Below are 105,604 nucleotides of genomic sequence, written 5' to 3'. Positions count from 1 at the left end.
TAGATGTGTTAGGGAATTTGTTTTGAAATCAATGAAGTTAAAAACAAAAAACGAGCTAAAACTCTAGTTAAAACAAAGACGACTTGGTTGCCTTGGTAACAGGGTCCTCTAAATGACAAAACTGTGTGTCAAAAACACTGAAATGATTGCAGATCTGTGGTCGGTATGCCGTGTATGGTGAAGTGTTACTGTGAATGAATAAAAAAAGCACAATGTACAGTCCACAGCGGTCCGAACAGAAACTTGTCTCACTTCAGGGGCTTCCATCACAAATCCCATTCAAGCTCTAACAATCACTTTCTTTGTTCTGTTGTGTTCATATTCTGAAGTGCTATTTTTTGACAAGTGTGGTAACTTTGCATCTCTATAGATATTGTCTTGATCCAAAAGAAAAGAGGAAAAAAAAAAATATTTTCCTGTGTTAATTTCTTGTCTGATCGGTAGGACTTTGTTCACGTTCCACCAATAATTTAATAGATGTTTTATCTTGTCTTGATGAAAGCCAAAGTGGGTGCATCTTGATGTGATCTGTATTATACATACAGTAATTTTTTTTTTTCTGTTCAGTCAATATAAATTTTTTTGAAACTGGGTGGGATATGAAAAAGAAAAAAAAATACATACACAGGCTTTCCAATTTCTACAACTGGTTGTTCATATGTATTTTGTACCAGTGAAGCTTTTTATATTGGAAATTAAAGAAAAAAAAATCTATATTGGAAAAAAAAAAAAATTGTCTGGCCTCTCAATGTGGCCTCGCCTTGACCAGATCTTGAGTTTGGCCTCTTGGTGGCGGTCAAGCAATTTTTTTTTGTTTTTTGTTTTTTCTCTCTAAAAAGATGCCTGATTTTGATTTTACTTGGATCGCTACGTGTTCCTCACTTCGTTAAAAGGTTTCAGTTTCTGGGGGAGGGAGGGAAGGGGGGGTTGGGATCCTCTAAATCGTGGTAAGTTTCATGTTAGTATTTGTGCTGTCCACATAGTTTAATGGTCATCAGGATTTCGACAACTTGTGTGGTTAATTGTCTTAGTTGAAGAGTTAACTATCTGTTTAGTTTGAGCCTTGCTTTTTACCTATGTAGAGTTTTCTGTTTTTCCCCATAGCGGAGTGCGTAGCCGAAAGACTCTGTGTTCTTTTTTGGTCAATGTTTGTTCATGTGTGGTGTGTTTCTTTGCCTCTGTCTCCAAATTAAACCATTTCCCCTAATATGGACTGTGTGTGTCTTTGTGTGTTGTGCTTGTCCAGTGTTGTAAAGGCATTTTACAAACCACCCCTCCCTCCCCCAGTGTGTCATGTCTCGCTAACTTGTTTCTCTTCGTTGTGCTTCTCTTTGCTTATTTCTGAGTGGGTGTTGTAGCTGATTGTTTTGGGTTTCAATTATAAAACTCTTCAGCTAATGTTGGTCGCTTGTACATCTGTGAAACTGCACCTTAAGGTGTTTACACAAATTAACATTTGTGTGGAAACTAATATATTTACTTTCAATATAAAGTTGTGTTAATAGTTGTAAACACGTTGAGTTTAAACAACCTACAGTGAAACGATTAGTGGATGAGTTAGGATTAATACTTTAAGACCTCAAAATGATATTCTTAAAAACATGAATGGGCTTCATTTTGATAATAAATGATTAAACTAGCTTCAGCAAATGTGAGGATTTTAAGCTATTCATTTTCCAAGTCATGAAAGAAAATATATTTGGACTTGGATGTTTTTATAGACCAGACAATTATAATAAATAATGGAAATAATCATTAAGTGCAACCCTGAGAGCAAATATCCCAAACATTTGTTGGTTCCAACTTTTCAAATGTGAGTATTTGCTTCACCTCTGTTTTATATATTGACCAACATACATGTATATTATATTTTGGACTGTTTGTCGGACAAAACAAGCAACTTGAAAACATTAACCTAGAGCTCTGTAAATTGAAATGGATGTTTTTCTCCATTTTCTGTCATTTTATAGATAAAATGACAAACAAATGATCATCTGATAATTGATAATACAAATAATTTATATTTGCAGTCCTTCTCCAAAGAAAAGCTCCCAAAACCAAACGGTATACCCAGAAAATCTTGATTATTTTCTTGAATGTATTGGTTTTCAGCGCCATCTTTGATGCATTTGTTTCAAACTGGGATCCCTAATGCCCACGGATTCATATCATCAGTCTGCAGAGTTATGTGGAGTTATCCTAAAGTGATAACATTACATTTTGTAGGTCATTCACCGGCTTCAGCTGTCTGTAAGTATGTTATTACCCTCAACACATTGAAATGTTTTTTTTACTCTATGTTGAGAGAATGATAGATTTAGCAGCATAGTACTATCAATTTCAATTTTTAGACATTAAGTCCAGTAACATCAAATTGACAGTCAAATTATTTACACACAATGACATCTAAATTCTAAGGTTCATATTAAACACTATGAACAATCATTTCTCAATTAAAAGTTCCCACTTAAAAAGACTACATTATCAAAAAAGTTAAAAAAAATAATGGTGTTTGATGAACTCTCCACAGTAGCAGTTTTCTTCTCGTTGACTTGTCTTTCACCATAAAATCAGTACAGATGTTTAACATCTTACAACAATTTCATGTTGTATACAGTATTTTCTAATTTCTTGCTTTCCAAAGACTTTCTTTTACACAGTTAATGACAGCCCACCATTCATCTACCTTAGCTGTTGGATTTCTTTGCTATGTCATCATACCAAACAGGAAGTCCGTACAGAGCTTGCAGCCACGGTGACTGTGGTTCGTAGTGCTATCTGTATAACGTATAATAAAGGTATTTCTGTTTGGACAAAGTGAGCCTGACCTTCACCACCAGGACACAACTTGTCCTGCTGCCTTGCCTCATGTTCTAATGACGGTGGTGTGGGAGGAGAAACTGGCATCTCTGCTTCTTTAACTGTACAGTGTCCTCTGTTGAACTGATATAAAATAGTAGCTTTAACCAAAAAGCTTTTTTATTTGAAACGATTGATACCCAAACCGAATGTTTACCAGGGTTAAGGATAGCTGAAACATTTTCTGCTTTACCAACAACATGGGGCCAGAAGTGCCAGCCACAATGTTAAAAACATCTATCATAATATGAATATTTTTAGCTTGAATTGTCCACACGAGAATGAGAATCAGGAATCAAGGAATTTTACTTAGTTTTTTCCATCGCTCACAGCGTACATACATAGAAATAGACATAAAAACTGAAAACAAGGACAGCAGGTTGGATAAGGGAGGCATAAACATCTAACTTATATATACAAGTATAAATATATATATACAGCGGGTAAAATAAGTATTAAACACGTCACCATTTTTCTCAGTAAAAATATTTCTAAAGGTGCTATGCACGCTCACCACGCAAGACTCCATTGCTGAAGAAAAAGCATGTTGAAGCTTGTTTAAAGTTTGCTGCACAACATTTAGACAAGCCTGTGAAATACTGGGAGAATATAGTCTGGTCAGATGAGACCAAAATTGAACTCTTTGGATGCCATAATACACACCATGTTTGGAGGTCAAATGGCACTGCACATCACCCCAAAAACACCATACCAACAGTGACGTTTGGAGGTGGGAACATCATGGTGTGGGGCTGTTTTTCAGCATATAGCACTGGCAAACTTCATATAATTGAAGGAAGGATGAATGGAAAAATGTACCGAGACATTCTTGATAAAAATGTGCTGCCATCTACCAGGATGATGAAGATGAAACGAGGGTGGACATTTCAGCAAGACAATGATCCCAAACACACAGCCAAGGAAACTCTCAATTGGTTTCAGAGAAAGAAAATAAAGCTGCTAGAATGGCCCAGCCAATCACCTGACTTGAATCCAATAGAAAATCTATGGAAAGAACTAAAGATCAGAGTTCATAGAAGAGGCCCACTGAACCTTCAAGATTTGAAGACTGTTTGTGTGGAAGAATGGGCCAAAATCACACCTGAGCAATGCATGCGACTAGTTTCTCCATACAGGAGGCGTCTTGAAGCTGTCATCACCAACAAAGGCTTTTGTACGAAGTATTAAATAAATTTCAGTAAGCGTGTTCAATACTTTTTCCCTGTGGCATTCCATTTTATTACACATAACTTTATTTCTGAACTTATTTGTTTTGTTTTCTTTGTATGTATGGATTACTTGGGTTGTTACCGACATCTGGTGAAAATTTCATGTCAATAGCACCTTTAGAAATATATTTACTGAGAAAAATGGTGACGTGTTCAATACTTATTTTACCCGCTGTGTATATATATATATATATATATATATATATATATATATATATATACAAAAGTACAAAAGTACGTATGAAATGGAAGTACTAGAGCAGAATGGAGGTAATGTGCAATGGTGGTACTACTGTAGAATGACTGATTATTGTTCATCAGAGTGACGGCCGGAGATCACCTTCCTTGTTAATTGAATCTAGAATGATTTGTTGAAACAGAACCAACATATAATGTAGAAAATTTAAAACCAAATGTTTGATTTCATCATAAAATGAAAGATATATTTTAGAGGGTAAATCAATAGTTGGTGCAACGCTCTGTCTCTGAGCACAGTTTGCAGACGCAGTCTTTAAAAAGCATCATACTAATTTGCTATTAAAGTCTTTGGTCTTTTCTATATGAGTTTCTTCTCTCATATTAAAACAACTTGACAGACAAATCTACCTGAAGATTTTCCTCCCCCAAGTTATAATAAATATGGCGTTTGAAAGCCATATAAAGTAGCCTAACTTTTGACTTTATAAATGCCTCTTATAACTTCCTTCTTCTAGGAAATGCTGTGTAATATCCCATAAGTATGCCAGAAAATAGCATTTGGGGTTTTGATGAGGGTGGTGGAAAGCTTACTAACACATTGCTCCAAAATCCTTCCTATGTGTGACATTGGGTTGAGACCTGGGGACTGTGAAGGCCATGGCATATTATGCTCATTTATCACTTTACTCACTTGAATTCGTCCCCTGTAAACTATTTAAACTTTAAATTTTAGAGCAATTAAATACAAAAAGCACTATATAGAAACATGTGGACGGGTCGATTTCATGCAAAAAACACGTGAAATCCTGTTTTCCAACTTTCAAACGTGGAATACTGGAATTTACAAGGAGCACTTGAACGCAGCACCTATCTTGTTGCGCTACACTTGTTGCGCTACGTGACGGAGGCTACTTCAGGTACGTCGGATTTCTTTTATCGAAGCGAGGAAACGAGAGGAGCTCAGCCAATCAGCGTCCAATGCGTCGTCTCCACCCATTACGTCGCACGCTCCCTGCAGCCACGCAGTATGGCCGCCGTGCTGTAGACTTTGGCGTGTTTCTCACACAAGATTAAACCTTTTACACTTTTTTACAAAACAATGTCGGCTCTACTTTTCCTGCAGAAGTCGTTGAGCAGACTGCCACCGGGCGCTGCTCGGCAGGTGGTCGGCTGCTGTTATCACACCGAGAAAGGCGTCTACGGTTACCGACCCAAACAGACCGAGAGACCCCACAGGTTACAGAGCGACTGCATTGCAGCACTGAATCAAGGTCAGTATGGGGTAAATATGAAGTAAGAACAACTTAACATTATGAGCAATACTCTAAAAGAAAGAGAGTCTCTGCTTCCCCTCAAATAACTACTTAGTATAACTTTGTAGCTTTATTTTTATTCCACTTTCTGTCAGTAAAATGCAACATTCCCATTTAAACTTTTAATTGCACATTGTTAACCCTTTTTTCAGTGCATCCATTGCAGATTGTGTTCCAATACTCTAAAAGAAAGAGTCTTTGTTTCCCCTCAAATAACTACTTAGTATAACTTTGTAGCTTTATTTTTATTCCACTTTTTGTGTGTAAAATGCATCTTTCCCATTTAAACTTTTAATTGCACCTTTTTAATTGAGCAAGAGGATATCTTTAGTTGTGTTTCTATTAGTTAACCCTTTTTTCAGTGCATCCATTGCAGTGTGTGTTCCAATACTCTAAAAGAAAGAGAGTCTCTGTTTCCCCTCAAATAACTACTTAGTATAACTTTATAGCTTTATTTTTATTCCACTTTTTGTGTGTAAAATGCATCATTCCCATTTAAACTTTTAATTGCACCATTGATATCTTTAGTTGCTTTATTTTTATTCCACTTTTTGTGTGTAAAATGCATAATTCCCATTTATTCTTTGTGAGCAACAGGATATCTTTAGCTTTGTTTCTATTAGTTAACCCTTTTTTCGGTGCATCCATTGAAGTGTGTGTTCCAATACTCTAAAAGAAAGAGTCTCTGTTTCCCCTCAAATAACTACCGTACTTAGTATAACTTTATAGCTTTATTTTTATTGCACTTTTTCTGTGTAAAATGCATCATTCCCATTTATTTTTAATTGCTCCTTGTTTAATTAGGATATCTTTAGCTTTGTTTCTATTAGTTAACCCTTTTTTCAGTGCATCCATTGCAGTGTGTGTTCCAATACTCTAAAAGAAAGAGAGTCTCTGTTTCCCCTCAAATAACTACTTAGTATAACTTTATAGCTTTATTTTTATTGCACTTTTTGTGTGTAAAATGCATCGTTCCCATTTAAACTTTTAATTGCACATTGTTAATTGAGCAAGAGGATATCTTTAGTTGTGTTTCTATTAGTTAACCCTTTTTTCAGTGCATCCATTGCAGTGTGTGTTTGGTGCAGTTCATCCTGACAGAGGCCTGGTTGTGTTGCAGATCATGGTCTGGCCCGGCTGGTGGAGGCATACAGAGCACATGGACACAAGGCTGCTAAGATCAACCCGTTACTACCTCAAACACCGGTGGTTGACAGCGTCCCGGAGATAGACATGCTGACCAGCACCGTCACCGGACACCTTAACACCTCAGGTACACGACAGCTGTGGTGTTTTTAAATGGTGCAGACCTGCAGAAAGTTGAGGACAATGTCTGATCCTTCTAAACATGTTTTATTATTTATATAACGTTACATGCAACATTATGTAATCTCTAATTGTATTCACATTGTGTCATGCATTGCAGGATAAGCACTGATAATCATTCACTGATGTTGTATTTAGATTAAATCAAGTTAAAGCACTCCAACAATGTAAACATATACGTATTCAAAATCTTAGTTATGTATAAGTAAAAGTATATAAGTATTATCAGCAAAATTAACTTAACAAGCTTTGACCTTATTATATTTTTTGTTTGTTCACGGTGGAGCAAGGTTTAACTATTCTATAGAATGTTGAGCAGTTTAATCAGTTTAATATTACAATGTAGCATATTTTATAATTTATATTTAAAATAATGAACGTGAAGGTAACTTGTAACTACACCTATCAAATAAATGTACTGGAGTAAAAAGTCAGTTTTCTCTCGTAAGTCTAGTGGAGGAGAATTTTAAAGTTACATAGAATTAAAGCATTCAAGTTATGTACAAGTATGGAACAATAGTACTTGATTATAGCACTAAAAAAGTAATTTAAATTGACCTAGTTATAATGTACCACAGTTGATTGTATAATGTATATGCCTGCCAAGTGAAAATATATCTCTGAAAGGATACATTTACAGAAACATAGCAAACCAACCTTATAAACTTTATAACATGATATATTCTCAACTCAACTTTCAAGAAATATAAAAAGCTTTTATTATGTGATGATATTTAAGTATTTGCACCTTAAATTCACCTTAAACAAGCAGCAGGTAAAACATTGTCCTTGATTAGGTAAGATTAGTTTTAAAGACAATGGTTATCTCAGAGGAGTAGAACATTTCAGCACAGTCTGAAACTCACTTCTCGATGTTATCACCGCTCCTTCAATGTGCGTCTGCAGGTCTACGACACTTTGGCAAAGCGGAGGCTTCGGTGGAAGAGGTTCGGGCCTACCTGGAGGGAGCCTACTGCGGCCATCTGTCAGTGGAGACCAGCCAGCTGAGCAGCCTGGAGGAGAGGGAGTGGTTCGCTGACCGCTTTGAGGAGCTCAAGAAGCAGAGTTTCTCCACCGGGGAGAAGAGGCAGCTGGCTAAGATCATGCTGGAGTCTCAGGTAGGTCCAAGAAGAAAGAAGTGCACTGTGTTATTTGACACATCGTATCACGTTTCGTATTTTTAATCCATCGGTTTCTTTACTTTTTCTCTCACCACCTGCAGGAGTTTGACCACTTCCTGGCCACCAAGTTTTCTACTGTGAAACGTTACGGAGGAGAAGGAGCAGAGAGCATGATGGGCTTCTTCCATGAGCTTTTCCACCAGTCGGCCCACAGCGGAGTCACAGACATCATCGTCGGCATGCCACACAGAGGCAGACTCAACCTCCTGACCGGCCTGCTGGAGTTCCCCCCCGAGGTTAATCAGCCTCAGACAGACGCATTTAATGAGACGTGCACACTTTCAAATTATCGAGATTAGAGTGTTTATTTAACACGATTGTAATCAGCAGCACAAGTAAACAGAAAGTCACAGCCAGCTGCCAAAGGGTAAACAAGCGGAAGATTATATCAAACAAAACATATTATTTTCCTCTTCAGCTCATGTTCCGTAAGATGCGTGGCCTCAGCGAGTTCCCCGAGACCTCGCCTGCCATCGGCGACGTCCTCTCCCACCTCACCTCCTCGGTGGAGTTGGATTTCGGAGCTCCAAAGCGTCTTCACGTGACCATGCTGCCCAACCCGTCTCACCTCGAGGCGATCAACCCCGTCGCTCAGGGCAAAACCAGAGCCAGGCAGCATCTCAGGAAAGAGGGAGACTATTCACCGGAGGAAAACGCCCAGCCCGGGGACCAAGTCATCTGTCTGCAGGTACACAACAGATTAATACACAGGAGGAGCAACTAAATACTTATTGCCTTTGTTAGATAGTGATAGTAAGGAGACTGACGGGAAACTAATTAATCCACCTAACGTCAACTCAATCCCTGTTCTCTTCTCCACAGGTCCACGGTGATGGAGCTTTCCCCGGCCAAGGGGTCGTGCCAGAAACGTTGACCCTTTCAAACCTCCCTCACTACAGAGTCGGCGGGAGCATCCACCTCATTGTGAACAACCAAGTGGGCTACACCACTCCATCGGAGAGAGGGAGATCCTCTTTGTACTGCAGTGATGTCGGTCAGTGAGACAAATCAAAATAATTGCTAATTTCTAATCAAGCAAGGACACTTTTCTCAATCTGTATTTGCAAATTTCAAGTATCTGAATAGGTGAAACCTATTTGATTTGCCGAAGTGTGGTGAGAGATTTGTTTTTCAAATATTACATGAAATTATATTCATAAACTAATGCTCACACTTGCACCACAGGTAAGATGGTGAACTGTGCTGTGATCCACGTGAACGGCGACCATGCAGAGGATGTTCTGCGGGCCACTCGGCTGGCTGTGGAGTACCAGCGGCTCTTCAGGAAAGACGTCATCCTGGACCTGATCTGCTACCGTCAGTGGGGCCACAACGAGATGGATGAGCCTTTCTTCACCAACCCGGCCATGTACAAAATCATCAGGTCAGTAAAATTGACTCTGTTTGCTTTTGTGTCACAACAAACTGACCAACCAAGGCAGCGGTTGACCAGCGGTTTCCGGTGAATGTCAGCCTACGTTATGTGTAATGTCAGTGTGGCTGAAAAGAGCATCCATAAACTAATTTATTCTGAATTCTCTAAATACGAGGTTTTTGGAAAAGTGTTTCATTTTTTATTTACGAAGGACATCGAATTTATAACAAGAATAATGAATCCTTTGGTGTTGTGCTTAAAAGAAACCGAGAAGTAATGATGGAGAGTCACCACCGTGTCTTGTCGTTCAGCATAGCCTAAAATACTGTTTGTGCTACAACTGGGTTTAACTTAAATGTTGCTCAAAAGTGGACAGTAAATGTGAATTGTATTTGACTGACAAAGCATATTGTTTTGAGTGTTGTTTAAAAGTGAAACGAAGATTGTTTAGAAAACGCAGAGCCTCCTGAAGCACTTTTTGAAATATTGTGTAGATTACCAAAACCTTCATCCCCCCACAGATATATTACGGATTGTATGTTGTCTTCTTAAAAAAAAATACAGTTTAATGACACAGACATTGTCACATTGTTGCATCCTCTCAGATCCCGTAAGAGTGTCCCTGACTCGTACTCAGACCAGCTGATCTCTGAAGGTCAGATGACCGACGCAGAGCGTGACAAGATCAAGACCGATCACTACGGCATGCTCAACGACAAGCTGTCCAACATGACCCTGTACAGCCCTCCACCCACCAACCTGCAGGGCCGCTGGGGGGATCTGGTCGAGCCCCAGGCCCGAGTCACCACCTGGGACACCGGCGTCCCCGTTCCCCTGCTACAGTATGTAGGAGCGAAATCTGTGGACATCCCTGAGCAGATCCAGGTCCACAGTCACCTTAGAAAGACCCATGTACAGGTGTGGCCGTCGTCTTTGTCCTTTCTATTGGTTTGTCTATTTTTTTTATATGGTGGCGTCTAAATGTTTTTTTCTTTGTGAACTCAGGCTCGGTTGCAAAAGTTGGAAGATGGGACCAAGCTGGACTGGTCCACAGCTGAAGCTTTGGCTTTCGGCTCCCTCCTCTCCCAAGGTGAGTGTTCAGCAGAAATGGAACCAGATCAAACATAAGAATCATCTCATCGTGTCGCTGTAAAGAAACGGATTGGTAGACTTCAAATTATCGCTGTTGCAGGCTTCAATATTCGAATCAGCGGACAGGACGTCGGCAGAGGAACGTTCAGTCAGCGACACGCCATGGTGGTGTGTCAGGACACCAATGACATGCACATCCCTCTGAACCACATCAGCCCTCAGCAGACCGGTTTCCTGGAGGTAAAACTCTGATAAACCAGATAAAACATAATCTATCTAATGCATGACATAATTGTAACCCTAACTCTTGTGATGTCTTTGTGTGTTCAGGTGTGTAACAGCCCGCTGTCTGAGGAGGCCGTGCTTGGATTTGAGTACGGTATCAGTATCGCACAGCCGAAGCTCCTTCCCATCTGGGAGGCTCAGTTTGGAGATTTCTTTAACGGAGCGCAGATCATCTTTGACACCTTCCTCACTGGAGGTAAAACGTCTGACTGCTTTCTCATTCGCTTCACAATGACTCTTATTATCTTAAACTTCTGGAAAACTCTGCACACGTCAGATGTGAAACTGCTGTGTCGTCCCCAGGTGAAGCCAAGTGGCTGCTCCAGTGTGGGATGGTGATCCTGCTGCCTCACGGCTACGATGGAGCCGGACCAGAACACTCGTCCTGCCGTATGGAGCGCTTCCTTCAGGTCTGTGGGACTGAAATGTAATCCATGTCAAAAGAAGTTAGCGGTTTGGATTTTTTGTGGCGTTCATGGCAACACCCGAATTATGATTTAGAGCTGGGAAACGATATGTTTGACTTGTTACGTTACTGCCTGAAAACCAGACAAAGCCAAATGCCTCAGGTCAGCCAAAGTCATTGAAGGTCATTCAAATCTAGATTTACTGGATAAAGTGCTTTGTTGAAAACACAAATCATAGAACTGTCTTGATTAGTCAGATCTTGTGAATCTTTCTCATCTCAAAGCTGCATAACAACATGTTGAAGTCCAACATTTGAATTAACGATGTACCAAAAACACCTTGGAAGTTTTCATGGAGGTTAAATGTTAACTGGTTTACAGATTTACATGTGCGTGTGTGTGTGTGTGTGTGTGTGTGTGTGTGTGTGTGTGTGTGTGTGTGTTTACAGATTACATTTGTGTGTGTGTGTGTGTGTGTGTGTGTGTGTGTGTGTGTGTGTGTGTGTGTGTGTGTTGTGTGTGTGTGTGTGTGTGTGTGTGTGTGTGTGTGTGTGTGTGTGTGTGTGTGTGTGTGTGTGTGTGTGTGTGTGTGTGTGCTTTCTGGTCGGGTGTGTTACACATTCCCTGAATCGTAAATGATTTCTCACTCTCTCTGTTTGCTCTCTTAGATGTGTGACAGTAAAGAAGAGGGTGTGGACAGTGACTGTGTGAACATGGCTGTGGTCAACCCCACAACTTCTGCTCAGTATTTCCACCTGCTGAGGAGGCAGATGATCCGTAACTTCCGCAAACCCCTCATTGTGGTTGGACCCAAGACACTGCTCAGATTTTCTGTAAGCACTCACTATACTATAACATTTGTCTAACTCCTTTTCACAGTCATGTCCATGCAAGTGGCTCAATAGTTTGTGTTGTTTTCACAGGGGGCGGCGTCCAGTCTGACTGACATGGCACCAGGGACATCTTTCAGACCAGTGCTGGGTGATAATTCAGTCCCAGCAGAAAGGTACAGAAGTCTAAATGTTTAATGATTGTGAAAACTGAAAATAAATCTGTATTGTGTCCTCAATGTGATGACATATATTCAATTAATAATTCAAATAGCAGGACTTCAGATGTCAACAATGCAGTGTTCATGGACTACTTTCCTAAAACAAGAGTGTTTTTCATTGGTTGTTTTGAACAGTAGGACAGGTAGTTATGGTTAATGGATGGATGTTTTGAATAGTCTATTAATAAAACCTGCTAGAATGTGGAAGACACTTCAAAAGTATAAACCACACATTAATCCCCATGTTTTTGTTATTCCATGCAGTGTCCACAAGGTGGTGCTGTGCTCGGGGAAGCATTACTACGCCCTGCTGAAACAGAGGGAGACATCAGCAGCCAACCAGAACACCGCTCTCGTCCGGCTGGAGGAGCTGTGTCCGTTCCCACTGGACGCTCTGCAGCAGGAGCTCAAAAAATACCCCAACGCCAAAGGTATGTGTGGGACGACCTGCAGCTTCACTGTTAGCAGGCACACCGGCTTTATAGGTGCCATTAAAACAACAGTTTGTTGATTGCAGTCCAATCATTGTGGAAAAGTTAATTTCTATACATTTTGTTTAGGTTTCTGCTTACATGCAATATTACAAGCAAACCAGGGCTCGCTTTATGAACAAATGAACATAAATGCCACTTGAAGTACTTGACTATGCTTCTCCCCATAGATGAACATTACTCGCCTTTTATATATATATATCACTTGAAAACCAAGAAAGAAACACAGTAGAGGACATATTAACAGCCACTTCAATAACCCCACAGTGAATACAAATGTGATAAAGCCCATAATATGTGTTTTTAGGGCTGAAAATTATCACTGTTCACATCATCAGTTATTTTCAATATCAGTTAATCTGTCTTTATTTGCCTCAGTTCAGTAACATTTTCTGCGTAAGAAATGTCAAAGGCCAAAGGGACGTTTTGAAGGTGCATTAAAATGACCTGAGAGATGAATTATAAATTCACCACGTGTTGGATTTGTATATTCAGCCTGATAGTAATTATTCCAGCCCATAGGGTGTAACGTAATCTGTAGTCTCTTTGTGTCCACTGTTCCTCTTTTCGTTTGCTGCGTTTTGCATATGCCATGATTTCTGATGAATTTCCCCTTTGCCACATCACGTCATACTGCAGGCAACGCAGGTTTATTCATACACTACTTTGCACACACAAAAAAACAATTCGTAGTTCTTTTCCCTGAAGCTAAAAAAGCATTAAAACAACATCTAAAGCTCAATGGTAATGGAAATAGATTATTTGGAATGAAATAACAAAATAATAGACGACAGAATAAGTCTTATATTGGAGCTACAGGGCAGAAATAAAAACCTACACTGTAATAAAAAGCAGATGCAAGACATTAATGTGGTGCAGAGAAACTTAAAGCTCTCCACATTTTGCTTTAATGCTCTAAACCTTTTTTTTTTAGAAATCGACATAGACACCATTACATTAGTCTAGCTCACAAAAGATACATACACAAAAAATGTAGGTCTTGGTCTTGCTGAGACATTCGTCATTAAATTCTTGGTATATTTTTAAGGATTATTGACAGCAAATAATTTGATTTTAAACATTGATTACTTGGAGGAAAGGGATTTTCTTTAATGTACTCGGGACAAGAGTCACTCTTTACAGCCATCTAGAATTTGATGGTCGGGCAGAAAACAATACAGAAGCAGCTCTTTAAGCGATTCAAAGCAAGTTGAGATCCATTCAGCAGCGTTCGGCAACTTCAATAGAAATCTGACAGACTTCCCTTTTAAAACTGAACCCAGAAGAAAACATTCGACAACTCCCAAAGAAACCACAAATACCGATGTATCTGTCAAACAAAAGCTCTTCAGTATGAGCTTCCTCAGACAGGTATTCACTGCAGGGCTTTTGTGTTTCTGTTATGTTGTCCTCCCTCTGTAGCTGAAAGAGTTTCAGTCTCGACTGGGATTGTTTCATTTGGTTAGGCAGGACTTTCCGAGCATTAGGAACTATCAGTGTCAACATCCTTTTCTTTACCCATAAATCTTTGCATTTTGTGGGTTGAGAACTCTATTTGCGGAAGATTACTTTTGCTCTTCAAACCAATTTCAACACAATTACGGCACATCAGAGGAAGAGGATGCAGTTTTCACATAGAGAGCTAAGATCTGGAAACTTCTGAGGGATTCTCCCATCAGCCCGTCGGAAAAATGTAAATGTGTTCCTGGGGTTTATTATTCATACGCTAAGAGACTTGAGTATCTACTGCAGCTATTTCAAATGTCATTATGATTCTGTATGAGGTTTTCCTACTTCTTGAACAAAACCGTGAAAGTTCAGGTTTCAGTTCAACTCTCTGTTTTATTGTTCTCCCTCCTCAAGCACAACTACTGAAGCAAATCCAGTTACAGTTTGAATAACTCCCTAAACTGCATGTAAAGGTCACATGTTTGAGTCACGTCTTCTTTCACTTTCAATGTAACTCACACAAAAAAAATCCCCCACAGAGTTTGTTTGGAGTCAGGAGGAGCCACAGAACATGGGTCCCTGGTCTTTCGTAGCTCCCAGGTTTGAGAAGCAGCTGGCCTGCAAGGTGAGCAGTTTTTAAAATAGTATAATCAACAATATGAAACCCAAATGGTTCTGAAATGAATTGTTGATGTTACACATACTGGACTGTCTCCTCTGTCTTTCTCAGCTCCGGTTAGTGAGCCGACCTGCTCTCCCCGCCCCGGCTGTCGGCATCGGGATGATCCATCAGCAGCAGCAGGAGGCCATCCTCACCGCTACCTTCTCCTAAGAATCCACCAGACTGGGAACCAAAATAACCAGTTCACCAGCATCGGCACAACACTACATACTGGTATCCGCTGTGGTCCTTCAAAACCATCGTCCATGCACTGCAGAAACATGGGACCTTTTTTAAACGATGCTCGGTTTAAAAAAAATGAATTGGTTAATATAAATAACAAATCAAAGGAAGTATAAAAGAGAGTAGTGTTTATTAATGTTTAACTCTGATAGTCAAACACAGGTTTTTAATTATTGTTTTAATGGTTCGAAGGGAAGGGCTGAATTATTGTATGCTTGTTTCAACAAAAAAAAAAGTTCCCCCTTCATCTTATTTATAGCAGTATTCTTTGTGTTCAGTGACAAGGCACTATTGTATGAAAAAGGACAACAGCTAATGTGGTTCGGATGTGAATCGAGGCCTTAGAGACCACGTTTACAATGTGTCTGTTATCTGAGCGTCGTACTTGTAGCACTGGGGATTGTATCTTACCTGTGTCAAATTGGTACAAGCTCCAGGTTTCAGGAATCAGAATGGTCCGTTCAAAACAAAAAAATACGTATTTGTGATGAGTTTTTAAAAATCTTCAGTAGTAACCAAGGGTTTTTTGGAGCCAGGAGCCATATACAGGAAGTCAGAAAGGGATGGGAGACGGACTAACACATTGTTGGTTTCGGTGTGCACATTGAACAACCAGCGTGGCCCTGATTCTAATCCTGACAGTATAATTTAAGGTTGTGGTGGAAGTTATTATCCATTCTGAACTAGGGATGGAGCGATTTAGGGCTGATTCTGACTCAAATAGCTGGATTGTGTGTTGGTGACAATGGGGCCGATCCATTCAATTAAACTACATATTTAAATACTATATACATTATAAACTGGAATTTCAATTCCTGATATTTTTACCAATTTGCTGGTGTGTGATTTAGAATTTAAATTATACATAACTTTCTTAACTTGTTTCATCAAGTTAAGAAAGTAATATTTAAGTGAAGCCTGATGGAAAAAAAAAAAATTGATCCCAGTCTCTTGCACACAGTGAGGCATATAGTTTATTAAGTATCGGATCGGTACTCTGTATCCGCCAAGATCAAAGCGCAGTTATCGGCATGGGAACTGAAAGAGTCAGATCGGTGCATCCCTGTTCTGAACAGTTGTGAACTTTGCTGACTCGGCTCCCGGTACAGTTGTATGATCACGAGCTGAATTTCAGGATCTCCTGGTTCGATGTCGAAAGCTCTCTGGAAGAAGCCCAGGGTGTCGTCCTGTTGTATGTTACTGCTCGCCATTCGCTCTGCACAAGTTATCCATCTTTGTACTGTGCTGAAAAGAAAAATATGACTATAATATGTTAGAAATGTTTATGTAAGAACAGGGGTACTTGAACTGGATTTCTGAAGAAAGAAAAAAAAAAAAAAAAGTACTTGATGATCGTCATTATCTCATCATGGTTCAAGCTGAGGACTGGAAATAAAAAACATTAAGGCATTAAAAGGCTAATGTAAATAAAGCAAATCAGATGGATTTCAAATGGAAATATTTTCAAATAAATCTATTTTCATGTTTATGTTCATGTTTCTTTTCTCCCAATCGCATGCTTTTATAAGTACATGTTAAGTGTTCACAACTGTGAATCACTTTTACGATCACCAGACTTTCTGTAGTAACGGCTTATTTTGAGCATGAATAAACATATAAAGTTAGAATCAGGGAACACACCGGAGGATAACACAAAGAAAGTTAGCAAACAATGAATCATGTTAAATTAATGTAAGTTAAGTAACAACGTCTCCACAGATTAAGGTTTGCACTCCTATAACATTAGGCTTGCTCGCTGATGATCGCAGCACAATGCATGCTGGTTAAATTTGTGTCCGACTTGATCAAGACTTCCTCCGACGTCAAGCACATACAACAACAATAACCTCTCGAGATCGAGGTGGCGGCCAGAGATCTCTTGGAGCCAGGAACATTTCTCACAGTCATACATACCTGCACATCTTTTCAATTTTTTTTATTAATATACACTTGACACTCTAATAATATACCTGTTTAACATACTCTTATTTGTTTACCATATCTTATTGAACATTTTCATATTTCTATTTTTAAATGGTCTTACATTATTGCACTGTGTTTATTGTTACGCCCCAATCAATCACCCAGCCAAATTCCTTTTATGTGTAACGTACTTGGCATTAAACAGCTTCTGATTCTGATTCTGATCAAAGAGCTGATTGGTTCTTAGTTTGGAAAACAAGCCCCAGGTTTTTTGTGGAAAGTCCTATTTTTCTATTTGATCATAGTTTAATTTAGTCACTTATCAAAACGTACAGCCAAAGTACTTTACCAGGCGGACATAAAAATAATAAAGATAGACTACAATGACTAATGCATACATACAGTACCAGTCAAACGTTTGGACAAACCTTCTCATTTTTTTTTCTACATTGTAGATTAATTTTGAAGACATCCAAACTATGAAGGAACACATATGGAATTATGTGGTAAACAAACAAATGCTCAACAAACCAGAATATGTTTTATATTTTACATTCTTCAAAGTAGTTGAATGAGAAGGTGTGTCCAAACTTTTGTCTGGTACTGTATAAACAAATATAATAAAATCCTAAAGCTGATCTGCAAACTCATACATGCATCCCCCCCCCCCCCCCCCCCCCCCCCATTACTCTTCACTACGCCCCTGCATCTCAACCCCATATCAAAATGAAAGCAACTATTCGTGCAACGTCTCAGCAGAAACACTGAACTCCGACCAGTCCTGCAGAGAGTGTTTTTATTTTCCAAATATTTGGTGCAATGCGAACACTTAAAGCCTGTCCACGGTGCAGGCTGTCAGGGAGAGAGAGACAGGCGGGCAGCAGCAGCCTCCCACTCCCCAAACGATGCTGTAACAACCCGCAGGGGCGGTCGGTGCGACTCCGCGGCAGATAACAGCGGCTCTGGATGCGAGGCTGCCGAGTGTGTCATCCTCCTGCAGGTAGCCCGACCTCAGCTCACCGCACCTCCGCTTTGACACAGGAGGAGGAGGAGGAGGAGGAGGAGGAGCAGAGGGGGAGAGCCTGGTCCTCCCCCACCACCTCCCCACCTCCCCTCCCCGTCACAGTGAACTGAACAGTGGGGAAGCTCAGAGTCGGGATCCGCTACGTCAAACAGATTAGTCAAATAACCTCTCCGGGTAGGACATACCTCCCCTCCTCCTCCTCCTCCTCCTCCTCTTCCTCGGGCTTGCCTGGCTTCATGCATGGGGCTGAAGAAGCAAGATAGTCTGACAAAATAGCCAGGAAGCCCTCGGAGAAAGTGCACTACTTTTTCTTTCTCTTTTTTTGTGTGTGTGTGTTGGTTGCTGCTGCTGTGTCTGGGTGAGACGGCTGTGGTGATCCTCCAGCAGCCTCTCTTCTTTTTCTTTTTCTTCTTCTCCCCCCCCCTCCCTCTCTCTCTCTCTCTCTCTCTCTCTCTCTCTCCACCTCCCCCTGGTGCGAAATGGCGAAAGAAAACGGCGAGTCCAGCGATGGATCTTGGAAAAAGCATGTCGATGATATCAAGAAGATATTTGACTTCAAGGAAGTCCTCGGCACGTGAGTAGCAAACATAACGCATTCTCACGAGCGACTGGAAACTTTGTATCCAGTTGTGGCAAAAAAAAAAAGAAAAAGGAGCAGACAAACAATGAGACACTGCACCGATTGAACGGAAATGAAACATCGGACTGACAGCTGTTGAATTAACGGAGAGCAGCTCGACAGATAGAGAAAAGAGCCTTTTTGTTTTTCATTTACAGCCATCACAAAGAGACATGCTTTTTTTTTTTTTTTTTTTTTTTTTTTTTTTTTTTTTTTTTATACACACACACAAATCCAAGCCTCAGTTAATTGTTCAGGGTGCGGAAATAATGCAAGAGGCACAATAATGTGTGAAGTCAGACTCGTTATGTCACAGTTCATTCAGAAACTACTGCAGCATGTTTTGGTTTTTTTCTTTTTTCTCCATAATATTTCTTCCCACAGATTTGGATCAAGAGCTGAAACATGTAGCCAGGCAGAGCAGGCAGCCATTTATTTTTTTTGGGGGGGGGGTTTGTCGTTTTTGTTAAACAGGACACAACTGTGACAAAGATAGCAGGGCCCTATTTGCATACTCAAGTACTGAAATCAACTCTCAAATTGAAGAGATCATCTGTGGTGACTTTATGTTCTGGTGTTCAGCCTCTTGTCTTTCTTCCTCAAACAGAGGGACAGGTTTTTTTTTTTCCCAGCAGAGAAGCATAACACACTTGTTTGCACAGTAAACACTCTTATGAAACTGCGTGGTTTCCTTCGTTTCGGGACCTCTTTGGTTGAAGTTATTCTCCTGCCCTTGGAGTACACGGCACACAAATTCCAGAGTTTATTTCGGTCCGCTGTTAGTGCTGCTTGACTTCATGTCTTTTTCCTTCTTTGAATACGTTATGTTGTTGAATGGAAGACCCCACACTCCTAAAGGTCTCAGGCAGTCAATCTTCTGCCATCACACAGTAAGATCTCTCATTTTTTCCCCCCCTTGCTGGGTCTCTGCCCCCTAAAGACACGTCTTTCCTTCCTTGACTGAGAAGAATTTAACGAGGTGATGTTTGTATTGTTGGAAATTCGAGTTAAGGGCCGTGTGAATGAAGCGGTCTCCCTGGGGAAATATGTTTGTTTCGTTAATTTGGACTCTGGTGGTGTCAAGCTGAGCAAAAAAAGAAACTGGCCTCTAGTCACCTTGTTTGTAGCTAAACTGAGAAGATGATAAAACGGACACAGCGTGGATTGCTGTTTTAATTATATTATGCAGCATCTTGTTTAAACTTAATAATAATCTTTGTCCTTCCATCATCTCATTTTTGTGCTGCTCGTCACGACAACAGATCTGTTTTTTCCTGAGGAGCAGCATCATCAAAAAAAAATCTCTTTCAGATTGATGATTCATGAAGCGCACTCGACACTTCATCTGCTGTACTAAACAGTCAGACATTCCTACCTTGGAGGCTGTTCTGATTTCCCCAAGGCTTTCATCTGTGCTTGAACAACCTCTGAATACTGCCAGTGAATCATCGTGATTTACTGCCCGCACAATGGCCAGGTTGGAGGAACACACATCCCTCGCCCACGTCCTCGGAGCTCATATCGTGCAGAGCGTCCTCGCCCTGAGTGACTTTGATAAAGTCCCCTTTTACTGGTTTCCCCCCCACGGGTCTTTATCAGGGAGTGCCTTGTTGTCACACAGCAGGGTTCACATGAGCCCACCTGGGGCAGAGAATCCCTGCAGCTTTGCTTGAGGATTAAAAATGGACGAGGAAGGAGTGTTGGTCGGAGGAAGAGACATAGATTATCCTCCTCTTCCTCTTCCTCCTCCTCCTGCTGCTTCTCCCCCTTTCAACTATAGCTTCCTCATCAGGTTTCCCCGTCAGCGTCCGAGAGGGATCATCCCTTTTGCAGCGTCCACATTCATTGCTCTCCACACACCAGCAGTGGAAGTACATTTACTCCAGTACTATACCTAAGTACAACTTTGAGGTACTTTTACTTGAGTAATTCCATTTATATGACTTCATACTTCCAGTCAAAAACATTAAACAGAGGAGTTACTTTGCAGATTAATATTTGACGCACTAAACCAGTGGGTAGTTTATGAAATATGATTCATTGTTGTAGATAAAAAATACCCAACAGTAGTTGAAACTAGCTTTAGCTCCATCAGCTACAACGATGACAGCAGTAATAATAATAAAATACTAAACAACAAAGAACTAACATTGGCCCTTTTGCTGCGTTTAAGTACATTTTACTGATTTTGGTGATACTGTAAATTTAACTGATAAACATTTTGCTGTTACTACCTTTTTACCTTTTATTTTGAAGGCAATACGTCTACTTGTGACAGAGTATTGTTAACATTGTGCTATTGGTACTTTAACTTTAGTTACGTGTACAATTTCCACCACTGCTGCACAGAGATTTAATTTCAACCCCAGCCGGAGGCCGCACTGTGAACCCTATGACTGATTAGATAGAAGATTGGTAGGAGTTTGCAGAGTTAGCTAGCGGCGGTGTCGGTAAAGCTTTGACAACACTTCCTGGCCGTGTTTTCTTGCATTAGCTCCTGCGGGCTAATGAGATCTTGTCCACTGAAGCCGGTCCTCCCACCTCACTTCCAATTTGCCTTGTGGCTAATTTCAGAGCCATAAGCTGCTGATACTCTGTGGGAGCAAATTGAGTAACTTGACAACAAGCACCTTCAGGGGATCCCAGTTGACAAGTGTTGTGAACGTGCAGCAGAAGGGGGCCTCGCTTCTCACACTGAGGGTGTTGATGTTTGTCACAGATGCTTTTTACCAACCTAGTAAAGCCAACTGATTAATAAGGATGCACCAAGTCTCTTCCCGAGACTCTTAGTGACTACCGATACAGAGTACTGCTCCAATACCATTTTCCCCCAATCTTCACCATACCTGTCACTTATTAGCGTTGTTTTTTTTGTAAGGTCACATGAGGATTCCTGTGGCTCTAAAATCTTTACAAATGTAACAGACAGCGGATAAGAAACTTTATTTAATGTGCATGAGTTGCCTGATGGCCCATCAGCTTCTAAAGGTCTCTATCACTGTGGGTTCTGATACTGTTCATCGGATCGAAGCAGCCCTACTCATAATTGAATTGGCTGATGTATCCTATAGCCAATATTAGCTTATTATCAGTATATCGTAACTTGTATATTTTGGCCAATATATAACAAAAATATTCAGTAGAGAAATGCAAAAGATACGTTTGCGGTAATTAATTTACACATTCAGCAGTTACGAGCAACATTATCATTCATTTGGATTATTCTCTCTTTTCAATGCTCTGATTTTGTTCTCTATAACCCCTCAGGGTTAAATATCTGGCACTTAAGCTGGTAAATGTTCACCAGCTAGTTGCAGAAAGTGTAAAGTGGGTTTTAAGAGCTTTTTCTCTGAAAACAACACTACGAGAGCAGAGAGATTGAACGGTAAAGTTGGGGGCTGGAAAGTTAAAACAATGAGCTGAAAGATGCTAAAACGCTCTGTAGAGCTGAGGGGAACGGTGGTCTCTTCACTACGAGTGACCCCTATTGCTATGTGATCCATTGTTAATATAAAAGTATTGATTTAGTGAAAATAATATTGGCTCGTATTGTTATTTAGCAATGGAAAATAGGAACTTCCTGTATGTTGAGATGGGTTATTTCAGTTGATTGGGTTAGTAGATCAGTCTGATGGCCTGAGGATAAAAGCTGTGTCTCTGCGTTTCACACTTCTGTACCTTCATGCCATAGGGCATACATATTGTGTTGGGGTTTGGGTGGTGTCTTGGATGAAGCTGCAGGCTCTCCTTTATTTTATTTGTTTTAAATGTCATGGCCAAAAAGGATGCTTTCCAGCTTCTTTGTCATGTTTTTCTTTTCCAGAGTCCTGCTTTCTGAGATTATAGTGCCATAGTTGTCTTCTGTTAGCTCTCACAGCAGACCACACAACTCCCAGCTGACACATTCATGTCACTTACTGCCGACTAAAGTCACATCTTAATGATGCTTTTTGCCATCAAAGTAAGACAATTCATGAAATTAATGAACAAACAGGCCTCTACATTCGATATTAAACCGACCCTGGCTCTGACAAAGAGCTTGGTCGTGATGCATTAAAGTGACTGCCTCCATTCATTGATCTTTCTCTGAAGCACGACTTGTGTGGAGACTAGTTGGGTCCTTGATGCAGTGAAAATGGCAGCTAGGCAACTAGGATGTAGTCCTTGGTTGCTCCCTCTGAAGAAGACACTGCCTTCCACCTCCCACCACCACTGTCCTCCGTCCACCTACATTCACTGTGGGTGGAGACACTTTGTCGTTGACCATAATGATGGAGAGTCAAATAAGATAATGCGCAGTATGTTTAATGCTTTCCATTTGTATCCATGTCCCTCCCACCACAGTGAATGCCTACAAAGCCACAGTGTACTTTCCTCTGCACTCAGGTAGTTGAAGTGTACCAGACGGGCCTGTATCAAAGCACAGGAGGCGATAATCACCCCTTTTAAAATAATTCAGCTTCTCTCCAACGGGGCTGAGCTGAGGCTTCAGACAGATTCCTGGCAAAAATTTCCCTCGAGCGATAGATTCGTCTCCTCTTTTGGTTGTTTACGAGTGGCATCAGCTCTTATCACCCTGTAAACTGACCATCTCTCTCTGTTTGATCAGCAGTCTGATGTGCACATTCCTGGAATGTACCCTCAGGTCCCTGTGTGTTGTTGGGTAATGGTTTCCAGCTTCATTCGTTGGGACTGTGAGAGCCTCTGGATTTCATTCAAATCGTATCATTGCAGTTGATTTAACTCCACAGCACCAGATCAATGCTGTTTACTACCTGGAAAGACATAAAACCAGTGCTGGCTGGTCAGGCAGCAAGAAACAGACATGAAAACCACGACTGAATTCAGGATGTCACAATTTTGAAATATTCATTCTTTACTTTACTTTATTAACGCGTCCGTAATAATTTCCTTAAGATAGAGGCGACGTGTTTGATTTTTCCTGGCAACACTTCAAAACATATCCTGTTTACTATCAAATAATACAAAGGAAGACAACTTCTCTTCACAAATGAGATGTTTGGCAATTTTCCTTTAACAATTATATAAATTAATCAAAATGGAGGCCAACTATTTTCGTCAATTCTTTATTTTACAAATCAATTCAGCTTACTTCAGCTTCAGTAAAGCATGTTATCATCTTATAAAATACAGTACATTTTGGTTTAAACTACCCAACAGGATGTAGAGTAGTTAAAATTAGTTCCATCTGGACCAGCTGCAGCTTTAAAATGCTGCTTATTTCCCGTGAGAATATTCTATTTATATTTAATAAAGTTACACTGACTACCTGCATCAAGAGATCTTTTCCTTTTTATACTTTTAACAGTGTTTTAGTATGTTTTAACTTTTTCAACATTTTGAATACAGAACTTTTGCTTGTAATGGATCTTTAATTGTATTGAAAATCATAATATATAAATAAACATTTTCCAACTGTAAAACAGATCATAAATACAAAATGATGGGTTGTTTAATGACAAAACAATAAAGATATCTACTGATATGCATCTTCAAATTACTATTCTTTAATTTGATTTGGCCTCAAAAATCCAGTATTGGCCAAGTTGTAATGGAGTACTTTTACATTATTGTATCATCGTTTTACTTATTTAAAGTATCTGAATACTTCTTCCACTATTGCCTTTTATAAAGATTCTTTACAGCGAACATAGAAAACTGATCCTCAAGCAGAGAGGCCGTTATCGGTGCATTCCAGATGATGATGATCAGAATAATTAAGCGCATATTGCAATAAGTAGTGCCTGTTTACAAAACTGAATAGAAGGATTACTTACAGGTGAGCAGATGGTGGTGTGATATCTGTTAGTAAGAAGGGTTTTGTGTAACCATAACTCACATAAATGTATATATTTATGTTTACTGTACAATTATTCTGATGGCTGTTATTTTTAAGAATACTCGTGATTAAGATAATCTTTGATTGTCCCATATATAAAGCTGTAAACTTTAATTCTATCTGCATTTTTCTAAGAGTATAAATTCTATAATTTGTCATGTTCCTGGTTAAAGCTGTCGTTGCAGCGTTGAATGGTGACTTTGAACTCAGTAGGTCACACCGGTTATTGCTCTACCTGGATTATCAGGTCTGACCTTTCCATCCCATATATTGCGTAACGGGCCGCAGTAATGCATCTTACACAAGATGATTCAGTGTGATTACTCAGCGCAATACAGTGAATGTCAATAAGCCAGCCTCAGCCGTCTAGAAACACTGTGGCCCTTCATTTTCATAGTCGCTAAAAAAAGAAAAAAGTTTTCTGTCTGGCTTCACTTTACATCTAAAGCATCAGCCGCAGGTTTCTACACAGAGCGACACCCACATTCACATTTGACATTAGTCAGCCGGTTTGGCTCGGCTGTCCTGCACATAGTGTGGTGATGTTGTGTGATTGCGCACACACACACACACACACACACACACACACACACACACACACACACACACACACACACACACACACACACACAGCTCTGAAATTGTCATCCGAGAGCTGTGAATCAGGAGCTCTGACGCTCTGGGGAGAATTTAAAATTCAAATATTATAATTTAACCAAGTGAGTCAGTGTGCTGACTTGATTGTGGAGTCTGTGACACTGGGGCAGAAGCATTTTGCAGCCATACACTCATATTTATCTTGCGTAATAGATTGAGATTAGTTTCAATGAAGGATGAGATGGAGGTTTCTCTCATTACTTAATACTCATCACCTGATCACATGGAGGATTATTTTAGAGATGAATTACGTGTGCTGGTAGTCCCATAGGTGGGGGAGTTCTGTAGTTCTAACCATTATTTTACTCATCGATTCTGATCATTTTCTTAATTTATCGTTTTGTCTATGAAAATGTAGTGAATAAGATATTGGTTTATATGTCTATACCTAAAGATATTTAATTTACTATCAAATATGACAAAGACAAACAGAACATTTTCACATAAAAAAAAAAAAGAAGCTGGAACCGGCAAATTTTGGGAATCTTTGCTTTGAAAAAAATGAATGAAACGAATAATCAATGAATGGCCTCAGCTCTAGAGTTATGTGGGCGTGTTACTGCATCTTTGTGTGCATATGTATTTATGTATGTGCAGAAAGAGCATGTGGGCAGTAACCTCACCATATGTCTCCCAACACACATCACACATTTTCTTTCCTGTGAAGTAGGAATTAATGGATTGAATGCTTGCAGCACAGTTTACCAGAGCGAGGGAAGTCACAGGCTTGGATTCTGTCATATTGTCATTCACAGGAAGTGATGCTGCTGCTTGTCAATGCGGTGAGCAGAGGGACAGAATGGTGCTACATGCTCTAACCGTCTTCTCAGTGAGTTCACTGGTTTCCTGTGGTTTTCGTCAGTGTGTGTCTCCTGCTGCAGAAAGCGCGCTCTGAAAAAAATAAACGCACCTCAAAAAATAAGCGAGCAAGCAAGAGAGTCGTTTGACAAACTCGGCGTGCTGGCAGAAGAATTTTCTCTTCTCCACATGTCCACACAACTGGGGAGATTGGTCGCATGCGCTGAAGAGAAATGTTGCTCACAGCAACAGCTGTGGTGGGAAGATAATGCAACCAACTCCCTCACTTACACAAGGCCTTGAATTTAAATATTGTCCCGCATCACGAGTCAGAATGAGGTCAAAGACGGCAGGACGTGCGCTCCGAGCCATCTCAGTTTCTCTGAGTGTGTTCAACCTCATCTCACCTGGAGTCAGGGCTTTGCGACTCGATAGTGTGTTTGTTCACAGTCGGCGTTTATGTGTCGGCTCTGACTGACCCCCCCCCCCCTCCCTGTGTGGTGGCTGAGTGAAGGATTAGCCTGGATTTGATGGCCTCGGATGGGATTTAGTGCAGCGATTGCCGCTGAGTTTGATCCCGCTGGGAGGAACTGATTGCGCTTTGAGAACATAACTGACGTCTTGATGTTGTCCTTGATAAAACCTTCATTTCTGAGGACAAAAAGTAAAGGACATATAAAACCACAGAGCTGTAGCAGAGAGTAAAATAATGGAAAGCTACATGTTTTTGCAAACAGAGGAGTTGATGAAGAATTTATGAACTGCAGTTGGACGGCAGCTCTTCGGAAAATCTCAACACTTTAGCCTCGGGCTCAGTTTACTATTTTATTTTTCTTATGCTGATGCATCGCAGCAAACAAGCTTTCATCAGAGCCATGGCTTCATCAGTGGATCAAGGATTTTCCTTTTAGTTCACATTAGTTGTTTTCATCCAGTGAACATGACCCAGAGGGTTTCAAATCAAACCATCTTCACATTGAACTCTTATGAGGGTGCGTGGATGAAAAAGCTGCCTGCTCAGCGAGATTTATTAAGGTGGACTGAATGTGGTATCGTAGCTACAGATACAGATTGCTTGAGCATATATTCTCTTAATTCCTTTATTTGTTTTTCAAAGGCTCTCATGTATGGAGACAGATGGTCCGAGGAAGACACGCTATCCGCAATGGGTGTTTTTTAGAGGTTTTAAAAGTGTTTGCCGTGCTTTTGGCTGCACACGAGCACCGAGTGAAAGCCAACACAGACGGCTGTTGGCCATAGTCAGGGACTTTGCCAGTTCTCAGTAAATATTCACAATATGCTGTTTGTGTACTCTGGCCTGTCTGCCTCTGAGTGCCCTCCATCTACAAACTGACAACGGTTTTCTGTGTCAATATTGGCTGAGCACATATGCAGAACTAACATGTTTCTCTCTCTCTCTCTGTGTTGCAGTGGTGCGTTTTCTGAAGTGGTGATGGCTCGGGAGAAGGCCACGGGAAAGATGGTGGCAATCAAGTGCATCCCGAAGAAAGCGCTGAAGGGAAAGGAGACAAGTATCGAGAATGAAATCGCCGTGCTTAGGAAGTAGGTACCGCATGGCTGAGCCCGCGGGGGGAATTTGCAGAAGAAGAACACCACTTTAGAAAAGGGTCACAACCTCACGGCATCCTCAGGGAAGCTTGTGTTTGTGTGTGTTTCTCCTCTGAGTAATGACTCAGAGTTGGGATGCAGGTGCAGCTCAGTTTATTTAACAGCCATTGTCAGGCTTAAGTGACTTACTTGTCGTATCTCATCTATCCACCATTTTGGGTCTTCACAGTGCAACACACACACACACACACACACACACACACACACACACACACACACACACACACACACACACACACACACACACACACACACACACACACACACACACACACACAGGGTATGATAGGTTTGCACTGACAACAGGTGACAATCCGTCCTCCTCCAGGGCCTGATTGGTAATTCCCCCGAGAAGCTCAGTTATCAGTCACTCTTGAAGTGAGCTCGACAGTTGTTGGGTGTAGTTGCCTGGTTACGGTTGCTATCCTTTTGACTTCCTCCCTTTTTTTTTTTTTTTTTTTTTTTTCCTCTTGCTGTTTTGATTTCTCATCCCTTTTTTCCTCCTCCCTCTCTTCACACTCTTTACTCGGCTCTGTTAGTCTAACAGCCCTCGCACTGCAACCTCATTTCTGTTCAGGACTTCTTTCTGAAAGGAAGTTGTGAAGGTTATTTAGTCCTTTGAGACTCCCCGCCTCCGCCTCCTCCTCCTCCTCCTCCTCCACCTTTTCCCTTTCAGCCACCTGTGCTTGTGAGCACGCTCTGTCATCTGCATGCTCTTTGCAGAGTTTTTTTTTTTTTTTTTTTTTTTTTTTAGTTAAACCTTGTTGTTTGGTTGCTTGGACACAGACTCCTAGCATCTTTTTTATCTGATAGGGGTTGTCCCCCCTCCCTCGCTCTCCACCACACAAAAGGTTTCTCCCTTGTGTGAATATACACTTAAGCCAGCTTGATTTTCAGCGAGCGTGAACATACACATGTGCACAAACACACAGTATTATTACAAAATACTGCTAAATAAAGCAACATTTTTTTTTCAGTTGGCAGGGCTTCATTTTTTCCCCCACTTTCTTTTTTTATAATTTATTTTTAACAACAAAACATAACAAATAAGGTAATCATCATACACATTTGGTCAAATTAAACAACAAAGATTTTTTTAGGAATGTTGATCCAGCATAAACACATATCCTTGACAAAGACAGAAAGATAACTGTTGGCAGGGCTTCATTTTAACAATAGAAAAGGCTAATTGCTCCTCGTTAAGGGGTTGTGCTGAAATGAATCGAGGCTGACGGGAAGTGATTTTTCTGTCCTCCCTCTGCAGGATAAAGCATGAGAATATTGTGGCTCTGGAGGACATCTACGAGAGCTCAAACCACCTGTACCTCATAATGCAGCTGTAAGTACATCAACCCATCACTTTGTTCTGTTTAGGTTTGCTCTTTGTCTCCTATTCAGCCATCAATTTTGATAATGTGTTGTGTTTATTTGTCTTGAATAAGCGTCTTTAAGCCCTCGGATGAATATTTGAGTGAATACAGTAATGCTTTAAAGATGAACGAGATATTACAGACTATTGTTCTCCGACGGTTAGATAAGAAGATTGATACCACTCTAATATCTGGCCGTGGCATAAGGTCATATTTGAGTCACAGAGCGAGGCATCTGCTTTTCAAAAAAGAAATACCCAGTGATCTTTGTAAAACCAGAATGTCTGCCCAGAAAACCAGAATGTCTGCCCAGAATCAATTTTGCTCTTAGGAAGGTATTTTAATGGATCCTCACAGACACCTGGATGCAAAAATATCTGGCCCAATATGAAATATTTTTATTCCTATTGGCCAGAAATGACGTATTGCGCTTTTTTATGACACAAGGAAAAAAATGAAAAATAATAGATTCATATATAGTTAGTATTTGATAATGTGTATTTATAATACTGGAAACTAACACTAATATAGAGAATTATAACTAATAATGAAATGTTTTCCTTTTAGTTCATGTCATACAAATTCAGATAGATCGTGTTGTTTCAGGCCAACGCCAAGAGAACTCAGGAAGTCTTGACATAAAATAGCATAACCATCTGTAAAACCACAACTTGTTATTTTACACTTCTGTTTTTGTAAAGATTAAACAAATATGAAATCATTTATGAACTTGATAGATGCTGCTGGGCTGTTTTTTTTTATATATGGACAAAAAGGCAGGCTAGCTGTTTCCCCCTGTCTCCAGTCGCTTTGTGCTAAGCTAGGCTAACTCTCTCCTGGCCTCGGCTTCATATTCACTGCAGAGAAAGTGGTATCAATCTTCTTGGCAGCAAAGTGAATAATCATATTTTCTTTAAGCTCAGAATGATTGAGCTTCAGCTTGAGTCGAGGCTGTCCCCGCTGTTGATTCTACTTAATGGCATATTTGAGGATGTAGTTTTAAGTGTTTTTTTATGTTGCAAATAACTTGTGAAATGTATTTTAGTCAGTGTTGAAAGTGTAAGTGTGAAAACCTCTGTGCCGTTTTCCTATGTGGCATATGTCATCATTATTTTAGAGACCTCTCCCCTTACGACATCATTTCACAACTTTTGTGACTAATGCATCAGCGGTTATAACTGCTGCCATTTTACCTCTGCAAAGGTGTGTAATGTTGCCTTGAACTCTCACTTGTAAAAATGGTGTTTGCCAGTCGTCCATGAAAGCGTGCACACATATTAATAATTGATGCTCAACTTGATATGAGTCACTCTTTTTCACCTTTTGTCGATGCATTTTAAAAGGAGTTGAGATGAATTTCTGGAGCATCAGCTGCAAACCCCTTCAAGGTTACATAATGTGACAAAGGAACGAGTCTCAGAAGTCATGATGACATATGATGGAAAAATTAAGTAGCCTACACTGTAAAATACAAACTCAAATTAATCATCCAGTCAATAATTGCACTGAACTGAATGAGATATTTCTATTATGTTATCCATTCCATGAACTGAACGTGTACCAATGTCATTGTCGTGTCCCATAAATGATTATAATCTTTACTATAAATCTAAATGGCTAAACAAAGGGACAGTCAAAAAAAGAAGAAACAATTCGTAAATATATGCCATTACTAAAATAATTTGGACAATGTAAGTGTTTTGATCAATAATCAAATATACTGAAAACAGAAAATTTGTGGAAAAAGACACCTTTTTACAGAAATGCAGGTGTGTGGAAATATATATATATTTCTTTGGTTAATTTAAAGGAATGACTCAACAAGGACTCTGTTTTAGAGTTTGAGGGCCCCGATAGTTAATGCACAATCTATATATAGCTTAAAAATTAAGAATACACTGCTTTTAGAAAGGGAAATGGAAACAGCAGTATGTTTCTGTGGTTTTGTCCGGCTTAAATCAATCATTTGTGGTTGGGTAATATACTAATATTACTATGAACATACCACTTAAAAATAAATTCATAAACTTGTTTGTGGTGACAGGGTGTCTGGAGGCGAGCTGTTTGACCGCATCGTAGAGAAAGGCTTCTACACAGAGATGGATGCTAGTCGGCTCATTCGACAGGTTTTGGATGCGGTCAACTATCTGCACTCTATGGGCATAGTGCACAGAGACCTGAAGGTAGGACGGTGAATTCACTCTGAGCTGAACTCTTCAGTCGTACCGAGAGAGGGAAATCCCTGCTGTTTAACCTGAGTGAATGACATTACGTGAGCTCTTCACAAGGATCACCCACAGAGGCTTAATGTCGGGGATTTACCTTCTCGGGTAAAACTGATGAAGCCTTTGGATGAGCTGTAAAACTCCTGATTGTGGAACTCTTGATTGACAAATCCAGTCGGATTTAGTTTCACATTTTGCCTGATATCTTTCAGCCTGGATAACTGAAATGAATCCACACAAACAGTACATGAGGTCACATGAACACACACACACAGATGCAATTTTTTAAAACCCTTTTCTTCTTTTTTTTTTTCTTCAAGCCAGAGAACCTGCTGTACTTCAGTCCCCATGATGAATCAAAAATCATGATCAGCGACTTTGGCTTGTCAAAGATGGAGGGAACAGGTGACGTGATGGCCACGGCCTGTGGGACTCCAGGATACGTCGGTAAGGGACGCCCTCTGAGCTCTGGAAACATCCTCCGAGATAATTAGATGCGCTAGTTGGCTAAACATGATCTAATCGGATCTGCCAGAAGCCGCAGGTCAACCTTGGCCATCTGCTACAGGCAAACCAACAAACATTTACATTCTTATCCAGCCTCTGTGTTATGGTGAAAGGTCAAAACACTAGATGAGTATTAGTTTTTCGGACCATTTTTTTAATATAATTTCATTGTTGCAGCTCCTGAGGTTTTGGCTCAGAAGCCCTACAGTAAAGCCGTGGACTGCTGGTCTATTGGGGTCATCGCTTATATTCTGTAAGTGTTCACTTTTAAATATAAATATGGTTAATAACCAAAGCTTATTTTGTGCATTTGATAGCATGTTTTCATGTGTTTTTTTTTTACTTTCACCTATACAGGAAGTTAAGAAACCACCAGCAAAACCTCATTGAGATTAGTAACATCTTTATCAGGAGTTTCCTGACCAAGAGAGGAAGCAAAGTGAAGAGTTAGACAAACATCATAAAACAGATGACAAGATTAGAATTTATAAACAAACAAGAGTCTACAGCCATGCTAGCTCTGTGAGGCTGTACTCGGGCTAATGTTATCATGCTACTACTTCATACAGATTCTGAGAAGGTTTTTAGTATGTAGTGCATTTACATTTTATTAAATCTGAGTAAAAAAAATGTAGATGTATATAAGTGAAGTTCAGTTGATACTTTCATCGACAACTGACATCACACACATTGTATTCTTATCAATATGAAACGGTTCAGTCTGATATTTTGGTAAATTAAAAGCTTAAACATACAATGACGCGTAGTATGTTGTAAGTAGACTACAATAAAGAATTGGCTTGGATTTGGAACACAGCTTTAGTGGTATGTGTTAGCATGCTAATAATTGCTAATTAGCGCCAAACACAAAGTATAGCTGAGGCTCATGGGAATGTCATAAGCTTTGGATATGAATCAAAGTACTGGACAAATTGAAATAAGCATAGACGTAATTAGGAACTTGAATGTCTGGAGCAAATTTCCAGGCAACAGTTGTTGAGCTATTTCACTTGGAAACAAAAATATGGATCTTGTGTAGGCGCTAGATGAAAAGTCAAACAATCACCAACATGATTAGGACTCATCCTCTGGGGACCATGAATGCCTTTACAACATTTCATGGGAATCATCCTAGCGTTGTCAAGATATTTCTGGACAAAAGTTGTGGATTGATTAACGGTCTGACCATAGCTTGGTTGAAATTGTAAAAACATTGATAGGATTCATATAAAAGATCACATCCTTAAAGAAAATACAATGTGGCACCTTTTAAAGAAAACCTAAAAGCAGTCTAACGCAGTCAGACATGAAATAAATGAAGCACATTCCAATTCTAATAAACCCCATTTGATCGTAGTCTGAATGGTTCCCACAGCTACTATTCCTATTTCACAGAGCCTGTAAATCTTTCAGTGTAACATGTTGCTGCCAAATTAATTAAGTGGTCTTGCTCGTTAGCAAAGGGAAAATCCCTCGTCTTGTTATCTATTCGTTAGGTGTGAGGAATTTTAAGGTAATTGAGTGGAAGATTCCCTGAAGCCCTCACAAATGAGTCTGTTGGGTTTTATAGAAAAATTTAGACTGTTTCATAATCAAGATCAGAGTTTAAATCTGCAGTTTGCATGTCATTTTTATCCATATCATATGAAAATATGAACCGTTAATGTCCTATTTTTCCCCCTCTTAGCCTTCATGTAGTCTCTATAATCCTTCTGAACCGTCTCCTGTTGTATGATATAAGAGAAATCAAACTGCCAGGGAATGAGATTAGTTCACAGCAAATCCTTTTTTAGATTTGGGTTAAAGTTTCCAACATCAGCTGGATGGAGACACTCAAACGGATCTTTATCTTTCCAGGCTGTGCGGTTACCCTCCGTTCTATGACGAGAATGACTCCAAGCTCTTCGAGCAGATTCTCAAGGCAGACTATGAATTTGACGCGCCATACTGGGATGACATATCAGACTCCGGTGAGCTATGACGTCTGTGTGCGTGTGTTTTTTTTTTTTTTTTTTTAGAATATACATAAGAGGTAACACTTTATTTTAAAGGCCCCATTGTTTTCTAATATTCTTTAATAGAGGACTTGATTTATGAATCCCAGAAAGGTTATTAGATGAGTCAAGGCTATAATTAATATGCCTGCCTAAGTAATGCAGATAGTTAAATAGCCTAGTTAGATAGTAAGTCAAATAAATATAAAGCTTAATATATTTTTCTTTAACCTCCAATCAGTTTGTAAAATAAATGTAACCTTTAATTATTTTACACACCAGCACTTTTTATTTTCCTGATTTGGGGTCTTGACACAGATTTAAATAATTGATCTAATGCCTTATTTCCCAGTGTAACTTTAAGTTAATAATAAAGAACTAGTAAATATTAAATATATCAATATGTGTAACATTAGCAGGCTAGCGCAAAGTAGTTGCTGAGCTAGCTACATGATGCAGCTATATGAAAGTTAATACAAAATGAAACACCAATCCGTGAAAGTGATTTGACTCATCCATATGCTGGATACTACTGTAGCATCTCTTTATAAACTCTTGTAACAGTAGTAAGCAAGTAAATGCTACCAAAATTAGCTAGCTCAAGCTAATCAGAAGTTCATGTCATCCAACAAGCACAACAAAACTTTACATTTATTTGGATTTCTTTTTTTATTGTATATTTTTTACTCATCGGACAACCTTTTACTGTATTTTCAATTAATAATTTAACATAATTAGCCTTAGGAATGACATAGAGTCTTCTGGCCAGCAGGTCAGCTTAAAATGTGTCTTTTACGGACATGCATGCAGTTAAAAAATATTGTGGATTATGTTTATGAGGTTAAACAAGTAATTTATTGGGTTTAAATATTACCTTTATTTCAAGGAAATTCCTTTGGGAATCAGCCACATCTTGTAACCTCCACACTATTGTTACATTTCCTGGTTAAACTAAAGTAATAATATAGTATGTTAGTAGATCTCTATTTTCTTTATAATTACTTCTAAATTACATACTAGGACCTGTTTTAGGAAAATGTTTTGATTGCAGGACCCTACGCTGTTACAGAGAATACAACATGTTCTTAGCTGGACATGTTTTTCACCTTTTTTTAATTTTCCTTCACAGCCAAAGACTTCATCAGCAACCTCATGGAGAAGGACCCAGAGAAGAGATTCATATGTGACCAGGCTCTTCAGCACCCTTGGTGAGAAGCTAACAGCACACAGCACTGCACCCTGACCAGACAATCACAGGGAACCACACACATTTTGGTGTGATTAAACCGCAGTATGACGCAGCTTGCCAGGCTTGCCAGGCTTACGCATTTGTCATGGAGAAAATGTCCTCCCACTGTCATCTGTCGCCATGGCTCCGAGCCGCGAAAACCCACCTCAGCTCGGCACCGCCAGCCCTCAGAGAGAAATCTGCTGAATAAAGGGCTGCCAATTAGTGGCTGGCATCCTGAAGGATCCTTGAAGAATGTGGAAGCTTTAATGAACAATTACGATGTCTTCCCAGGCTTGAGCCCGAGCTAACGAGAGCGAGCGGGCGTGGGCCGCTGTCTCAGGCTGAGGCGGCCAATATGGATGGTTCTGTTAGCCCTTAATGGGCCTTTTGGGTCCTGGGCAGGTGGAGCCTCTCCTACAAATATGTGGTTTGTGACACCGGTAACAGGTGTAATAACATAGAGAAATGGCTTTCATGACAGGGTTTCACACAGCAGTATTATGATGAATGGGACAGACAGGGCTGCAGTGTGTGAGCTCCTGCAAAAAAACACATTGCACCCATCAATCAAAGACGTAGCAGAATGAAAATAATTGATCCGAGTAAATAGGAAAACACGAGGACGATTCCCTGAGGTGTTACAGATACAAATATAAACCATTTGGCTAATATTGTGTTTGTATTTGAGAATTTCTATTTGCATAATCTAAAACTTGACTTTAATTTTCAGGATTGCTGGAGACACGGCTCTCTGCAAGAACATTCATGAATCCGTCAGTCGACAGATGCGGAAAAACTTTGCCAAAAGCAAATGGAGGGTGAGCCCACAATATTAATCAGATGTAGCTAAAAAACACAATATTCTCTATATTTTTGAATAGCAAAAACACACAGCGGTTTGTCTGGTGTTAACATGTGTTTGTTTACACCCTCTTTATACAGCAAGCCTTCAATGCGACGGCTGTGATCCGCCACATGAGGCGTCTGCAGCTGGGCACCAGCTTTGGCAGCAGCATCCACAACACCGTGTCCAGCCCTCAGAGTCGGGCTCCAGCCAAGAGCCAGTCTGTGGACTGCGCCCCGCTCTCCCTGAAGGACTGTGAGTGCCACTTCAGATGTCTCTGCAGACACAAACATGTCCAAGTTTTAGTGCCACACTTAGCCGAGCTCTGTTCACTCCGCTGCCCTCGTCATTGAGATAATTAGAAGCTGTTTGAAAAGCTCCTGAGGTGTTATTTCCATTTCAACTGACTAAACTGAGTTGACATGAGCCATGTGGTCACTACATTCCTGGTGCTGTCTAATTTATCATAAGATCTGTTAAAGTACCACCGCATTAGTAAACTTTGTTTACTAGTTACTTTATCAATCATTTAAGGTATTTATTAAACAAACAAGCAAAACATTTGCTGGTTCCAACTTTTCCAATGACAGGTTTTACTACTTTTATTTGTTTTATATCATTTTACAATAATTCACTTTATTTAAAAGACTGTTGGTCATGACCTCACTTTTATAAATTAATAAATAGACATTTCATGTGTTATATTTATGTGTTCATTATATGTGAACACATAAATAGACAACAACAACAAAGTAAACTAAACTCAATGTCCACTTATTAGCTTTTCACTGGCCTTTAAACCACATCTCATGGTTTTCATTGCTCAGATGTCATGGAAATAGATCAGTATTATTAACCATGCGATCACTAGCATGATTTGTGTGCGTTCGTTCGTGAGTGATGGATTGTGCACCTCTGTGTCTGTCCACGGCTAATTTTGTATTCAGTATCAACAAACTGTATAATATTCCGGGTGTCTAGTTACGGCTGCATGCTCAAGGACCTCTCACGGTTGTGGTGATTCACACTGTTTTATTGCCTGTTTTATTCTGCCATTGACTGCGTGCTGTCTCAACACTCACTACTCTTACATGGCCCCAGTCCGTTAAGGGCTGCCAGTGATAAAACAGTTGAGTGCATTGCCGAACCCCAGCTGCTGCTCTCCTTAAGTGGGCATCAACCTCACGTGCATGCGTGTATTGTCGGGAAAATAGAATTGAAGCCTAAATGATTGCTTCATGTCGCGTTAACGCCCGTGACACTGAGCTGAGGCATGCGCCTGTACAGAGCCGGTGCAGATATCACCATAGATTAAAATGAAGGTGTATTTGTTGTGTGAGAAATGCGAGAAAAACACACACACACACACACACACACACACACACACACACAACACACACACACACACACAAACACACACACACACACACACACACACACACACACACACACACACGGTTGGGAAGACAGGTTAGACAATTTTGGATTGTGTAATTCACATTCCAATCACACAATAGAGCAATAGTAGTTGCAAACACACCTGGCCAAGATCTGCACTCAAAAAAAAAGAGAGAAAACAGGATGTGCCTGGTGATATTTTTTATTTTTCTAATTATCAATAAATCCAGAGAAAAGACCTAAACCACTCATTTATTGATCCTACTGTATTGTCTATGGACCCAAAACCTGATAAAGTGTATTCCTCTGTGTCATAGAGCTCCGTTGTTGTCCAAACACTATTAAAAACACATAAATGAGTCATACTGTCACACTGGGTGACTTTATTACGATGAACATTGTTGTTTATTGCCACCCTGCTGTTGTAAATACTCATCACCAAATATGTGTTAATCTTTGGCTGAACATTATTTACTCCAGTTTGAGTAAAATTTGTAAACAACACCAGCTCAGTTGTTTTAGGAAATTATTTATCTTTTTTTTAGAAATTGAGAGTTAATATTTGTGACTTGTTTTGTAAGATTCAAGTCCTCGGTAAGAACCATTGTGTTTGGGGAGGAGGGCCACAGACAGGCTTGGATATTCATTAAGTGTTGACTGATGACCTTAAGGCCGGGTTGTGTTCGCTCAGAACTAATTTGTACAACGTGCTGTCAGACCATGTTGGAAATAATCTGTTTATGTTGGTCCGAAACGGCCTCACACGATTGCAGAATGAAAACTCGACCAGCATACAGAGGGGTAGATGCTTCACCCTTTGAATTATGGGGATAACAGCTCATATTTGCACACAGTCTCTCCTGGATGACATTTAAAAAAACACAGAAGTAGTTGTGTATCGCATAATAAAAGAGAGTAGAGGGGGGAAGTTAAAACCATGGCTCCTTTCTCACCTCCGCCCAGCTGGCCAATGACAGCATGACGTGGGTGTGAATGTAATCCAACCTCAGAGAGGTGGAGGTGGATGGAGTTTCTGAAATGATTCGACCATCCGATAAGCACTTCTTAAGAAGCTGGTTTTGGTCTATTTGTAGGATTTCCTGATAATAATCGAAAACATTTCAAGACTCATACTTTAACTTTTATTCATATTTTCCTGTATTGTAAAAATAAAACTCTTTGCTGACACTATATTTCCTCCCTCAGGTCCTCCAATAGAGCCTTTGCCCTCTACTGTTACAGTGTTCAATCAGGACTCTGACGCCCCCTCTGCTGTACTAGAGGAACCCTCCGTGGTGGCCGAGCCATCACGCCCGCGGCCCTCCACCGTTACGGTCATCCACACTGGGACTAAATGACGCCAGGTTCCGCGGGAGGTGAGCTGGGAGACCACGGAGCTTTGAGTCGGGAAACAACCAATCCCAGGCCTCAACGTCGTCGCCCAGTTTGCTCATCCCGCAACCTCCCACCTGTTTCTGCCAACCACGGGAGGAATTTGAGGAGCGTTGGCTCAGCCCGGCAGCCCCACTCTCATACAGACCAGGAGGTACAGAGGGGGAAGATGCTCACCAGAAGTTGTTATTGTGGAAGCCAAACTAGCCTGCATCATGGTTGTCTGGCAAATAAACCGGCAGCTGGGAAGTGCCACACTAAAGGGAACTCTTTATTGACACTGCTATCAGTTTTGACTGTGAGTGTCTTGAGAAACGGACGCTCCGCTGTATGCCTTGTGTAAATATCCTGCTTGGAAATGTTGCGTGGAGTCGTGTTATGCAAGTGAAATATAGGCTTCAAGCTGTGGTGAATAATTGTGAAATCATCTGCACTCTGAACTTCTTCTTGTCGTCTTGACAGCTCTTGTTAATTTGCTGTGGTGTTCGCTACAATGGCTCCCAACAGTGTGACCGTGTGTGTGTGTGTGTGTGTGTGTGTGTGTGTGTGTGTGTGTGTTATCTCTTTTTGCTTTAAAGTGTGTGAACAGGGAATGTGAGCAGGACTGTGTGCTTTAATCACGGCTGTGATCACTGAAAGGGCCGGTGCATTGCACAAATACTTGGATTATTTATTTTCTTACAATATATTATGACTTTTGTAAGGTATGTGTAAATGTGCTATTAGACACGACTGAAAAGCTATTGAATTGAATGATAAAGATACAGTATCTAATAGTTGTTACTTTGTAATAGATGTCTTATTTGATTAATTATTTTTTGGGACGTGACTGTGAAGTCCTCCATGACCACAGGAGGGCAACCACGTGTTGTTACTGTGTGACCAGTTCTCAGGGATGTGCTCCAACATGAAACCAACCGAACCCCTCTCACTGCTGATGAGGATGTGGATGGTGAAATAGTCCAAAAGTAAAACCTGCAAATACTGCATGTTACTCTTATGTGCCATTGTGAGAGTTTGACAGATGTCAATGAGGGTATGAGGGTAATGTAACTTGTACTGAATGTATTGTTTCTCCCTTTAAAAACCTTGAAACATATTTGGATTTAAAGAAAGCTGTGTTTATCAGTGAAGTAAGCTTAAAAAATGTAAAATGAATGCAAACGTATCTTCATAACGATTGCTCCCATTGCAGGATTAATCAGTAGTGTTCAGTTCAGTAGTCGTAATATCGTGCTCTGCTTCCGCTCATGGAGTGGCTCACTCTGTTTAATCACTGTGCTTTCATACCAGCCTGTTGAATTTAGCAGAAAGACTCTTCTTCTCACTCCAGAGACTTCCACACACAGGAAAAAGAAGGGATCTGTCTTTGTATTTCCTCCGTGGTACCTCTATTTGATTTTAAACCGTTCAACATGAATGGTAAAAAAGAGAACACTCCACCAGAATATGCCCAATATCGAGAGCTTTGCCATCTTGAATTATCTAAAAATGTTGTGGTGAATATTGACATCGATTTACTGTAAATACAAAGCTCAACAACACAGTTGGCTTGGGTCTTGAGTGTTCATTTTTGTCTTCCCTATATTTCATCCCCCCTAAAAAAACATCAGAAAGCCCCTCAGTTTGCATGTATTTACATATTGTTGCAGAAATGTGCTGTGTAGTTGTAGAGATTCATGTATTAAAGAAATGCATGCATGAGTTGTTGCTTCTTTAAGAGGGAGTAAATGGTCAAATCAGTTCAGTTTGTACACATTTATCACAATAAAAATACAGATTTTTAAATGGTTATGTTAAAAGACTTAATTTCTTCACAAGTGAGTTAATATATATGGTAAAAACAGTATATACGTTAAAAACAGTATATTCACACTTCTTCTGGTAGCATAAAATCATTGCACATCTATTTAACCCAGGCCCTCCTTCACACCTAAAAAAACATTAATATTGTTTTATCAGCTTGATCAAATTTTATGAGAGTTGCTTATAAACATGATTTTGAACCGATGGCATGCTTGCTAGAGAAAATGATGCGTTACTTGTGTTCAGGGTTTAAGAGACCGCAGCTGGTAAATACAACAGATTTCCATCTGCTCTATTGTGTTTACAGATCTCTTTATGCAGCACTACCCCTCCATAATCCTCAACAAGTCTGTTTGGATTTCTGTTATTGGATTTATATAACAGTTTGTTCTAGCAGAAATCTTTTATGGGCTCTAAATGATCCTAAACATGAGTAAATTCACTATTCAGGACAGCATGCTGTTGTATTATTTGTCTGTGAATTACATTATATTTTTTAAGCAAATACTCCAGTTGTTCAAATTCTTCTCAGTCCACTATAATATTAAATTGACTATAATTGTTTTTGGGCTGTTGGTTTGAAAAAGCAAGCAATTTAATTAGCTTGGGTTTTGGGATAATGGCATTTCCCCGCTGTTTTCTGATATTTTGTAGATCAGATGAATAATCGATTCATTTTTAAAGTATTTGATATAAAAAGAATCCTTATGTACAGCCCTAAATTAAACAGATTTATATTTGTTTTTCACTAACCCATTACATATAAGACATTCCTTATGAGTAATGACAATGTTTCAAGGCCATTTCTGTGCTGTGTCACCCTCGTTAAATGTGCAAGCCCAGTTCAAAAGAAGAGAAAAAATTGCTGAAAGAAATTGGAAAATGTTTGCAATTATTACTATTACTGTTACTTACTCATACAGCAGTGGGGTCTGTTGGATCCCAAACACTGAGAAGGTAAAAGCCAAAGTAAACACAAGGGTGAAAAACATGCTGAAAGCCTCATAGCTGATATCTCTACTATATAAGTGTCACGGTCAGAGGAGAAAGGCCTCATTGTGTAGTTACAGATGTTTCTTTAAACGCTCACATCATCATCTCCTCTCTCCTCTCCCTCTCCCTCGGCCTCAGGTGGACTGACGGTTGTACTCCTGAGGAGGATGCATCCCGTCGTAGTGAAACTCCCTCCACTGCTCGGTGCTCTCTCTGCTCCTCTCGTCTTGTTCTGGAAAGATTATAAGAATTTTCAGTGGATGAATGAGATGGTGGAGTGAATGAAATCATCCCTCTCAGCTACGTCGGATATACCATCATCCTCCTCTTCAGCGAAGCTCTCGAATTTGTTCCTCTTCTCCTCGTGAAACTCTCTCTTCCGCTCATCTGCAGCCAGAATCTGCCTCTGCTCAGCTGCAAGCACAGAGGAGGATGTTGATGATACATTAACTGAGTGTAAAATGATAAACATCTTCGATTCAGTAGTTTTTTGTCATAATAGTCCATGAGGAGGATTTGATGTTGATCAGACACATAAACTTAATAAAAGAGCTGTTGAACAAAGTCACTGACTAAACTATTTTGACAGAGACACCATGAGTTAGCTTCATTGTTCTTGAAACCGTTTCTTTGAATTGTATTTAGTCATTTATATCCTCCTGTTCAGTTAGCTCTCTGAAAAAACTAATTCAAATAAACAAATAAAATCAATTTCTTAAAGAGTTCCATATGAAAACCTTAAATAGGCCAAGAGTGATTCTTCAGCAGCTTACTTCCTGGATGGAAAAGCCATTTTTTTTTATGCCAAACAAACTACCTGAATTGCCATTAATATGGCATTGTTCTGGAAATAAATTAGATCAACTAAAACATAAAAGCACAGTTTCCATTGAACGCTCCTCTACAAGTACAGGCAGACACACTCAACACAATGACTGTTTGACTTCACAAAACTACAACCCACCTCAGAAATGAATCACTGTATCTGAACAAAAGCTGTTTATGAACTTCACAAAGGAGGTATTTGTACAGAATCGGTGATTCACAGGAGCTTCTTGTTACCAAGGCCGACACTCAAAAACACAAAAACCTGAACCCCCAAGTGACGAAAGGAGTCTAATGAGTAACGTCTCTACCTTTTTTTTTTTTCAGATCCAAAAATATTCACAAAAGGTCCATCTTTATATAAAACTCACAAGCACTCTTACGTTTGACAAATCAAGTGGGTATTTTTACAACATTACGGTTTCTTAAGTAGGGATGGGTTTCACTTTGGATCTGCTTCGAAGTTGGTACTAATATAGACACAGAGAAGTGACCTGCATCTGACCTCTGACCTGAGGGATTGGACATACGAAGACGACCGGAGCACATTAAAATACTCATCTGTCATGTTAGTGTCAGTGAAGCTCACACACTGACTGCAGTAACATTAGAAAGAGCCATCAGCTGAGATAAGAGAGGTTTGGGATAGCCACGCTAACCTTTCCAAAGTCAGGTCACAACCTTTGACCTTTTGGCTGGATTCCCAGCACAAGTCAGGGCCTGCAGTCGGAACAGGAACTCAAGTCACCTAGTTTTGTGTTACAGAGTTTAATGTTTTAAACAGTAATTTTAATGTTTTATTGATTCACCGATGACTCACAGATGACAACATCTGATGGCAACAACATCCTATTTTATAACTTTCCACGGCAGCGTTAATCATCTATCTTTTTCTTCACCTGACGCACCAAAGCAGACCTGCTCGTTAAGGCTCACCAACTCTCACAAAAGTTCAAACAGCAGCAATTAGAGTCTGGTGTCTACGTTTTCATGGCAATACTTTGCTTCAAAACTTCCCTGTAACCACCAACTGACACATGCAATACATTTATCAAATATTTTCCTCTGCAAATTTCATCAAATTTCATCCACCTGCCAGCAAATTGTTGTGCTTTTTTGTCATTATGCTGCAGGAGAGGCTCTTCAAAGTGAGCACAGTTTATTTGTCTCACTTTTTTTTTTTTTTTTTTTACTTGTTTTTTCTTTGACCCCTCTCTGCCTGTGTGTCGGCACATTCCACATTCAGCAGTGAGCCAACTGCTCAACCCACTCACTCTCAGTCCATCTCAGTCTTTTCACTGTGTTTAAAGCTTTGTGTTCACTTTATCCCTGCTTTTAACAGCACAAAGTGTCTTGTTGTTGCACACACGGACCTCGCGGCGTGTTACACAACTCCAGCTCAGAGCAGCCGTCTCAGTGTGTGCTCTCACCTTCATGTTGGCAGAACTGCACACAACAGTGCTGTTGAATCACTCGGGAATGTCAAACACTGTACAGTATGTGAATTTTCCCAACACTTTTGAGGAGAATATTCACTGATTTACCTGTGTGGGTATGTTTGTGTGTGTGTGTGTGTGTGTGTGTGTGTGTGTGTGTGTGTGTGTGTGTGTGTGTGTGTGTGTGTGTGTGTGTGTGTGTGTGTGTGTGTGTGTGTGTGCGTGTGTGTGAGAGCTCCATGCTGCCCTGAGGCTCCTTGTGCAGCATCCAGCAGAGGCAGAGCTGCTGTGTAACCAGACAGGTCTGAGGCTGTCTCTGGTCAGGCCACTTTCACAAAACAGTTAACAGCTGCTGGCTGCCACAAAAACATTCAGATGGTCGTTAACATGTTCGCTGACTGTTCATTCAAAGTGCAAAAAAACATACAACCATACATCATCTATCTCAGTGGCAGAAATTGAGAGAGAAATACGTCAGTGTGGTTATACTGAACAATGACAACTGTTTCCATGACAATACAGTGTCTCTTTATTGTCTCTTTATGCTCAGGACAAAAATAGATACTATTTCACGCTGTTATCATGCTTATCTAACTTTGTTTATATGAATAGTGCTTTGTTTTGTCGATGTCGGGCATATTAGCATATTAAACATTTTTCTGTGCAATTTCTTTTAAGAGGCAGTAAATGTCTCATTCACATCAATTCAATCAGATAAAATTAACTTTTCTAGAATAAATATTGTTGATGCTAGTGCAGTAGTCTGCCCTCTCTTGTACTGTTTTAAGAGAATTACACTAATTTCTAGGAAAAATTCCTCAAGTATGTAAACGTTCACTTAATATATCTGAGCTCTTTAGCAGAATTTGTTAAATTTTTAACAAGTTACAATTGCAACGTTTTTACACATTGTGCAGTTTTAAAGGCAGGTGTGAAGGAAATACTCTTGACTGTATGCAAAAGAACCCCACACAGTGTTGATCATCTTTTAAATAGTAATAATTCACTAATAATGAAATGCTGACAATTATTTATAAAGACAGATGGTTTTGTAATGAATTATTTTTGATATTATCACCAATTCAGATGCAATGTAATGACTTCCATCATTGCATTACAGTGAAGAAATTAGTGTGAGTGAACCTCTGCAGCCAAACTGTGCTGTGTAATAAGACGCACATGCCAACAGTTACCACAGACACACAACCACACACACCACCTCGGCGGACCAGACCTCAGTTCAAACTGCCACAAACAAACCCAGTCATTGAACTCACCGTTAATCTCATCCTGAGACTTTGCGCCCCGTCTGCTGCGTCTTCTGAAGAAGTTTGAGGCGTCTGCCTCCTTCATGAAGATCTTGTTCAGCGGACCTGCAGTGTGGAGCAGGTGGAGGTTCAATTTACAACATAAATGGATAAAAAGAGGGGATGAAGAAGAGAAGCAGCTGATGAAGCTCCTCACCTTGTGGATCTTTAGTGCTGCCTGTGCTGCTGGGCACAGCTGCAGAGTCGGCCTCTGGAGACCCTATAGACAAAAAGTAAAGGCTCTAAATCAAAACACATGAATTTTAGGCTCCATGCACACAAAAAATAAATAAAAAAACATTACATGAACTCTTCTGCATCAGACTCACAGGAAAGTGCCAGAAGCACAGTGAGGAGAGACAGGAAGGTTGCATATGTCCAGGACATCTTCAGCTCTGTGTCTGACTTTGTTAAGAGATACGAGTAACGTGGGAGACCAGGATGGAGAGGTGAGTATGTGAGAGGTAGGGAGGGAGCCTGGAGGAATATTGACTGCTTGTCAGAGGAGAGGGAGGGAGAGTCGGTGGAGATCTGATAAGAGGCCAAATCCAATAAACAGCAGGGAGGGTTTCCAAGTAACAGGAGGCTGGTGAGGATTTCATTTTGACTTATTTTGCTCCTTTAACCAATTATTATTCCAAGTTTCATGAACCTGTGAGGGCTTTTTTCTTAAGTCATAGAGGGGGAAACTTATCAGCCTCACTATAGAAATTACACTACAGAATGAATATGCACCACTTGCCAGTAAATACCCACACTTACTAGAGAAATGGATGACGGACAACAAAAACACTTGATGTTTCTAGAAAAAAAAGTCACCTGGATCTGGGTCTGTCTCCTTTGCAGATGCAGCTGAAAGAGGCCTCTCAACAAGGCTGTTCTCTCTGCTTCTTGCTTAAAGTCTCACCGGAAAGTATGCAACCTTCTGTTTGCTTTAGTTTTTTTTTTCTCCCACCTGAAATCTGTCAGTGCCGCAGAAAAGACTGAATGTTTAAATTGTTTTTGTGCGGCAATCCAAGATGGAGGGAAGCGAGAAGAAATTGGAGGGAATGTTTCAGAAAATGTGTTTTAAGTCTTATTCATTTGAGCGAGGAAATCATGTAGGAGGAGGGAAAATCATACTTGTAGTGAATTAGGACATTAAATTCAACAGCATATGAGTTTTGAATTCAGGCAAAAAGTTAGATTGTTTTTTTCCCTGTTTTGTTTGTCTGCTTGTTAGTAAGCAGGTTATTTAGAAAAGAGATTTCAAATGAATTTGGTGGGACACAAAAGTGTTGTTTTTGGAGTGAACTGTCATATAAAATGTTTAAGCAAATTTTATGCAGAATGGCCCATTCAAGAATAAAGTATGTTATAATATTGGGTTATATAGTTTGATGCTGGTAAAGGTAGGGCTAATTTTACTTTATCTTTTTATTTTTTGATCTATATTTTGTATTATTTATGTGAAACTGTTAAGAAACTGAAGTGATGGCTTAGGAGTTTAAAGTTGCAGAAAAAATAAAGTAAAGTAGCATACAAGTACCACAAAATTGGATTTAAGTACAGTTACTTCACACTGCTGATTTTGATGATACTTTTACATGAATAAAGTTTTGAATGCTGGTCTTGTACTTGCAATAGAGTATTCTTATATTATAGTATATGGTGGCGGTATATGGAGGACGAAAAATGACACAAGTATAAATAAATAAATAAATGTATAAATAATTGTATGAATAAATACAGGAATAAATAAATAAATGCTGAAATAAATACAGAAATATTTGAATGCATTAATAAATGCAGAAATAAATAAAAGAATATATAAATAAATAAATGCTGAAATTAATTAATAAAAGTTGATTCCTAAATGGGACATAAATAAATAAATCTATTACTACATTTACGTTCACCTTCATTTATTTATTTCAGTATTTATATAAGCATTTATTTATTACTGTATTTATTTCAGCATTTATTTATTACTGTATTTATTTCAGCATTTAATTATTCTTTTACTTATTTATTTCTGTATTCAAACATTTATTCAAGCATTTATTTATTTATTCCTGTATTTATTTATACAATTATTTATGCATTTATTTACAGTACCAGTCAAAAGTTTGGACACACCTTCTCATTCAATGGTTTTTCTTAATTTTTATTTTTTTCTACATTGTAGATTAATATTGAAGACATCCAAACTATGAAGGAACACATATGGAATTAAGTGGTAAACAAACAAATGCTCAACAAACCAGAATATGTTTTATATTTTACATTCTTCAAAGTAGTTGAATGAGAAGGTGTGTCCAAACTTTTAACTGGTGCTGTATTTATTTATACATATGTCATTTTTCGTCCTCCACAGCCTGTATTGCTACTTTGTTGATGTATACGTATTTGAGTGCAGCATTTCCTCCACTAGGGGCCGCTGTGGAGCCGCTCTGTCTTGTCCACTTGCAGTTCCTCGCACCCACCATTAGGCGTCGCTGTTTCCCCGGCTTGACATGTTGATGACACGGCTGTGCGGTGGCAGGCAGGAGGCGTCAGCAGGCAGAGAGGACACACACACACACACACACTCACCATCGCCTCTCACACTGCCATGGTCGAAAAAACACGACAACAGCGCTTCCTATTTCTCTACTGGGAGTTGAAACTTTAAGAAAAAAACCCAACAAATAGCCATGCTGCTGAAGCTTATAACACCGAGGATATAAGCGACACAGAAAGTAGAACCACCGCACCGAAACCACAAAAAGAAGAAGAAGAAGAAGAAGAAGAAGCTCGGAGGGAAAGACGGCATCCGGCCTGAGAAGAAGCTCCGAGGTCGGGGACTCCGGTCGGGGCAGCGTGCACCGTTTCTGGTGAGAGTCACTCACATATGTCGGTGTAGTTTAATGTTTCTGGAGGTCGACAGGAGACACTTGCAACCCGCACTGCGGTGCCACAACCCGGGCTTAAACAATGTTTACTCCACGGCCCCTCGGTGTGAATGCAGCTGGTCGGTTGTTGTCCCATTCACAGGTGAATGGCCGCATTTCACGCACAAACAAAAACTGAGAGGTTTAGCACGCATCATGTCTGCGGGGGGACGTTTAAAATCAGCTTTTGTTGTTAAATACATTGTATGAGGTTTGGTTGTAAAAATTTTTTTTTTTTTTTTAAAAAAAGGGACTGTCTTTGCTGGCTGCTCTGCTTGTATGGTCTTGCATAGTTGCCACCAAAACATTCACTGACCCACATTTCAGAGGTGGACTTCCTAAATAGTCCATTTTTCTTTTTCTTAAACTATTTGGAAGCATCATGAAAACTGTACCAGCCTCTGATCTCTAACACTACACACACACACACACACACACAGACACACACACAGACACACACACACACACACACACACACACACACACACACACACACACACACACACACACACACACACACACACACACACACACACACACACACACAGTCAGTATTAACAGCTTTAAGCCGTCTCAGCTGTTTGTGGGAAGGTGAGGATCAGCAGACAGGAGCCTGCATGGGAAACAGTTTGAGAAAGACTCCAGGAATCTCAACTCTTCCCCCCTCAAGAGGCAGCTTTCAATGAAATCCTGTTTCTATGTCTTCTTCCTAACATGTGTGGTAGTGAACTCTCTGTGTGTGTGTGTGTGTGTGTGTGTGTGTGTGTGTGTGTGTGTGTGTGTGTGTGTGTGAGAGAGAGAGAGAGATGGCCGTGAAGTTAGCAGGATGTACCAAAAGGAAGACATCATTGTTCTGTATGGGGTAAGGGAGGAGGAGGGATGTTAATGGCAAACTCACAAGGAAGTTCATTTGGTGTGAATACACCCAGGAGCCTATGTGGTTGCATATTTATTACCTAATTTATTGTTCCAATGTTGTCTACGGACTCGGGGCATGTTATGTTCTATGTTACACTGTTTTTATGTGTAAAATAGAAAGTTTAATACTATTTGTGTTTGCTTTTAATTATGGTATGCTCAGAAACTAATATTTTAAGATAACATAAGGGCTGCAGCTAATGATGAATATTATTATTAGTTTGTTTATTGATTAATTGTTGTAAAAAAAAAATGGGAAAGGCCCATCAGAATTCCCTTAAGACCAGTCACTTGGTTTTTTTTCTAATCAATAGTCAAAAATACCAAATATTTTGTTTACCATAACAGAGGACCATGAAAACTTAACAAAGGCTCACATTTGAGAAGTTAGAACCAGTGAACTTTTGGCACTTTTATTTAAAAACATTACTTGCACAATTATCAAAACAGTTTCAGATTATGGTCTGTTGACCGACTAATAGATTTATCAACTAATCGTTTTAGCTAGCTAGTAGCTAGTTGGATAAGATTGTATCATTATGATTTGATTCTTCTGCTCATAGTCAGTTATTGGTGATAATGAATTATCACCCTGCTTACTATTTCTATCTGATAAAAAAGTTTTAGTATCGATACCAAAAATATATTTTAAATAACTTCTTTTTAAGAAGATCAATGTTTTTCTCCTTTTTACTTTCCTTTAGCGCAAAAAACAACAACTTCTGAAATGTTAAATGTTTTCTATAGCTGCTGAACAAGATCTTTGCTTAAATAAATATAGTCTAAAATATGATTTAAACCAGAAACCCACCTGATCAAAAATAAAAAAGCATTCAGTGTAAGATTTTGACGTTTCTTTCCTCCAAACTTTATTTATTGGTTTTCCAGAATAATAACATGTAACAGTAGTGTACCGAGTTTGCACAATTATTCCACCAAGAAAGAAACAAAGCACATATAGAGGAAAGTAAACAAACAAAAAAGACATAGTATATACATATGTATATGATAAAATATAGCTTTTAAAGCTTTTGATACTGTAATATGAAAACATCGTACAACAAAAGGTGCTGAGGTTCAATACCTGTCACTTCTTGAGGGCGGCTGTGGCTCAGTGGGGAGCAGGGTCGTCCCCCAATCAGAGGATCGGCGGTTCGATCCCTGGCAGTCCATGTCGATGTGTCCTTGGGCAAGACACTTAACCCCAAATTGCTCCCGCAGGCTGTTCCTGCGGTGTATGTATGTGTATGAATGTTAGTTAGGGTCCTGATGGTCAGGTGGCACCTTGCATGGTAGCTCCTGTCATCAGTGTATGAATGGGTGTGATTGGGTGAATGATTAGTAATGTAAAAGCGCTTTGAGTGGTCGGAAGACTAGAAAAGCGCTATACAAGTACAGTCCATTTACCATTTACCATTCTTACAGGTTATATTTTTTTGCTGAATGAAAGCGCTGTCAAAGCACTTTCTCTCATTTCCTGTGAGCAGCTTTCAGTTTGACAGCCACAAGCTGCTGAGCTTCCTTTAAACATGTGCATCATTCAGGAGCTTCAGGAGGTGTGTCCATTTTTTGGGGCTTAAAATACCTCGTGTTGAGCCTGGTACCTGCGGGACAACAGGGAGCTGTTGGGGGGGGGCGGTGCGCCCATGTGTGTTGGTTTGACGTGGGGTCGTTCCCTTGGTGAAGGCCTTAGGGATGGTGATGGCAGGGTAACCTGACCTGCTGTGAAACAGCTGTAGCCTCACAGGGCTGATCCCCGAGTCCCAGTGCAGATCAGATGAAGGTCCAGTATGCGTATGGGGTGTGTGTGTGTGAGGGCATACACATTAATAGATGTGTTTTTGCCACAGATTCATTCTCTATTTTTTTAACATCTTGTTATACGCAGATGGAGTTCAAACAAAACCTCATAGACTTTTTGTGCGATTTTTTTTTTTTTTATTTGTTTGCTCGTGGTTTCGCTTATTCAAATGTGAGTTCTGAGGGTGTTAAAGCTGCAGGCCAAGACAACTGGGTGAAGGTTAATGTGTCACCGCTCTCTTGGGAGCAGCTGCTATGTCACAGGCACCACTCCTGTCTATAGATAGCCATGAATACAAACTCTTCCTCTTTTCTTTGCTGCATTCAAATAAGAACTCTGGCCCCGACATGCAGATCAGACCCCTCACATGCAGTCGCCTCCCCCCTCAAGACAAATGCTGTGCCTTGCTAGTTTGGCTGCCCTCCACACCCGGATTCTCTATCTCAGTCTGAATCTCGGAGTGTCTGGTGGTAGGAAAGACCCCGCTGCAGCCAACGAGCCAGCTGGCTGAGAACCTGTTTGATCGAGTTATAGTGCAATACCTCACGCCACATATCTGGGTCGTCATCTGAAGTATTAATGTCTGAAACAGGTGAGGGACAAATATTGCCTTTTTTCCTGTCACTCTTGGCAGGATTTGCAGGAGCTATGTGAACACTTGTCTGGTCTTTATTTGGACGCAGACACACACACAAACACACACACACACACACACACACACACACACACACACACACACACACACACACACACACACACACACACACACACACACACACACCTTCATCCAAACCAACGTTATAGCAGCCAGCATAGCTTCACATATTTGAGATGTGCTGAGTTGTTCATAGTTAAGTTCTCACCGGTTTAATATTAGACCAAGTTAAATCCATGTGTTTGTTCTTTTAATTAGCAGATTTTTTAAAACCCCAGGCCCACTCTACCTTGGATCATTTGTTTTTTCTAATCGGGGATTAAGAAAGTAGACCAACGTTCAGCTAAAAACAAGTTTCTTCTTAGTAACATTATCAATCTTCCATTTATTTCAAAGCTCACCACTGAGTTTCTCACCACTCACAAGCGGAAAAGAAAAAGGAGCACGATCAAAAGAAGTTTTAGCACAATAGTTTGTTTTTATTCCAAAGCAGATAAGCCATAAAAGATTAGACGACAAAGAATTGCTCAACAACGGTTTTGATAAATCATTCTTCAAGCTAAAATCCCTCACAATTGCCGGTTTAAAGCACTAAAATGTGACTATTTGCTCTGTTTCATATCCTTGTAAAATAAATCTCTTTTTATACATACATGTCTCAAGGTAAACCTGTTTAGAGCTCAATGAATCAATTAGTTGATAGATGTAACAACAACAGTCTTGGTGTAGTTTTTCAACCAAACAAATTTTGAAGACGTTTTATGAAGACGCACAGACAGAAAGAAAGTCAGTAACAAACAAGCCTAACTTTCTGCAGGGTTTTCCTAAAGTGCTACAGCACATAACTGTGCCTGGTATGCAGGCTGTCTGAAATGACTACAAAGGCTGCTGAGAGCTGTTTGTGTTTGCAGTTTGATACTGAAACTGATATTCTGATAACCTCATACTGCCGTCTGCCCTTAGTTAGATAGCAGCTTGGCCCATTGTTGCCTTTTAACAGCCATGAAAGGCTATGAAGACCTGCTGCTGCATCGATGAGTGCAGACGAGCGGGGAGGGGAGGCTAATTGTCGCTCTCTCTGATGCTAATGCTCCGCTCACAAACGGACGCCAGGTGACTTAACTCGGGGCTCAGATCAGTTGAGTCCGCGCCCGGGCGATTATCTCCGTAATGAGTCAGACAGGAGTCGATGATAATCATGCCGCCTTTTGTCTAGAATGAATGAAGGCCACCAATATATTTAAATACATATTATTAGTGAGAAATTAACATCTTAAATCTTTTAGCCGGAAGACGTTTTAGGATCCAGTCTGAAAAAGAGTTATTATTTTACCTTCATTTTTTTTATTCACAAAGGATTCCAACCACAAAGCTTGTGATGGATGTTTTTCTAAGAATTAGACTGGACAGAAAGGAAAATAAACGTTTTACATTGGAGTGACATACAATTCTGCAGCCTGCCAGATGCTATAAATCCCAATCTGTTGATCTCAGCTGGGTCCACAAGGCTTATCTGTCACAATTCATGCCGTCCTTTCATCCCATTCATAAACTGTGTTATCATGTGAAGTGTTAGTGGTGCTTTAGATGAATTGTTTTCATATGAATGATGTTTTTAATATCAAAGTCGTAGGTATTCATGAAATATTTATGAATGGAAATTTATAAAATGTTGTTTTGTGAAATGTCTAGCTCTTTTTCTTAATACTTGTATATTCAAGGTTAATCACAATAGCATCCCACAATTTATGAATATGTGAGCCAACATTAGTCAAGCAAATTGAAAAGTAATATTTGACCTGTTATTCTGTGAGACTATAAAACTACTTTATGGCTCAAAAAAAACTATTTAATTGCAGCTAAAAACTTGCATTGAACGTGATCATTGACTGTCTGACTGTAGTGGGCCACAGAAAAAGGCTTAGAGAGGTGCAGACCTGTCACTCAAGCCACCGTAACCATAGCAGCAGTGTTAATCAGCTAGTGTTGAATCTTGTCCATGAGATCTGTGCCTGTGTGCGTCACTGGTCTGGCCTGGCCGCCTCTTTCGGCCACTAGCTCAGGCTTCTGTTGAATTTCCCACACACACACACACACACACACACACACACACACACACACTGACACACACACTGACACACACTAGTACAGACCTGTCTGTCGGCACCAATTAGCCCTGCGGACACAGGTGACACGCGTGACAAGTGTGAAAGCAGGGTGCGGAAAGAGTGTGTATGTTATCGAGGATGAAAAAGAGCGAAGAAAACTTGATGAGACTTTTTTTCAAACATCTTACTGTAAAATCCTCACCTGCTGCAGTGCGTGGGGGTGGGTGGGACACACACACACACACACACACACACACACACACACACACACACACACACACACACACACACACACACACACACACACACACACACGCCTTCCTGGTTGTCATGCTCGGCACCACGCAGCACACAACAACCTCCCGCGTCTCCTGAAAAAAAGCCCTACTCTTTTTACTGTGCACAATGCAGCCTTTATATTTAAGCCCCTATAATGGAAGCCAACTCCTTCACTCATGTCCTCATTGTCTTGGCCGGGATGAGAAAAGGCTGCTCTTTAGAAAATGCAAAGGCTGAGCTCACCCGTGAATCATGCCAACAGTCACGCTTGTTCTCTGTCGTCTTCCGTGTGCGAGGCAGCCAGAAGAGGAGAGGCAGACATTTTTCTAGGACCCTAGGACCCCCACCCCCACTCGTTATCCTGAGGGCAGTGACGTTAGGTGGTTTACTGAACCCCATAAGGGTCACAGAGAGGTTGCGACCTTTCCTTTCCTGTTTTTTGTGGGTGGCCCAGACAGAAGGCACCCTGTGGCAGTGACGGTGGCTGAGATGTGATTGGTTCATGTAGCAGAAGTGGGACAATTGCACAGAGTTCTGCGGTGATCTAGGCCTGTGGGAGAGCTCCAGTCTGGCATTACAGGGCTGCCGTGGGGGGGGGGGCTCATCGCAGCGGGAACTCTTTCCCCTTTTAGTAGCCCTCTGCTCATAATCGCTGTCTGCTCCGCTCCTGCAGTGGAGAGAAAAAAGGACAGAATCCATATGAAGCACACGTTTACCGTCACAACTGCAGCATCCATAATGCTTCAACACTCCTCCCCTCTCCTGTTTGCCTGCAACCCCCCCACCCGGCTTCCTCTTGCGGACTGTACTGCCAGGAAAACAGAGCAGGAGATGTCAGTTTGTCCGTGAGGAGAGTGTTGTGTAATGTTGGTGGATTGATGGCTGGTTTAGGGAATGAAAATGCCGACGTAGTCAGGTGGGGGGGGTTTGCTATAGGGTGTAAGATGAAGAGAGACGGAAAATCAGCATGCATGCAGTCTCCTGTCGTGCTTTGCATTTTCAACATGGAAAAAGCAGTAGGGTTGCTATGGTAACAAATCCAGAATCACAGACCTCGTTTCCCCCCCCAACCGCTCCCCCATTCCTCCGTTCTACCCCACATATCCTCCTCCTCCTCCTCCTCCTCCTCCTCCTCCTGCTCCCTGGCCACCTCCCAGCAGATCTGGAGCTCAGACCTCAGACCGGCCTACTTAGGGGAGCAGGGATAAGGCTCGGAGCAGGGATCATGTCCAAAGCTCCACACTCGATCCCACAGCGGGAACGTGGGCCAGCGGATTCGGGTGCACAGTAGACGGTCTCTCTCTCTCTCTCTCTCTCTCTCTCTCTCTCTCCCCCCACTTCTTTTTGCGTCCTCTCTACTGCGGCCGTTTACTTTTCCATTGAACACTCCGAAAGTGATTTCTATCCATAAAGTCTGCAGGATAGTAGGTCAAATCCTGGTTCTTTATGAGATGTTAGTTTGATCCCTCTTATGCATTCATAAATTCAGAGGGGATTCTGCTTATCACCATGGAAACTGAAGACCGATTTACTGCAAAAAAACAAAACGGGGAATGGCCTGTCAATTTATCCCAATTTTTGTGCCAGATAATACTTGAGCTTATCCCAATGATTGTAAACACAACACACTGATTTTGATTTCCCAGGATAATATCAGGGCTACAACTAATGATCAGCTAAAAGTTGAGTTTATTAGTTTAGAAAAAGTCCACAAAATAGAGTGAAATATCTATATCAAGTTCCTAGAGCCTATGGTGACTTCTTCAAATGTCTAATTTGTCAACCCAAAACTCCAAAACCAAAGGATAATGCAATTTACAATGATATAAAACAGAGAAAAGCAACAAATCATCTTTTAATAAGCTGGAACAAGCAAATATTGGCATTTTTGATATATGTATAAGAGACTGAAACGATGAATGGATTTACAAAATTATTGCAAATTCAGACCTCTCACCCCTTTCCATCGCACGTGGGTTCGATGCCCGAGGTGACTTATTGTGCTTTTTTTTTTTTTTTCCTCTGTTTGTTGGCACATTACAGTCGATCCTAAAACATAGCTTATAGCTCCAACTTCTGACAAAACTGCGCTGTAGCTGAGTTTATTCGCTCTAAACCAGTTGAATGAAATGCGCCTAAAATTCTTCTCAGAAGAATATCAAAAACAATTCTGACATTTAAAAAGTTTGCTTAAAATACGCTTCACAATTGAATGGAAACACCGCCATTGACTAATTGACATGTGGTGGGAATAAAGACAGGAAAAACAGTCACTGCAAACTGTGAACTCTGATCAAGTTCTCTCTTTGAGGCCACCCTTCAACAGTGGTTAATAGGCTTGGTTTCCCACCGATATAATGAATGCACATATTCTTTGTAGCGCACATGTTGCAGGCTGAGCTTCATGCTGCAGCAGGAGAGTGGCTAACACATGGAGCTGTCAGGGAGACGACAGACTGGAGCTGATGTGTCGTGAGGCGGACTGATGTGAAGCTGTTATGACAGCCTAGTTGACATTCTGCCTCATCTCAGATCCTGGAATAATTAGATTGATTGTTGCTTGACAGAGAGCACAGAAGGGCAGTGTGTATAAATGTGGGCAATGCAAGATGATTATGTAAAATAATTATTCTGACCAGTCTGAATTGGAAAACGAGGATGTATGTGTGGCCACGTAGATTTGTTCTATATGCCAAAGATAAGCTTTGATGTTTTGACAAAGATTGCTGGCCAGAATAGGACCTTAACCCTGGATGCATATTTTATATACGTTTTCAACTAGGCTACCTCACTGCTATCAGAAGCTGTGAATATATTAAGTGTCCTTGTTTAGTTTAGATATTTTGTCTTTGCACTGTCCCAGTTTGCTTTGGCCTTAATCCCAGTTCAGATAGACGGTTGCTGCTGTCCGCTGTGTGGAGGGAATGGGGTCAGGCTCTCTTAAGTCTCTGTGTACAAACTTTTTAACCGGCCGCTAACTTCCAGTTTGTCGGGTGAAAAAAAGGCAATGAGCTGCGGAAACATCTGTATCTATTTCCTTCACTCCTTTGCCGCCACTGTCGCCATGGTTTTTGGACTTTCAAATCAAATCTGATTTGCCAGTTTGGGCTGATGCTTCTCACAATCTCCACTGCAAAAAGTTAATCATTTAAGTTGTTTATCAAGTACAAGTGCCCGACATTCTTTGTTTCATATTGTTGTAAAGAAAAGAAGAAGATAACCAACAGATGAACTCAAATTGAAAAGAGTTGCCTTTGTTTATGCAATGTTGTCGCCTTTCATTCTCTTGTTCTGTGTTCTTCTGCATTCAATGAAATTGACAAAATGAATTTCCAACCATGGCTTCTTAAAGGATTGGTTCACAGTTGTTCAAGTCTGTCTTAAAACAACATTATATAATATGTATTCATATTATATAACTGTTGTTCTAAGAAGAGATCCCACTGCCATTCCAATAGAAGTGATGGCAAAAAAAAGGTCCTTGTTCAGTCGTTCTGTGAAGAAATTTGTTCTAAAATGCTTCTGTAGAGAAAGCGAGGCTTCAACAGTCTGAGTTACACAAATCAAATGTGTCAAATTTGTCAAAAATAATTGGCTTTTTAGTTCAAAATTTGCAGCAGTGACAAATCCCCTCTTGATTTGTCACGCCTAAAGCCTCACATTTCCTTTTGCAGAACTTTGAATGTATTTTCACAGAATGATGATTGAGGACTTCGTCTTCCTGGCTTACATTGAAATCTCTTTGTGGTCGGTTTCAACAGGAAGAAAATGACAGCTAGCGAAAACTTATAGCCATGTGATCACCGTTTCAAGAAAAGAGCCGAACCCTTAACTGATGATTCAAAGCATCAACATTTAGATGGCAGCCTACGTTTCTGCCGTACCCTGATCCTCTATCATGTTCTCATTATTTGGCTCTGTCCATGTGAGTAACATCTCTGAACAGAAATCAGGTTATGAGTGATTTTTGGAAGACACAAGGCTCTCTGTAGGGAGTAGCTGACAGGCGGCGAGCCCTGAGGGGCATTTACTACTACTCATATGTTTTCATGTCTGGGTTTACTCATCACCGTCACAGACAGACAGACACTTGTCCGTATCTGCAGCAGTGGTGGAGTCATGATCTCTACATTTAGGTCACAGGGCGAGGCTGCTCGTAATCTGCTCCTGCAACACATTCCTAAATATCTGGATGTCTTGATTTTATCTCTTCCCCCCCCATCTCCTCACAGATTCTCTCACTGATTACCTCACACACTCACACATTCACACACACATATACTGTCTCTAGCTCTCACAGTCAGTTACTCTCATGTACACAGTAAATGCAGCTGGAATGTGTGATGTGGACTCGATGCGGCCCGGGCTAGTCCTGCTCCATTCAGTAGCAAATCCCCCTGGTTTAGGATTTGCTTTTACAGTCCGGTAAGCCTGGGGACCGCGCTCTAAACTCACCCGGAAGAATCTCTCAGCGACTTGTCATGTTTTCCCAGGAAGAGGAATGTAAAGTAATGTGCCTGAATGAGCTGAGTCATAATTAACGTCAGAGTGCTGATCTGTCCGTGCCGTTGTTCGCCCAGTCAGATACCTAGTGATCCAACAACGTCTTTGATTTCAGTTTGACTCTTGATGTGGGATTGTGAAATATGGCCGCAGGCGGATGAGTCGTATTCTTTTGAATGAAAGGCCGTTTACATTACAGATGGTGTCAGTGAAATGTCAAGGCCTGGGAGAACAATACAGCTTACAGATAGGGGATGAAAGAAAAGTCTTGGTTACATTGGTTACAACCGCTGCTCAAATACGTTTTTGTTTTATTTGTCATCCTCAGGCCTCCCCTTCCCGAGAGCTCCATGGAGAAGATGAAGCGCTTCAAGCGGCGTCTCTCTCAGACGTTGCGAGGCAGCCACACCATCGACGAGTCGCTGTCTGAGCTAGCAGAGCAGATGACCATCGAGGAGAACGGCCTGAAGGACAGCGGTGAGGTTTAGGAGCAGCATTGAGCACACTATACTTTAGACTTTATATGGTATTGAGTTGCAGAGCGGGAGGATTTGCTGTATTCAGATTATTTTTTTATACCTCCCAGTTGAATGATTGATTTGAATGATTTCTGAATGCTCTATAACATTACGGTGCAGGGATATCATGGATAATGTAGCAGTTGAAGGGTTGTGTATGCTATGACCATTACTTTTCTTCTGTTATTTCTATCAATTTGGAAAATGGCTCTAATATTAATACAACAACCATGAGCCAACTCTTTATTGTTGCAAGTTTAAGCAAGGCTCTGCACCATTAGCTCTTTTCAGACATGGTATCTGAGATATTGCTGTATTTTTTTATTTTGTCCATTTAGATTTTTTTTAAAGTCTGACCTGCTGATTCCGATTTTTGCAGATGCTGACTTTCTTTCTCTCTTGACAGCATGCACAAACATTTAAGTAACATTTTCTCCAAAACTCCTATCGCTTAAACACATCTCAAAATAAAAGTACAGACCCAAAAGATTCCGACTGGAAATTGATTGCAGTATATTGCACTTTTGTGAGCTTTATGTCTTCTTCAATCTGAAGGCTGAAGAGCTTCCACACCAATTTGTGCGTGTGGCGTTACCGTGTGCCGCAGCTACTACATTTTGTTATGTAAAGACCATTTTTTTTGTTTTGGATTATTATGGCTCTCAGTTACATAACGGAGAGCGTTGGTGCTGCTGGAGAACAGTGATGATTGTTGCGGTTACATCAGTAAAGTGTTTTAAAACATTCTGTAGTCTAGCCATTAGCAATCAAGATCACCGTCGTTGGCTCAGAGGTTTATTCAGACACCAGAATGACTTGTTAAATTTCCAGCACGTGTATGTTATTAAGTGCATGTCTTGAATGGGATTTAGTTGCTCTAATTCCAATTATTATCTAACACTTATCAGAATCTAAAAGCCGACTGAGTTAAACTTCTGAATATGTTATCAGGTTTCTGCAAAGTCTAATCTACGCAACAGTTGCAGTTAGTTATACTCCCACCGAATTTTTAGCTCGTTGATTAAATACTTCTTACTGAAATGTAACTGAAACTTTTGTCCTTAAAGGGATAGTTTTTTTTAGATGTGTTGTATCTAACTACCTGCAGTAGATATAGGGAACTGAAGCTGTTATCTATTCTCTCTGATTAAAAACAGTCATTTTACGCCGGAGAACACAAGAGTTGCTTGTCTGCCTCTATTTGTGGTTTGTTTGTGTTGTGTGACTTTGTTGAATCTGACCTCACCCTTCAAAACAACACAAACTATGGATAAGTACCTCATACAACCCCAAACAATCCAAACTATCCCTTGAAGCTTCCATGTATGTCGAGGCCTTGGAAATCCTCAAACTGCCGGTCACTTAACATTGACTAGAGACAGAAAATTGACTATAAACAGAATTTTTAGCTCGTTGATTAGATATTTCTTACTGAAATGCCACTTGGGAGACATGGTTTACTTTTGTCCTTACAGGGAAAGTCTGGTTTTTATGAAGATGGGTTGTACGAGGTACTTAACTGTGTGAACTACAGTAGATGGCGGTCTGGACGCCCCAAGTTTGGGGAAACAGAAAGAGGAACTGAAGCCGTTATCTACTCACTCTCATTTTACCCCAGAGAACAACAAGAGTTGCTTGTCTGCTGCTGCCTCTATTGGTTAGTTTGTTTTTGTTGTTGTGTGACTTTGGCGAATCCGAACTGAACCGTTAAAACAACACAGACTATGGATGAGTTCCTCATACAACCCCACACAATCCAAACTATACCTTCAAGCTTTCATGTACGTCGAAGCCTTGGAAATCCAGTCACTTAACATCGACTACATACAGAAATAATGTGACATTTGCAGCAATAACTCTGACATGACTCAGTATTTATGTCACTGTAGACACACTCTGTTCCTGAGTCGTAGATACTGAAGTTCGTCACATCATTCATCCTGATGCTGCTGAAGGTTGTGGCCTTGAAGGCGTCATAATAAAAGCATAATGGCCAAGCAGCTTATCTCTGCTCATATTCACAAAAACCTGCAGGGAGCAAGGGAGGGAGCATGACTCGGTTTACTACCACATCGTTGCCATGGTGCTCAGGATCTGGAAACATTCTAGAGTTTCCATGACATTGCCACGGCAACTTGGATGACTTGGTGAAACCATCCAGGCATCTTGATGCATTTTCCCCCCCTTTTTTTTTTTTTTTTTTTTTTTGTTGGCATCTTTCAACTACTCTTCCTCTCTTTTGGCCACCCAGAGATCCTCTCCACCCCAAAGCCTCTTTCAGTCCTGTCCTCAGTTTTTCCTCTGTCGTCTTTTGTCCATTCGGAAAGTTTTTCTTCCCCTTCTTCAATTAATCAGATCGTCCAAGTCCGCCACCCCTTCCTCCCCCCCCCCCCTCCCCACCTCCCTCTGAGAACTAACTGGGCTTTGCAAAGAGCTTTTTGTATAGTGATTAACGCCAGGTTTGGCCAGAGTGTTCTGTGCCTGCAGAGTGGGGACACAGAAACATGTTGTGTTTGTGTGGGTTTTGTGTGTGTGTGTGTGTGTGTGTGTGTGGGGGGGGGGATTTTAGCTGCCTGTGTAACATTAAGTAGGGTAGAGAGGAGACGGAATGGAGTAGCCAGATGAGATGTGATCTGAACTCTGTGATTGGGGAAAGCGTTCTGGTCCTGATCTGATTATGTAACACTCGTAACTCAGGCCAGCGGCAGCAGCTGCAGAGAGATAAGAGAGAGGTGGCATAAGGGCCTGGATGTTACATGGGGTCTGTGTTTTTTTTCTGTTTTTTTTTTTTTTTTTTTTTATAGGGAATGCCTCATTGGTGGAGAAGGGATGTTGAAGTGTGCAACAAAAACACAACAACAAAAATATAAACCGTTGATATGGCTTTTAATGCGGACACACCAAATGTTCCATAGTTTTGATGTCCGTGCTTACGAAACTGTTACGTGGTTAAATCTGGTTTTTTTTAGCTTAACCAGAGCCCACAGTGCGCTGAACCCTGTGAGCTTAATTTTGTCAATCAGATTTACGTCTAAAATTGTACTGAGAATTGGTTGACCCTGGAAACTAGAAGCCAGACAAATGAGTAAGCAATAGGAGGGGAGGGGGTGGAGGGGGGGTTAGATGTTGACGTGGATTGCTTCCCCCAAACCTCTCAAATCTTGTTCAGTATTAATTATAAGAATTGCTGATATAAAATGAGTCATGACTCTGCAACTGCATGTCTTATTCCCTGCCTTGTATTTGTGATGTTTAAGACAGAACTGTCGCCTTGTTTTTCTCCAGCTTGAAAATAAGAGCCAATGGTTGTTGACAGCCCAGTCAGGGGGGCATTTATCTAATCGGGTGTGGGAAGGGCTGCATGTGAAGTGGAGTACATTTAGTCATCTGTTATACAGCCCAAAACATCTACACATTGAGGCCAGTAAGAATACAGTGACTCAAACAAACCTTAGTGTTGGCTTTGTAATTCTAACTCTGATGAAAAACATCAAAATCACATTATTTCATCACGACCTTCGAACTTCAACACTTACAGCGTACCAATATGAGGTTAAAATAGTGCATTAATAAAAATGCAAAGAAATGAAACTGAAATTTTCCAGCATATCAAAATATAACAATGAGCTACAATGTTAAAGAAAAACTTTGACTCCCAAACCAAAAATATGAAATGGCAAACCAAAAGATGGCCGATACAGTCGGTGAAGCTGTCTTTCAGTGGTGTTTGTTCGGGCCGGTCTGGCTGTGTGGTCCCCCATGGGCAGTGATCATATCAAGGACTACCTTTCACAAATACATCCAATCCTCATGCTTCCTCCTCTGATGTTGATGATTGTATTCTGTCATATACCATATGTGCTCCAGTAATAAAGATGAAAAAATGTTTTGTGACATAGTACATTTTTTGAAAACCAAAAATTGTCTGTTTTTTGGCTAATCCATCCCAAAGAATACCCAATCAAAGTATTTCATAACACTGATTCTAACCACTCTAACCACTCCGCCTCTGTTTGCATGTTTTGGTGGAGGGTTCATCCCAAACCAGTCAGTGATGAGTAAAGATAAACTGTAAAACCTTATTATGATCATACAGAAAAAAACTTCATGAACACCTCAAAACTTTCTCTCTCACCCTGATTTCAGAGGAAAGGCCAATGTGTTTGCTTTATAACAATCTTTTCTTCTGTGTTGCTCTTTTTATTTTCTCGTCCTTATATTCAACGCCCGGTGTTGCACACGTCTTACAGTGTCCCTCTGTCTCTGCCTGCGCAACGGTTTCCCTGGGGCTCCACTTTCTCCCCCCTTCCACAGTTGGTGTTTCAGTTGCTCTCTATACATTATAAATCTTTCACCTCCGTCAGCTCCATTCTTGCGTTTAGACAAATGCTCCACTGTCAGGCAGTTCTAGCCCCTCCGGCCAAAATACACTGCCGCTGACACCACAAGACGTTTTGTTTACGTACTAGAGTTTCTCCCTCTTGCTTGTGATATTGGCTATTTACAGTTTGCAGGTCACACTGGATGAGATTACAGACCACATTGTAACTGCTCCAGCTCGGTCAACTATGAAGCAGCCCTTGTTTCAATGTGATATTCTGGAAAAATCGAAGCACATTAAACTGCACCAAATCCCATTCCAAGTTAATTTGTTTTAATCGCCAGGACAAGTAGTGTTATGTTTAAGCTGCAGTGTGTTTTTTTTTTTTAGGGTGTTTTCAGGGGTATTAAAATGGTGACAAATCACAAATTGCTTTAATCATCTCAGTTTTTCTTTTTTTCATGGATGTTGGCACAGTTCTTTTTTTCCTCAAACAGCCTGTTTTCTCACTCAGTTTTTCATCTGCTTCTCTGTTTTAAACCTGTGAAAAAGATGATTCAGTATTCTTGTTCAAAGTCCATTTATGGAAACATGTTTAATGTGGAATATTATTTGATCAGCATACATTTGACTTTGATCTTACTTAGTCACAGCAGTTAACTGCTGTTACATGCACATATAATCATCAGTAGATTACGAGTTGAAACCTCTTATGTAACTGATTATTTTAAGTGGTCTGGTGTTATGCTATGTAACCAGTAATGCACAGTTGGTGCATCAGAAAGCTTTTAGTCTGTTAGCCAGCAAATGCCTGAAATCGTCACCACCTTCTAATTATCACAGACAGGCCTCCGATTCTTGCAAAGAAGTTTTTGCTGCATAATTTAAATGTTGTTTCTTCTTCTGCAGAGCCCATAGTGAGGAATGGTCGTCCTCCATCAGCACACAGTGTCCACTCCTTCCTCCACCAGTATACGGGCTCCTTTAAAAAGCCGCCGCTGCGACGGCCCCAGAGCGTCATCGGAGGAGGCCTGGGTTCTCTCATGGTCATGCCCCGCAACGGCAGTCGTCTCGGTGAGAGACACACACACACACACACACACACACACACACACACACACACACACACACACACACACACACTTATAAGATCCATACCTACACAAACAGGCTGTGATCACATTTAACATTTGCCTTTTTTGTGGCTTATTTTGTGTCGAGAAGTAGAAGTTTAGAAGTTGCTACGGTAGCCAGATTTCTTTAAAATGGAAATTTGGATGAAAGCTGCTTTAATAAAAGTCCACGTGTAGAATATCCCCCAAACTACATGTCAAATCCTTGTATTTCAGATTTCTACAGTCAGCTGAGCCTTTACACACACAGATATATTATGTGCTCAAACAAACCACAGCTTGAGGCATATGTTAGTGCAGTCACACACATAAATAGCAGTACAATCGCTCCAGTGTTACATTCAGTCTCACAATAAGCCATTTGTTAAAAATGATTACCTAAAAATAATGACTTTGGACACTTCCAGCAAGCCAACAGCTTGGATTCCTAACCCCGATACAATATTTAAAATATTCACGACACTTCCTACTATAAACAAGAAGCCTAGAGGAAATGGCAATGTGCTTTATATCAATGAAACCAGAGTTGTTTAGGCACTGGAAGATTACAGAGTGATCGTGATGTATGGAATTGTCTTGTAAGGCCCTGCAGCGATAAATATATTACATCCATCAGTCAAACTTATTAAACCTAATATACTTCTTGTGTATATCTTCTGCTTGACACAGCCAGATGATTTATATGAACAGAGGGGCTCATAAAAGTGTCGAGAGAGTGTTTTATTTTTTTTCATGTTGAAGTCATCAGTTGGTGTTCAGCCCTGATCTGCTTCCACAGACCTGCTTCATCTGTCAAACTAAACCTCTTATCCTATTTTCTCTGTCTTCACTCTACTCCAGATATCGTCCATGAGAACCTGAAGATGGGGTCGGACGGGGAGAGTGACCAGGCGTCTGGGACTTCCTCAGATGAGGTGCAGTCGCCCACGGGTGTTTGTCTGCGGAACAGAGGGAACAGACGCATCTCTGCCGAGGTGGGGGATTGTTTTTCTTTCACATTGTAGTTATCCGTGTATAGCTTTTATAGCTTTTTTTTATTTATTTTTTTATGGTGAATATGTTGTGGGCGACATTAGTCACTTGCAACCTACACTTCAACATTTACTCAACAGCCTCCACTTTGTCGGAATCTTGAGTGTATGATTGTGGATTTATGATGAATGAAGAGTTGGTATTTAATGGTGTGTGCATCACTGCACCATGCTGGAATCCGTAGGTAGCATAGGCGAGTTCTCGCAGTGTGTCATGAACACTCATAAATGTCCTCAGCTGCCCACAAAAACTCAGCAGGGGACACAAACACATATGCACACAGTGACTCCACATACTGTACTGAACTGAACATACTGTTTTAATCTGTTTTAAAAAGGTTTCACGGCTGCTCCCAAAGCCCCTTACTTACTTTCTCCCTCTCTTTTTAAACACACACACACACACACACACACACACACACACACACACACACACACACACACACACACACACACACACACACACACACACACACACTCAGTAAATGACAGGCAGATTATGAGATTCCTCTGTTGGTTACATAATGTCAACACATTATGGAAAGACTTCTCGCTGTGATTACTATTGTTATATTTTTTTTTTGTTGTCAGAGGGATTTCATTTTACCACAAGCATCTTTAGAATCCAGGGAAGTGATTTTGCACTTATGAAATAAAGTGCAGCATTGTTATTATCCCATATTCATAAAGTTGCACCATTTGAGAACAAAGCCAACCACTGTAGAGCCACAGTTGTCGTGGCTTGCTCCATGCTAAGCAGAGTTGTATTCAGCAGAGCATGTGGAAAGACAGACGTGCACACAAATGTAGAACGAGATCAAGAGCGGGAGCTTTAATCCGACCGGCTCGTTGGGACACATGGGAGGCAGGGTGAAGTAAGAAGAGAAATCACTCTGCCTTAGGTAACAGATAAAGTGTCCAAATTGGGGTTTTCTGACATATTATTGTGTCAGTTTCCGTAGTCATTGAAGAGAATGGACAAAATGACTCCAGTGTTTGATGCTTTTTCATTTGTTTGGTATTCAACATAATAAGTTAATACATTTTGATGATGTTTGGTTTGTATTGAGGATTTTAAACAATATCTGAAACTCTATCTCTCCCTACAATCCACCTTAATGGCTGCTAATGGGATTTGAGGAAGTACAGCTTACTGTCCAGGTTCACAGTGAAAGTGAACAAGGAAATTACTTCTCACCCTCCTCATTTCCATTTCCATTTTCTTTCAGTTTAATATTCTCGAACAAAGCATACCAACGATTTGTCTTTGAAATAAATTTGTAATCATTTATGATTTTAAGGGTGTTGCTTCCAATTTTACCTCTCTTTCCCTCTTTCATCAATGCTGCGTGAGCCTTGTTTAATTGCCATTCTTTCATCAGCTACATTTTCACACACGCAGGTGAAGATGGAGGTCTTAAAAGGTATAGAGACGGTTCAAATATTGGTTGAGATGTCAAGTCTATTGCAAATCCCCCATTGGCAGCTGTTAAGATGGGCTGAAGAGATCTGGCTTCTGCTTTGTATTAACACACACACACACACACACTGCTACATTAACATCAATACAATCAAAACATGACGCATGAAAAAGTAAAGATGTTGCAAACAAAGTTTCCATAAAGAACTTGCATTTCACAAAAAGAGCAGTCATGTACCTTTTTTCCTTTTACTGTATTTGTACTTCGCCGTGTGGTTACTGTCGACATCTTGCAAGTGAACCACATGTTGCGCAGTATCTGCTTGGGTGATCATGCGAGGAAACATCTTATGATTGAAGAACACACACTTCCCCTCTCTCTGACAGAGTTCATTGGTTGGTTTGATTGCAGGACATCTCGGGGATTTGCAAACAGATACGTGCAGCTACACAGACAAACCAAACATGCAAGACTGCAGTTATAGGAAAAACATAAACGCATAGTTAAGCAGCTTACTCCATTTGGGGCTACCCACACACATCACACACCATCTCTCGCTGTGTATCGACAGTGTTCGGGCAGTGCTCCCCACACTTCCTGTGACTGTTTCACAACCTGAAAAGGTTTATTTGGACAGAAGCAAGAACACAAGCAAACTGTTTTATACTTTCTCGCAGCCAAATAAACACTCAGTGTTTTGTCTTTGCTGATGGGAGCAGCGTGATTGTTGTTGATGAAGTGATCCAACGGCGAAATCACTGTGTGGCCTCCTTCTTTGCCTTTGTGCTGATGTGACACTCAGATGGGGGGGGGGGGACACAGTAGTAGAACAAGAAGAGGAGGAGGAGAAGGAGGAACGGTGAGGAAATCCCTCCGTCTGTGTTCAGGTAGAGGATTGTACGTTTCTCACTGGAGAGGAAGCAGTGCTGTTTTGGGATTACATCACAAGGATTACTGTAATACGGTCCAGATGGGCCTCTGTTGTAGCAGATTAGGACGGGTTGATTGGACAACTGGAGAAGAGGAGGGGTTAGCGATGCAAAGGTTAGGTGATGGATGTCATCACTTACTCTGAGGACAAACCAGCAATACTGACACAGCACAAAGAAACCAGACGAACAAAACTGGAAATATTGTTATTCAAAAATACGGATACATCAAAGCATTTTTTTGTAGATGTATTATAACACATTATATTATAGTATATGCTGCTTTGTAAATTAGGAATATATAGATCACACAAAATAAATACAAATTATTTTTCTGAAAGTATATTTAAAAAAATAAATAAAAAAAAGCTAAATCTATCTTGTTGCACATCAGAGTAACAATTCTGAGGAACATGTCCAAATATTGACACATTCATTTACTGCGATGTGCAGTATGTGTTATATCCTGTTGTAATACAAAATTTCACTTCCTATAAAACCGAACACATGTCTGAATCGGTCAGCTGTCGTCAACAGCAAAATCAGAAAGCTGAGTCACTGTTGTGGTTTAAATGTGAGGCTGAAGGGTCGGTTCACCCGTTCACAAGTCAGGGCAACTTCAGCTACCGATTCATCAATGAGCTTGTTGTTAAAATGTGGAAAGTTCAAGTTCCATGTTGTTTTATGTTGACGAGGAGGGACGGAGGGAGGGACGGGTGTTACTAAGTGTCCAGTGTTACCTCAGAGGGGAAGATTTAAAACAGCTAGAGAGAGAGGCCGGATTAACAGTAATCTAACAAATAGAGGAAATGCATGATGGGAAGAATCTAGACGTTGCATTGTGAGCGTGTGTTTGATTTTATATAACAAGTCATTAGGATCGTGCTTAAGTACTTTGTTGCCCTGGGAAAGACTTTACCTGGAACTCCTAAAGGTCGCCACAGGCCGCCTTTATATCGTACATAAATCTGCTACACAACACTACATAGACTAATGCTGCTACACGTGTCTTTACACACACACACACACACACACACACACACACACACACACACACACACACACACACACACACACACACACACACACACACACACACACACAAACACACTGCCCTCTCTGTTGAGCGATGAGGCCTAAAGCTGGCTGGTTCTTACAGATTCCACTTGTTTACTCTGGGTTTGCACCATTTTGTTGTCGATCACTGGTATTTATTCAGAGCTTACACTGTTTGCTGAGGGTTTACTCCGTTTTTATGGTCTTACATCATGTTGACACTGTTTTTTTAAATTAGGTTCTCTGTTGTATTTATCCAATTGTGTGTGTTTGTGTGTGTTTAGGACCTGAACAAACGTCTGTCCCTGCCGGCTGACATCCGGATACCTGACGGTTACCTGGAGAAGCTGCAGCTGAGCAGCCCGCCCTTCGACCAGCCGCTGAGCCGACGCTCCCGCAGAGCATCACTGGTGAGACAGAGAGAGAAACGAGGGAGAGGGTTAGAGAGAGTTGTTAGAGGGCAAGAAAGTGTGGCCATAAGAAAAAGAAGGATGATTAGAAAGTGGCTGAGAGTAGTCAGATGGATGATAAACCCCAAAATTGCTTCCAAAAGCTGTGCCAATGGTGTGTGAATGTGAATTGGTTTGGAGTCCTTTCGGAATCTAAGTTTTTGGAAGACTAGAAGGGCGCCATTTACCATTTTAAAATGCAAAAATTCAGTTTGGGTTACTTGATCCTTTTTTTTAGCCTTTGTTTGTTTACAATGTTTTAAAAGTGCACGTATTAGCTATTAGCAGTTTCCAGTTATGATCAATTATTTTGTTTATGAAGAAAAAATAAGTTCTGGATATAAGACGCACCTTTTCTCTCCATCTTTTTCCATTATTTCTAAGTGGGTTTAAGTCACTGAATCTAAAAAGGTGTGTCATGTTTGTGTGTTCAGATTTGAGTGAGTCATGACACATGACGCAAATTGCAGCAGTCCGACGCTAGTATTTCATCACAGTCCTGCTCATTGATTTTCAACATCGGCCACAATGATCTAATACAGCGGAAGACTCTGACGTTTGACACATTGATATATATATATAAATATATATATATATATATATATATATATATATATATATATAATTTCATGCTGTATAATCACCTCTACCCTTGTATTATCTAACATTTTGCAGCTAAAATCTGGATCTGCTGGTAGCTCATATCCACAACTGTCAGAGTAAAATAGAAACCAAAATAATTCCCTGCTAAAAAGAAACTGAAGTGCTGATACCTCCAAACTACTTATGTAAACGTACAGTACTCGCTGCCCACGTCTGAGAGCGAGCAGTTCTGATTTGAGAATATGCAGTTGAGTACAATCGGGCAGAAGTAAAGAGGAAACAGAAAGGCCGTCAGGGAGGGGCTGCAGAGCATAAAGAGAGCTGTGAGAGTTACGTTTTATTTAAAGGCAGCTAGAAACATAGGTGTGAAAGTGAGCGCTCACACCTTTCCCCGTCCAATATCGTCCTCTCCGACTCGTGTTTTGTTTTTTTTTGCACCCCAGCATTCACTTTGTCAACAGCCACACAATAATTGACTTGTGGTTTTACTTTGAATGTGCATCTGTCAAAAGAGAGCAGAGGGAAAGTTTGAACACTGAGCCTCACCCAGTCCACTGGATTTGCATACAGGCTCCCCTGCAGAGTTGTTTATAAATAGCTTTTCTCAATATGTATGACTTTAGCACCTTAGTTTCTTAAAAGTTAGCATTTGTACTTATCAATGAATCTGATGATTATTTTCTTGATGAATAGAGTAACTGTTTAATCTGCAAAATGTCAGAAAATAGGCCCACAGCCTAAGATGATGTAGATAAATAGCTTGCTTTTTATTAAAACACAAATATATTCAGTTGACTGTCATAGATGACAAAGAAAAGCATCAAATTAAACGTTAAAGTATCTTGAACCAGCAAAATAATTCCATTTATACTTTTAATAAAGATCAAAAGATAGTTGCATGTACATTTCCTTTAAATTTGACTTATTAATTGTCTAATTGTTGGTGGTCCAAGGCGCTTTAGAGTTTTCTATTGTGTATTGAACATTTTAAATACATTTCGCCTTCCCCTCCCGGTAAACAAACATTGTAAAAGCCAAAAGCCAAAGTCAGTTGTCAAAAGAGATCAGCTATGATGTCACAGGCTGTGTGTGACCTCCTTACACCCCCCTCAGTTGCTGCGAGGCCGTCATAAGGATTTGCTGAAGTGTCCATAAGCTTGTCAGTGCTAATAAAGACGCTACCCTCATTAATGCTGTTTGTCCTTTTCTCCTCTCCAGTCAGAAATTGGATTTGGGAAGCTGGAGACTTATATCAAACTGGACAAACTGGGGGAGGTACGTGAGAGTGTTTTATCTTGACTTCTCCACAGGTGCTGATGTTCTCAGAGATAATGACACAGTTATGGAGCTCACTTTTAACCCCTGACAGTCTGTCTCACCTCTTTCCTTGACTTCCTGTCCTCCAGGGCACGTACGCTACGGTCTTCAAGGGGAGAAGTAAGCTGACGGACAACCTTGTGGCGCTGAAGGAGATCAGACTGGAGCACGAGGAGGGCGCTCCATGCACAGCTATCAGAGAAGGTATTAAAGGTTCAATGTTGCACCATAAATCATAAATCTCATACACTGTTGCCTCCCAGTTAGTCCAGTTTAAAAAAATGATAATATAGCAGGAATAGATCACTCTTCTTGGGAATCCCGGGATTTCTCTCTGTAAAAGAAGTTTCATTTTAAAAAACAACTCGATATAATTAATCATTTACCTTTTATTGTGACTTTGTGCTGGTTTCATATTCATTAGATTGTGTGGTGGCAAAACTCTTAAACTCTTAAAAGTCTTTGAAGTGAAAAGAGAGGTATCCCAAATCATACAGAATCATTTCATACACTGTTGTTTTAAAGATATTCTCGTAACACTTTGGTGATATTTGATTGTTTGACCATGTTAGTAGTGCTGGTCTTAAGTTATACACTGCATGCAATGACAGGGAAGAAAATTATATATATTGCATGCAGCCAATTTGTCGTGTTGTTTTGGTAGATTGAGGGAACACTGTTCTTGCAGAGGTAGTTGTATCTTTAGGAATCTGAAAGTACTGGTTGCCCTCCCGGAGAAATGCATTGTGGTTAGTGTGGAGTGAGAATGTCAGACCAGCTACAGGAAATAAGTTATAAAAGGAGAGTTATGTTTGTTTCTCGAGCCTTGTGTGTCCTTGTGTTTTGTTTCTCTTTTGTAAATGGTTTTTTATCAGTTTGATTGTGAATTTGTTGATTGTTATTTAAATCGATGAGACTTTCTTTATAAGTCTGAGACAGTTATTACAGCAGTGTCCTCTTCCTTTTCTATAGTGTCGTTACTGAAGGACCTGAAACACGCCAACATTGTGACGCTGCACGATATCATCCACACGGAGAAGTCGCTCACACTGGTCTTCGAGTACCTGGTGAGACCGGCCACACAACCTTGACCCTCACTCCTGCATGACTCACCGGTTTATTCTCTGCACGGACGCTAGAATGAATACATTTTACATCATTATTATTCATGACCCTCTGCAGAGTTGAGGATGATAATACAGGAGCACAACAGTTGACGTGCCTGTAGCCTTTCAACTCTTTTAACGGCCCCCCTCCCGCTCTTTCTCGTCTAGGACAAAGACCTCAAGCAGTACATGGACGACTGCGGGAACATCCTGAGCATGCAGAATGTCAAGGTGAGCCTCCGCAAGCTGCACCCTGCTGGCCCGGCCAACTTTATCAACTGCCATGACTTTGTGGTTGCTGCTCATGTAAATACAACAAACACTATTAGAGTGCCCCCTGGTGGTAGATAGTAGGCAATGGCGGGAAAGGGAAATTGTTTTTCTTAATCCTTCTTTTCCACAAAAATCTATTTTGTTTTGTGTGCATTTTGTAGAAATTTGTTAAAATGTCTCTTCAAATAAGAAAAAACACTTAAACTGCATTTTAAAACTGAACTTTGGCTCTTTGGAAGGAGAATTTAAATATTTCTATCAGTCCAGAATTCATTGATTTTATCTTTCTAAATGATCTATATCACAAAGGGGTTTGGATAAATTGAATGTAACAGTATTTATCCAGCACCACTATTTAAAACAGATTTTATAGATATGATGACAGTTGCTGATCAAAAATATGTCTTTCCCTAGATTTTCCTGTTCCAGATCCTGCGAGGATTGGCGTACTGTCACAGACGGAAAGTTCTCCACAGAGACTTGAAGCCCCAGAATCTGCTCATCAACGACAGAGGAGAACTCAAACTTGCCGACTTTGGTAAAAACTACAAACAGAATTTACATCAATTATTAATCTGTGTAAGATTAATATTCTTTTGTGTCGTTTGGATTATAAGGGACGCCTGTGTTTTACAGTTCTGAAGCTGAATCCAACATATTTCAGCTATCTTGAGAGACCATGTTTTGGCAGTAAACCCATCATTTGAAGTTTCTACTAGATGTTCACATTCGATCTGTTTTCATATTTATTGTTTCTGCTCCACAGGCCTGGCGAGGGCCAAGTCTGTGCCCACTAAAACATACTCTAACGAGGTTGTCACGCTTTGGTATCGGCCTCCCGACGTGCTGCTGGGCTCCTCTGAGTACTCCACGCAGATAGACATGTGGTGAGTGGGCCTCACTCAACAGGGATTATAACAACTGTTAGAAAATACTGATGACACTCCTGGCTCCAATCTCTTTATGTTCATATGACTGAACACAGCCTACCATACTATACCATTTTTATGACATGCTATATAGTCTCTTTTTTATGACATGCTATACTATGACATTTTAATGATCATTTTTCAATCATCTTCTATGCCATTTTTTTTTTTTAATGACGTACTATACTATGACTTTTTTGTAAAATACTTTAACATTTTTATTACATGCTTTATGACAAACTATATTATGACTTTTTTTTTTACATACTGCACAATACTATGACTTTTTAATAACGTACTAAACCGACACATTTATGACTTTTATGTATTTTACTATCTCGGGAAGTATCTCTTTTTTTATCTCAAAGCCTTGAGAGATTTTTTTCATAATAGGCACAAACATTTAGAATTTCAAGGTCAAAGGTGACTGTGACCACACAAAATACCTTTTTGTGCATAACTCCAGAATTCATATGTTTTGTGACACAAATGTCTTATCGGATGAAATGATGAAGTGATGACACTTTGGAGAGACATAGAGTTAAACTGCAACTTGACAGGTTGGCGGAGGCAAACAACTGCAAGGTGTTACATCTAGTTTATTTATTGGACAGATTAAAACCGGACACTTAATGTACAATTCAAGGAGATTGATCACAATTGTTAGTGGTAGTATAAAAACTGAAATTGTCGATTTGAATCTTTGTTTCAGCCTCAGTCAAACATCTTTTTATGACTTAATCCCTCCTGTTTTCCTGTCAGGGGTGTGGGCTGTATATTCTATGAGATGGCTGCCGGCAGACCTCTGTTCCCAGGATCCACAGTGGAGGACGAGCTGCATCTCATCTTCAGGCTGTTAGGTCAGTGCTGCCCCCTGCTGACAGGGGAGCCCTCAAACGTTTTAGTATGAGCCTTTAATCGCATGAAACTCTGGCATGTCGCCCCCATGGCAGCGTGAAAAGTCCCTCCAGCTGCCACGGACAAGCCTGACTAATAAGGTCGATTGAATGTCCCTCCACAGGCACTCCCACCGAAGACAGCTGGCCTGGAATATCCTCTATGGACGAGTTCAAGTCCTACAAGTTCCCCAAGTACAAGATTCAGCCGCTCATAAACCACGCACCTAGGTAAGACTGGGACCCTTGTTATACCCTGAACATCCGATTTTCTTCTATTATATATGTATTGTCTTTTTGTATCACATCAGATATAGTGTGCTGTAGCTTATCAAATGTCACATTGGGGTTATTTCAGATGTTAAGATGACATTTCTACACTTTCACAATTTCTTAACGCTGCCCCTTCACCTCTCTCGTTAGCCCTTCAAACACTGGAGATGTAAATGAGCAAGTGTTTCTAATCAGACCCAGGTATGGGAGAAGTTACTGAATGTGAGGTTGTTTTATTTTTTAGATTTTAGAGAGTTAGACCTTAGTTTTTTTGGTTTGTTTAGTTAGGAGTGTGTGCTCTTTGTCACTTCCTGTAAGGAAATCCTGTGGAATAGTTGACTGTGTTTCCTTCCTTACTCTCCCCAGTGCCTGTGAGTCACCCCCACCTCTACTGACCTCTCTATCTTCTGCTCCCCCCCCTGTAGGTTGGACACTGATGGCATCGACCTGCTGATGTCATTCCTAAAAGTGAGTCTCACTTTATCTACTAGGCATAACTGGGATGTTGAAAGCATTGTGACACATCTTGCAGCTATGTTAGGACTACATTTATTTGGGAGAGAAGTGGCTCAATCACACATCGCTGACTCAATTTTGTTTGTGTTCCTTAATGACTGTATGTTCCTTTTTACTGCCCTGCATTTCAGTACGAGTCGAAAAAGAGGATATCTGCTGATGAAGCAATGAGACAGCCGTACTTCAGGAGCCTGGGGCCACGTGTGTGCACGCTGCCAGAGAGTGAGTAATGAAATGGCAGCGCAGTAATGCAGACTTGGCAGCCTCGGCTAGGTAGAAGTTGAAGGATATTGCAGTGTTCAGAGAGGATCAGTTACAGCCTCATAACAACGAATTTCTGTTGCACTGACTGACTCTTTGTCTGGTAGGCATATCCATATTCACACTGAAGGAGGTCCAGCTTCAGAGAGATCCCGGCTACCGGAACTCGTCATACCCCGAGTCAGGTAAAAGATGATGCAAGTATAAATACTTTGATTGTTTGTGTTTTTACTGTGGACTAGAGGTATTCAAACTGTGAGGTGCTTTCCCACGGCCCCACAGGAGAACTATACTGTTACTTTTTTTATGACATTTGTTTGCTACATTTTATTTGACATATACTGTGACTTTTTAATAATATGCTATACTAAGTCTTTTTGAATGGCATACTATACTAAAAAGTTTTAAATAAAACATGTATTACATACCAAACTATGACCTTTAATTGACTTATTAGTTACATGCTAAACTATGTATTTTTAATATCATTTTTGTGACATACTATGTCTTTTTTTATGACATTGTTTAATGACGTACTATAGCATGACTGTAATTTTTTAATGACATTTTTTGGAAAGATATGCTATACTATGTTTTATTAAATGACATTGTTTAATGGCAAACTAAACTATGATTTTTTTTCACATTTTTCTGACAAATTTTATGTGACATTCTAATTACATTTTTAATTACATACTATACTATGCCTTTTTATTACATTCCTAATGATATACTAAACTATACCTTTTTTTGTGCATTTTTTTGACACAGTTAATTCTTTTTTATGGCATTTTTATTCGCATACTATACTATGACTTTGTCTATTACATTTTTTATGACATACTACCTTATGACTTTTTATAGACAATTCTTCTCATGATATACTATGACATTTATTATTAAAACATTTTTACATACCAAACTATTACTTTTTAAATTCATATTTAATGACATACCTTACTGTTATTTTTGTGACGTTTTTTTGACACACCATACAATTACCTTTTTATGACATTTTCTGGAAATATAATATAACATTATATACTATGAAGTTTTTTTTTGACATTTTATGACAAAATTGATTTGTTAATGACATACTATGACATTTTTTTCCCGACTTGTACTGAAAATCAATGGTAACATTGCAAAAGGGAGCTGCCAATAGCTAATTCAGCACACTTTTAACTGCACGTTTTTACTTAAATGTGAACAATATATCTTCCCAGACTTTCCCTCTATTTCGATTCTGGCTTTGACATCCTCTGCTGTAAACTGCATAAAAACAAAATTAATGCTTTTTCTTTTTCTCCCCTCAGGCAACGGAAAGAGCAGAAGACAAAGCATGCTGTTTTAGATTCTCTGGACTGTATTTTTTTTATTTGAGAAGAGTCTCCTAGCTGTACAGTCTCGCCGATGGATCAGTAACCCGGAATGGGCTTTGGCGTGGAGCACCATCATCATCTGTCCCCCCAAGCTACTTGGGAAACTCGTCCACAGTGCCACTGACTCCCTTTCCAGGTCTGGCCTGAACCTGGCCCAAAAGAGACATTTATATACTGTACATCTATATTTATTGAGAAGAGAATTTGCTGCTAAATCCAACTACTGTCTAGAATTCTAACTGGCTCAGTCACTTTAATGAGTACATGCAATGTGTATAGATTGTTAATTTTTTTTTTGAAGTGGTGGTCTTTTAAGAGATTTATTTGTTATTTCCATTTTCATACATTAAAGAAAAACCTCCACCTCAAAGCTCCTCGGTATGTGTGGGTGTGTAAGGCATACAGACAAGCAGAGGGATGTTTCTGTAGCAACTCAAAAGGGTTTTAATTTTCTGTCTCTGACGGTGCTGTTCTCAGCTGCACCCATCATTTGTGACCGTCTACTCTGAAGGTTTTTGAGGCCAGATTTGATGTAACTGATAATTTGATCCTTACTGGAGGCGAATATGAGAGAAGTCCTGCCAAGCTCTGTGCACAAAGATCAAATTCTTGTCAGATGCTGGCATATCATTCCAGGATGCTGCTGTCCCTGTCGGCAACAATGAACAAATGCAGGAGGGAAAAAGGCACCGTAGAATTTAACAGGACTAGTTATGCCTCCTAAATTCTAAAGAAATATTTAACTACAGTGAAACCCTTCTCACCCTGACACTTCATCTCTTCCTGTCTGTTACAAAGAGGTGATGTAAAGTGAATCCCCAGTGTTTGAATCTGCTGCATTACAGATGTGTTCTCCTCTCTGCCATTCTCATCTCCATGAACTATAAAATCTATCCCTTTTTTTTCTGGATTGCCTCCCTCATTGTATTGCATGTCTGCTCTGTTTATGAGGAAGCACACAGCCACTGAACTCCTACTGCAGGGAGCACTAGCTATAGTCCTGCCCCTAGTGAATACGATACTGAGTCACAGTCTATTTAACAGTGTTACAAGAGATGTTTTGTATGATATTCTTTAACTTTATTTGTTGATAATTGTTATTGGTTAGGGATTTCATTGCAGATGCCCTCCCATGTGAGCTTTTTTTCCAGAGTAAAGAAAATTAAATCTAATGTTTAAACTGAAGTCACGTGAACTGGTTTGTCTTTTTTGATTCCTAAAATTTTGTTTTAGCTGGTGTTTATGCTCAAGCAATAAATGCTTTGTTTATTGAAAATGACAAGACATTCATCACAATACAAAATTATACAGAATACAAACTTATTTTTGAGGAATTTTATTAATGGCATACTACAGTAAGGGATTTAAAATATATTTTTAGTGTCATACGATGCAATTATGTTTTTGACATTTTAACTGACATACTATATACTATGACTCTCTTATGACATTTTTCACGACACACTATACAATGTTTTTTTGTGACATTTTTTCCATGACATACTATACAATGACATTTTTTGACTTACTGTACTATGACATTTTGTGACATTTGTTCAATGACATAAAATACTATAATAGTTAGTTTTTATACTTTTTTAATAGCATTTTATACTATGACATTTTTATTTTTATACTGTACCAGGATATTTTCATGAAATTTAATGACAAACTATACTATGACAGTTTTATTGACTATACTATTATGTTTTTTTCTGATATTTTTATGACAAAATCTATAATTACATTTTTAGACAGTTTTAATCATATACTATATTGTTTTTTGTATGATATTTCTATGTAATGGTATACTATGCCGTTTTTTACTTTGACTTTTTTCACATTTTTAATGACATGCCAAATCTTTTCAAAATGTTGATGGCCTACTCTACCTTGTCTTTATTCATGACATCTTTAATGACACTTTTAATGACATACTTAACTACGATGTTTTTTGTGACTTATGTATGACATAACATACTTATACAGTTTCTATGACTTTTTTGAATGACACTAAACATTGACGTTCTGTGTGATTTTTTTATGACTCACTATACTATGCCTTCTTTGACATTTTTAATGGCATACTATACTATGACATATTGTTTTCCTTTTTAATGGCACAATTTACCTTCATGTTTTCATTACATCTTTCATGACACTTTTATTGACATACTAAACTATGATGTTTTTGTGACTTTTTTATGACATAAAAATACTTTGACAGATTATATGACTTTTTTAATGATGTACTACACTATGCCCTTTGGACATTTTTGTGACTTTGTTTGTGACTTCTTTAATAACATACTATACAATTACTTTTATGACATTTTTTATGAAGTACTATGCTGTGCCTTTTCATAACATTTTTAATGACATACTTTGCTATGACTATTTTATGACATTTTTAATGACACGCTAAACAGTAACCTTTTGTCTTACTTTCTTATGCCATATGCCATTTTATGCGATGACATTTTTTGATGAAATAAATTTACATTGTAATGACTTTTTTAATGGCATACAATACTATGACATTACTAAACTTCCTAGTTTTGTGTAACATTTTTATGACATACTATGCTATGCCTTTTTTCAACATTATTAATGACATAATATATACTATGTGTATTTTTATGACATTTTTAACTCAACTGTAAGGTTTTGTGCGACATTTTTATGACAATTTATATAATTTTTGGACATTTTTAATGACCCACTATACCTTTCTATCATGACGTTTCTAATGACTTAATATACTATGATTTTGTTTTTATGACATATCAAATGACATTCTATACTAAGAGACATTTTGCTCTTTACATAATTTACTTTTTTTTTCTGGAGACTTTCTCACAATGAACTATACTTACACATTTTAAGATATGTTTAATAACATACTATATAAGACACTTTTTATGACGTACTATACTATGACTTTTTGCGTGACATTTTGCTTCCTTTTTATTTTCGACTCGTACTGAAAATCAATGGTTACATTGCAAAAAGGAGCTGCTAATGGCTAATTTGGCACAGTTTTAATTGCGCCTATTTGCCAAAATGTGAACAAATATAGGCTAAAAGACTCAGGTTAACTCACAGATTGAACATAGTGTTTACAACCCTCAGTGCATTATGGGAATTGTTCTTCCAAAACTTTCTGCCACACCATCCCTCTATTTCCCTGTTCGGTTGGGGGCCCATGGAGTCTGGCTTTGACATCCTCTGCAGTAAACTACATAAAAACAAAAATGTATGCTTTTTCTTTTTCTCCCCTCAGGCAACAGAAAGAGCAGAAGACAAAGCATGCTGTTTTAGATTTTCTGGACTGTATTTTTGCAATTTTGCAATGTGTATAGAATGACCATTTTTTGAAGTGGTGGTATTTCATTTGTGTTTATTTCCATTTTCCTAAAGAAAAAAAAGCCTCCATCTCAAAGCTCCTCAGTATGTGTGGATATGTAAGGCAAACAGACAAGCGGAGGGACTCCATTTTCTGTCTCTGACGGTGCTGTTCTCAGCTGCACCCATCATTTTTGACCGTTTACTCTGAAGGTTTTTGATGCCAGATTTGATAAAACTGATAATTTGATCCTTACTGGAGGCGAATATGAGAGCAGTCCTGCCAAGCTCTGTGCACAAAGATCAAATTCTTGTCAGATGCTGGCATATCATTCCAGGATGCTGCTGTCCCTGTCGGCAACAATGAACAAATGCAGGAGGGAAAAAAGCAACATAGAATTAAGAAACAAGGGCATTACAGGACTAGTTATGCCTCCTAAATTCTTAAAAAAACTTAAATATTTAACTACAGTGAAACCCGGCAAAGTGAATCCCCAGTGTTTGAATCTGCTGCATTACAGATGTGTTGTTCTCCTCTCTGCCATTCTCATCTCCATGAACTATAAAATCTATCCCTTTTTTTTCTGGATTGCCTCCCTCATTGTATTGCATGTCTGCTGTTTATGAGGAAGCACACAGCCACTGAACTCCTACTGCAGGGAGCACTAGCTATAGTCCTGCCCCTAGTGAATACGATACTGAGTCACAGTCTATTTAACAGTGTTACAAGAGATGTTTTGTATGATATTCTCTGACTTTATTTGTTGATAATTGTCATAGGGATTTTATTAAAAGATGCCCCCCAATGTAATCATATTTTCCAGAGTGAAGAAAAGGGTATCTAAAGTTTAAACAGAAGTCACATGATTGTCTTTTTTGATTCCCTACTTGTTTTAGCTACTGTGAAATCTTCAATTTAAAAGGCAAGCATTCAATGCTTTATTTATTGAAAATGACAAGACATTCTTCACAATACAAAATGATACAGAATACAAACTGTATACCAAGTCCAGTATAAAAAAAAGAACATTACAAGTGTTAAAGGTTTTCATTGATTTGAAATCTCGTCTTCATTAAAAGATTTTGGAGAAGAAAAATAGGACAACAAGGCACAGCCGGTACTATCTGAGAAGCATAGTGCATACAATACCACACAAGTGAAACAACCAGTTTCACATTGTGATGAACACTCAAGGAAAAAAAGATAACTTTTTTTTTTTTTTTTTTTTTTTTTACAAGATTAAAACAAACAAGCTCTCTGCACAGAATGAGCGGCTGGCTAGCCTTTTGCAGCTAGCTACACGTCACTTCTGTCCATCGTGGAAAGGGTCATTTGGAAATGTGCTGTACTTCATCACAAAAGAGCCAGACGTCTCACAGACATCGTGGCGTATGGCTTTTACCAAGTGCTTTCAACCACTGGAATCTGAAGCAACTCAAGTGCAAAAAAGTGAGGTCACATACCGTCTTGTGGGACTTTACTGAAGCAAAATTAACAGAATGGACAAGAGATTTCTGCTGATAATGACGGTAAGATTAAGAGATGGATGAAGATGGGAGGTTCTTCCGATCATGGATCAGGATTTGTGAGTTGTGGGGGACAGGAGCAAGGAGGAGGGAGTTCCTTCCAGGTTTGGCAGGTGGACAGGCATGTGTCCGTTGATTAGGCTGGGGAACTGTGGAGGAAGAGAAAGGAGCTGAGAGTTAGCGAGGAGGGGACGGAGGCTTCATGAAAGCGGTTTTCCGGTGAGGAACTGCAGCATTGTCACCGCTCTGGTTTCCTGTTTTTTTTTATTCATTGTGCCTCTTCCCTTTTCGTCTCTGTCCCCTGTTCCTTCACAACAGAGGGAGAAGTCAACAATATTTGTGCACAAAGAATCCGGTGTGGTGCGTGCTCGGCTGTGGTGTATGTGTGTGTTTCACAAATGAGGAGCAGCTTTCAAACCAGTCCACCCTGTTCAGGCTGGCTCCCCTGGGCTCAAACAGGAAGTATTCACAGGATTTCCTCTCCCTCTCTGAAACAAGACACCTCTGCTGGACCTGCTTACCAAGTCTCAACTAGTTTCACAACTGTCTGCTTTTTTTAATAGATCTCAAAAACATCTTGTTTTTATGTTTATATATGCTTTCTATAAATACCTACATGAAAAATGCAAAATCTAGAACATCAAGAGTGGCACTTGATTAACTCAGGCACTTCACGATATAATAGAGGAGAAATGTTAATATTTATGATGGGTATAAAAAACAAATATAGCCTACCTGATTCAATCATCTTATACTTGCTTGAGTAAACATGACACGCTGGGAAAAAACGGGGACTTTGCGCAGCCTGACAACTTCCTCCTTGGCTTTCAAACACTACCAGTAAACAGTAATCGTTTTGAGCACTGCTTCTGTTCTCGTCATCCATCTATTTTTAGTTACCTATGTGTCTTCACCTGTGTGTTTTTTCTTACCTGAAAGAGGGAGCTGTGGCCCTGCAGCCGGGCTGGGCTGAGTGGAGCTACGGGGCTCAAACTGCTCCAGAAATGGATGCCTGACAACAGCGGACTGTGAGCCAACAGCAAACCAGAGGGAGTCTGTGAGGGGGGGAAACACAGAGGGAGGGAGGCTTTGTGTAAATACGAGAAACCAGAAAATTAACATAAGAAAACAGATACCCACTGGTTGGAGAGCATTGCTTTGAGGGGCTTTGGTAATGCGAAACATGCTGAAATGGTAAATGGACGTGTACTGGCGTTTGGAAAAACAAACTGACGAAGCAGGAAGGAAGTCTGTGGTTTCTCCCCAGAATACAGGGGTGACGTGGGGAGGAGAGGAGGAGGTGGACGGTGGGGGTTGTTGCTGATTGGGGGGGGGGGGGAGAAGTGTGGGAGGTGGGGTGGGGGTCCTCAAGGACTTGGAACGCCAACCGGAAAAAAAAAACATATGAAATCAATTTCTGCCTCTCTCCCCCGGTCTCGTCTCCCCCTCCCCCCCTGCTTTCCCCTGTGTCACCTCAGAGAAGAGAGCCAGTGTTGCGGAGGGACCGAGCCCTGCTCCCATTATTAATGGAATTATTGGAGCATATGGCATCACTTAGGGCCTCTTCCCCCTCTCATAGGTTGGACTCGTGGAAGATTCCTGTAAATTGCTTGTTTTCCTCTGATCTCACTTTTTGCCCCCTCATAAACAGACAGAGTGTGAGTGTGGTATTAATATCTTTAACAAAGTGGTGATAAATCTCTGATGCGGCAGAATCGTTTCTGCTTTGTAACAACTCCGATGTGCACATTATTATCTGAAATAGATTATTGAATACCAGTTGATGCTTCTAGCAGAGCATTTAGCGTTAAACAAAGACCAAAAAAACCTCAAAAAGGTCACAGCTGGATTCATTTGGCTCTTAATTTCTGACAGAAACACACAACAATTGTACAATAAAACCTGAATCCAGCTTCTAGCTCTCATGTCCTTTAAGACTTCACAACCAAAAGAGGTAAAAAAGCAGCTACTGAATTTACCACACTGCTTTTCAAATTTTTGCGTGTGTACTTTGATTTCTCGAACTTTATTTTTAGGATAGGCATACTTCGATAAGCCCTGTTATTTGCAGCACATAAACATTCTGTCAGTAATTTACCCCCACAGAGCTGTTTACCGAAGGATTTGAAAGGTTTAAGCTCTAACCAAACACAGACAATGACTCATTAGATTTGTCTAAATTTGCATTTGTTCAAAAGTAAGTTTTTGTTACTTAGGAAAATGTGCCACCTCACATTTTACCATAAAATCATGCAAATTTACCATTTTGATACCTTTTCTCTGTCTGTTTCTTAAGCAAGTTTTGGTTCAAGTGACTATCTCAATAAATATGGCAGTAGTCTTTCCACCAACAAATGCCAGGCTGTGTCTCTTGCTCTCAGATCGCTTTAGGGACACTGACATCATGCTCTGGATAGATCCATCATCCCTCTGTGGCCGGCCAGGACACCACACAGAGGGGACAGAAACAGATAGCATCACACAATTATGCTCTTTCATTCTGAGATTTGATTATAATTGGTGCTTCAAATGCGGCTTGCACGGAGTGACACAATCTCTATTCAACCTCAAATTATTGAGAGCAGAAACAAGAGAGCTTGTAAACATGCGTTAAAAGGTAGCATTGGGTGTGTAAACATGTCTGGACTAGATAGAGATGAGGCAGGTTTCAGAGGAGGATTCAGGTGTTTGAGGAGGATTCAGAATGTATCACGCAAACATTAATTAACCAACAAAATGCTGAGGAACACCTTGAATTGTTTCCCAGTTGCTAAACGATGCGACAAATATACGTTTATTGTCTCCATCTGTCCTGGCTGCGCTGCCGATAGGATATAGTCGTGTGTCATTCAGATTAATTATCTCACCTGTGCAGTGAAAAAGGCGGGAGTGAGGGAGCCAGACGGCAGTGCTGGACTGTTGAGGGCGATGGAGCCGATGTCGCTTCCTGCAAACAGCAGGGACGGGGATGAGATCTCCAGAGCTTTGGGCTTTTTGCTTTTTGGCGGGAGTCCATCTCCTTGGTTACTACTACTACTAGTAGAGCTACTTCTACCGCTGCTGCCGCTCCTCTTCTCAGGAGGTTGCAGGGCTCGCTCCCTGTACCCAGAGGAGAGGTTGAGGGGCTGAGCGCTCTGGTCAGAGTCCTCCTCCTCCTCCTCCTTGACCGCGGGGCTCCAGCTTCGGCCGGGATGGGAGGTTTGGATGAGGGGAGAGGATGGGGAGCGGAGTTTGGACGACCTGTGGGAGATGAAGGACTCAGGCTTTGCAGATGGAGGGGAGCTCCTCTCGTTGGCGTTGTTGCCAAAGCGGATGACGGAGCGCGGCTCCTCCTGGTGCTCCCGCAGGGCACGGAGGAGCTCAGGCTGGTTCTGCAGGGAGCTGATGCTGAAGGAGGAGTAGAGTCCAGAGCGGAGGTAGTCGTTGCGACACTGCTGCGCCCCCAGGGCTGCCAGGGTCCTCCTCTGGGCCTCCTCCTCGGCTTCCTCTTCCTCCTCCTCCTCTACATCAAGCTCTGATGCCTCTCCTTCCTGAAGGGGAAACCTCCCAGAGGCCAGGCCCATCTCCACCGCCTGAGGGTCCATCTTCAGGATCTCAGGGAAGGACACAAACTTGTAGACAAATTTCTGGCCAATCACCTTCTTGATGATGTTCTGAAAAAAACCAAACAGATAAACACCATTAATGATGATACAAATATTATGTTGAGCAAGGGATAGTAATCTAGATAATAATAAAAGAACAAATGTTGATTATGACGGGGACGGTGACAGCATATCAGTCCGGTGAAGACATATGGACACAACTTTGTGTTAAGAGTGCTACATCACGGCCAGATTTCCACCGTACGTTTGCTGAGAAAGAGGAAGTGTAAGTATCTATCAGGGCTGATTGTGGTTTTAAGATAATGTTACTACACTCCTTTCACATGCCATCATGTTTGTTACACAGAGGCAGTTCCTGCACATTAACCATAGGCAGTTGAACTTTACCTTGTCATAATAGTAGCGCAGGGCTCTGCTCAGCTTGTCGTAGTTCATGTTGGTCTTGTTCTTGCGTAGACCCCAAAGTTTGGCCACTTCCTCTGACTTCAGGAGCTTGAACTCTCCGTCCGTGGACGTCCAACATATCAGATGCTTGTGACTTTGGTCGAGCAGCAGCTGCAGCAGGAACTGCCAAAGAGTGATGGCACTGTCCATACCTGCAGAAAGACATGATAACAGTGATTGGGTTTGGAGTTATGGAGGGAGAAAAGTACTCATCATCAAAGCCCCTGTTGGTTATTTTTAAGATCATCATATCATGTGGTCTGAGGTGGTCCTCTTAAGTACTATACTATGACTTTTTATGACAAACTATACTATGGCATTTATGATCTTTTTGGCATAAAAAAACTTTATTTTTATGACTTTTTTGGCATACTATACTATTACTTTACAATATTTTCATTACACACTACATCATGGCTTTTTATGATTTTTTTTTGCCAAATTATACTCGGAATTTTTATGACAAACTTTTCTAGACTTTTTATGACATTTTCACTGCAACTAAACCATGACGTTTAAAGACTTTTACAGAAAGCTAGATTACGGCATTCATGATATTTTATATGATATGATTTTTTTGGCATACTTAACTGTAATTATTTTATGACTTTTTTACATTATATATTATGACCTTTTGTAGAATTTTTATGGCATTCTATACTTGACTTTTTTCGACATACTATACTATGATTTCTTTATAGCATACTAGATGAGGACTTTTTTTTAATGGTATTTTATACTGTGACTTTTTAAGACATACTACTTCAAACTTGTACTTTGACTTGTTATGGCATACTATACTATGATTTTTGTAGCAAACTCTTCTACAATATGTTTCATAACATACTATGGCTTTTTTTAAACCATACTGTGACTTTTTACATTTTTTAGTCTTTTTTGTCGTGCTATATATTTTTGGCATATTATGATTTTTTTGGCATTCTATGACTTATTTCGCATACTACACAATTATTTTTGTGAGGTTGAAGAGGAAGAGTCTGTAAGAGTAGACCTGTGATGAAAAGAGCAGTGTGTTTTAAAGAGTTAAGGTCAATGTGGCAGCACATGAGAAAAAAAAAATGTAAGGAGGAACAACAGCTCAAGCCAGAAATATGCTGCGGTTCAACCTGGCCCTCTCTCCACAGGAAGTATGACGGGCCCAGGGTGGGTTATTCCTTTAATAGAGGAATGTGCAGCCTCAAAACTCCTGTCTGCCTGCTAGGAGCTCACATATTAAAACTGTGTGTGTGTGTGTGTGTGTGTGTGTGTGTGTGTGTGTGTGTGTGTGTGTGTGTGTGTGTGTGTGTTTGGGGGGGCTGTTTCTGTAACAACAGACAGTAACACCAAAGTAGTGAAAGGATTTATCAATTAGTTAAATGACGGATAATAAATTGGTAACATTTTTGATAATTGGTTGATGGTTGAGTCATTTATTAAGATCAAATAACAACAAACTTTGCAGTTTTCTAGCATCTCAAATCGCCTTGTAGTCGGAGACTGTGATGGCCAATTAACAGAGTAAATTAAATTGATGATGAAAATAATCAAAGAGACTTTGATATACTTTTCAAGTACACAAAGTTGGCATTAAATGTCTGATTAGGTTCATAATTGATTTGTATTCTTAACTTAATCCATTTTAGCCAGTTTTAGTTTAGTTTTAGTTTTTTGTTGAGTTGTTCGTTTTTTTGTTAAATAAATAAAAACGTATCTATATTCCTCAAAGTATGTTTTTGTTGTAGCACTCAGGTATGGCTCTGGCACTACACACAGCCCTACATAAAGATGGACCTGACTGAGTCTCATCTTGAATACTCTGCCGTCTTATCTTTGGGATGTGAGAAGCGATAAGTGACTGACGCTAAAAAACAATGATGGCAGACTGGCCTTTCAACCACAACACGTCTCTGTCCAGAGAGGAGAGAGAAGAAGGGCTGAACTCATTTCCGACACGAGCTGTCCCCCGAGTCTTCTATCTGCCATGTGAAACTACAAACCTGTCAAACTCAGGACTTCCTCCTATTCTACTTCCAAGGACAAATGTTGTGGAGAGGGGATCCCACAGCAGGGGAGCATTTCCCCGGTCCTGCCACACTTCCCACTATACTTCCAGAGGGAGAAGGTCAAGAGATCGAATCAGTGTCCCCTTTCCACGGCTACACCCTTTAAACCAATCTGAACCCAGACCTGGGCTTGGCTTTTAAACACTTTGAAGCAAAGGTAAACCCATACAGGGCCCCCTGGGATGACAGGTCTACAATTAGGCCAATGTGACTTATAAACATTAAACTTTGCAAGATGCTGCGGAAATCTAGAGTAGTTCAGGAATGCCTCCTACAGAAATGAGTATATTTAAAACATAACAAGCACAACCATAGTCATAACCTCACTACTGATACCTCATTTGCATATTAGAGTGATATGCCTACCGCACAGAGATTACACCACCTACAACGAGGCAATCGATGCGTGAACCACAGACATGCCATAACTCTTCCAAGGACTATTACATTATGATGGTTTCAGTCCGGTGTGGGGAGCCCTGCTGCGGATGCTCGGACCGAGAAGCCTCGCTGCGCGCACAAAGCCATCCAGTGTTGGCTGAACGGAAACTGCTAATGAGATTAGATGGTGTGTGCAGACATTACTTAGCCATGACTGAATCTGCTCTCTTCCTGTTCGCAGACGGAGGAGAAAAAAGAAATTCAACAAGGGAGGGAGGGGGGGGCCATCAGAGAAACATCTGTAAACAGCAGCCATGGACAGTTGTTGTTGTGTTGTTGTGTTGGTGGTGTTGCCTCTCTCTCTTGTGTAAGGCTACGGCTGTGTCCGGGACTTTAAGTCGCAGTCTCCTCTCGGTTTTACGCACAGAGCTTTGGATCACTCTTCTGCCCCACTGACTCATTCTCAAGATGTTGCTTGGGCCGGAAGACGAAACATTTGTGTCCGCTTCTAAACCTGTAACTTTTATTATTCTTAATATTTAAAACTTTTGAAACAATACATTGTATCCGAACACAGTTTAACACCACGGCACGGACACAGTCATGTGAATCCAGGCGGTGATCAAACCCTTAACCCGTGCGTAATTTCGCTCCGTAAACGCCAACAAAGCGCAGTTCTTAGAAAGATGTCCCTTTTTTTTTTTTTTTTTCTTTTTTTTTTGTTGAATTCTTTTACATTACCTGTGATCTCTGACTCGGGTGTTCTCCCTCCGCGAAACGTTACGGTGAAGCCTGTGCGATCCCTTGTTTTTCCATGCTTACTTCTGGTCTGCACGGTTGTGCTGGACTGAAATAGGATCCTGGTGCTTTTTTCTTCTTCTTCTGAGCAGGAAGTCGGAGCAGGCAGACACAGAGCCGGCTGACTTCCTCTCCCCGTCGATTCCCCAGGCGGTTTGCCGTCTGTGTAAACACACTTTTCCTTCCCCTCCTCTCCTCCTCCTCCTCGGCCTGCCCGCTGACGGCCGGCGGTGGGCCTTACTCTGCGTCGGCACACATGGTGATACAAAAAGACAAAAAAAAAAAATCCTACAGCCCATAAACTGACATCATCCGTCCGCAGGCTGGCCGTGATGCTTTCAGGTTCGCCTCGTTAGTTCAATCGCTTCCATTTACAGAACAACAGTCACGTGATTTGAAGTCTTTACCCGCAGTGTTGGAAGAAGTATTCAGATGTTTGACTTAGTAAAAGTAGCAATATGACATTGTTATGACATTGTTAATCTACCATTACAAGTACAAAGTAAAGATGAGGTATCATAACATACTTAAAGTACTGGAAGTAAAAGGATGAGGTATCATAACATACTTAAAGTACTGGAAGTAAAAGGATGAGGTATCATAACATACTTAAAGTACTGGAAGTAAAAGGATGAGGTATCATAACATACTTAAAGTACTGGAAGTAAAAGGATGAGGCATCATAACATACTTAAAGTACTGGAAGTAAAAGGATGAGGTATCATAACATACTTAAAGTACTGGAAGTAAAAGGATGAGGTATCATAACATACTTAAAGTACTGGAAGTAAAAGGATGAGGCATCAAAACATACTTAAAGTACTGGAAGTAAAAGGATGAGGTATCATAACATACTTAAAGTACTGGAAGTAAAAGGATGAGGTATCATAACATACTTAAAGTACTGGAAGTAAAAGGATGAGGCATCATAACATACTTAAAGTACTGGAAGTAAAAGGATGAGGCATCAACACATACTTAAAGTACTGGAAGTAAAAGGATGAGGTATCATAACATACTTAAAGTACTGGAAGTAAAAGGATGAGGCATCAAAACATACTTAAAGTACTGGAAGTAAAAGGATGAGGTATCATAACATACTTAAAGTACTGGAAGTAAAAGGATGAGGTATCATAACATACTTAAAGTACTGGAAGTAAAAGGATGAGGCATCAAAACATACTTAAAGTACTGGAAGTAAAAAAGCATCAAACATACTTAAAGATGGAAGTAAAAGGTATCAAAACATACTTAAAGTACTGGAAGTAAAAGGATGAGGCATCAAAACATACTTAAAATATAAATGTAACATCTCAAAGAGCCTACCCACACAGCTTATGTCCTACAAACGAACACAAAAGGTAATTCAGTAGACACTCAACAACTGAAGTCAAAAGTTGTTTATTCTGTCATTGTTTGACATTTTATATAAATATGATAATCACCAGCCTTTGTTCATTTTGTCAAACTATTCAAAAAAGTTTGACAAAATAAATGCACTTCTGAATGTACTTTTTTATGACAATGTATTTTGTCATTAAAAAAAAGTCTGGATGAGTCATCAAAACATACTTAAAGTACTGGAAATAAAAGTATGAGGCATCAACACATACTTAAAGTACTGCAAATAAAAGTACTCATCATACAGAGAAACCCATTTCAGATTTATATTTTAATTGTGTATATAATTTTAATGTTGTAGCTGGTAAAGGTACGGATGATCTTAATTACTTTATACTGCTAAATAGCTCAGTCTATAATAATACGTCATCATTTATTAGGCATTTTATATTTTGTATTCATCTAAATCTGCAAAGTAACTAGTAACTAAAGCAGTGTTATTTTACATATATCATTTTCAGTTTTAGTATACATGTATATATTTTTGTTGTTCTTTCTTTGTTTTTTGAGACCTTATCTATTGTGGGATCACTTGACAATCAATAAAAATACATTGTCATAAAAAAGTACATTCAGAAGTGCATTTATTTTGTCAAACTTTTTTTGAATAGTTTGACATTAACAATGGCTGTTGATTATCATATTTATATAAAATGTCAAACAATGACAGAATAAACAACTTTTGACTTCAGTTGTTGCATGTCTACTGAATTACCTTTTTTGTTATTTTTTGTTATATTTTAAGTTATTTTTGAGGCATTTTTGCCTTTATTTGATATAAGGAACAATAGAAGGAGCAAAGGGGGATGACATGCAACAAAAGCATCCAATGGCATTGAACGGGTGATGTTGCAAAAACATGGTATGTACCTTGCAAATTTCCCCGCTGCGGGACTAATAAAGGATTATCTTATCTTATCTTATCTTATCTTGAACACACAGAGACGTTTACATTTAGGCAAATAGACTTAGAGAGCTTTGGTAGCATTGCATCAGATTCCACACGTTTTACTTGGTAATTATAATATTTTCCATTAAAAATGCATTTTAACTGAACCGATAAACTCTTTGATCAGTCCATCATTTAGTAAAATGAAAGTTTGGGCTCTCATGTTTATTTATTATCTTTATTTTTACTGTGTTTATTTGTTGAGCATTTTGAAAGAATGAATTTTATTCCCATAGAGTTAAATAGAATAAAATAAAAATGTTTACAATGTGAGATTTTGATGATAAAAATCCTCATAAGATTAAACTGTCACACCCCTTCCACCTAACATTATGTTGAATCAACAAACTGAGTTACAAATGTTCATAGTAATGTGTCCACCTCCTGTAACATTCACATACACTGGAAATGTCTGAGCACATGTGAAGCCATCAGTAGTTATGGGTGACATGATCTCTTTCCTTTCAGATTCATTTGTGATCATATTTTTAAGTCATTTTAAGAATGATATTTACTTGATTTTGTCGTTGGTAGTAAAACAATAATTGGTCCAGTCAACTAGTAGTAAAAAGTCATCAGATTTGTCTCCTTCAAGTATTTTCTCGCCCCGTTTCTGTGGTTAAATCACGTGCAGGCTTTTGGGTCCATGTGTCCAAACATCTCTGTGACCGACCCGTGGAGGTCAGTGGTCCACAGAGGTGTGTGCCACCGGCGAGGCGTGGCCCCCGAGCGGCGCGTCTGATTGGCGGCTGAACTCTAGGTGGCTGAAGTTGGTACCTTGTGGAGCAACGAGCAGCGACCAGTGAAGCCAGAGACCCGCTGAAGCGCAATGCCTTGTTTTACCGTCCATATCCGAGATGAGTGGCTGGCGGTGCCCTGCCGGGACGCCACCAACACCATCCGCTGGCTCGGACACGAGGCCCTCAAACGTTACATGAAGAACAAACCAGACAACGGCGGCATCAAGGCTCTGAAGGACACTCGGTTTGTTGTGCGCAGGTGCCAGGGTTTGGGTCTGCTGGACGCGGATGACACCGTGGAGGATGTGCTGGAGGATAATGACTTTGTCGAGCTTGGTAAAGACCGTATGCTCTATTTAAAAGAAACAAGTTAATACAAATGTTATGCATCACATTTGGGACACAGTTTTGCCACTTACTGTGCGTAATTGTGCATGTTAAATGAGACATTGAATGTAGCCTAAATGTTACATTATCTACTAAGGAGAAATGTGTACAATATGTATTATTAACGCCCTGTACTTACAGCTATTGAAGGCGACACCATGTCTCCTGACTTTATCCCCTATGAGCCTGGAGTTTCTCATCTGTATCCTTAAACGTATTAAGTATTTGTGCCCTTTTAACAATAGTGGGAAATAAAGTTGGTACTTAATAACATTTTCAAAATAAGTTTTTCATTTTGTTATGCAAATAGATTGTTTTCAATTGTGGGTAACACTGACTTTTGAATAATTGAAATAGATATCAGTTACACATTTAAATAAATAACCTAAACCTTTTTGCTTTTATTATTTCTGTAATAAGATAATAGAGTATTGTGCAACATTGAATTGGACGTTATCCTTAATAACTACGTTAAATAGCACAGCAGCATACAGAGAACCCGGAGAGGTAAGTTTTTATATTACCCATTTAATAGCACTAAAATTGAAAAGCTATTTTACGGACTACTTCTGAGTAACACGGCTCTACTTGTGCAGTATATTTCCTTGGATGGCAACAGCCTGACATCGACAGATCTGGTCAACTTAGGAAGAGGACTCTACAAGATAAAGGTAATGATCAATAGATTGTATTTGCTGTCATGGTTTGTCTGTGAAATATTTTACTTTTTTAACCTTTACTGACATTTTCAGCTGACTGTGGAGGCAGAGAAAAAAGTTGAGCAAGCCAGAGAGCTTTTGGACAGGATTGTCAAAGAAAACAAAGGTAGAATGACGACCTTTAATGCATTGATCTAACTGTTAATCAGCTACTGATAAAATACGGTATTTGATAAAATCAATTATGCCATGTATTGCAATCTCTGAATCGCTCTCTCTGTTCCTCCAGTTGTCTATGGAATCACAACAGGTTTTGGCAAGTTTGCCCGAACAGTTATTCCTGTCAGCAAGCTCAAGTAAAGACAATATTTTAAAGTTTGTCTACTTTGACAACGTTAGATCTTCTGTTGGAGAATGAGCTGGTTTTATGTGCTGATGTGTTCTTGTTCAACAGGGAGCTGCAGGAAAACTTGGTGCGGTCACACTCAGCAGGTAATACAGCTCTCTGTACAGCTCAATTATTAGTTTAGATTTTAAAATCTCAACATATTCAGTGCTCCTGACAAAGTGATTTGCTGTATTTATGCCATCAATGTTATGCTTTGGTGTGTAGGTGTGGGAAACCCGCTAAGCCCAGAAAGGACCCGCATGCTTCTCGCTCTGAGGATCAATGTTCTGGCCAAAGGGTACAGCGGAATTTCTCTGGAAACCCTTTCACGCATGATCCAAGCCTTCAATGGTAAAGCTCCAGCCTCACTCTATCTTAACCGACCGGGGATATCATCTTCAGTCGACTGCTATTGGCTCTCTTTTAGGATCAGTATTGTTGAAGCTGACTGTCTCGACTAATCTTCATCTCTAACTCACTCTGCCTCTGCAGCTTCCTGCCTCTCCTTTGTCCCAGAGAAGGGAACAGTGGGTGCAAGTGGAGACCTGGCACCCCTGTCTCACCTGGCCCTGGGGCTGATGGGAGAGGGGAAAATGTGGTCTCCCAAGAGCGGATGGGCAGACGCCAAATATGTAAGATCCTACAGATATAACTATCATAATGACTTTTCCACGGTTGTACAACAATACCTTGCTCAATACTGCAGGAAATGTGCCCTCTGATTGTGAGAGTGACAGGTTGCAAGGTCCAATAGGAAAACATGTTTGCTTTTTGATGGACCCTTGACCTTTTACATGTTTTTTTTCTCCTTTCATCCCCGGCCAGGTCCTGGAGGCCCATGGACTGAAGCCAATATCACTAAAGCCTAAAGAGGTAATGTTTAAAACCAAGCATGCTCTCTCATATTTGATTAGCCAGCACTAAAGAACCTGACCCAGGGTTCACTGGGAATCCGTTGTGGTGTTCTCCTCAGGTTCAAACGAACAATAATAGTGTTTATAATTGTAATTATACAATGCAATATAGTGCAGACTGCGTGGGATTGTCTTAGAGGCTTCTTAAAGTAGAAATATGTACATCTCACTCCCAGTCTTTCCCTCACAGGGTCTTGCTTTGATCAACGGGACCCAAATGATCACCTCTCTGGGGGCCGAGGCCGTGGAGCGAGCCCAGGCGATCGCTCGGCAGGCGGACATCATAGCTGCTCTGACCCTGGAGGTGCTGAAGGGAACCACCAAGGCCTTTGATAGTGGTGAGCAGACGCAGTGGTGGTCGAACAAAATAAACGAAATAAAAATGTACCTCAAACTCCAAAAACTCAAACTCTGTATCTGTTCTCCATCCTTCATCATCTTTCTTGTCTCGTCCTGCAGACATTCATAGGCTGCGGCCCCACCCCGGACAGATCGAGGTGGCCCAACGCTTCCGCTCGCTGCTGGACTCTGATCACCATCCATCCCAGATTGCAGGTCAGAGGACAGGCCCGTACTCTAAAACAGACAAGTTACACAACATCATATAACTATCACACCAAGTTATTGTAATACCCCTAACATCTGGGCACTACTGTTGCCTCACAGCAAGACATGTGTCCTGTGTTAAGACCTATGTATTGCCTACAGGGCCACAGTGAGTGGAGTTTGCATGTGACTGTAACACCATATTGGTTTGGGTTTACTCCCAACCAAAACACAAACATCTGTAAGGAATATTTTCTACCACTGTGCTTGATCAAGGTAGTGGTTTTAGAGCTGGAGCACTACACTGTGGCAGCCCACAGCTCATAAATAGTAAGAATGGTTCAAATGCCGAGGGTGTATATGCCCAGATGGATTAATAAAGTATGGCGTTTGGCAATATGTCTGCATTGAACCCTAAAACATGTGGTACATCTGGTGTTGGTATGTTTTTTTTCCAGAGAGCCACCGGTTCTGTGACAGAGTCCAGGATGCCTACACCATGAGATGTTGTCCTCAGGTAACCTCAAGTTTTTTTATACATCCCAAAATCACAAGTTTCTCCCTGAGGACTTTACAGTCATTTCACCGTTGATCGCTCTTAATTTGGAAAATGAAAAAGTCGATGTTGAATTCTCTTGTTGTAGAGCCAATGAGTGGTTGTAGAGCCAATGAGTGGTTGAACTAGAGTAGGACTGTGCATAAAGTGTTGAGTTGTTTTTGAGCACAGCTTTTTCGTTTCTGTACACAGGTTCATGGAGTCACCAATGACACGATAACATTTGTGCAGAACATCATCAATACAGAGATCAACAGCGCCACTGACAATCCTGTATCCTTCCCCGGCATTAAGATGAAAAAAATAGACTGTTACGTGATTCTTGACGCGCCACTTTTGTCTCTGCGCTCAAAACTGTAAACTGGTTCAACCACAAATTCTACATTCTGCCACAAAGTTTGATTTGATTCAAAATCAGGGGTGATTTATTTTTCTTAACGGCCTCACAAGATGGTATTTGCAGAAAGAGGTGAGACCATTTCAGGTGGGAATTTCCACGGGGAATACCCAGCTAAGGTACTTATGTTTGTGACTCATATAACATTGTTTTTTTGTTTTTTTTTGTTGTCTTCTCTTTCATTGCACTTTTTCTTTCTTTAAGGCTCTGGACTTTTTAGCCATTGCAGTCCACGAGCTGGCCTCCATCAGTGAGAGGAGGATCGAAAGGTTGTGTAACCCGTCGCTGAGTGAGCTGCCTGCCTTCCTCGTCAATGAGGGAGGACTCAACTCAGGCTTCATGATCGCTCATTGCACCGCTGCTGCCCTGGGTAAGTATGCACAAAGATACAATAAAATGAAGCATTAACATCCTTAAAGTGAATCATATGTTATTTTATGTTGATTCAAACAGATGTTGGTTTAATTAAATAGGATTTAATGATGAATTTCCGGTAGAATATTTTAAACAAAAATATTTATTCTAAATATATGGTGTGTTATTAAAAAAACAGCCTTTTATCAGATTTATGTCCCTTTTCACTTGTCTGTTTTAGCATGAATTTGAACAATAATCTCCATTTTTGTACTGTTTAGTTTCAGAGAACAAAGTTTTGTGTCATCCATCGTCCGTGGACTCCTTGTCCACCAGTGCTGCCACAGAGGACCATGTGTCCATGGGAGGCTGGGCTGCTAGGAAGGCCCTGAGGGTTGTCGAGCATGTGGAGCAAGGTAAGGCTTTTAAAAAAAGCTTATGTGATTGGAATAATGCTATTAATATTTTAAACATCATATTACAGTTATTATTATCATAATGCACATATATGGGGAAAATGCTAAACACAGTGATCACGTTAACAAAATAAAATGAAATCTAATGTAGACACCCTGGACTTCAGAGAGGTTCTTTACATTGGAATCAAATAGTCAAATAGCCGAAATGACTAAAACACTAGAGGAAAAATGACTATAACAAAAACAATCACACAAGCTGCTGCATAGTTCAGTTGTATAAAGTTCAATGGTCATTAGCATCAGTGGTTTTTTTAAAGATCTGATGACCACCTAACTTTTAAGTAAGCTTTGAATGTAACAGGCAGCTACGTCCATGTGCTGAAAATCATTGCAGTGAACACAAACTGTTGATAATGGTGCATGAGCAAACATCTGCACGATTGTAAATCAAAGCTCATCAAGTTGATTAACTGCTAAACTACAGGTTAAATCAATGCCTCTCTCCATGTTTGGTGTGAAAAAATATACATTCATAAAAAAACATGAAGATACAAAAGTAGTTACAATATTTGGCGGAATAATCTGAAAAGCTGAAATCAACAGCTAATGCTGGCTTTTAAAAAGTATAGTTTAGTGTATTGTTTTTTTTGTTCAGGCTGATCTACATGGCCATATAACATGTAATTTACATGATATTCCCTCATGATTCTTTTAAATATAAAATTACAATTGACATGTTGCAAAACAAATACAAGGATTGGATGAACTGAAGTATCTTCAATGAGTTCAGAACATTTATAACTGAATCAAAAGGAGTGCTATCATTGTTTCCAAAGCTTCATTTGTGAAATGATAATCCTAAATTATTCAATGTTATGTCAGACTTAAGACTTGGTCCAGTCCCTCACGCTGTATGATCCACTCTACTGTGTTCGGTATGCATTGCTGGCTACGGCAACCGTACTGCAAACACGGGATAATCATCCAACACCCCAAAAGTAGTGACATCAGATGTTGTGTAATGTTTTAATTTTGTGACTGAAATAATAACCACAGAAAGAGGACTTTCATAAATAATACATTTTATGAAATACTAACTCAATAAGTGATTATGCGGTTGTCAAATCTAATTTTTGTTCTCATCAGTTCTGGCCATAGAGCTGCTGGCAGCCTGTCAGGGTATCGAGTTCCTCCGCCCACTTCGTACCACCACTCCATTGGAGAAGGTCTATGAACTCGTGCGCAGTGTGGTCAAGTAAGTCAAACAGATGTGGCCAAGGTTCACAACTTCCAGTCTACTGAAGTGATGTACAGGATAGTTAATATTTATCCACTGCTCCACTTCTGACTCTCAACTACTCTGCCATTAACAGACCCTGGATCAAAGACAGATTCATGTCTCCGGACATTGAAGCTGTTCACCGTCTTCTTCTTGACCAGAAGGCAAGTGACATATCTTAAAGATATAGGACTAATTTTACAGCAACAGTAAAAAATTCTCATTGCTTCCTACATACATTAATATAAGCTCCAAAGGGATGGAAATGGAAAAAAGTAAGTAAGTTTGCAATTATACTGTAGGAAACCTATGCGACATAAGAGCGTAAATTACAGACCTATTAAAGAGAATGAAAATATCTCAAAGTAGAATGTGAAACGCCGTGCAGCTACATGACATGAAACGTAATTGCAAACAAAACCCCATAAGAATAAAGCATAGCAAGTCATTTTATAAATCTTGATCCTCATTTAGATGAGCATGAGCAAACTGTCAAAAAACAACAACAATGAATAACATGTTAACATTTTCGACTCAGGTGTGGAATGTGGCCAAACCTTATATCGACAAGTATCAGACAGAGTACATCCCTGAGTCCCGTCCCGTCTCTCCGACTGCCTTCTCTCTGGACTCTCCGGCATCACCACGGAAACGTGTTCGCCATGAGTGAAAACATGGCAAATCTTTTGTTATTTTGAAATAACTATAATTAGTATAATATAATGAGACTTTTTTTGATTTTAATGAAAACGATAAAGATCAAAGAGTGATTTGAGGAGCCAATGTTGTTTTGACCCTTTTAAACTAAATCATACTTCATTTGTAACATTTTTAATCTTTAAGCATGTCTTGGTACTTTTAGAATTGGATATTTCTCTAGTAATTATTGGGTGTTTATCTTGCATTTAGCTTGCCCTACACCACTGTGCACTAGAGTTGTATTTATCGAAACTTTTGTTGTTCCTTTAAAATGTGCCTAATTGAGTTATTGCCACATGACTACCTCATTCATTGCACCATGTTCATATAAAATAGTTTTAATGATGTAGCACCAGCATTACTATGATTAAATGTTTTTTTTTCCTGGTGGAATTATTTTTAATCTAAAATGATTTTCATCTGTACGTTTCCGGCTTAGACAACACAAAAATAAAAGTTTAAAAAGCTGCATTCTTTAATGGTTTGTATGATTATGTTTCTGCACACTATTGTCTCAACATTTAGGGCTTTTAGTGTTTAAACATAAATTACTTTACCCATTGATACACCAACTTATTTCTGGTTTGTTTTTACAGTATGTCAATATTACTTTTAGTAGTAGTGGTGGTAGAAGTACTGATAGTAGTAGTTGCAATACCAGTAGATCTCTTATCATCTGTCAATTAAATGTTATGTTCCACTACTGATATTACCTATATATGTTTTGTGAAGTACTGCCCTTGAGTATAATTTCAAGGTACTTCAATTTTACGCTACTTTATACTTCTACTCCACAACATTTCGAAGGAAAATATTTTACTTTTTACTCCACTACATTTATCTGACAGATAGAATTACTAGTGACTTTGCAGATTCAGATTTGACAAATAAAATGTGAGGAATTTATAAAATATGCTACTGTGCTTTAGATCAAACTATCCAACAGTATATAAAGTAGTTAAAATATGCTCTAGTGGTAGCATACGTCATAAGTCATAATATTCCAATATTACCCAACATAAAGTACTTTTACTTTAATACTTTAAGTAAATTTTGCCGTTACTTTTGTATATTTATAAAAGTACTTTCACAGAGCGTTATTGCTTCTTTTAATCAAGTAAAAGATATGAGAACTTTTTCCACCACTGGGTAATTATACTGTAGGAAACCTATGCGACATAAGAGCGTAAATTACAGAAGACCTATAAAAGAGAATGAAAATATCTCAAAGTAGAATGTGAAACGCCGTGCAGCTACATGACATGAAACATAATTGCAAACAAAACCCCATAAGAATAAAGCATAGCAAGTAATTTTATAAATCTTGATCTAATTTAGATGAGCATGAGCAAACTGTCAAAAAACAACAACAATGAATATCAGCATTAAAAGAGATCACACTGCATTCATCTGGTTTTCTTATGAACGTATGTGTTTAACTACAACTATTTAATTGTCTTTTATCCCAGTATATATTACATACACACTCAGAGAGGATTGTGCTTTTGGGTTGACATTCACACTGCTTTAGTTCTCTGTGTGCTGAACCTTAGGGAAGTTAGTTTAATAGAAGCTTCTGAGTCCGGGTAAACAACACATACCTGTCCAGACTGAGAAGCCACCCTGCCACCTTGAGGTGCTGTGATGAAAAACCTGAGGAAGATAAAGTGGTATGTTACAGACCTGCAAATGCAGCATTGGCAAACATATTCAAAGGTTACACAAACAACTCTTCACTGATAGTAGCACAGGGGCAGAAGTCTGTGGTGCACAGAAATAGCTCAATATTTCAATAAAGACTTTGTCATTGTTTGCTTAGCCTACCTGAACAATTTAATTTCCAAACACACCCTCAAGCTTTACAACTGGATTTAGTTTTTCTGCATTGAATTGATTTGACCAACTCTTGACATTGAATGAATTGCAAAAATGTGTTTCCATAGGCTTCAAACCACACTCATATACGTAAACATAGTCTGAAGTCCACTACTTCCTGATTAAGCAGATGAGTCTCTGTTAAGGGTAACACCAGAATAAAACCATTACCAGCATCATTTCCTAGAGATAAGAACCATGTAAAAAGTGTTTGAGCAAACATTTTTGCGGCCTAACATTATATTACATTACATTACAGTCATTTAGCAGACGCTTTTATCCAAAGTGACTCACAATAAGTGTATTCAACATAGGTATTCAATAGAACTACTAGTTACCAGAAGTCATAAGTGCATCTCTTTTCTTAAACAAGCATCTAAAAGCATAAACCAGAGCAAAAGTATAGTACAGAAACAAACTAATACGAATACAATAAGTGCAACAAACTAATACGAATACAATAAGTACAACAAACTAATATGAATACAATAAGTGCAACAAACTAATACGAATACAATAAGTGGAACAAACTAATACGAATACAATAAGTGCAACAAACTAATACGAATACAATAAGTGCAACAAACTAATATGAATACAATAAGTGCTTAGTGGAAGGCTCATACCGTTATTTACATCTAAATGCTCTTAAACGGCGTACCAAACCTGGGATTGTCGCAAAACACCCCTTCCTCTATCTAATCAATATAAACAAACCAATAATCCTATATACAATGTCGTCATTTTGGAGAAGCACAATACAAACTTTATTATCCTCTAAAGTTGTTTTAGTTTTAAAATAACACATTATCTGTTAAAATGTGAATTAGATGACACTAAAGAGCTGGCGTAGGGAGCGTTTTTACGTAAAAAAAAAATCTCCTTCGAGCCGGATTTGAACCAGCGACCTAAGGATTTCAGCTGCTCAACCACTACAGTCCTCCGCTCTACCAACTGAGCTATCGAAGGGATATCACTGTATCGTATCCCGTCATTTAAAAGCATCTACCTAGCAACGATTTCATTATTGCCAATAATTTCGGTCCCGCTGACGCCAGCCCATTTATATCGCTAACAGCTGATATGACGAAAGTGCTGCATCAAAGCAAACTAACTTAAATAGCGTAAATGCATTATCTAGCGTTAGACTTACGTTGACTGAAGCTATCTTGGTAGAAATACAATGGCCGTCTGTTTGCCAGGATTTCAACTAAACCCTTTAAACTGCAAAGAAAAAACTGCGCAACCCTTTTTGCAATAAAAAGTAACGAAACAATATATTTTGGTAAATGGCACACCTGTGACCCATCCTCATCCAAACAAAGACTGCGCAAAAAGATGGAAAATGTATTAAAAAACAACATTAAATTGTTTACTTACCTTTGTTTCCCTGTACCCAGACACTAATAACGTGCTCAACCTGCAACACAACAGTCTCATGGGAGGAGTTACTCTTTCCCCTGTTATGTTCAAATCACAATGATGTCAGAAAAGCTACTAAGTTTTTGCACTTAGTAGCTTTCTTTGTGCAGTTTTAGCACTCGTGTTGTGTGTGTATTTGTGGCAATGTGCATGTTTTGCTGGTAAAAACTCTGAAACCAGGACAAATACTCCCCTTAGCAGGTCACTAATTAAGTGATCTATAAATAAAATACATATCAAGATAACTTCATTTTAGTATTTATATTTTACAAGCTCTGCTATTGCACATCAACATCACACTGATGATTCAAATGCATGGTGGACATATCCTGTTACTAGTTGATATCTAGGTCACAATAAACTCATTTGATAAATGGAAGTAGAGGATCTCTACAGGAAAAAATATGCATATTTGCTAAATGGTTCATACGTAAGAACAAGACCAATGGGACATTTCAGGACAACAGGCCTGCTCAATGTTATGTCAGTAGGATGAGCAGGCCTGTTTTCCTGCAGTTATGATATTATACATGCATAACAATTGTTTGGGGCTTTAATTTGTATAAAAGCCCCAAACAATTGTTATGCATGTATAATATCATAACTGTACTCCAGTAGATAAATTATACTTCATGCAAGGACCCATATTTGTGCATTGTTCTAAAAAGAGTGGCCTGATTGAAAAAAATCCTCTTTCTTTCCAACTAAATCCAGTTAAAACCACTAGGTGGCAATATCCCCCTATTTTTTCCCCTTTAATCACCGCAGCTATTATAAACTGAGATAATTACTTTCTTGAGAAAATTTAATTTTGGGGTCAGTTTAGATCACCTCATCTTAAATATATTGTGTGTTTCACGTACAGTCCTTGTGAGGGGTTTGAGTATCAGGACAGCTGATTGCATGTAATTAAGATATTTCAGGTGTTGTACCACAAACCTCTTATGTTTTTTTCAAATTGATGGATCATGATTGCTGTTTTTTGGACTATGATTCCCTGAATGAATGAACTGAAACATGCAGAAAGTAAGAGAGGATACTTTAATCCTGCAAGGGGAAATTCCATTTCAAACAAGTTTAAACTGCAATTCCACACATTGCCTGCACCAAGCAAGGGAAAGCAGCAGAATTAGCGTTTAGCCAGACTCACTAATCCCATTGTACATTCACAAGAGAGGGGAAGTACAATCTAAGAAGATATCGATATCAGTAACAGAAAAAAACACCAGTACTGGAACAAACACCAGTGTCCTCTAACAGCACAGGTACACTGCTTTGCTTTATGTGAGTATTTATATTTTCTTCTACTTCCTGCTTCTACTCAACTATATTTCAGAAGGAAATATTGTATGTTTTACTCCAGAACATTTATTTGTGAGCTTGAGGAGCTTTGCAGACTAAGATTTTATTTATAAAACATAGCATCATTTTATAAAATATGATGCATTGTTAGAGTGACACCCATGAGTATATAAAATTGTTAAAATGATTCCCACAGCTACATTACAATGTTGCTTACACATTGATAATCTAATAACATATTACAATAATATAACAATCTAAAGGACTTTAGCACTAAAGGACAATTGTGTGTTATGATTACTTTTAACTTTTATACTTATTATATGTCTTTTCCTGATAAAATATGTATATTTGTGTATTTTACTTGTAGTATTTCTACATTTTGAATTACTAAATTGATCTTTTAAAGGATCCCACTACTACTGAGAGAGGGTCACGGAGATGTAAACTAAAGATGGATGGCCGTTGAGCAGAAAAGTAACAACAACAATGAATTTCTGCGAGGTCTTTAAAGGCTTGTAATGTTAAATAGGAACGGTTGCTGTCAGCCAAAATGAAAACCTATTCATCTTGACCTGACCCGTCAGCCAGAGGGGCAATGTGTTACATGTGTAGCTTCTTCAACATACGGTGAATTACTACAACATGGGGACAGCCATGGAGCCTAAAGCAGATTGTTGAGGGAGCCAACATTCCTCTCATAGCGCAGGCAGGTTTGAATCTTCTCCATCGCTTTCTGAGATTATCATCCTGTCTGCTCCTCAACTGAGAATCCAAAGGGGGAGCTACTTAACCTCACCCGCCTGAGGTAAAAAAAAGTCTCAAGGGTGGGTCTTCAAGACATGTTTCCATCAATCATAACCGCTAATAGACGCCTTCACAGGACAAACTTGATGGTTATCCTCAATCTAGCACCAATTTTTGCAATGTTGCAATGTTTTACAGCTTTTCTTCTCCGTTAAAGTGGGTTTCAAAGCAATAAATACTTCAAGAAGATGGAAAAGTGGGTGGAATTTTTTCTCCCTAATGGAGGTATTTTCTCTGAGCAAAGTTGTAGCTGGAAACAGCCCAAAGGCATCCTCATGATTAACAACCGTCAGCGGTCTTCAATCTGCTTTCCAAGGTCGCCATGTCTGTCACATCCTCGTGGGCCGTCCCATGTGACCCATGAGGCCTTTTTTGAAAGATTTCAGCCCTCAGTGTTTTGCATTGCACCATACTGTGTACAATGGAAAACGGTTTCTATGGGCTGTTTTGCACGGGCATTTCCTAATGAGCCTTGCACAATGAAGATCAAACACCCATAACACTCTGACATTGTGCCAACCACATCTCTGTGTCCCATTTCAATACTGCATGCCAACACTATAAAGTATACAATAAGAAGTATTTTTTTTTGAAGGTTAGAGTACAATATATATTTTTATTGTACACTTTTGTGCCGACAGGAAATGACAGAACCAGGTTTATCACTTTTTCAGACTGTGTGTGTGAGTAGAGCTTCTTCTTTAGGAATATAATACAACTTTATCTTCCGCAATAGTGGATTTGACTACATTCTCTCAGAATTCAACATTTAGCCTTAAAAAAGAAAACATGGGGGGTTTTGCTCCCCCAATAGTACGAGTTATTATACAAGTGATATTGCAACTAATACTAAAATAAACAAAAATAAACAAAAAACACAATTTTATGTTTAAAATTCCAACCACATTTGGATTGAAAGGTGAATTGAAGGGAAGCTTTGCATTTGGGTTATTTTCCTGTGTAACCTTAAATATGTTCAACTAGTATTTAATATGCAACAGTGAGGATTTAACATATGTCCCGTCCTCTATTACACATTATCTCTAATATTGATAATTTCAGCCTGTTTGACTGCTTATCTGATTTTCCAGCCATCACCCCTCAGATACACAAACATGAACTCACACCTGTGGTTTCTACAATGTTTAAACGTGCGTCTGTTTCCTCTCCCACTCTTCATGATATTGTATGTTTTATCTTTCCTTTTATTCATGCCATGTGGAAGATGACATTGCACAGGTACACTTTAACCCCCCACAGGTTTTCCGTTCCGCTCCCATAACACTAAAACACAAACTGGGACACATCCGCCCGCCTGTCTTTTATGAAGGTGAAACTCACCGAGTTGCCCTGTTTCTGTGTCCACTCCCAAAACCATGCTTGTGCTCGGTCATCTGTTGAGTCTTTCCTTTGTGAGTGTGTCAAAAGGTGACGTGCAATATCGAGCATAAACTTCCTGAACTGTCTTTATGTGGTAGGGTTGAGGTGGTGAGGGGAATGTCTGCGGAGGGGGAGTGGAGGCCGTTACTGTGCTAAGAAGAATCAAGAGCCTTTGAACTGTCATTTTATAATATGAACAACTGACACTGTGAATGCCAAATGAGTTACATCATCGGAAGCATTTTATGAGTAATATTTACATAACGCAGACCCTTTGTCATTTCAGATGAATCCAGCTGATACAAACGTGGGTGAGGAGAATGTTATGGCTAGGAACAAGCAGACAGATAGCAGCGATAAACGTCATAAAAAAGGAATG

General features: G+C 39.8%; 6 protein-coding genes and 1 non-coding gene across 8 annotated transcripts; 4 read left to right on the top strand and 3 right to left on the bottom strand.

Annotated features, from left to right (window-relative positions):
• The first annotated feature begins 5,262 nt into the window (after positions 1–5,262).
• On the top strand, positions 5,263–16,649 carry dhtkd1 (dehydrogenase E1 and transketolase domain containing 1). Its single transcript, XM_054619351.1, has 17 exons — positions 5,263–5,557; positions 6,720–6,872; positions 7,832–8,043; positions 8,148–8,342; positions 8,525–8,794; positions 8,929–9,100; positions 9,292–9,490; positions 10,087–10,399; positions 10,487–10,571; positions 10,674–10,813; positions 10,904–11,054; positions 11,162–11,268; positions 11,934–12,098; positions 12,189–12,271; positions 12,581–12,747; positions 14,796–14,881; positions 14,987–16,649. Exons 1-17 carry the CDS (start codon positions 5,386–5,388, stop codon positions 15,086–15,088), a joined length of 2,772 nt encoding a protein of 923 aa, XP_054475326.1. The 5' UTR covers positions 5,263–5,385; the 3' UTR covers positions 15,089–16,649.
• Positions 16,650–18,252: 1,603 nt separating this feature from the next.
• On the top strand, positions 18,253–40,402 carry camk1db (calcium/calmodulin-dependent protein kinase 1Db). The gene is made up of 11 exons (XM_054619426.1): positions 18,253–18,681; positions 27,473–27,604; positions 28,935–29,009; positions 31,085–31,223; positions 31,586–31,712; positions 31,950–32,025; positions 33,630–33,742; positions 34,896–34,974; positions 35,728–35,815; positions 35,940–36,096; positions 38,446–40,402. Exons 1-11 carry the CDS (start codon positions 18,587–18,589, stop codon positions 38,595–38,597), a joined length of 1,233 nt encoding a protein of 410 aa, XP_054475401.1. The 5' UTR covers positions 18,253–18,586; the 3' UTR covers positions 38,598–40,402.
• A 1,162-nt stretch (positions 40,403–41,564) lies between these two features.
• Positions 41,565–45,385, bottom strand: ucmab (upper zone of growth plate and cartilage matrix associated b). Its single transcript, XM_054619593.1, has 5 exons — positions 45,328–45,385; positions 45,156–45,218; positions 44,969–45,064; positions 41,746–41,844; positions 41,565–41,662 (listed from the first exon to the last, which is right to left on the bottom strand). Exons 1-5 carry the CDS (start codon positions 45,383–45,385, stop codon positions 41,565–41,567), a joined length of 414 nt encoding a protein of 137 aa, XP_054475568.1.
• Positions 45,386–47,511: 2,126 nt separating this feature from the next.
• LOC129107859 (cyclin-dependent kinase 17-like) lies at positions 47,512–77,774 on the top strand. 2 transcript variants are annotated; one of them, XM_054619450.1, is made up of 17 exons: positions 47,512–47,853; positions 58,503–58,651; positions 63,923–64,087; positions 64,987–65,120; positions 68,868–68,993; positions 70,854–70,910; positions 71,042–71,156; positions 71,925–72,019; positions 72,227–72,289; positions 72,746–72,869; positions 73,098–73,218; positions 74,023–74,120; positions 74,282–74,387; positions 74,855–74,897; positions 75,077–75,167; positions 75,314–75,403; positions 76,523–77,774. In XM_054619450.1, exons 2-16 carry the CDS (start codon positions 58,525–58,527, stop codon positions 75,400–75,402), a joined length of 1,554 nt encoding a protein of 517 aa, XP_054475425.1. In that variant the 5' UTR covers positions 47,512–47,853; positions 58,503–58,524; the 3' UTR covers position 75,403; positions 76,523–77,774. The 2 variants fall into 2 exon arrangements, with proteins under 2 accessions (XP_054475425.1, XP_054475424.1); XM_054619449.1 differs by having other exon boundaries at positions 75,314–75,391; positions 76,523–77,768.
• Positions 77,775–80,699: 2,925 nt separating this feature from the next.
• On the bottom strand, positions 80,700–89,106 carry LOC129108151 (ETS domain-containing protein Elk-3-like). Its single transcript, XM_054619834.1, has 5 exons — positions 88,695–89,106; positions 85,453–85,661; positions 84,328–85,113; positions 82,393–82,515; positions 80,700–81,609 (listed from the first exon to the last, which is right to left on the bottom strand). Exons 2-5 carry the CDS (start codon positions 85,657–85,659, stop codon positions 81,511–81,513), a joined length of 1,215 nt encoding a protein of 404 aa, XP_054475809.1. The 5' UTR covers positions 85,660–85,661; positions 88,695–89,106; the 3' UTR covers positions 80,700–81,510.
• Positions 89,107–91,330: 2,224 nt separating this feature from the next.
• hal (histidine ammonia-lyase) lies at positions 91,331–98,908 on the top strand. The gene is made up of 20 exons (XM_054620164.1): positions 91,331–92,177; positions 92,370–92,430; positions 92,708–92,735; positions 92,825–92,899; positions 92,981–93,053; positions 93,177–93,243; positions 93,342–93,379; positions 93,501–93,626; positions 93,768–93,907; positions 94,101–94,148; positions 94,380–94,527; positions 94,649–94,744; positions 95,194–95,252; positions 95,484–95,564; positions 95,742–95,807; positions 95,893–96,058; positions 96,324–96,458; positions 97,608–97,716; positions 97,835–97,904; positions 98,279–98,908. Exons 1-20 carry the CDS (start codon positions 91,931–91,933, stop codon positions 98,408–98,410), a joined length of 1,965 nt encoding a protein of 654 aa, XP_054476139.1. The 5' UTR covers positions 91,331–91,930; the 3' UTR covers positions 98,411–98,908.
• Positions 98,909–101,194: 2,286 nt separating this feature from the next.
• On the bottom strand, positions 101,195–101,283 carry trnay-gua (transfer RNA tyrosine (anticodon GUA)). Its single transcript is given in 2 exon segments — positions 101,195–101,230; positions 101,247–101,283. It is a non-coding gene; the product is annotated as a tRNA-Tyr (tRNA).
• Positions 101,284–105,604: the final 4,321 nt, after the last annotated feature.

This window comes from Anoplopoma fimbria, chromosome 19, assembly GCF_027596085.1.
Source record: "Anoplopoma fimbria isolate UVic2021 breed Golden Eagle Sablefish chromosome 19, Afim_UVic_2022, whole genome shotgun sequence".
In the NCBI taxonomy this organism is placed as follows: Eukaryota; Metazoa; Chordata; class Actinopteri; order Perciformes; family Anoplopomatidae; genus Anoplopoma; species Anoplopoma fimbria.
This window is presented reverse-complemented; position numbering and strand designations above follow the sequence as displayed.

Coding starts and splice junctions, on each gene's coding strand:
- LOC129107859 (XM_054619449.1), top strand. CDS start 58,525: ATGGAGAAGATGAAGCGCTTCAAGCGGCGTCTCTCTCAGACGTTGCGA. Junction 64,088..64,986: donor CCGCAACGGCAGTCGTCTCG/GTGAGAGACACA, acceptor ACTCTACTCCAG/ATATCGTCCATGAGAACCTG. Junction 73,219..74,022: donor TCCACGCAGATAGACATGTG/GTGAGTGGGCCT, acceptor TTTTCCTGTCAG/GGGTGTGGGCTGTATATTCT.
- camk1db (XM_054619426.1), top strand. CDS start 18,587: ATGGCGAAAGAAAACGGCGAGTCCAGCGATGGATCTTGGAAAAAGCAT. Junction 31,713..31,949: donor TGGGACTCCAGGATACGTCG/GTAAGGGACGCC, acceptor TCATTGTTGCAG/CTCCTGAGGTTTTGGCTCAG. Junction 32,026..33,629: donor GGGGTCATCGCTTATATTCT/GTAAGTGTTCAC, acceptor TTATCTTTCCAG/GCTGTGCGGTTACCCTCCGT.
- LOC129108151 (XM_054619834.1), bottom strand. CDS start 85,659: ATGGACAGTGCCATCACTCTTTGGCAGTTCCTGCTGCAGCTGCTGCTC. Junction 85,114..85,452: donor TGCGCTACTATTATGACAAG/GTAAAGTTCAAC, acceptor GGTTTTTTTCAG/AACATCATCAAGAAGGTGAT. Junction 82,516..84,327: donor CCGCCTTTTTCACTGCACAG/GTGAGATAATTA, acceptor CCCCCCTCACAG/ACTCCCTCTGGTTTGCTGTT.
- dhtkd1 (XM_054619351.1), top strand. CDS start 5,386: ATGTCGGCTCTACTTTTCCTGCAGAAGTCGTTGAGCAGACTGCCACCG. Junction 6,873..7,831: donor CGGACACCTTAACACCTCAG/GTACACGACAGC, acceptor GTGCGTCTGCAG/GTCTACGACACTTTGGCAAA. Junction 11,269..11,933: donor GTATGGAGCGCTTCCTTCAG/GTCTGTGGGACT, acceptor TTGCTCTCTTAG/ATGTGTGACAGTAAAGAAGA.
- hal (XM_054620164.1), top strand. CDS start 91,931: ATGCCTTGTTTTACCGTCCATATCCGAGATGAGTGGCTGGCGGTGCCC. Junction 92,431..92,707: donor GAGCCTGGAGTTTCTCATCT/GTATCCTTAAAC, acceptor TACGTTAAATAG/CACAGCAGCATACAGAGAAC. Junction 93,627..93,767: donor CATGATCCAAGCCTTCAATG/GTAAAGCTCCAG, acceptor CTGCCTCTGCAG/CTTCCTGCCTCTCCTTTGTC.
- ucmab (XM_054619593.1), bottom strand. CDS start 45,385: ATGTCCTGGACATATGCAACCTTCCTGTCTCTCCTCACTGTGCTTCTG. Junction 41,845..44,968: donor GTCTCAGGATGAGATTAACG/GTGAGTTCAATG, acceptor CTGTGCTTGCAG/CTGAGCAGAGGCAGATTCTG. Junction 41,663..41,745: donor CGCTGAAGAGGAGGATGATG/GTATATCCGACG, acceptor TAATCTTTCCAG/AACAAGACGAGAGGAGCAGA.